Genomic DNA, 144,179 nt, shown 5'->3' on the forward strand with positions numbered 1-144,179 from the left:
TCAGTATTTATTGAAGAGTTGGGAACTTATTCTCACTGGGGATTTTAGAAAATTTAGTGGCGACTTAGCAGCTAGAACAAATATAGTTACGAGTATTTTTAAAAAAAAATAAAGATCCCTCTTTAGGGAGGGGGGAGCCTCAATTTTTTCGTTTCCATATGAGCGCCAGAGTTCGTTGTCACTTGCACTAGGTTAGTATTATCACTTGCTCGAAAATGGTTTGAATGCAATATATTTGCGTCCAAATAGTAAATAAATATCTAGAATCTAAGTTAGATCATGTTGGTTTGGTAATATTCTATTCCGTAGCAAAGTTTTACGAAAGAACGCTATAATAACTATGGTCCCTGTTTTAATTTATGTTAGATTCAAGTTCAATAAATCTGAAAAAAGTTGTTAATATCAGTGTTGTCAGCGTTGTACGATTGCACCGTTCTTGACACAATTTAGAGGTCCTGGTACAATGCAGTACAATTGGAAATTTCCCGGTACATTTGGGTTGTGCTTGGTCCGTTTTGACTCAGTTAACTGTTACAGTTTTAGTATACTTAAATTTTTTTCTTGTTACGGCATGTTTTTAACCTCCTGTTGAGATGGTGTGAATCAATCTCTAATGGTATATTCTTGTTCATATGATCAAATACCATATTGTTGTGTGTATAACTGTTATCTTTTTCAGATTTCTGAAACAAAAAAAAAACAATTTTTAGTTGTATTACAGCGTTAAGTGACTACCCTACATGTTAAGTCTTTATCCGTTTTATTATCATTTTTATAGGTATTACACGATTCCCACCTTAATTCAAATGAGCTGCCCTTTCTTAATCCAGTTGACAAATTGAAGAAAACAAATCAATAAAAAGAAGAAACTAAAAAAAAGAAAAACTAAGAAAAGAAAAAACTAAAAAAGAAAAAAAAACTAAAAAAAAACTGTATCTATATATATAAAAATAAGTTGTATATATGCATGTTTGTTTGTTTGTGGGTTTGCATTTGACGTCATTATAAGTATATAAGGCTTTGTATATGACGTCATTATAAGATGACACTACAGACCGGGACACCGGGACAGAAATGACGACCGGGACACAGGGAATATAAATGACGACCGGGACACTCAAAGAGAAATTACAGACCGGGACACAAATGACGACCGGGACACCGGGACAGAGGGAATATAAATGACGACCGGGACACTCAAAGAGAAATTACAGACTGGGATACCGGGACACAAATGACGACCGGGACACAGAGAATATAAATGACGACCAGGACACAGGGATACAACTACAACGGGGACGCCGGGGGCACAGGGGGATATATAAATGACGACGGGGACACAGGGAATGTTCGATTAGCAATCACCATCAACAAAGCTCAAGGGAAATCGTTAGAAAAATGCGGTATACGTCTGAATACGGATTGTTTTCCCATGGACAATTATTATGTTGCATGTTCAAGAGTTGGTAAACCTGACAATCTATTTATATGGACAGACAATGGGACAGCGAAGCGCCACCCCAACAGCTAGTTTTATGATAATATTGGAAAAACCGTTTCTTTACATATATATATATATATATATATATATATATATATATATATATATATATATGTATATTCACAGGTGGGACACAGGGACACAACTACAATGGCGCGTAACGGTTTACGCACGCGCTTGGGGGGGGGGGGGGGGGGGTGGCGCGAAGCGCCACCCCAACAGCTAGTTTTATGATAATATTGGAAAAACCGTTTCTTTTATTATAATTTGATGTTTAACTCAACTAAAAACACGATTAATATCTTGACAAAATCCAAATAATCGTGATAGTGGTAGATACATACTAACCACGTGACTTTCTTTGGTTTTATTTAATCTTTTAAATAAACCACTATTAAAGCGTTATTTTGTCTTATTATAATGGTTCCACCACCTGCTGCAACAGGTGTAAAAGTGCTTTCAAACTCATTTTCTCCTTTAAAGTAATCAACGGATTGGGTTTTACCTTCATATCAAAACATATTAGTAGCTGCGCTTCGACTATAGTCATCTGAAAACAGATTTTTAACAGCCGTCGTTATGCCTACATAATCAGTTCTTTCAATACATTTTCCATTGATAGTATATTTAGCACTTGTCATCGATACTATGAATGTGAACATGTCTTCTTTTAAATGTATAAGCTAACAAAAATGTTTTGTAAACAAAAACATTTTGATTTTGCAACACTTCTTTGATTTTAGTTTTTGATACAGTAAAACCACGGTTTTTTAATTTTCTATGTAAATTATCAATCCCTGAAAAGTTTGAATAATAGTTCTAAAAATTTGTTTTCTACACTACTCATACCATTTCCTTTTATCCAGGGTTTGTGCTCATTGCTTCCCTTTTTTTAAAAACTGTTGTTGTTTTTTGCAACCACAAAATGTACAAATACATTTGATCATTGGCACTCCATTTCTTTTTGAAACTGTCCGAGTCCTTTTTACATTGCATACAATTAATATTTATTACAGATTTAAATTATTAAACAAATTTACTTTATTAAACATATTAATAAACAGTCACAGACTTTTACGTTCTGAAGAAAGTTTCAAGAGTAGTAAATAGGAAGTAATAAAATTCCTCATGCTTGACTATTTTTTAGATTTGGAATTTTGTTTGATAAAATTAGTTTGTAATAAATGACAGACATTGCAGAGGTGATTAAAAGTTGCTTACAACGAAAATTCAAATTCGTCAAGATAAAAAATTAATTGCCGCATTATACACTTAATGAATTGCAGTCATTTGCCAAAAACCATAATTTAAAAATGATTGGCAAAAAACTTTTCAATACCATCAATGATCATCTTAATAACAAAATATATATGTGTAATCACTATATTCAATGGTCAAGAAATGTAAAAAGAGAAAACGACAAAAAGCAGCATTACTACAATATTGAACCTGAATTAAAACTAAAATTAGAAAATGAAATCGAAGAAAAGAATAAAATTCTTTTAGATTTAAAACTTCAATTTAGTAGTGTACGAAATAAAGATATTACTCAACTAAAAAATCTTCTAAATCAAAATAGATTTCAAGTGCTGGAAATTATAATGAAGTAAAGAACTATTTTAATAATCAAATAGAAATCAATAAAAAGGATGTTGATCAAAATCGACAATGCATTCGAGATGTAACTAGTAGAGAGTGTTAAAAAAGAATGGAATATTGATATTTTGAATTTATTTACAAATAGGAAAAAAAAACAAGAAGTTCCAGATATCCCACAGTATATATTTAAAGAACAACAACACGATAACAATCCAACTATTCAATGGATTAGAGAAAATTCCCTTACAGTTAATATCTCAATGAATTCAAATGGAGCAGATTTTTGACCACTATTTGACTCTGTTGTTAGAGATTTAAAAAATAGAATGAATGATAGAGATAGTTACAGAGTTCAATTTATAACACGTGTAACATTTTATTCTCAGATGGATAATAGAGAACTCGAACCTATTCATTATCATAGCTACTCCTGGATTTTTCATAAACATAGTGACATCGAACAAAGCCATCTAATATTTATCACAGGAATATACACACATTAGTCATAGAGAATACACCCAAGTACAGAAAGAATTTCTCAAGTACAGAAAGAACTTGGATATTCGCTTACTAAAATTTACGTATATTAAATGTATTTTGCAAAAGAGCTCTTTAGAGCTCCTTTTAAGAATAAGAGATTCGTTGGCAAACCATCTTCTTTTGTGTTCCAATAATATACTAACTGGAATTTCTATATTTTTTTTATAATACAGTTGATAAATTGCTTTGCTGTTATTTTCCACCGATTTTCATACACTGACAAGCAACTTTACTATTTCTATAATCCAGTTAACATGGATTCTAGTCTAAAGTCTCCTATGGAAGCGGTCGCGCCCCTCTTAAGACTATTCTATAAGCAATATTAAAATTCTTTACTTTTTTCTTAAGACCAACTAAAAGTATAAGGAAACTGTAATCGAGATTTCAGAATAAGTTTATTTACAAAAAAAAGACTAGATACAGTAAGGAAATAAAACATAAACAACAAAAAGAAAACGCTAAATTTGTGGTTTATTTTTCTCTCTGATTAAGCGCCTCCGTTAAATAACATAAAAAAAATTACAAAGAGTGAAAGAGCTTTACTTACAATGTCTCTTTTACAATTAAAAAGACATTCAATATTAAGAACCCCATTGAAGAAAAAACTCCCATTTGGATAATGGAGAATAAAAACATAAAAATAAAAATATAAGGTATGAACTAAAAATATTGAAATAAAAAAAAAAGTTATTACGTGAAAGAGCAGTCAATTAGTGTTGTTCAACCAAGCATGGACAGGGCATTTACAAGAAAAAAATCACTAGGAGTAAGTAAGTAATAAAGAAGTTCACAGGCGGATGATTAATCTATCTACAAAAGATAAATGATACACATGATTTGTCAAGGACGACTGGGTGAAGGACAGGGTCATACCTTGTTTTTCATGAACTAGTGAAACAATTATAACAGGGGCAACTTATCGAAAATATGGTTATTTTTGGTCACTGTAGAACAAATGGACTGAAAGTGGCAATTTTTATTCAGAATAATAGATCTAACAATAAACTCTCGTTTTTTTCCAGATTTGTCCGAGGTCAAGTCAAAGTCCAACTTATATGGGTTTAGTTCTTTGTCATGATGTTTACTGACGAAATTAAACTTAGGAATCAGTAGATGATCAATACTTGGACATGTCGGAATGCTCTTCAAATTGAAGCTCCCCCAAAAAAATCGGTGGGCCTTGAAAATATCGACCTTCAAACAAAAGAAAATTAGTTCGATATAATCATTATTTTATTAAGGAAAGGCAGAAATGGGCCACAATTTTAAAAACATTCTGGGGGAATATTCAAGCTTCTATTCTGAGTAGAAAACGGGGGAAAGTGGAGGGCTGTAAGATTTCATGAGAAAGATAGAAAAAAGGTCCAAACCCCGGTCCCGAGTGGTGCTTTGAAATCAAACAGTTCGTGGTAACGAACTTGTAGTAAGGAGCGACCCGGCTCAATAGTAATCAAAACTCTAAAAAATTGGAATTTTGATACCAATAGCTACATCAAAAGAATTGCATTTTAATGCTGATTTTAAATATATAAGTTTCATCAAGTTTAGTCTTACCCATCAAAAGTTACGAGCCTGAGAAAATTTGCGTTATTTTAGAAAATAGGGGGAAACACCCCCTAAAAGTCACATAATCTTAACGAAAATCACACCATCAGATTCAGCGTATCAGAGAACCCTACTGTAGAAGTTTCAAGCTCCTATCTACAAAAATGTGGAATTTTGTATTTTTTGCCAGAAGGCAGATCACGGATGCGTGTTTATTTGTTTGTTTGTTTTTTTTTTCCAGGGGTGATCGTATCGACCCAGTTGTCCTAGAATGTTGCGAGAGGGCTCATTCTAACGGAAATGAAAAGTTCTAGTGCCCTTTTTAAGTGACCAAAAAAATTGGAGGGCACCTAGGCCCCCTCCCACGCTAATTATTTTCCCATAGTCAACGGATCAAAATTCTGAGATAGCCATTTTATTCAGCGTAGTCGAAAAACCTTATAACTATGTCTTTGGGGACGACTTACTCCCCCACAGTCCCCGTGGGAGGGGTTACAAGTTACAAACTTTGACCAGTGCTTACATATAGTAATGGTTATTGGGAAGTGTGCAGGCGTTTTCAGTAGGATTTTTTGGTTGGGGGGAGGGGTTGAGAATAGGGGGATAGGCTGGGGAAACTTTCCATCGAGGAATTTGTCATGGTGAAAGAAAATTTCCATGAAGGGAGCGCAGGATTTACTAGCAATATTTAAAAAAAAATGAAAAAATACATATGAAAAAGTTTTTTTCAGCTGAAAGTAAAGAGCAGCATTAAAACTTAAAACGAACAGAAATTATTACCCATATGAGGGGCTCACCTCCTCCTAATACCCCGCTCTTTACGTTAAAGTATTTTTAGTAATTTCAACTATTTATTCTACGGCTTTTGTGATTCAGGGGTCATTCTTAATGAATTGGGACAAAATTTAAGCTTTAGTGTAAAGAGCGAGATACTGACGAGGGGGCGAACCCCCTCATATATGTAATAAAAACATGAGAACACAAAACTTCTTTACGTAAGCTAATTTATAAGTTACGTATATCTTTTACTAAAAAAAAGATTCGTAAAAAATTAAAAGTTCTAGTTGCCTTTATCTTAATTAACCAAAAAATCGGAGGGCAACTAGGCTTCATCCTCCGCTCTTTTTTCTCAAAATCATTCGATCAAAATTATGAGAAAGCGATTTAGCAAAAAAAAAAATTAATATGCAAATTTCGTTTTAATTATTCCTCTGCGGAGAGCCAAAATCAAAACATGCATTGATTGAAAAACGTTCAGAAATTAAATAAAAAAAAACAAGTTTTTTTAACTGAAAGTAAGGAGCAAAATTAAAACTTAAAACGAACAGAAATTACTTCGTATATGAAAGGGGCTGCTTCCTCGCCAACGCCCCGCTCTTTACGCTAAAGTTTTTTACTGTTTTAAAAAAAAGAGTTGAGAGAAAGAGTCAAACTTTAGCGTAAAGACTGCTTTTTACTGTTAAAAAAAAAGAGTTGAGAGAAAGAGTCAAACTTTAGCGTAAAGAGCGAGGCGTTGGTGAGGAAGCAGCCCCTTTCATATACGAAGTAATTTCTGTTCGTTTTAAGTTTTAATTTTGCCCCTTACTTTCAGTTAAAAAAACTTGTTTTTTTTTATTTAATACTGAGAAGAGACTAAGATGCATACATACTGTTGCAAAGAACTGAATGAATTTTTAAAATGTACGCAGTACCAGAACTTTATAACTTAAAAACAGCCCAAAAATTACAGAAATGAAACTGGGCGGACCTTTCCCTTAAAAAATTCGAAGAAACATCGTGGTATTAACGATTCAACAAAAGAAAAAAAAAGGAATCACATGCATGGCTCAACATAGTTTCCAGGGAATAGTCCTGTTATGCCATCCATTACGCCCTCCCACCATCCGTCATCATTCTTTTTCAACACATATATTACGGAGTTTTCTTGAAAACTCAATTCATCTTCTTTATCAGCAACATAGTCATAAACAGCAACAACCTTTTCAATGTAATTTTTTGGCACCCAGCCAGGGAGATTTTCTTCAGCAGGCAATACACGTCTTCCATAAATCGGAGTTTCGCGGGAAAACTGAGGTTGAATAGAGCCACGGCTAGCTGAGTACTGACTAACACCTTCTTCTGAAGGAGGAGGAGGAAGAGGTGGGGATGAGTCCCCAGGACGTTGTCCATAGCCGTCAACAGCTAATGTGCCCAGACCACCGGGTGGCGGAGGTGCTAGAAAACAAAGAACATTCGTATTTAAGTGATCACATTCTAGTTCAACATAGCTCTGTAAATTATTGGTAATTAAACCTTCTTTTCCTCACCGTCATCACTACTTAAATAATTTTAACAATTAATCCATGGGACCAAAGATAAATATTATATCTGAAAGGTTAATTACTGAAATTTCTTTAATGAACCTTCACCTTTCTTCTTATTTACTTTGTTGCTTAGTTAGGTCACAGACTACCCTTTGGCTCATTTAGGCACGATCTCGTTGGCATATTTATAGATACGCTTCCAATATGGTATTCGATCGTTTCCTAGTTAAAGAAGGTTTAAGAGTTCTGAAAATGGCGAGGAAATGGGGCCTTGGAGCTGATTTCGTCAAGGATCAATTGTGCAAAAAAAAGATTTGTCATATATTTCATTTTTCGCCTCCCCACATCTTCCTTATGACAGCTTTCAGTTACCAAACCAAATCTTTAATACAAAAGCTGGCAGTGTCTTGAAAGGAAAACAGTAACCATTTGCTTGAAATAAAGTTTTTCCCGTAATTACCACCACCTGCTAAAACTCTTTTAGGGTTAGGTAATACCAATCAAAATCCATAAATAATGACCAGACACTATTTGACAATGATTTTTTTTGGCCACGTACGATAGATGTCATTGATATAATGGGCTAAAATGGTTATTTTCTATCAATTTAGGCTTCTAGCTGTATCAAGTCTATTCAATGTATTTTAACTTTGGACGGCTGAGCTAAGTATTATTGAATCCAATGATTATTGTATTATTGAATCTAATGATTATTGTATTATTGAATCTAATGATTATTCATACCCGACGGATCACTTATATCATAATAAAATTCTGTTCATTTTTAACATTAAATTCAGCATTATCCCTAATCCATCCCGTTCTAGAGATTAAAGCCGTCCTGGCCGGGTGGATTAGTGCGCTGGATTCAGGATCCTTTGTCTGAGAGGACGTGGGTTCGAATCCCAGTGTACCCAATTGTTCAGCTTGGGACGGGGGTCAGTGGCATGACTCTGTAAGCTTTGCCAGTGTCGACCTATCTCTAAATGGGTACCTGGAGAAATCTGGGGAAGGTAAACAGGAAGGGCGTGCCTTGCTGCATAAAGGTTAATTTTTTCATGATGATTTTAACCTTGGTTTTGCTGTATCATCAAAGGACTGTTGAGGCACACGCAAACTGTTTATTCTTAAGGAAAAATATGCCAGTGCTGATAAGGCTGTAGAAGCAGCCAGGACAGAAAATTCACCGATATGATCAGCTTTCACTAAACCTACCATTCAATAAGGGTAGATATAGCACCAGCAAACAATTAATAAAGGGTAACAAGAGGTTTAGTGCTTTGATTTGCAGCAATGCAAACTAGCACACAATCTTTGGACCAACAATCTCACAGTGCATGTTATTTTGTCAAAAAAAAAAAAAGGTAGGTCCTATCACTATCTCTAGTCTGAAGAAATGAAGGACGACCAGGCTAGTGAGATGACACCATGATTCATCTTTAACCTCTTTAGTCTTGCTGATTCTATAGAAGACGTTACACTTTACTTTAACACATATGGCTCACAAAACAGAAATGTTAGTTTTGATTTTTTTTTTCTTACTATACATATCACTTAGTTACCACCACACTGAGGCATATTTGCCAGAGATTACTATAGCCAGGTCATGCTCACTCAGAATGCGACAGTAGGCTTTCCCAAATTGAACAGGAAAAGTAAACGTCTGACAATCTTATCTAAATACCAAGAGATTGGGTTAACGTCATACTATGCACAAGAGGTAAAATACAAATGCTTGCACATAAAATGAAGTAAGAGGAGTTTCTTAACAAACATATATGTACAGATTCTTCAGACAGATATGTACAAACTGAAGCATTAATATAAGAAAGTGAAGTTTTTCGTGGCTAGACATTCGTTGGATTTGGCATGAGAAGCATTTTTGAATTTTGAAGTTTAAGATAAATTTCAAAGAAGAGGAGCTCTTTCTAGTAATGAACTTGCTGAAAATAAAAAGAAGTTGCAAAAGGGTTGAGACGAAAAAATCCAAATTGAAAATCTATCAGCAAAAAGTAATACAGTGAACTTATATCACTACTTCCTTACTTGAAGAACGGTTTCATTCGTTCAACAAGAGCATCATATGTGGCACTTTGTTAATGAATTTTATGACTTAGAAAGCAAAGCCCCTTGACACTGTGGAGTAAAAAAATTGAGCCTGAAACGTCTTGATCCTATATTATCAGGTTTTTATCACCTTGTACTCAATTATTGATTCCTGGCTTATACCAAATTCCTTACCTATTCTTATTAAAAAGATTTAGAAGTTAGGTGAAATTAATACGGTTGTACAATGTTTTCTTTTTATCTGTATTCGGCAAAAACATATTACACTTTAAGTTGTTCACTCTTTATCCTAGCAACCGAAAATAATAGAATAATTACTTGACCACTGGACATAGTAGCCAACGTTTCCCCACAGGTTGTTTTGAAAACGGTTTTCAATTCTATTCCAACTTATAGCACTTGATTGAAGTTTATTTTCGCTGATTTGTAAAATTTGAAAAAAGTAGACAGAATACGTTTATGGATAACGGTATGGAAATATGATGGCCATTATCGTTACCCTCTCTTGCCCTTAGCGCTTATGCAGGGCAAGCGTGAACTTAAACTTTTGTGTGTCAATGCACTGAAAATAAAGAACCATCCAGGTACTACAAAATAAATTTACAAAATAAAATTTGGTTTTTACAATTACAAGGGTCCCATTAAAACCTCGCTCTTTACTCTAACGTCTACCTTTTCTGGTAGACTCCCTCTGTACCTTGCTCCCATTCCTCATCCATATTGATCTGAAGGTCCAATTATAGAAAATGAGAAATTGAGTCTAAAATTAGACGTATCTGCCCCCTCCCAGTAACTGTTGTGCAACAGTGTAATATTACAGAGCCATTAGTATTGCTAAATAAGTTATCTCGAATGACTTTCCTGTTTTTTCTGACAGTTCATTTACTTAAAATGGATACACCACCAAGTGGCAGTATGGCTGCCCCGTGACTCAAGAGAGAGCAGAGATAGCTTTTTGAATGTTCTTAACTGAATGGTGACCTCAGGATCTTCTTTTTCTCGATAGCACTTTTAACTCCTTTGGGACAAAATTGTTGTTTTCTAGCCAAAATTGTTGTTTTCTAGTAAAAACTGGCGGAAATCTGCATTTTGCTGTGGTGGAGATTTTTCTGTTACTTAGACAGATCATCTTAACTCTAAGTCACCGTCCGAGTGAGCCTTCCACTATCTTTGAACATTGATTGAATACGATCGTCGCTGAAAAAAAAACGCAACTCTTCTCAGAAAAGATACAAAATTCCGTTTTTTTTTTCTTTCTTTTTTTTTATGTGTTTGAACCCTCTGGTTTCTCGTTCTCAGACACGTTGAATCTAACTGTGATATTTTCACCAAGACAATGTTAAATTTTATGGATGTTTCCACCACTTTTCTGTAATCAAGAGATTTCTTTTTATGAATGTTAGTTTCAAATTATGTTCCCCGACCTTGGGTTTCTATTGGAAAGGGGATCTTTTTTCCTGTAGTTCATCATGAAAAGTTTCAATAGAAAGCTATAAAAAAACCAACTTTGTGTATCCGTGGATTCTCTCAAATATTGGGATAATAAAACTTATTCCTATGCTGCAAAATAGAAATGATCTGTACGTCCAAAATTACGATAAGCAAGAACTGCAGAAAATTTAGAGAAACCATAGAATGTATGAACCATAATCAAAACGAAACACAAGTCTTAATAAAAAGCTTACGAAGTGAACTAGTTGAAATAGTTGACTGCTGTCTTGAAACCTGACTCCCACGAGCATAAACTTCCCGGCTTACGCTAGAAGTGTCAGACGATGCACGCGAGTCATCTAGTTGAATAGGGTGAACCATGCCAACTTGTGGTACCTAAAACAATAATAGCGTTTGTTTTACTTTCACAACATTTTGTTAAATTAATCAAAGAGTATTAAAGTTAAACTCCACAAGGTGTAGATGGTAAGAGCGCAGGGGAGCAAGCCCAATGAATATGACTTTTAGTATTGCAATTCAGGAGTCTAAGTCCCGTCAACTTCTTCAGGTGATTTTAGTATTACAGTCATTTGTCTTAGCTACCGCACAAACATTGCTACTTTTTATCGTTAATTTCAATACTCGTTTTTGCTATTCAAAATGAGAAAATGCAAATAATCTATATCCTGACGCGCAATATTGGGCATTCACCGGTGGATAGGACAAAAAAAAAAGGAAAATTATATAGATTAATCCCAACCACATTTGTTGGTGTCTCAAAAGAATATTCAAAAATGATCAGTGACTGCCAGACTTCAATTGGTTCAAACCCATGCACTACGTAAAAAAAAAAAACATATATTAGGTAGATGCTGACATTATTACCAGAACTTGAGATGCTCAAATACTAATGATGCTGTCACGCATAGTCGGCATACTGTTTTTTGTTGTTTTTTTTTCCTAACCTTTCAAGGCACACTCCTCTTCTATCTAAATCTATTTAAAGTCTCTCTTCTTAAACCTTACTAAGAAGTTCCAGTTTCTTTTAAAGCCATCCTTACGACCTTCTCCCACCCGTTCAAGGGCGACCATCTTATCGTCTGGCCCTAGATTGCTGGTTTCCCGAAAAGGACGATTTTTGGCAATCTGTCAATCCTTTTTTGCAGAATGTGTACTTGTCGTCATCTGAACCTTTCTCTAATTATAGCCGTAGAAAGAGGGATGGCACCACATTATTTTTTACAGCTTACTGTTTGAAATGCGGTCAGTCAGATGGGTACCCAAAAGAATCCTTAGACAGTTCCTCTGGAAAACATCTAACAAATTCTCCTCCGCTTTTCAGAGAACCCACATTTCGGAACCGCGTTTTGTTTGCGTGGGAGGGTAATTTTCCAGTGAGGAGCATTCCGGAGAGATGGGGGGACACTACCTGAGGGGGGGATTGAATATTTTTAAAGTTAAAAACAAGACCGTCATTAATACGCAGGGAGATTTTCCACCGATGGGGAGTTTTCCGTAGGTGGGAATTTGCCTTGAATTTCCTGTTTTCATATGGCACCAATGCATGACGCATAAGCTAGTAATCTATAAAACTAAGGACTAAAGGAAATATAAATTGAAAACATTAGAATACGATTGGCAACAAATAACACTATTCCAAGCAATTTATGAGTGTCTTTTCTTCAATTCTTCAACAAAATACTGCTACTGTTCTTATCATTGCTACCATTACTTTCGTTATCGGCTCCCTGAATAAAAGAGTACAATTTTGAATTGATCTCAAAACGTTCTATATATTATCATCCTATAGAGGTATCAACATGTAACTCTACGCACATTTAAACTTCAACAACAGAAAGTCTTTGATTTGCATAAAAAAAAAGAGCTAAGCAAAGAGTTGGCTTACGCAGTGTCGAATATTATTTGTTTCCTCAGGAAAACCCCTCATTGGCTCTACAACCAAGGCTTCGTCTTGATATTTCTGCATTAAAAAAGAGAGAGGGAGAGAGGGGGAGGGGGATAAGAGAGAAAGAGACAGCGAAATAGAAAGGGCAGAAATAGATTAAGATTGCCGAAATACTAGGTAAGTGTCTCTCAAAAGAAGTTTTATAAATAAAATCTTGGGGACCATGTTTGATGCCCTTTCAAAAACCATTCAAAAAGCCATTTACTTATTGTCGGGTTTAGAAAAGTACTCTACCTGTAGTATTGGCTGAGTACCATTGCTGGAACTGTGTGGCAAAGTCCCATAAGCCACAGATCCATATTGGCTAGATTGCTGACTTGTCCTTCTTGGATGCCCAATGGGATAGTTCGGAGCATAATTAGTCGGCACAGTGGGAGGTGCAACAGCAGGAGGAGTCCTGTAATCACTTCGTCCGCTTCGAGAAAGGGTCCCAACGGGTACTCGTCCTTGCGGAGGAGTAGGGGGTTTAGATGTTGGTGCAGGGGGAACGGGGCTTGGTCCTCCAATTGACATATTTAAACTGCTTTGGCTTGATAGCCTCTGTCGTTGCATTTGAAGAGGTATATCTTCGACTACACGTACACCATGACCCACATCGTCTAGCTCTGAAATCAGAGAAACAAGTGATTGAAAAAAAGACGAAATTTTTAAATCTCAAAGAAATCCACTTGAAAGCACTGAAATCACTAGACATTTTTAGAATTGAAAAAAAAAACCATCAAAATAGCTTATTATAAATTATAAATATTATAATAAAAAAAATATAGATTGTTGAATCTGTAGACATAAAGTAACACAGCCTATGTTTTTACATGGGAATATACAACTTACTATAATATACACCTACACACAGTGCCAGGGGGAAGAGACAATGGACGATTTCTGACATGATACGTGACACAAAGTGCACCTACAGAAAAAATTGTGGCTGAAAATTCACTTGTTGTGCCTTGACTCCCTCTCCTCCCTCCTTCGAGAGAAAACTCAATAAAAATGTCTTGAATCATTGGTTAAAGGATTTTGAAAGCGGCAACGCTCATCAGAGCAAACGCTTGAAGACTAGAATTTCGAAGAAGGGAGCCAGAAAAAAACAAAAAACAAAGAGCAGGCAAACGATGAAATTACTGTTAAAACCATAAACTTTTGGAGGTTTTGAGGGCAAACTGTGCAAAAGCCCCCCCCAGGCTTACCTTGCAAGCCTGAAGTTATTTTATGGTCTGGAAAACCGTGGCTGTGCTCAGCTATTGCTGAGTCAAATTGTTACAGCTGTCTTCCAACTTGAAGGCTCTAATTTGTACAACGTTTTTTCAAATTTATTGAACTTGAATTTAACCAAGATTTAAAATTTTTACCAAATCAACATGATCTAACTTAGATTCTAGATATGTATCTCTAGATATGTATCCAGATATGTATTTATTGTTTGGACGCAATTATATTGCATTCAAACCATTTTCAAGCAAGTGATAATATTAACCTTGTGTAAGCGACAACGAACTCTGGCGCTCGCATTGAAAAAAAAAATTGGAGCTGCCCCCCCCCCCCTAGTTATTATGTCTCTCAGAGTATGCTTTAAAGAAGGATCTCTAATTTCAAAAGAAAAAAACTCGTAATTATATTTGTTCTATCTGCAAAGTCGCCACTAAATTTTCTAAAAACCCCAGTGAGAATGAGTCCCCAACTCTTCAATATATATTGAATGCCTTTAGGCCGATAACGAAGATTTTTATAGACCGATATCACAGAGTTTTATAAATGTTAAGTTCTTTGAAATGTGGATAAATGATCTTTTTGAATAGTTGGATGTTGGTCTTAATCAAGTAGACTTTAAAATGGAATGGGCTGGGACTATGCCCATGCAATATTCCCTGCAGCAACTAATAAATCAAGGTCAACTGGCTCTCTGATTTATATGTACTTGATTGATATTTGACGATATTTCGCATGCTTCCACTCTTTCAGCTCTTATTAGTAGTAGGATTCCCCTTTGTGTTGTTAGAGTTCTTAGATCCTGGTATTCAGGACATGGAATAAAAATTACCACACCTACTTCTGATTCTTTTTCCAATCCAATTTCTATCAGTTGTGGAGTTAGGAAGGGTGGGATTTAAATCCCAATTTCTATCAGCAACCCTTTTCTCTTGTGGATGTGTTAGGAATGTTGTGAGTTGTTCCAAGCCTAACCTAATTAAGAATTTGAATTTCCTTTCCAGTAAGTTTAAAAACAGATGCCTTATTATTAGTGTTAAAAAATATCAATATTTTCCCATCAATAGTAATAACCGAGCTGAACTAAACTGCGACAGGAGTATTTCATTTCCAGTTTCTGATACTAGTGTTATCTTATTGGGCTTCAGCTCTATGTCAATACTAATCTTAAATATCCAAGGAAAATTAGAAAGGCATTTGGTTCAATAGCACGGCTACGTGGTATCTACACTCGCGATATTTTAGGAAAATTAGAAAAGCATTTGGTTCAATAACATGGCTACGTGGTATCTATACCCGTGATGTTTTAGGTGCCCTTTTTTGACGGAGTTGCCCTTCCACATGTTTTGTTCAGTTATGTCTTTAAGCCTATTTTAGATTATTGCTTTGTTGCATCTGTTCAAGTGTTTTTGCAATTACATTTGTGTACGCTATTTTATACACTCTTTGATTTTGAATAGAATAAATAAATAATTGGAAACATAGTTTATAAATTGGTAAAATTTATAGTCTTCCACTTCATTTCAACTTACGTGAAAAGTCAACTGGGCGTCGAACATACTTTATGGGCCTTTCAAGTTGGGCAGGAGCCAATATCTTGTACTGTCTTATTGATGTCTTATTGGCTGTCAAAACCCCAATCTCTCTCCGCGCAACTTTTTCCTTGTGAATCATCACCATCTACAATTGAGAAACATAACAGTGTCAAAGAACACAACAAGATTTTCCCAAACTTCTGAAATATTCCAGCTACCCCTGGACAATGCTTTACAAAATGGGGTACAACAAGGGTGTTATCAAAAAGGCCATAAATATCAAACAGTTCGTGGTAAGGAACTGTAGTAAGGAGCGACCCGGCTCAATAGTAAACGGAACTCTAAAAAACGGAATTTTGATATTAATAGATACATCAAAAGAATCGGATTTTTATGATGATTTTAAATATATAAGTTTAATCAAATTTAGTCTTACCCATCAAAAGTTAGGAGCCTGAGAAAATTTGCCTTATTTTGGAAAATAGGGGGAAACACCCACTAAAAGTCATAAAATCTTAACGAAACTCACACCATCGCATTCAGCGTATCAGATAATCCTAATGTAGAAGTTTCAAACTCTTATCTACAAAAACGTGGAATTTCATATTTTCTGCCAGAAGACTGATCACGAGTGCGTGTTTATTTGTTTTCTTTTTTTCCCCAGGGGTGATCGTATCGACCCAGTGGTGCTAGAATATCGCGAGAGGGCTCATTCTAACGGAGATTGAAAGTTCTAGTGCCCTTTTTAAGTGACCGAAAAAATTGAGGGCACCTATGCCGCCCCCACGCTCTATTTTTTTCCAAAGTCAACGGATCAAAATTTGAGATAGCCATTTTGTTCAGCATAGTCAAAAAATCTAATAACAATGTCTTTGGGGACGACTTACTCCCTTACTGTCCAAGGGGGAGGGGCTGCAAGTTACGAAATTTGACCAGTGTTTAGGCATAGTAATGGCTATTGGGAAGTGTACAGACGTTTTCAGGGGGATTTTTTTGGTTGGGAGGGGGGTTGAGGGGAGGCGGTTACGTGGGAGGATCTTTCCATGGAGGAATTTTTCATTGAGAAGATAATTTCCATGAAAGGAGCGCAGGATATTCTAGCACTATTTAAAACAAAAAGATTAAAAAAATAAGTATGGAAAAGTATTTTCAACTGAAAGTAAGGAGCCGCATTAAAATTTGAAACGAACATAAATTATTACGCATGTGTGGGGTTCATCTCCTCCTAAATACCTCGCTCTTTACACTAAAGTATTTTTTATAATTTCAACTATTTATTCTACGGCCTTTGTTATTCAGGGGTCATTCTTAAAGAATTGGGGCAAAATTTAAGCTTTAGTGTAAAGAGCGAGGTATTAACGAGGGGGCAAACCCTTTCATATACGTAATAAAAATATGAAAATGTAGAAGTTCGTTACGTAAGTTAATTCGTAATTTACGCATATTTTCTACTAATAAAAACGTTCGTATAAAATTAAAAGTTCTAGTTGCCTTTTCAAGTAACCAAAAGATTGGAGGGCAACTAGGCCTCCTCCCCCACACCCCTCTTTTCTCAAAATCCTTCAATCAAAAAAAGAGAAAGCCATTTAGCCAAAAAACTAATACACAAATTTCGTTTTAATTATTCATGTGCAGACAGCCAAAATCAAAAAATATATTAATTCAAAAACATTCAGAAATTAAATTAAAAAACGAGTTTTTTTAACTGAAAGTAAGGAGTGATATTAAAACTCAAAACGAACAGAAATTACTCCGTGTATGAAAGTGGCTGTTCCCTCCTCAACGCCTTGCTCTTTACGCTAAAGTTAGATTCTTTCTCATAGCTCTATTCTTAAAACAATGGAAACTTTAGCGTAAAGAGTGGGGCGTTGAGGCGTTGCGGGGGGAACGGCCCCTTTCATACACGGGGTAATTTCTGTTCGTTTTGAGTTTTAATGTCGCTCCTTAAATTCAGTTAAAAAACTTGTTTTTTTCATTTAATATGATATAAGGAATATGATTTTTCAAAGGTTCAAATTTCTCTTTTGATACAGAACCAATTTTCAATCATCAACATTTCAGACCATTATTTTTCAAATTATCTTAGAGGGAAACTCCTCTTACTCTGCCCCCTCCCCTGCTAACAAATATAAATGCATTATAAACTTGTACATTTCAAGAAAACGCAATATTTTATTCAAATAATTTGAGGGTATCCATCTATTGACTCATTTATTAACATAAACTTTTATTTTATGCAATTCTTTGGATGATCTTTCCTTAAGTTTTAAAGTTTCAACCTGTTTCATTTCTTAATACATGGTTATAAAACAACTAACTGAGGAAGACAAAATAAACATAAATTTCTGCATTCATAAGAAAGTGACTATAGTAGATAGATTCACTCCAAGGACATTGCCTAAAGGCTCCACTTTCTTGAGATACCCTGTTTGTGTTTAGATAAGGCAGAATAACCTAATAAGAGAGGTGCAAACTGATATTCAGAAGTACCTCTACGGGCTATTTAGGCCTTGTGCAAGAATATCAAAGTTTCTTTTTTTACAAATCATCACTAGAAAAAAACTGCTTACTAAGAAAACTTCAGCTTTTTTGGCAATAGTCTTTGTCTTTTCTAAGGGAAGTGGGATGTTTCTACTAAGAAATACAACCAAATGAACCATCAATAAATAAAAAAAGATGTATTTCACCCTAGCCAGTATATAGTTAGGTGTCCATGAAGAAAAATTTGGAAAGGTGGATTTATAAACGGGGACCTTGACTTCCTAAGGATTATGACAAAAAAACACATCTTACAGCATTCACATAATTCAGAGCCCAAGTTGAGAAAATTCCAACCACAAGTGACCTTGGCTGAATTTAGTAAAACTGGAATGGATTGTATTTTGAAAAAAGAGGCAGAAAAAGCAAATAAAAAGTGTTTGTTATTACAGAGCTGTTGAAAAAGGGAGTTTGAAACACCACAAAGTTTTGGTCATTGTGTATCTAAACAACAGATATTGCTTTGAATATGATCTAATGTCCAGGATTGTTTTGGCCACTTGAATGTGATGCTATTTTTTAATTTTCTCAGCTCCCTTAAATTAATCTCAGAAGGACACGTCCACCACCTCCTGAAGAAGGAGAATATAGTTATCTATAGTGTGAGCATTTTTCCAGTGATATAGAGAGGGGTGCTAAAAATTAGAAAAAGTTTATTTTTACGCCACTATTTTTCAGCTTTTCCAGCTGAATGTTTTATTTTCTGAAACATCTTAGAAAGAAGGGGCACCCCTTCCTCTGGTTGAGAGAGATTTAACACAATTAACTAGAATGCTCTGATTAGCTGAACTAGTTCTGACAGTATGGGAATTACTTAGATGCTAATTCTTTGACTGTTGTATTTTTTTTTAAATAGCCTTAAAAATATTATTTTTCTGCTTTGGGACTTGTATTTACCAAAGATGCCCATTTCATGAGCTATCAAGAGTTACTTTATGTTAAAAGAATCAACAGCTGATACAGATATAGCAAAGAAGATTACCAACTGGCGCAAACTATAGATAAAAAGAGAAAGGAGTAAGAACCTGGTTAATATGATTGATCTGACTCTCCATTTCATTCATTCTAGCTGATTGTTCATCCAGCATGTTGAGAAAATTGTAAGCCAATGTGTTTATTTGATAAGCAACACTGGCAAGAGATTGAGTGGCATAGTTCTTTGTTTCTTCAAATGCAGCTTTCTTGTCCTCAGCCTTAAAAGAAAGACACTTAAAAATTGTAAACATAATACAGTATAAATAAATCATATGCATACACAATGTAAACAAAGAATCTATTTATAAATCATAGGTACGCATAGGTGCCTTATAGGAAGGGTTATTTGGTAGTTTTTTTTAAAAGGGAGGTTGAAAACACACATGAGACACAGTTGCAGCCCCATATGTTCATGCAATATCCTTTAGAACATCTTGAAGAATAAATATTCCTTGCAATGACACACATACAAAGAAGAAGAATTTTGCCACCCCCTCTCCCATTCTTTCTTATTTCCATTATTGATGACTGAACCTATGCCCACTCAAAATTTTACATTATCTCTAAATCACAGTTTAATTTAGGCAGTTGGTAAGATACATAATAATTATTAGGGACTTGGTATGGCTCCTAATATTCAGCTATCACTTACCAAACATCAATGGTTCTTAAAACAGAAAAGGTAAAAACAAAACTCAGATAAATTAAGGTCAAAACAATCTATGAGTCTGTATAAGTCTTCTATTTATCCAATTTTTCATTGCAGCACATCTATTTGACTTTCTTATAATATTCTGGATCACTCACCCAACACAAAACAAAAATTTGGAGCCAAAATGTGTGTTTCTTTATAATATGATCCATAGTACCTAGCTGCAGAAAACATGAAACCTGATATGCCACTAATCAAAATATTGAATAACTATCTGTTTGCATATGCTTCACCTTCTCTGGAAACACTCGCGGAGATGGTAATGGCTTAGCCTCACTTACTAATTGAACTGGATAAATCTTCTTTTGTAAATAATTTAGTTTCTTGAAATTCTAGGGTTTAATCTGAAACAGGTAATTAGCAATAGTAGGCTGAAGCAGAAACAACAAACAACAATCTCAGGGGTGTCCAGTCTGTTATAAATATACTGTATCTAAGGATAATTTACATCAGCTGTATGTAGTATGCACAATCTCAACCTTGTCATTTCTATTCTGCTGCTAAGCCTTTCTTTGGAGACTCATTACATCACCCTTTGCAAACCAGTACCCAAAATCTCAGGAAAAAACAAATCAACCAACTCCTGCTGTTCACTAAAACATATTCCAACGGGCTCTGAAAAACAAAATGGGGTTTGTACCAAGATCCAATTATGCATTTATAAGCATTCTATGACAGCTCTTGAGACCCGAAATAAGCAAATTTCTACAAATCCATTGCAGTTTTAGATACAATGAGCTGACCCAATACATGCAAGACTGACACTTACTTTGTGCAAGATTCTTCAGTTATTTCACTACAATTTGGCAGCTTAGGTTTTTTAGGCATTGTTTGTGCTGTACATATATTTGTGACAGTTATATTCATAACACAAAGTTCGCTCATCCAGGTTCATTAAAATTCTAGGTTATGGGCGTGTTACTATCTTAGAAAGAAGTAGAGTTCAGGAAAAAATTGTAAGCCTAAATCATGCCCCAAGGAAGGTGTTTTCAAGCGTGTATCTCCTCTCTTTCCCTACTTCTAAGACTTGGAAGTTTTAACCTTGGAGAAAAATGATTTCCAAAATTTTAGTTCAAGCCTTTTTTTTTCTTTGACTCTAGGTTTTGAAAACACAATTCCATTACTTGAGTTCAATATTGGGATTCTTGTTGTCATTTAGGGGTAACTGGACTCCACAAACACTAAACAAACTCATCTGTTTTGAAGACAGACGACTTAGAGAATAAATAAATTATGAAAGTGACACAATTTGAGTAGGTAGGGACAGAACTAGCTTTCTAACATGTCCCCAGCCACCAGGGAATACGTTTTAATAAAGAGCTTGACAAATCAGCAAGCCATGCAATTAATATGTCTTCTGGAATCAGCCAAAATTCTGTATCTACTGCCCTTAGGAATACACTGAGTCATAGAAATTGCAATCTACTTCATTATAGACAGGTGAAACTCATATTCAAAGACCACAGGGATAACTTGGCATTTCTGAATATTAGGAACAAATACCTAAGACCTCTTTGTCACCAATGTACATTAACAGTCAAGAATATTCAGCATCTCCTCCTTGAATGCCCAAAGTAAACAAAACAATCTCTTCCAAGCTTAAAATAACCACCAAGAAATTGGGATTTCAGGAAAATATCAAGCTGGTGCTAGAAGCACACCTTCCCACCCAATAAGAAATATGTCCTCCAAAGTCTCAACATTTTGTTTAAGATCGCTTTAAAATGGTAAGAAGAGCAGTTGATAAGCAGAAGAAATGGAGGGTCCTGCTACAAGAGCTATAGGAGAATCTGTCAAGTATTTACTCTTAAATTGCAGGAAAAAGGAAGCAGGATCCTATGCTTCCCTTCTTTTTCCCTTACAAAACAGCCAAAGTAGTTTTCTTTTCACCCTTGGAAGAATAAAAATTAATGCCATTGAGGAGCGTCAACCAGCTTTGAAACCACAAGGACCCCAAATGATGCAAGTCCAAGTGCTTTTTGCCAAAGAAGAAAGGTAGTTTTAGTTTGAACAGAATTTCAATGTTTGCTTATTAAGGGTAGCTGCTCATCAATTTAATTTTAAATTTAGTTTTTTTCTGGAGATTATGATCATTTTCTGAGAAAAAGTTTAAGCAATATCACAATCCTTCTCTGGTTAATGGATAAATCTAAAATTGATAAATCCAAAAATGTAAAGTACCTTGTCTTTTTGATTCAAGTTACAGTTGCAAGCTTGTTACAAAATTATGCCCCTGCATTTGCTTTAAAAAATAAAACCTTCAGCTAAAGTGTATTGAAAGGCAACCAGAAAATAACATCATCCTGGAAAAAAGATGATCCCTGAGATTTTTTTTTCTTTTTTAAGATGGGACAGAAATGCCAAAATAATTTTTAAGAAGTTGTGTTTATATTTTTAGGGGAGGATTTGTTGGGAAAATGCTACTCCTGGGGATTCTCCCACCCCACTCTTCTACTGGCATAGATAAACATGTGACATTATGTCTTAGCTACCTCTGAAGCAGCAAAGCTGAATACAGTGATAATGAAAATAAATGCTCAGTAATGAAATTTCCATTTCTTATATAAACCCAACATGCATTTGAACAACCCATAGACCAAAACCTCCTCAAAAACAGCACTACCCTGTATAGCATAGCAATCTCTTCTGATCTTAATTGGCATGAAAATATAAGATTGATGGTAAAAAGGGCAAACAGTACTATCCAAATAAAAAAAAACCCTAACTAAAGGACTAATGGGTTCCAAAGGATGAAGTAAAACTATTTTTTCTGTATGTTTATCCATCCATTATTAGAACACATATGACCTGTTTGCTCATGTGTATGAGCAAATTATTCAGTTAATGATTTAAATAGATGTTTATTGCAAAAAGAATCTACTACATCATTGCAACAAATAAAAAAAAATTGTTATTTTCCATGTGCACCATAATTATCATGAGAAGTCTCCCAAGCCACTAATAGCTTTTTTGCAATATATAACTTTGAGCGTATTCAAATATCCCTTATCTGCTAAATAATAACTTCACAAGATGTAAACCATAAAAGATAACAACAAATAATTATCTTGCATCTAGTCAACTGAAACACTATAGCCAACTAGGTGAAAAATAACATTAATTATATGTACTCCACTGTAAATGTAGCTCTTTTACAAACCCTTGATGGTGTGATGCATTTAATATTTACTGTCTTTTTTTGCTCTTTGCATACAATTCTCCATATTTTTTCTGTTTTTGAAAAGAATGTATTTTTTGCTTATATGTGACTTCAGTTATCCTACATAATCCAGGATTAGCCAGTGTAACTTATCAAAAAACTAATCCAGACCATGTCAAGTAGCAATCTTACTAATCTTTGACATTATTTGCATCTTGTGCAACGCTAAGGATAGGTAATCAGGTTTGTTGGATAAGTAATCTTGTAATGCTCAAATACACTATTTTTATTTCATACTAAAAATGTCTACAATAATAGGGGAGCTTTCCCTGCCTTAGCATCTATGTTACCTTAAATTCCTTTTGCCAGGAATAGGACGATCATGTAGTTGCCAGTCAGTGAAGATAGTGTGTTAACTGATCAAGTGAGTCCCAAACTAATTGCCAGGGTTTGTTGCACAATTCCTTGTCAGCTGAATATTTGAATGAATCGGTACTGCAGAAGAAACTGTATTGTGGTCTATCAAGTTCCATAGACTAACTACATGAATTTAAAAGATTTTTCTATGGAGCCTTGAGCTGGCTTGCTTCTTGTAAAGTTTTTGAAAATGTTTTAAATTTATTAGTACATCTTAAGGAATGATACAAGTATTAAGTTGCTTTTGAAGTAGGCTTAATTTTCAAGGCTTTATAGGCTTGATTTCAATAGAATGATTTAAAGTAGTTTAGATGTCAATTTAGGATCCATCTATCTAGTGTATATCCCTTAATGCCTTTTTTGGGTCTATGCTCTTTCAAAATTAAATAATCACAACTCCATAGCATCAAAAAGTTTAAAATTTGTTGTTAAAAAGAACTACCAAGTGAATAAAACTGACATTTGCAGGTGATTCGGGAATTGTAATTATTATTTTCCTTAGTCTTGATAATAAAATGTTATTTTGAAAAAAGCAGAAATTCTTAGATACAGCCTGAAACCCCTCAAAACTGATGTCACAGCAAAACTGACATTACTTTGAGGGGTTTTGAGCTCTTTTAAAAATTTTCTGCAAATTTGTTTTCAAAATAATATTTTATTACTAACACCAAGGAAAGTAACCTCCATTCTTCTCATACACATGTCTGTTTAAAAGCAGCCTTCAAAAGAAACCTATCTCTCATCCTGTATTCTTTCAACATGCCTATTTTGTCTTAGATATAGCCATGCAAAAACAAAATCAACCCTTTTCCAATGAGAAATCACCCCAACCCCCAATTGTGACACATGTGGTGTGTATTAAGGCATACACCACATTATCTTTAACTGCAGAAAATATGACAAGGAGACACAAAAAATTAGGAATTGAAATGTATAAAATATACAGAATTGCTATGAGAAGTCATTTAAAGCATTCACAATGGGTGCAGTTTTGGATCCTCATGCCTAACCACCAAGGGCTAGAATATATATATATATATATATATATATATATATATATATATATATATATATATATATATATATATATATATATATATATATATACTAGCTGTTGGGGTGGCGCTTCGCGCCACCCCAACACCTAGTTGGTGGGGGCGCTTCGCGCCCCCCCCCAAGCCCCCCCGCGCGCGTAAGTCGTTACGCGCCATTGTAGTTGTGTCCCTATGTCCCACCTGTGAATATAGATAGATATATATATATATATATATATATATATATATATATATATATATATATATATATATATATATATATATATATATATATATATATATATATATATATATATATATATATATATATATATATATATATATATATATATATATATATATATATATATATATATATATATATATATATATATGTTTTTAACTACGTAAAACTTGCGAATATACAACATTCTTTGCTGTCCCATTGTCTGTGCATATAAATAGATTTTCAGGTTTACCGACTCTTGAACATGCAACATATAATGGTCCATGGGAAAACAATCCGTATTCAGATCTATACCTCATGATTCTAATGATTGCCCTTGAGCTTTGTTGATGGTGATTGCTAATCGACCATTCCCTGAGTCGCCATCGTCATTTATATATCCCCCTGTGCACCCCGGTGTCCCCTTTGTAGTTATGTCCCTGTGTCCCGGTCGTCATTTATATTCCCTGTGTCCCGGTCGTCATTTGTGTCCCGGTGTTCCAGTCTGTGATTTACCATATTTGTGTCAATTCTCTTGGTCTTGAAAAATGTTTATAAATAAACACTCAACTGACCTAACCTAAATTATCAGTATTTGTCTATTAATATGTTTTTGTGAAAAATTATTAGATGGCACAGATAGTGTTAATTATATATATAGATTATTTGAAAACAAGAAAATGTAGTTGAATCCATCTTTATTTTTCAGAATTTTGTTTAAAAAAATTGTACAACAGTGATAGAAGCAAAGATAAAGATTCTCCCCCTGCAAAATATGTTAACTATGATTATTCTGCATATTATGAAGTAAGAATTGTTTTCTTAGCATGTTTCCTTATGTACTACTTTAACCCTAGGCTTATACCATTTTTTTTTCTTACTATCTAGTTTCTTGACTAATATTTTTAAAATTTTGGCTAGCCTACTAGCCTATGGACTGTTTTGAGCCCTTTTAGGGCTCAAAATGTAAGTTACCCCATAAGTGATTGATTACCTTAAATTGCAGCTTGGAGCAATATAAGGGTTTTTCCTTGTAGAAACTCCAGAGTTGATAACACATAACACATAGTTGAATACATACACTTGACTAGTGGTTTGATGTTGCTGATTCCGATTCGAGTGCTTCCCAGTTATACTTCGATTCTTGTTTTGACCATTTGTTGTCAAGATGGTTCTTAAGGCTGTCTGTGGTTTGGGCAGCAACAGTATCTGGCAGTAATTTGTTCCAGAGGTTGGCAACACAGTTGGTAAGAAAATGGGCACGTTGCCACTTTGAGGAGAAATGCCTGGATAACTTCAAGTTATGCCCCCTTGTACGAGAATCCTGAGACGCCAGAGGAAGAAGACCAGGAACTGCCTTTGTATTAATAAGTTTATGAACCAGAATGGCATCACCCTGTCTTCTTCTATAAACCAGAGTTGGGAGTTTCAGCTTGCAGAGCCTTGTAGGGTAAGGGAGCTCATGCAGTCCACTCACCATCTTAGTAGCTCTTCTCTGGACATCTTCAAGAATTTTAGCATCTTTTTTTTAAAAAGGGGGATGCAAGGACCATGCCTGTCTCAAGCCTCGGCCGAACAAGTCCTTTATACAAAAGGCTCAGAATTTTAGGAGAACAGGAGGAAATTGTTCTTTTTATGAGCCCTAGTGATGAGCTATCTGATGCTGCTGCCTTCTTTGCATGAGTGCTAAATTTAAGATCATTGTCAACAATTACTCCTAGGTCACATTCCTCCAATACTGGAGAGAGGAGCTGACCGTAAAGAGAGTACATTGTGTTGATATTCTTGTGCCCAAAGTGTAAAACATGACATTTTGACACATTGAAAGTGAGTAGCCAAGATTTCGCCCACACGCTAAGGAGATCAAGGTCATTTTGAAGTTGGGAAATATCTTCAAGAGTGCTAGCTGGACCAATTACCTTGGAATCATCAGCATATAACGTCATCCTGCTTTTAAGTGCCAGAGGATCATCATTTATGAAAATATTGAACATGGTGGGGCCAAGAACACTACCCTGTGGAACCCCACTGATAACATTCTGAGAGGAGGATAGAATAAGATTGCAATCTGCATCAAACAGTCTTACATGCTGAACACAATTCCTCAAGAAATCCAGAATCCATTTAAGAATTTTTTCCTCCAAAACAATAGATTGTAGCTTAAGCTCAAGTCTCCTATGACAAACTTTGTCAAATGCTTTTGAAAAATCAAGGAGGATCATGTCAACAGGGATTCCCAACTCCAGCAGTTTTGTAATATAGTCATATGACTCAAGCAGATTAGTGTCAACTGATCTGTTGCATCGGAAACCATGTTGAGAGCTGTTAAGAAGATGATTCCAATCAAGATGCTCAATAACTGCTTTGTTGACAATATGTTCAAGAAGCTTAACAACAACAAAGGTAATACTAATAGGCCAGTAATTTTCCAAAGAATCTTTCCTTCCCTTTTTGTGAATGGGGGTAATATATGCCACTTTCCACTCAGCAGGAAGCTTTGAGCTATCCAGAGATAGTCTAATGAGTTTTGAGAGTGGGTATACTATTTCTGTTCTGCACTCATGCAAGAGACAGGGGTGGAGGCCATCTGGCCCTGCAGATTTATTTACATCCAACAAAGTTAGCTGTTTCATAACAGACTCCTCAGTCAGCTCAAGAGGTGGCATTGGTTGAGTAACAATATATGAGGGGGGAGCCAGGAGCTTACTAGCAGTTTCTGATGTAAAAGCTGATGCAAATTGGTTATTTAGGATCTTGGCTTTAATAGCTGGGTCTGAAACTGTCTGACCATGATGAGTCAAATCAGGGACAGAGTGCCTATTTCGACATTTAACAGAAGCATACTGCCAAAACAGCTTGGGATTATTTTTTATATTTTCAGCTAACCTTTCTTCATGTCTCTTCTTCAGTTGTTTGATGGAATTGGTGGCCTCATTCCATGCCTTTTGATACTTCTGATAGTTTGCATCTGTTTTCTTTTTTTTGAAGTGTTTCCAGGTTCGATTCTTCCTATTCAGTAGTTTGCTAGTTAGACAAGTCATGAAGGGTAGTGTTTTTGCCTGTCTCCTCCAAAATGTTCTAGTGTGAGCTTTTTCAAAAACTAGCAATACAGCTTTGAATTTCTGCCAAGATTCTTCAATATCTGAAGTGAATATGGTATCCCAATCAAAGTCAGCAAGTCTCTCAGAGATGTGCCTGTAATCAATAACTTTGTGTTGTTTAGGAAGAGGTTGAGTAGTAGACAAGCGCAATTCTGTGAGGATAGCAGCATGATCACTGTTACCATTAGGGGCAAGAAATTCATTTTTAGTCCACAAATCTGGATTATTAAGAATAACTAGGTCCAGTATGTTGGATGCTTGACCATTGCTATACCGTGTCGGTTGGTCAACAGTTTGGAACAGCAAATGTTCAGACAGACAAGTAAGAAATGGAGATTCCAGTTCTTTGGCTGAAAAACCAGAACCATCAACCCAATCATAATCAGGAAAATTGAAGTCTCCAAGAATCACCACATGTTGGTTACAAGAGTCTTTGATAATATCAGAAATGATATTAGCAAGATACTGTTCTGATTCAAGGCAAGAGGAAGTATTAGGACTACAATGAACCACTCTGACAACCATTGTAGAATTACCAAACTGCAGTCTAACCCAGACATTCTCAACCCAAACACAGCAATGGGAAGAAGGAATCAAAGTGCTTACCTTGAAACTGCTTTTTACATATATTCCAACACCTCTCCTGCAGGCATTGGACTCAATGTTAGATATGAGTTGGTATCCACTGATTTCAAGTGCTTGGGCTGTAAGAGGCTGTTTCACATTTTTGGGGCATATCTCAGATATGGCTGCAATATCAACTGTTTCTTTTGCTAGGCAGAGATGGAGTTCTGGAACCTTGTTGAAGAGGCCATCAGTGTTCACACTAAGAATCCTTAATTTTCCAATATCATTTGCATGATGAGTTGCACTTTTGGTTGCACTGTGCAGAGATGATTTATTAGCAAAAAATACACCAGCAGAAAGAGGCTCAGTTGATAAAGCACCTGAAGAAACTGTTGAATTAGCACTGAAAAAATGGGAACTACCTGAGGACAACTCATTAATACATGAAACATCATCATCAATTGAAACAAACAAACTATTTACACTCTCATCTGGTGACAATAGTCTGTCCAGATGAGAAACATTACAGCTTAGTCCAAAATCATCCCCTACTGTGGAACTGCAGTCTGCAGCAGGTATGTGTTGTTTTTTATGATGATTTCTAAGTTCCTGATTACAAGATTTTTTTCACCTGATGCTGTTCTCTCTTTCAGTTGCTGAACAAGCTCTCTATGTTTAAGGTGGTCCTCCCTGGATTGGTTGGATTGAAACTGGATGTCCACTCTGAGTTCAAACAATTTCTGAAGGTTTTTTGTTCTTAACATTGAAATTGGACACAGTAAAAATTACCAGTGGATGATGTTGGTTTGGGGTAGAATTTGGATGAGATTGCAGACGTCTAACATTAATTAGCTTGCCAGGATTGATGCAATACTGCTGTACTAAATAATCTTGAATAAAAATAGACAGGTCACCAGACACTGGTATTCCAAGTGCAATAATATTTAATTTTTGACTATCATGATTATTTTCAGCTCACACTATTTGTATAATATTGGATGCACTCAGGGCTGAGACATTAGCAGATTTGATTTCTTCTCGGGCAATCAACCAAGTAGTCTTTTCATCACACTATGTGGAGAGATTTTGCTCAATAGTAACCACTTTAGTGTTTAAAAGTTTGAAGTCTGCTTTCAATGTAACCATGGTACTATTGATCAGTTCAGTTAGTGTCTGGGTGATAGTTGTCTGGAATGGCAACATGGCAGCTGAAATGGCAGACATTATGTCCGCTACACTGGAGGCATGAGTTGGTGGGCTTGTAAGGCATTTAGAACAGTTCCATGTGCACTCAAAGCTTAATAGTAGCCGAGCTCAATGCAGCAAATTCTTCAACATTCAAATTTAAACAAATAGCACATCTCCATTTGCTGCATGAGTCACACTGCAAACATTTAGAACTTTTTTCAAGGCCTGTCAGGCATTTCATACAGTGGTCTGACTTGGAGGGGCTTTCTCAAATGTGCTTTTCAGGTCTTTTTCCCAATTCATCAGACACACCAACACTTTTTACTGTCGATTTTGGCATAATATTGGCAACACTTATTACAACAAGATAATCAATACTAATTCAGTGACATGGCACTTATCACAAATAAAGTAATTGTCTAATAAAAAACAGAATAAGACAAAAATGGTATTATTTTGTTAAGTGTTTTTTCCCAACACATTGGGAAAGAAACACTCCGTCTATAGGAAATATTGGATAAATTTAAACTAGGTCACAGCACATCAATAGAGTTTGTATCACCATCATCAACTGATTGTAGGCTACCAACCATCATCAACCAACTTGTAGGCTAATGAAGGCTATTGGGATTTTAGCCAAATTATCAACAAAATGGTTCAGATTATCAAGTAGAGATTGATTATTGTTTGTTTCTGTTGTTTATATAAACAATGATTACAAAAGAATGTAAAAAAGACATTGAGTAACATATTCAATTTCATCCAAGCTTACTGCAAATTTACTTATTAGGAGTTATTATATATTTGCACATTAGGGGGGGGGGGGTAAAGCATAGCATAGGCTATATTAAATACAGCAATGGTTAGTTTACATATTTAATATATGCTATGCTTTACTTCCACCCCCCTGATGTGCAAATATATAGCCCAATTTTGTTTCTAAACTATTACAGATTTACAATTACAAATATCCAATCAACAAAACTGGAAATAATTGCAATTTTATATGTGTAAATACAGGATATTTGGGCCAGAATAACTCCATAACAGTGAGTTTGCAGTCGTTTTGCAAGAGAGAAAAGATGTTCCAAAAGTCAAAATGCATCTATTAACAATAGTTTCATGATCCTAAACAATTGTTCAGGCAATAGGAATATTGACCCTATTTATAGTTAGGTTACATCAAAACATGCTTAAATTTGGATTTTGACAGAAGTGATTATTATATTTGTAAAGAACATAAAATGGCATTGAGTGGTAGGCCTATGTTCACTTTAGTTGTGAGTCAATAATATGAACTATAAATTTTACCAGGAAAATGAAACTTTCAGGGATGGATCTATAGGCTAAAGTAAGTCCCAGAAAAGTATTTTGAAGTAGCCTACCTCTACTCCTTCTCTCTCTAGAGGGTCCTGAAATTTGTCTACATGATAGGTCTATACCTATATAAATTTTGAAAAAACAGCATTTTACCTTAATTTTCAGTTTCTTTTTCTCTGGCTTTAGCTCTGAAAATGCAATTCCGGTTATTTGAGTAGAATTTTAAGCCATATCAAAGTTTTTTTCAAAATTTAGGAAATGTATTTGCATATGTTTAAAACCTTATGAATTGGGATTAAGCAAAGATGGGAAGCTGAAAACAATTTTTTTGTAGCCTACTTTATTTAAGCAGAAGATCTAGGCTATTTTGCAAGGTTTCCCTTTTATAGCACATGAATTTGTTTAGGTAATCAAAGGTCAGGACCATCAAGAGAGAGATAGGTACTTCAAAATACCTTCCTGGAGCATACTTAAGACTGTAGACTCATCCCTGAAAGTTTCATTTTTTCTAACCTAACCCTTTTCCAAGATAGCCAAAAGTAAAGGTTTACCAAACTTTCTACAAACCTGCAGATAGTTTCCTTCACAGTACTGTGCAACAGCTTCAAGGTTCACATGGCTTTCAGCTAAGCTTTTTCTCCCGTCTGGGATATCCAATGTTAGTAAGGTTATCAGATCCGACATTCCCTTTAGTCTTAGAATTTCTTCCTAAAATACAAATGCAGCGTTTGAACTAAAATTTTTGTTCTTCAACCTAAAAGGCTTTAAATGAGCCGACTTACCAGGAAGATAACACATTTTTAGAAGAAGTATTTTTGATTCTTTCTTTTTTTTTAAACATATTAATATTCTTACATCAAGTGAATTAAATGTTGCCTTTTATCAGATGCCGTGAAGGTAACAACAATTTTTCTTACATCTTACCTGCGAATTTCACGTGATTTTATCTTTCGTTTCTACAAAACATTCATTGTTCGCATTGCGCTTTTCCGCACATCCCAGCAAATGTGAACACTAGGCTAGTGAGAGGATTTAAAAGTTTTAATTAATTATAGGATATAATTGAGACATAATTTTTCATGTGGTTTTCTAAAATATCCTGTGAAATAGCAATGAATTTTTGAAAGATGCATACTTGCTCCACGCCGTGCCGAAGAAAGACGCACCGGCGTGTTTATGAATAACATCGGTAAGATGGCATATCGTTGGTGCCATCGGTGTGACGTGTGCCGCCGGCTTGTCTATGTTTAGCTTTATTTTTAACTGTGATGTGTTGATTTAGTTGTGCTAAGTAGCTTTTTAAAAGTCCATCGGTATGCAATTTTAATCATAAAATGGAAATAAGAACTTACAAACAGAGCAGGCGGTGGTGTGTTTAAATGGAGAACAGGGGGCCTTGGTCCCTCAGAAATATTTTTATCTTTTTTAAGTGTATTTTTTCATTAGCAGCAGTCCTCTTGATTTGTTGCAACATAGTTTGATAATTCATTTGAAGAGGCTCACAGCAATGAAAAATTTCTTCTTTAAAGATCCTATTTTGCTTTTCCTTCTCCTCCTAAAGTCCCATCCGGCCTTAGGGGTCATCTCAGGGCCTCTCTCCTCAAAAGCAACTGTATGTGTCGCCTATACTGCTCTCTGCTTTGTGCCATTCTGAGAAGACCAGGGAGGTTTTAGTCGGAGAAGTTGTCCTTCCAGCACCCGGAGGATGACCGAAAGGGCTAGAACCGTGGATATGATCTTTGAAGGTAATTTTTGGTAGTTGGTCATTGGACGGGCACTGGATGTGGCCAAGCCAACTGAATTGTTGGACGCGTACCCTATCCAGGGTGGTGGCGTTGTACAGCAGTCAACATTGCAGGCAATCTTAATATATCTATTAAGATTAAAAAGGTCATGGTAACAAGTTGTAGGTGAGGAGCGACTCGGCCAGACTGGCCTTTTATCCTGATCCCAAATTCATAAAATTTATTAAATTTAATGTTGCCCATAACAAGCTACAAACCTAAGAATAATCTTTGTGATTTTTGAAAAAGGGTCAAACATCCTCAAAAATTGCAGGCATCTCAATTAAAATTGCACAATTAGTTTCAGTATATGAGATAACCTCATTGTAGAGGTTTCAAGCTCCTACCTTTAAAAGCCTGGAATTTTGCTTTTTTACCAAAAGAATGATAACATATGCATGTTTATTTTCTGTTTTCTGGGGGGGGGGTGATCGTGTCAAACCCTTGGTCCTAGAAGGTTGGGAGTGGGCTTTTTTTTTAATAAATATTAAAAGTTGTAGTGCCAGTCTTAAGCGTCAAAAAAGAAGAGAGGTTGTAAGCTTGTAAGCTATGAAATTTGCTTGTTGTTTAATAAGGTTTTCCTTAGGGAGAAAGGAGGTCAGACCATGTAGCACACGGGGTCAACTAGCTTAAGTTTTGGACGAAAATATCTTAAGTTTAGTTTAAGTTTAGTCTTAAGTTTAAGTCAGGTACCTTAAGTTTGGAAAATAGGGTATAACTTACAGGACTTGCCCCGGGGCTGGTGGTTTCGTATTGACCCTGGAGTTTGAACAGTTTAAAAAAAAGGCTGTCTTAAAATTTTTATCAAAGCATTTGCGGAGAAAAGTATTGGATGGGTACTAATTGCTCTCTGATCGCTTTTGACTATTGAAAAGGGCACTAGAATTTCCGATTTCTAATCAATGAACCTCTCCGAATTTCATGTGGCCACCCTTTCCATATGAAGTGCCTCTGGGGAAAAAATAAATAGTTTGGCCATGGAGGATGGGCTACGGTTCAGCTCCCATACTTTCGGAGTAAAATATCGTTCATAAGTTGTTGTTTTTAGTTTTTTTGGGGGGAAGGAGAGAGAGTTGTCAGGCCTTTGAGGGAGGGCCAGGGGTCAGCTCCCATTAGTTTTGGTATAAAATATTGTTAATAATTTTTGGCGGGAGGAGGATTGGGCCGTGGAGGGCCAGAGGTCAGCTCCCATAAGTACTGGAATAAAAAATAATTAAGAAGCTTTTTTTGCAAGCTTATTATATGCAAGGATCATAGAAAGAAATAGACCAACAAGTAAAGATGATTGTCTGGGCTGACAAGAGGTAATTTGTTGAACACAAACTTGCTTTGGCGGAAAAAGCAGCAATGAAGGGATATTTGAAAACAGTCTATAAATTAACCAATGATATGATTGGTGTCGAGCCCAGCAGGATTAATCTAGTAAAGCATGAGAATAGAGCCCTTTGACAGACCTTTTGAAGATTGACGAAAGGTAGGCAACCCACTTCGAGAACCGACTAAATAGACCAAGTATAAATGACCGAGCTATAATTCCTTACACTCCATTTATATTTATTGATGTCAATGAAGAACCACCCTCTCCAGAAGAAATCATAGCCGCTGTTAAAAAGCTGAAGAATGGAAGAATGCGAGGAGTAGATGGTATTACATATGAGATGCTGAAAACTTCAGTCCTCATCTGCATGACAATTCGGGTTGAGCTGCTCACTCAGATATAGAGCGACTAGAAACTGCCCATTGACTGGACGAAAGGAACCATTATTATGTTTTCCAAAAAAGGCGACACGCTAGTTTCCGGTAACTGGAGAGGCATTAACATAACGTCGATACCTGGTAAGTCTATGTCAATTATTATACTACAGTTCCTATATCAGAAACTGGACCAACATCTTCGTGAAAAACAACACGACTTTCGACCTGTAAGATCATATGCAGACCTAGTTTTTATACTGAGAATGCTAGTTGAAGACTCAAAGGAATGGAATAAGAAGCTGTATCTTCTTTTCATTTACCTAGAAATGGCCTTTGATGCGGTTGACCGAGAAACCTTATGGAAAATCCTCAAATACTACGGAATATCTCCCAATATATTAGCACTGATTATCGCCCTGTACAAAGAAACAGAATGCTTTGTACGAACAGAAAACAAAGTTACAAGATACTCCAAAATCATGACTGGTATCACACGAGGATGTGTATTATCACCACTTATATTCACAATAGTAATAGACTACGTACTCAGACAGTCTACGGGCTATGGAGTAAATGCCAAAAGCAAGCAACTCGTAGATCTTGACTTCGTAGATGATATATTACTGCTAGAAGAAGCCAAAGATCGATTACAGCTGCTATTCGATGAAATCTCAGAAAAAGCCCGAGAGGTTGGATTGTCGATCAGCCTAGACAAATTAACAAGTATGTCCACATCTGGCTCCTCCCTAGCTCTTCAATGTTCCGATAAAACTGTTGAACAGGCCCAAGAATTTAAATACTTAGGAAGCTGGATAGGAAATACTGAAGATGTAACATTTGAAATCAATAGAAGGATTGGATAAGCATCAGGCGCCTTCACACAGACTGACACCAGTTTGGAGAAGTAACAAGTACTCACTTTGTTTAAAATTGCACCTGTTCAACGTGCTGTCTTGTGCAATGTGCTGTCTATATTGATATACGCCAGTGAATGTTGGAAACTCAACCAACAACTTAAGCAATGTATCCTTGGATTTGAAAACATTTGCTTTCGAAGGATCCTCAAAATCGGTTGGCATCAGAAAATTACTAATAGGGAAATCAGACTGAAAACGAACCAGCCCTTAGTGACCGAAGTTAAGAAGAAACAAAGATGGACGTATTTGGGCCATTTTCTACGCATGCTCGAAGATAGACTGCCCTCAAGAGTGTATCAGTGGCAGCCTGAAGGAAGACAAAGACAAGGTCAACCAAAGAGCACACTACGGAAGCAGTATGATCGGGACCTGAAAGAGGCCAACATTTCCCTCACTCCACAATGGGAAAATGTCACTGCAGCTGCACAGCTTGGTGATAAAGGGAGAGGCTTTGTCGACTCCCTGTATGCCACTGATGGCAGGAGGATCTAAGGTCTAATGTAAGGTATTCAGTTTTTAGGGAGGGGGCATGGATGGCCAGAGGTCAGCTCCCGTAGGTTTTATAATAAAGTATTATTAATAATTTTTTGGAGGGGGCTGGTCCATGGAGGATCAAAGGTTAGCTCAAACAGTTTTGTAATAAAATATCGTTAATAGGCTGGAGGGCCAGGGGTCAGCTCCCCTTAGTTTTGCAATAAATAGGCGTTAAGTTAAGTTTTCTTCTTTTTTCGGGGGGGGGAGGGTTCTTCCGTATGGGGCCAGGAGTCAGCTCCAAAGATTTTTGGAATAAAGTATCTTTAATAAGTTTGTTTTTTAGGGGGGAGGGTAGGTCCATGGAGAGGGCTAGTTGTCAGTTCCCATTCTATTTGGAATGAAATATCGTCAATAGCTTTTTTTGGAGGGGGGAGGGTCGGAACATGGAGGGATGACCAGGAGTCAATTTCCATGATATTTGGAATTTTGCCAGGTGTGAGCTCCCTAGAGTTTTGAAATAAAATATGGTTAGATAACTTCGAAGACCACACTACCTTTCCATGACTAAAGTAAAACAGTTCAAAATAGCAGTATAACAGTTCAAACAGTAAAACAGTTCATCAAAATAGCAGTATAAAATTTCTATAACAGTAAAATAGTCCATGATCAGCAGTATAAGTTTTACTGCTGATGATGAACACTGTATATGTGTTCGAAATATCCAGTTAAATAATTTTATACCTATTCACTGTCAATAAAAAGGTTTCATCCCTATTTTGAACTGTTTTACTTTCGTTAAAATATGGTTAATAAGTTTTTTTAGTGGGGGGGGGGCTGAGCTTATCTGAAGCGTGAACTATTTTAAGATCCCTCCTTTAAACCTTGTATGCCCCGTAGCATAACTTACAACACGTGCTCCGGGGCTCTGGGGGTTGTGTTGACCCCGGAGTTTTTTAGTTATTTGATCTTTGAACTATTTTTAACAAAATACTAAAATCTTTATCGGATACTTTTGGGGGAAAATAGGAGGGGAAACTAGATGCCCTCTAACCACTCTTAAAAAGGCCACTAGAATTTCCGATTTACAATCAAATTACGCCCATCCGAAGTTTATGCTACTATTTCTTCCCTATCAAGTGCCTCTGGAAAAGAAATAATAGTCGAGTCGTGAGGGAAGACCAGGGGTTGGTTCCCAAGATTTTCGAAATAAAATATTTTTTTTGGGGGGGAGGTCAGGCCGTGGAGGAAGGGATAGGGGTCAGCTCTAATGATTTTTGGAACACAATATCGTTAATAATCTTGTTTTTATGGGGGGTGGACCATGGAGGGAGGCACAGGGGTCAGTTCCCATGATGCTTGGAATAAAATATCATTAATAGCTTTTTTCGGAGGGGAAACAGGGTCTGGCCATAGAGGGAGGGTCAGGGGTCAGTTCCCGTGATTTTTGGAATTTGGCCAGGGGTGAGCTCCCTTGAGTCCCTGAGTTCAAATAAGTTTTTTAGGGGAGGGGATCGGGTTTATCTGATTCAACTCAATTCAATTCAATTTATTTAAAAAAAACACATAACAACAATAATAATAAAGATCCTAGAAGCGAACTTTTTAAGGACCGAAACAACAACAAAAAATTGAAAATGAAGAAGAGAAAAAAAAGAAAAGAGAAAACATGGGTAATTAAAGCAAATTGAATCAACATTTAGAGAAATATAATATCAAGATTTTAGTGCATTGTTATATAGCGTCCGAAAACTTGTGGATAGCTCGACACTGGAGGGTATTAAATTCCATTGAAGTATAGATGTATAAATTGGGGATCGCTGGGCGGAACTAGAGATACACTTGGGGACAATGAAGGAACGGTTGGATGAACGGAGACAGTGGCCTTCAGAATTGTTACTATTAAAATAAGATAATAAGTGGGGAGGAAGATTTTTATGGTAAGCGGAGTATGCAAGGGATAGATTTAGTTTTTTGATGATTTGTTCAAAAGGGATAATACCAAAATCGGAGTACAAGTCTTTGGTGGGATATAGTCGTGGCAACCGAAAAACTGCTTTGACGGCACGGTTTTGAGTAGATTTTAATTTATTGGTAACTGAAAGATAAGTATTGCCCCATACAGATCCGCAGTATGAGATATATGGGTAAATAAAAGAATAATAAAGGGTGACAAGGATATCGGGAGGAAGAAAATAATTCACACGATTAATCATACTTACCTGTCACAAAATTATGGCTCTGATTAGGACACATGTGTTGCAAATGATAGGCAGGAGTCTATGTGGACACCAAGAAACTTGGCAACTTTGACCTGCGGGAGGAGATTGGTAGAATATTTTAGGCCAAGTGCTGGCTGAGCTTCATTTTTTTTGTAAGGGGTTCGAAATAATACCACCTGACTTTTCTTGCTGTTAATGGTCATGCAGTTAACGAGACACCACTCCTGTACTCTATTCAGAAGGGTTTGAGTAGAGGTGACGACGGATGGTAAATTAGGACCGGTGATGAAAAAGTTGCTATCGTCAGCAAAAAGTACTGGGTGCACTGATGGACCAAGGTCCGTAACCAAATCATTAATATAAAGGAGAAAAAGTATTGGACCAAGAATAGAGCCCTGTGGGACGCCCCTCCGGACAGGTAGGGGATGTGAAGTCACCCCGCCCAGACTCACACTCTGTGGGTTTATCTGATCATTGAACTATTTTTAAAATCTTTCCTTAAAAGCCGGATATACCCCCGTGGCATCACTTACAATACCTGACTCGGGGCTCTAAGGGTTGTGTCAACCCCGGAGTTTTTGTTATTTGATCTTTGAAATATTTTGACTATCTTAAAGTTTTAATCGGAAGCATTTGAGGAACAAAGGTCGGGGAAGGCAAGTTGCCTTCCGATCACTTTCGAATCTTAAAAATGGCATTTATAATTTCCGATTTTTAATTGAATGGCCCCCCTCCTAATTTTCAACGACCACCTGCCACTGGGAAAAAAAATAATAAGTAAATAACAAAAAATTGAAGTCCTATGGTCTTCAATATAGGCAACGCTATAGCGTCGTCTCAGATTACATATAGTATTTGTTTTTGGGATGAATACAGACGTTTTTTTTGGGGGGGACGGGGGCGGCATTTTCTGCGAGGGAGGATTTTTCGGGGGAGAATTTTCTCTGGGGAGGGCTAATCTTCCTAAAGGAAATCTTATACATGAGAAATTATCCAGAATTCCTATAAGAAAAGGAATTATCCGCGGAAGAAATTATATAAGGGGAAATTTTCTGAAGGAAAACCTATCCATTAGGGAAGAAGGGGGGGGTGTGATTTTCGGAAAAATTTCCACTGAGAGGGATTTCCGGCATGATTTAAAAAGCGATTAGAAATTAAATAAAAATAAAATCTTTTTCACACCAATGCAGGCTAAGGAGAATTTTTCGGGGAAATTTCACTGGGGTAATTTTCAACGAAGATGGAATTGTCTGAAAAATTCCCCAGGGGATTTTAAACAGGAGGAACTGTACATGGAGACATCTTTTGCGGTGGGTCAAATTTTCCATAAAGGAAGGAGGCAGATTTCCCATAAGAAATTAGTAGCAGTTAATCAGAAAATAAATAAAAAAAAGTTTTTCAACCGAAGTAAGGAGCAATACTAAAACTTGAAACAAACAGAAATTATTCCACATATGAGATGGGCTTCTTCCTCTACCTCAGTACCTTGCTCTTTAAGCTAATGCCGATGTGACTGTCATGAACATTCTTTGACTATTAGGGGGTGTTTCTCTCCTTTTTCGAAAATCAGGCAAATTTTCTCAGGCTCATAGCCTTTTATGGCTAGCAGTAAGGTTGATGAATCGCATATATTTGGACTGAAAGTATGCCAAGGATAATTTTTCAGGCTGAATTGTCTGCAAGAAATTTTACGAAGGGGAGGTGGGGGATTTTCAATGAAGATGGAATTGTCCGGAAGGAATTTTAAGTGGGTGTATTTTTATGGTAGGAACTTTCCGCGGAGGATTTTTCTATCAAGAGAAAAAATTTTTCATAGAGGATAAGCCAGATTTACTGGCAATATTTGAAAAACAATCAGAAATTAAGTTAAAAAATATGTATTTGCCCATTGAAATTAATTAGCAACATTAAAACTCAAAACAAGAGATTGCCCACCTTGACTGGTGCCAAGACAGCCAAAAGAGCAGCATTAAAAATCAAAACGAACAAAAATTATTCCGTATATGAAGGGACTGCCCCCCCCTTCTCAAAATGCCTTAATCTTTAAGTTTTGACTGTTGGTCACATTTTTTTAAGAACGACTCCTGAAACGCAAGGACCGTCTATTTAGAATAGGAAGATTTTTTAAAAGCATTTAAAGCTTTAATAAAAACAAATTTTTTAACTCAATATAAGGAGCAGCATTAAAATCAAAACGAACAAAAATTATTCCGTATATGAAGGGACTGCCACCCCCCCCCCTCTCAATATCTAGCTCTTTGCGCTAAAGTTTTTAGCACTTTTACGACAGTTTCTTATACTAATTAAACTGCCTTTATGCTTCAGGAGTCGTTCTTAAGAAATGCGGACAAACAGTCAAATTTAGTGTTCAAGGCAAAGTATCGAGGAGGGAGCAACCTTGCCCTTTTATTTTTGCCTTAAGTTTATTTTTATTAGATACGGTGGCATTTATGTTTTTTTAAGGATGGACTAGCTTGCAAATTGGTTCTATAAGTCTTGCGAAAGTATTGCGAAAGTATTGACGACCTTAACCTTGTGATTGATGAGAACCAAACCTATGCGTGTAATTTACAACCAAATTCTTTCTCTTTTTTTACTATTGTTTTCATTTTTTCTTACCTTTTCTCTTCCTACATTTTATTCTTTCCTTAACTTATTTCTATAATATATAATGGCATTGATGTTTCTTTAAAGATGGACTAGTTTGCAGATTTGTTATATAAGTCTTGCGAAAGTATTGCTGACCTTAACCTTGGCGATTGATGAGAACCAAACCTATCTATGTGATTTATGACCTAATTCCATTTGTTTTTTCTTTCCTTTTCCTTACGCTTCATTACTTTTCTCTTTTTTCCTTACTTTTACTTTTCTTTTTGCTTACTGGTCCTTTTTATTCTGTACTTCATTTCTATAGGATACAGTATAATTGATATTTCTTTAAAGATGGACTGCATTGCAAATTGGTTCTGCAAGCCTTTTGAAAGTACTGCTGACCTAAACCTTGGTGATTGATGAGAACCAAACCTATGAATGTGATTTAGGACCAAAGTTCTTTTCATTTTTGCTTCCTTTTCGTTTTTTCCTTACTTTATATTTATAAGATATGGTGTCGTTGATCATGGTTGGAGGAGCAGTAGCTGTAGCCTGGTAAAGAGTGAAACACAGCTCATAGTAACCAAAAGTAGAAAAACGCGTTTTGAAAAAAAGCTGCCTGATGTGAAAAATTTTCATCTCACACTATTTCAGGAATTGTAACTATTATTTCGGTTAATCTTAAAAATAAAAGCTTATTGCGAAAACAAATTAATTGTGATTTAAAAAGAGCATGAAAGCCTTCGAAAATGGCGTCAGATCAGAATAAAAATTGCACTATTGGAATCAACAAGGTCAAAAATCTTGTAAAGGATAATTGCAGTACTCTATCTTTAACAACATGGAAAATTAATTTTTGCATTAATAGCACTGATGTGTCCTTATTTTCTGCCAGGTCTAGTGGGTTACCTGAACATAATAGAGAAATCTATAATGATTCATTCAAATAGAAATTAAAATTGCTACCCTTTTTAGGCGTCAAAAAAAGATTGGGGCAGCTAGCCCCCTTCCCCTAAAGTCGTCCGATCAAAATTTTGTAACATCTATTTTTTCAGCATATTTAAAAGGTCCAATAGCTATGTTTTGGTTATGACATGACCCTTCATAGCCCCTGGGGAATAGGCTGTAGGTTACGCCAGTATGGCGCTAAACCAGCCAATAAATTAAATTGCATTAACAGTCCTGTTAGTTCGGATGGTAGAACATTGGACTTTGAATCAAAATGTCAAGGATTCAACACCCTATTAGGCATTTTTTTTTCAATTATGATTTTGTGCCATCTATATGGTTATGTGAAGAACCTGTCTTTGTTAAGGCTGACTACTGTAGTGCTTAGCCAATGCTGTTATGCCTGCTACGCCAAAATATCACGATTAATATCAAAAATTTGAGTGATTTTCAGCTTGATTTTTTTTTCTGATAATTTCTGGATAAAAAAAAATGTTTTCACTTTCAACAAAAAATTGTTTGAATTTTACACATTTTTACTTAGTATTTCGGGAAAAGAAAATATACAGCTATTAGAATTTGTCAATTCAATGTTTCTTTTGGTTCCTGTAGTCTCCTACGAAAAGAAGACTTTTGTCCAATCCAACTGCGATTTTTTTTCTTACTTCTCTTTGTCACTAGTCTTACAAATAAAGTTTGGCTCACTCCTTTCTTTTGTTACCAAATTAGTCTTGGTCTGGTTTTCCGCTAAAAAAAAAGTTCATTTTTGGTCAGTTCGGTTCAGATCTTCTAATTAAATTTGTCAAGCCATTGTTATTACGTATTTAGTTTACCAGCCTATCTCTGGAGAATTTTGCCGAACCAAAAACACAGTATAAAATTCTGAAACAGTTATGCCAGGTTTGCCTCTCCCATAGACTATCTGTCTTGGCTTTACTCTAATTAGCCAAGGCTCTCAAATTTCTCATTACTTCCACCAGCTTGATTTTAATTCAAAAATCAACAGACTCGGTCCGTTGAATTTTCGAGTCCGTTGAAATAAAAGATCAACCAAGTCCATTGATTTTTTAATTAAAATCAACTTGGTCAAATTAATGAAAAACTTGAGCCATGCCTCATTAGAGTAAAGCCAAGAGAGATAGTCTCTGTGAGAGGCAAAGCTGGAATAATTTTGTCAGAATTGTATAAAAATGATTCACTTCACTTGTTGATAGATAGACTATCATCCATGCTAGGGCTGAACTAAGGTAGATAGGCATAGAGTAAGGCTAATTCAAATAATGTATCAGTTCTGGGCATAGAGTTCTAAGGCAGAGCTAAGGTAGATAGGCATAGAGTAAGGGTAATTCAAATAATGTATCAGTTCAGGGCATAGAGTTCTAGGGCAGAACTAAGGTAGATAGGCATTGAGTAAGGATAATTCCAATAATGTATCAGTTCAGGGCATAGAGTTCTAAGGCAGAACTAAGGTAGATAGGCATAGAGTAAGATAATTCAAATAATGCATCAGTTCAGTAAGCCATTTAAATGCAATTGGTGACCCATAGGTGCCTTTTGCAGGTTTTTCTTTAAAAAAAGAAAAATAAAAATACCAAGTATTGTCAAACGCTAGATGATGTTGAAACAACAAATTCATATCATATTATGAATTGCAAAACCCACAAAATTTTTTAATGATTAGTTTTTCCACAAAATTTGCCGTTAATTCGCGCACCATGTATATCCCTATTTTAATTACAAAATGGAGTTTGTGAAAAAATCTATTGGCACAATCAGTCGTTGTTATTACCTCTCTCATGTATTTTTCCTTATTTGTTTATTATTTTGAATTTACCTTTTTGTAGTAAATAGGTTATCATGCACATTACACATTGGCAATTGGAGACCCAGAAAAATCATTCAAATATTTATGACTGACCATGTCCACAGGACTTGCAGGCAATTGAGTAGCTAAGACTGTTCATATTCTATGCACTTAAAAAGTCCTACAAATAACCAAAAATCCCTTAAAACCTTTTCCCTTTCAGTTATTTCTATTTAAACAGTTTTTTTCATCCTTTACCCAACCTATTTTAGTTTGAAAGGGAGGGCAGTGTCATTCATGAGCTTTCAGCTATCCAAATTAAAAACACATTTATCTCTCCCTCCAGAAAACTTAGCACGATGTTCCACTGAAGAAAGATCGGTTTGACAATTCCATCGTCCGTTTTTTTGGTAAGCAACAATTAAAAATGTAAAGCTACAAAGGGGCTTATTTATTAGATTTAAGAAATATAGGAGTAAGTTGATCAACTGGAAATAAGTCCAAGAATACATTCATGCTTCCCTTTCAATCTTTATTTCCCTTCTAAGAAACAAGGAACAACTTCAAATAAGGCCTAGATAATTCAAGGTAGATTTTGAAATTATTGTCTTTTGATTTTGGAGAGTCGTTATCTACTTTAACCCATCTAAATACAGTACCGGATGCTGATATATTTTATTAAAATCAATTATCGAGTTTATCTGAGTTCGGCTGAGACGCAAAAAAAAATAAAATAACAATTTGCTACAATTTCGAATTGTTTAAAATACTTTTATTTTACAAATTGTTTATTTAAAAATTATGTGTTATATAAGCAACATAAATTCTATCAACTAGCCAAAAAGATATCGTTTATACGAGAGAAACTCACTTTAACAAATATCTGCTTTAATTGTATAGTTGAAATAAACAAAACAATTTCTAACACTTTCTCTTAGTTCACTGATATTAAAGCAAAATAGAAGAGGTAGAACCATAAAAAACAGACATATTTCAGAGTGACTTATTTTAGAAATAAAAAAATAACAGATTTTCAGAAAGGGTTTACAGGAGCCCAAGAGTTGTTGTTCCATTCTGGGCGATTTGCTCTACCAAGAAATCCATATTGGGCATAACACAGAACTTAAAAATGGCCATAAAGGCAGCACCAAGAGCGGCCGCGACTGGGACGGTGACTGCCCACGCAAACGCAATGTTCCTGAAAGAGAATAAGCACGTTAATTGGACGGTTTCAGAAAGCTTTTCAGAAAGCATTATAATCACGAGGAAGCTTTTCCTTGGGAATACAAGTCTTTAAGGCACATTCCCCGATTGTTTATATGAACTGTAAAATAAAATTTTGGATTGCGTAATTCATATTTTTAAAATCATAATTACAAAAAACATACTGGTATAATACAAAAAATCCGAGGTAATTACTTTCAAAAAAACTTTCTTACAACTCTAAATACGAATACATATATTTCATTTTTCACCCTGAGAGGAATGGAGAACGCCACGTTACTTACAGCTGTCACGAATCAAAGGGATTTTACTCTGTAATAGTATGGGTTCTTTCACCGTTTCCTCTTGCTAAGTTGGGCTGAGAAAAATAAAAGGAACTATTCATAGCAAATGCACTTCTTGTGTTCATAAAGTAAAATTTTTAGGGTTTTATGTCCGTATTCTTGTTGCTAGGGAAGCAAAATTTATAATTTCGACAGCTCAGAAATTGCACACAAGTATGGCATGAATCAGAGAAAAATGTATTATTTTTTGGCTCTTTTTTATTGACAGCTCGGTGTGGCTCGTGCATAAGAATTAAAAAAAAATGTAGCTCTGGTGTAAGATAAAAAAAAAGGGACAAACAAAAAAACAAAATAAAGAAAAGTGTTGCTCAGGGCACACATTTTATGGTATGGCTAAGGCATAAAATGAAAAAAGGACTAAATCCTCCCCGTCCATTGATGGCGCAGAGGGCGTCGAATCAACATTTCGGTTGCTGTTTTTTTGTACGGATATGTGGGAAGCCTGTCGCCCAACCATGCGGCAACTGGAATCGCGCATAACACAGGAAACTTTTTTTTAGTTCATACCTTAATCAGTGTCTCTTATAAATCCAGTAAAAATCCAGGAGCACTAACATGTTCGTGTCAACTTAGAAGACTATTTACTAATATATATTATATTATTCTAATTATATGCTAGCATATACTAATATACTAGTATATATACTGATATATACTACTTATATATACTAATTATATACTAGTATATATTATACTAATTATATTATTACTAATATACTATTTACTAATATAAGACTATTGCTATGAACTGAACAGACTATTCAGATTAGGGTTGTAACTTGAAATGCTTTAAAATCCGATGGAAACACAATGAGCTTTTCAGAAGCAGTTGTTCTTATTTTTTTATACGTTTTGGAATCATAGTAATTGATTATATTTTTACTCTATAATAATAATAATAGTTTATTATGAAAAAGCCCGTGGGCCATAGGAATTTTACATAAAAAAAACAAAACAACAAATTAAACTAAATTAAATTAATACTATTTAAAGAAAACGCCCACGATGTGCAGCTGCAATTCTGACAAACCTTGCTATCCTTTATATACTCAGAAAATGTGTCTCTTTCATTCTATCTACCATCCATACCTCATTCAATTTTTCTTTACCATACCTCTCTCGCCTCCATTCATTCAATTCGACACATTCACACGCAAAATGTATCAAACTTTCATCCTGAGATCCACACATGGGACAAGCAATAGATTCTCCTTTCTCCCCTTTTCTCCCTTGATACTTTCTTTTCTCTCCAGTCAAAAATCCATTTCCCCTCCAATCCGAAAATGTCTTAAAATCCTCTCTACTCAACCCATATATTCATAAACACATCCCCTAAGAGTAAGGATTAGAAGCAAAATCTAACAATAAATTTGATCATGTTTACATAAGAAAAAACATCAGTAAGATCAAATGGAGAATTTTCGGGGTTGAGGGGCAAAAAAAAGGTACTTAGGTTAGGTTATGTATTTAATATACTGCGCTCTGGGCGGCCTGCTTCCATAATTCTTTGTAGTAGTTTGCATAATTTTGTTAATAAAGTATTATATTAACCAAACTTCACTTTTTTTCGAGTGTTTATTGTATAACCGATAAGTACTTTTCCACCACTTTGTTTCAAGACTTCGTCAATTCGGCCTCTTGAACAGCTCAATTATAAAAGCTGGGCAGTTTCGAAATTTGGAAACAATATTATATTTGATTAATCACAATATTAGTATGCTTATGCTATTGCTCACTGTCATTAGGAGATCATTAAATTGGGAACAACCCCATTCGTTACAAAGACGTCACTTTTGAGACTGAAGCTATTTTTGACTGTCGCTTACATAATTTTTTTTTAAACATACATCTTAACAACCAGAATAGAAAATGCACCTAACATGTCAAAGATCCTTTATTCAATTTAGTTTTTAGAGTCTATATGACTCTAAAAACTACATTTGAAAGAATAAATAAACGACTTTCATAAAGTGGCCTAACCAGTGGAGACGGTTTGCAACACAAAACAATGCCGTTTTATGAGTATTCTTTACGAACAGAGGCGGATCTAGAGCAAAATCTTGGGGGAGGCCAATGCGACAAGGGCACCAACGAGCAAAATACTGGGAGGGGGCAATATGACAAAGATGCCAATAATTGACCAAATTGACAAATTTATTCTAAAAAAAAGAGCTTAAAAAGGAAAAAAAGAAATGAGGGCGCCAGAAAAAACTTGAGGGGGGCCTCTGGGTCTGCCGCTGTTTACAAAGAGTTTCGGTATTTAAAACCGATAGTAAAGCATTGATTAATAAAGCTTATTTTACTTTTCTCAGTGTAACCGTAGAAACAATGGCTTTAATACATCGGAAAAAGCCATTTTTTCAACAATGATTTTACACAAAAATAAAATATTTTTATCGTAGCTTAATTAAACTTGCTTCCTACATTATTAAATTTTTTCCACTCTAATAAATATATTTTTGACTTTACCTAGTTCTTCATTAATAACTTTAGGATTTAGGTTAATATAGTTTTAAATAAATACTATCTCCCAGGAGTTCTTGTACTGTGAGTGCGAATAAATGTTTTACACATATATGCTATATAAAATGAAATCGGTAACTTCATTTGAAAATTATCTTTTTAGGGTATAGTAACGTTACTAGTTTAAATTAGCATAAGTTACTAGTGTAATGAAATTTAATTCAAATTGATAAATTTTACCTGAAAAGCTTCCAGTCCACTCCTCGCTTTGTTTTCTGGGCTAACCCAACGAAGACTACAGATCCCACTTTGCAATGCGTGGTACTGATTGGTAAGCCAACTTTTGATGCTAATAAAACTGTGAATGCAGCTCCTATCTCAATTGTAAATCCACTGAAAATGAAAAGGAATTGTGACTAAATAATAAAATATTGAATTAACGAGTCTTTTCTCTTTTTTTCGATTCTAAAGTTACTGGATGCGGGAGATCTTATAAAATTCGTCATGACCAGCGTTTTTGTCACTCCTTGACCTGGCTTTGATCAAGTTTACAACAATACAATTTTTCTATAGTTTTTACGGTGGTGGGGGGGGGGGTGGTTGGTGAGATTCTTTAAGTTTTGCCGGAATGATCTGGACCAAACAACTTAAGTAATTTTTTAGACCACACTGCTTTTCCATTTACGAAAAATTCAGCAAGACAATATTTCGGCCCCATGTCCGGGAGACTTTCTCAAAGGAAAAAAACGAAAACAAAAGGTTTTTAAAAATAACACACACACAAAAGAAACATGACGACTAAACGCACGAAGAAAAAAAAAATAAATAAGAACAACTCACATTATAAACAAACTTCCAGCACTGATGTTACGACATAAGAATAAAACTAAAGCGAATGTCTATAGTGAAACCTTGGGTCACTCTCCTCTCAATATTTAGTATGTAAATGGGAATCTATTAAAAGTGAAGACTATATTTACTTGAACAAGCAAAAAAGGTCACCAAACCCCAGGTCCATCACCCCTAACTAAATCTCACAGGTTAATCCACAGAATTCATGAATTATAAATGAAATGGCTTTTTTTTGCTAGTTTAGCTGCAGTCCGTTGACTTTTCCCAGTTTTGACTTGTTCTGACTTTTGTTGTTCGCAAGGTTATCACTTTTTCCAGGGCAATTATGTAAATCACTACTGGTTGAAGATTTTACCTGCTCCTTGATTAAACTATTATAAATTGAGCTTATCCTAAAATCCCCTTCATCTATGTTAATGCTAATATCCCCATAGATAATCTTTTTATTTCTATAATTTCTCTGAAACTTTGCAAAAGTCTACAGACATATCTACAATTTTTGTCTGGCCAATTAAAATACTGTGATGAGTAAAACAAATAATTGAAGAAAAAACGGGTTTAATTTTTTTAAATAAAGCAGTGACAACAAAATAAAATAAAAACTACACTTTAACTAACAAAAAATAAAAATACTCCGAATATTTCGGCCCCACCTCCGGGAGCCTTTCTCAACGGAAAAAAAAACAAAAAGTTTCAATTAGTATCAATAGAGATGAGGGGGAATTTAAAATAAATTCAATTTATAATAGTTTAATTAAAGACCAGTCAAAAACTTCAATGAGTATTGGTTTGCATAATTGTCCTGAAACAAGTAATAACCTTGCGAACGGAGGTCAAAGCATGGTCAATGCTGTAAGAAGTCAACGGACGGCAACTAAAATAGCAAATGAAAAAATCCATTCAATTTATAATTCATAATTGTGTTTCATTAACCTGTAAGATTTTGATTGGATTTGGGGGTTGGGTGACCTCTTTTTCGTATTGTTACAAGTATTTATATTTTTCATTTTTGATAGATCCCCATTTATACAGCGATTGTGGCAGAGGAAAGTGCCAATAGAAACAATTATTGCAGTTTTCTCTAAAGTTACAGTCAAGTGCGGGAGTGTTTGTTTTAAAAATGTGAGTTCTTGTTTCTTTTATATTTGATTGTTTATATTTTTAGTTTGGTTTAGTTGTCGTGGCATTTTTGAAATGTCTTAAAAATAGTCTTAAATTGTTGTAATTTTCTCCCTTTTTGTTTTTTTTTTCCTTTGAGAAAGGCTCCCGGAGGTGGGGCCGAAATACTCGGAGTATTTTTATTTTTTGTTAGTTAAAGTGTAGTTTTTATTTTATTTTGTTGTCACTGCTTTATTTAAAAAAATTAAACCCGTTTTTTCTTCAATTATTTGTTTCGTAAATGGAAAAGCAGTGTGGTCTAAGAAATTATTTGTGATGAGTAAAATTAAATACATGTTATGCTACAGCTTATTCTAACGTTCCCGGTTTTTGAATATGCTTTAGCGAGCAGTCTATGGCATTTTTGAGTTGCTGTAACCTATTTTTTAAATTCTGCTGTGTTCTTCCACAAGAGAATGAAATTTTGCATATTCCTTTTAGTATGTTTCTTGGACCTTGTTGTTTAGCAAAGAACTCATAATTTGTCCTGATTTGAATGCTTTTTCTATGTTTTTTTTTATTCTCTTCTTAATTTATGTGACAACATTGAGATATAAGACAAATTTATGTAATTTGTTTTTTGAGTTATTTTTGAGTTTCTTCTAATATTACAGGTTTCATTTCCTTTTTTTTCCTTTTTTCAATTATTTGAGAAATCCTATTTTCTGGATATCTATTACCTACTAGAATATCCTTAATAAAAAATAGTTGACTACTCTTGTATTCTGGTGATGCTAATTTTAATACTCTATCAACTAAAGAAATAACTACACCCTTTCAACTCAGGTGAAAAAGATCAGGTGATTTGATACGAGGGGCAAATAACGGTGGTTGTTAGTCAGTTTGGGGTAAATTGAGAAAGCTAGTTCATTATATTTCTATGGATTCAAATACTTACTTATACCGGTAACTTATCCAAATAACGGTGACTTATTCTCTGTTTCTTTTTCAATGAAAATGAATCGACCCTAATTAAACACAGAACACATGCACAAAAGAAGAAAAAAAAAAGAATATTGTATTAAAATAAACAGACACTGGAAATTTAGACTATCCAAATTAGACTATATTTAGAAATTTATATCCAAATCGTTCATATATTCGACGCTCAAACAAAACGTATGCTACAAACCTTTCTTGAGCTATTTCGTCTAGTTTAATACTCAGCATATTTGATCAAAATAAAACTAGAGCTTTTATCGCGAAAAAACATGATTTTACCTGGATGAAGTGATCTTCGTGATGTCCTCACCAACCGTTTTGATGACTCTTCTGCCCCAGACCCAAAGTCCGACGACTATGCCCAGTCCTCCATACAGCAAAATATAGACAGGCGCAGCTGTTTTCTGAGCGACAGAGCCTTCAACGTATATCAACCACAGTCCAATCAACGGGCCAATAGCATTACTAAAATCAAATATACTGATTGTACAAAATCTCTAGTTTTTTATTATGAAAATTTATGTTTTTAATGGGTCTTACTACAGTCTGGTAATCATGCACGTGGATACAACCTGGGTCGAAAAATAGAGCGTTTACCACCTATGGATACTTGACATACCATTTAAGGTAAAGCACAAGGGAAAATGAGAGCAAAATTCGCTGAAGTCTTCCTATATAAAAAGAAGAATACCTGGCACATTTTCCTCAGTTCCTAAACAGGAATTTATTATTTATTTCCAAAACAATTTTTCGGACAGGAGAAACGAATTTTCATTCTGATCCAAAGCAGAAACAAATCAAATATTCACAATCATAAAGATTATTGTTTCATTGAGTAACGTGGAATCCAGATTCGAAAGCAGAATTTGCTTCGTGTCCGAGCCGTGCTTATCATTTTTCGGTTTGCTGTTGTAAAGCGAATCATGCACATTTTTTTTTATTCTGATCCAAAGCAGAAACAAATCAAATATTCGCCATCATAAAGGCTCCTTTTTCATTGAGTTACGTGGAATCCAGATTCGAAAGCAGAATTTACTTCGTGTCCGAACTGTGCTGCCGATTCGTGTTGCCGATGTAAAGCGAATCATGCACAATTGATTAAAGAAAAACACAAAGAAATAAACATAAAAAAATTAACATCAAATCGACCATTGCCTCCATTAAAAGAAAGAAATACCCCTACTGTAAAAAAGAAACAAATACAAAGAGCTTTATAGATCTATAAGAAAAGTCTAAATTATAATATTATGCGTTGGATAGCAGCAATGCTTTGAATAAATATAATTATTTTTTTAACTTCCATTTCCCTATCAGCCTGTAAGAGATTTAAGGAACTTTTTAATGATGCGATTCTAAAGTACTCACTGAATGCATTTTAACACAATTGGCTACCCCGTATCAAATGTCACACAAAACACAGAAATGTGCGTCGTGTCAAGTTTGGCATGACCAAGGGAAAAAAATAGAAAGTATAATTTGCAAAATCATTGTTTTTGAGAGCTAAGCAATTTGTTAAGCATTAGTAGGTTACATTCGAGTTCTGAGGGATATTTTATTATTGGATCCTAAAGAACTGGACAACGTAACTGTGAGCATTGACTGATTATTGTCTTCTTTGCTGGATGATCTATCCCTTCGAGAAGAGCTCTCCGCTTCAAAGTGCTTCACACTCTGAACGAACGAAAGAGAGGAGAAGGGAAGATAAAGGTAGAAATATATCGATCGATTGCCATCAAAAGACATTTGTTGAAATAGCAAAACATTGTAGCATTCAAAATATTTCTGCTCCTTGCCTTTTCAAAAATAAGAGGCTAGCTCTATGACTGTTTCCTACTGCATAAGCCCATGTTTGCACGGACAAAAATCTGGTCTTAGGGAGGAGAGGGGTGGGGTGTATGGTTTTTCACACATATACAAACTCCAATCTTGAGATGCAATATGGTTTTACTCCATTTTTATTTTAACAGGTTATAACCAAAAATAATAGTGTCCCTATGTCCCATAAAGTTTTTCCCTGCTCTCCTATTTGGCGTTATTTAGTTAGTCTCCTTGCAACCCAACAAAACCTGATTCATCATAATGCACTCATTGATAAGACTTTGAATGAATTTACGTTTTATGATTTACTTGTAAGAATTATTGCTTCCTGTCTATCAAACCGTTTCCAATGTGTAATCATGAAAATAGTTGATTTCCTAGACATTTCTTTGTGATTTGCAACAATGAACTTCACTTAGACCTTTGACTTGGTATGATTGAGAACATCAGTGTTTAGCTTTGATTACACTTAATTACACTTACACTGGGACCTGTCCCAGTTAAAGATAAGAACGGGGCTACAATTAGTGATAAGGAAAGAGTTAAATAGAAATGGGCAGAACATTTTGAGAATGTGCTAAACCGAGATAGAGTTGCAGGAAAAGAAATAGAAGAAAATGTAAAGTTTGTGATACCTTAGATGTGAAGGAAAATTTGATCTGTGAGGAAGAATTAGCGACATTACTAACAGGATTAAAAAATAATTAGGCCCCGGATGCTGATAGCGACATAGCCTTTTGATGATTTTGCTCCTTGGTATGATTGAGAACATCAGTATCTAGCTTTGATGATATTCCCGGGGAATTTGATAGCATTCTTACTTTTAACTTCCTGAATAGTTTTTTCATCCTTGACTATATCTCACGCTGAACTTCTTGGCATTTTCTTGCCATCTCCCATTATCCTATATCTAACCCTTGACCTACCCCTAATAAAAAAAACATTATCTTACCTATCTTTTACTTTACTAAAGCTTCTTTCAAATCTTAACTGCCCATGAAATATTACCTTCTGTATATTTATATATCTTCCATTAGCCTTTAATAGAACATGTGTGCCCTGTTTGGTATTCGTAGCCTAAGCGACGGAAATGAACATAGACTCAAAGTGGTTTGGAAGCTCTTGAGATTATGTTTAAAGCAAATACACTCGACTTTTATCTTTTGCAGCAGACGAGTTGTGTCCCTTACATAAAGACCCGAAGCCCTTCGCATTAGCTTTGGTCAAAAGGCTCTAATTAATTACAAACACCAAAAACAAGAAGAACAATAGGGAATTTCTCAAGACAGTGGGAAACAAATTAGAATGAATATTTCGGCCTTATTTCCAAGGGCCGTCCTCAGCATTACAAAAATATATAAGAAGAAAAAACTAACAACAGGATAAAATCAATTAAACTAAAATGAAAAATTTTACGCTATTTACGTCTTTAATTAATTCCCTGGTACTGGAACCATTCCCTCCCCACAACAGTCCATTCAGGAGTCGCCTCCCAAGAGAAAATAACTACAAGGTTCCTATAATCACTACAATATTTGAAGGACTGAGAGTAGTTTAATATCCTCCTTTGTTTACGTTTTAATTTAAATTGTTTGAGAAATCAAATAGTTTTTTATTTCTTTTAACTACATATACTCTTTCATTTTTTGTATTTTTTCATAATTGTTGTTTTTTTTGTTTTTCTTTATTGCCCTTTTAGTTTTTCAAGGTCTTTGTATTTTTTTGCAACAATGAATCTTACAAGCTCTTCGTCCACCCTCCTAAATTCGTAGCTTTATTCTCACAATACAGAGTAATAAATGCAAAGAAATTGTATCTAACCTGACATCATTGCCACCATGAGCAAATGATCCAAAAGAGGCAGTAAGAATCTGTAGAAACGAAAAAAGCTGCTTCACATCCTCTGTCTCATCCTCACTATCTGTTCTATCCTTCCTTTCGCCATTTTTATCCTTGCTCTAAAAATTAAAAAATGAATTTGAAAATTACAATCAAATGGAAAACTCATTAAATGAAAAATAAAAGCGAAAAAAAAATTCTTATTGAAGAGACTGAGGAGAATAGTGCAAGATCTCCGGGTGGTAAACATAATTTATGAAACATGAAACGAAAAATACAGAAATACAACTTCTCAAACTAGTATAATCGAGTATAAATTTCACAGTGCGGCACGAGGCGATCCAAAACTCCCCATACATGGCTTTAGCAGCAACTGGAGCTTCAGAATCCTAAAAGCTCAATTTTCTTTTTAATCTTATCTTTAACTAAAATTAAATTTCAACATTTTTTTTATTTGGTCCTGATGAGAGATTTTCATTAAAGCATATGTGCTAAAATCAACAAGACAATAAAAGGTAGATACAAAAACAAATTATTCTTCATAGGTGGATTAGGCTATGTACATCCTATCTTTATTACGTGGGAGTCATTATTAAGCAATTAAACAAAATACGAATTTTGAAATGATTTGTAAATCTCAAGTTTTTTGTTAATAATCAAATAGAATAAGTTCTTCCGCAGTATTTTGGGACACATTGCTGTAGTACAAGATTCATCTCAGGTAGGAAGGCTTTAGCCCCACTGGAATCTTTGGATCGACCCATGTATGGAACTACATTTCTTAACAATGTGCCTTCGTAATACTGGAAAAATATATACTAAACTATTATCTATTGTTTTTTGGCTATCACATATCATAAAATGTAGAACTCTACAAAAATAAGCGAGTTATTTTCGCCTGAGAAATGATGAAGGGCATCAATCTCGGACAGGTGGTAGAAAAGAAAAATCAACTCCTTTTTTTAACTTGATTGATCATATATACCTTTCACGTGAAAGCTTCGATCCTCGAGATCCATTCCATGATTTTTTTTTTTATTATTATTATTTTTTAGCTATTTACATGCCAAATTGGCCAATCGATATAAGAAACAATTATTATTTGTGCTTTAAGTATTAACTCTTAGAATTACAGAATCTTCTTACGAGTAAGACCATACAAAAAGTGGAGCATTTGAAACATGCAGATCATTCGCCTTAGTTCAGTTTGTATTCAATTAAACGTATATATCTTCAAATATAAAAAGTTTATATTAAATAATTTTAGGTCCATCTTTCAAAATATTCTGAAATATCATTCGCCCTAGTTCAGTTTATATTCAATTAAACGTACATGTCTTCAAGTTTAAAAGTTTATATTAAATAATTTTAGGTCCATCTTTCCAAATATTCTGAAAGATTCTAAATTCATAAACTCAACCGCCTACACTAGGGCTTTATTATACACAGAGAAGGCAACCTCCGTCTTATGGGAATTCCCCTTTCCCATGAATCTTTCTTGGAATTTCAAACGCGGAAGAGCTTCCAGCGCAAGAGAGCTGGAGATAACTCGCCGCTGCAAAAACCTTCTCCCACCCAGTTCGGTCATTCCACTTTGCAAGTCTCCAATTACAGATGTCCACTCTATAATGTTGTTCCAAAAACACAGTTGGCAGTACTTCAAAAGACAAAACTAGCGCCAATAGTGTGGGTTGTACTTTACCCATTGCTCATTTCAACCTCTTAGCAAAAGGTGTTATGTAGAATCGATGACCGTTTTCAACACCTTTTTACGAGGTTTACCGCGTTATTACCCTCTCCCCTTGACAAACCAGCAAAATGATATGAAGGCACACCAATCGGTACAAATTTTATAAGCACAATACGTCAAGAACTAAGTAGAAGAGGAACAGCTTCATTAGACACTATGATGCATTTTGTGCTTCAATGTCTGTTGATTCCATTAAAAGACGATACAACAGACAGTTAAAGTCTCGAAGCGGAACGAGGTAAAGGGCTAGCAGAGTGTAAAGGGCTAGCAGAGACAGTTAAAGTCTCGAAGCGGGACGAGGTAAAGGGCTAGCAGAGTGTCAGATACAATGAATTATCTGGCACCTGAGCATTGAAAAAAGCTCTTATCTAATCTTTCGATTAATTAAAGACTCAACTGAATAAACTTGAGTCATATAAATATTCCCATGTTTCGAATTAACTAAATTAGTTAAATAATCTTTCGATTAAATTAAATTAATTAAGCAATTTTTTGGTTAATTAAAGATTCAACAGAATAAACTTGAGTCATGTAAAATATTCCGACGTTTCGAAAAAATTAAATTAATTAAATAATATGTCGATTAATTAAAGACTCAGGGGAATAAACTTGAGTCATGTAAATGTTCCGATGTTTCGAATTAATTAAATTAATTAAATAATATGTCGATTAATTAAAGACTCGACAGAATAAATTTGAGTCATATAAATGTTCCGATGTTTCGAATTAACTAAATTAGTTAAATAATCTTTCGATTAAATTAAATTAATTAAGCAATTTTTTGGTTAATTAAAGATTCAAAGGAATAAACTTGAGTCATGTAAAATACTCCGACGTTTCGAAAAAATTAAATTAATTAAATAATATGTCGATTAATTAAAGACTCAGGGGAATAAACTTGAGTCATGTAAATGTTCCGATGTTTCGAATTAATTAAATTAATTAAATTATATGTCGATTAATTAAAGACTCAACAGAATAAATTTGAGTCATATAAATATTCCGATGTTTCGCATGTTTATATAACGCACTATACATCCTACCAAATACAAATAAACGCAACTAAGAGCCGATCCAGTGCTTTAATCACAAATTATTCAAACTGCTAAGATTGTCAAGTCCGTCTGTCTTTATAAAAGAGAAGAACAGTGATAACATATAGCTTTCTTAAGTATAAATACTAAAACATTGGTATGTATAATTCAAGAAGCCAATACTATTATTTCAGTAGAATGGAAATTAAATGAGACCTAAATTTAGAAGTGAAAAAATTTTAAAGAATTGTTCAGCAAGATTGATTAGCAAAGGAAATCTATATATTTACTCAAAACATGTTTTTGCAGAGAAATTCTAGATTGTATTAATTATTAATGCCACTGGAACACAAGTATTTCCACTTCAGTTTTCAAAATACCTAAAACATCACTGGAAAATTCCTAGAGATCCCCACTTTTAATACCAAAATCCCAGCGGGTTCCTTAATTTTCCGGTTCTTTCCAAGTCACTAGTAAAGCATCTATTCAGACTTTCAACAACAATTATTCAAGACGACTTATTTTGCAATTGAAGACCGTTTGTTATATCAAAATATCTTCTTTAGTTACCGATCAGGTAAGTTTAGTCTTGACTGACAGATTCTGGAATCTGAACCATATGAAGACAAGTTGTTAGTCGACGGATCTGCCAAAATCTGACTGATAACTAAAACTTTAAGAATATAATATTGCTTTTATTGAGGATATTGCGGTCAAAATAGATAATATATCCATTTATGTGTGTATTTTAGGTAATCTTGGTTATAAGGTCACATTGCTTATCACAACAATGTGAACAATTCAATAGTTGCCTTATATTACACAAAAAAAAAACAACAAAAATCTGTTTTTAATCAGAATCTAGTCGAACAACTTCAACACTGTCGTTCTTTTCTCCAATAATAGCTGAAACACTTTTTACTCTTTTCCAGAGCGAAGCTAGGGTTCTGAGTTTGGAGGGGGGACATAAAGAATGTGCCAACAAAATCGTCCAGTGAGCCAACAAATGCGGACACAAAAGTTAAATTAAGACGTCAAGAATACCCAAATTTCCAGAGGGAATCCCCCTCCTCCCTCCACTTTTGATGCGCAACTGCTCTTTTTATGTACCACACTAGATCCTCCTCTCTGCTAACACAGGTGCATGAAGTTTCAGAGAAAAAAAAAATTCAAAATAATTATAAATTTACCTGTTTAATATCTGGCATTGTGGTACGCTTGATAAGAGGAGCTGCACTGCTATTTGGAGACAACCCTGGAAATGAAAGTTTCACGTTTACAAAATTCAGACAAAGCTAATAGGTAAAACAATTAACCTGCACAGCTTTTTTTTCTGTTTCTCTCTCTTCCAGTTCTGTACGCTATTCTTGTATTTACTTTTCTTTTTTCCTTTTTTCAGTATAATTTGTCTCTTCTTATGAAGAATCTTTCGGTATTTGACTAGAAAAGCTTTCTTCAGAAAAAAAGGGATTTAATACAGTATTTCTGTGCCATTTTGCACCAATTAGTTCAACACACTTTATTTTGTAGTTCTTGCAGTTTTTAATAGCCGGCGATTTCTTGGTTTGCAAAGACAATCTTCGAGCTAGAGATATTGAGGCATTGTTTATTCCGATCTTGTTTGATTTACCCTACTTCTTCCTATGAAGAAAATACACCTCTACAAGTGTGACAAGTGGAAAATTAACAATGAGAAAAATCTTTCTCATTTTCAAATTGAGGCTATTTAACAGCAACGTCCTTTCTGCACTTCTATACAGCAGTGAGTGCTGGAAGTTGAATCAGAAACAAGAAAGACGGATCCTAGCCTTCGAAAACAACTGCCTTCGGAGGATCCTGAACATCGACTGGAGGGATCACATCACAAACCAGATAATCCGCTCTATCTCAGGCCAGCCCAGGGTCACAGACGTCATCCGGCAACGTAGATGGCGATACCTTGGACACGTGATCCGTATGAAGGAAGACAGGATCCCTAGGCAGATCCTAGAGTGGCAACCCCAGGGAACTCGCAGGAGAGGTCGACCCAAGAACACGCTGCGTCGCACCTACCAACGGGATTTGTCGAACATCCACACGACGATCCAGCCCCAGTGGGAAGATGTTTGGGCAGCGGCGCACATGCGGGATGACTGGCGGCTCTTCGTGGATGCCCTGGATGCCTCTGGCGGCACAGGAGGATCTAAGGTCTAAGGTCTTCTTTTGGTACTGGACAATAGATAGCGATATTGTTTGTTTTGTTCCTTTTTTTCAAGCGATTATTAAATCCCATCTTAATAGTTACTTTTGCTTATGCATGCTCACTATATATACAGTCTAATATGAAGGCTCATTTTGCAACTCATTTTTAAAATTCCACCTTTATGGCTTATATTCTTGGCAGAGGTTCACTACAAATGCAGCATGGTCTAAAAGCTCGTTTTGTCCAAACGAATTTTTCTGAAAATTAGAGGAGCAATAGTGATCTTTTTAATAAGCGAATATTTTAAAACCTTTGTACTTTATTTTGATGACAAAATTCACTATCTTAAAGCTCCCTTTGGACAAGTAGAATACCATCAACTCTCGGGTATATAATTGTCACTAATTAACTTTACAATTCCTTTTTTTATATCTATCTCGCTCTCTAACAACAATGAAAAAAAAAATTTAACAGCAAATACGTACCTGTTCAAAAAAACTGAAAAAAATGGTGTCTATGCGCTATGCTACAGAAAAACCTCCCAAACCAACCAGCCTCAAAAATATATAAAACCTCTCTTTCAAACCAACCTGGAAAATTATCTTCTCTCAACCCTTGGAACTCAATATCAAAACACCGAAAATAAAATAAATCATCACTACCATCATTATGATCGTATTTTCTTGAAGTACACAGTAGTAATTTTTTGTTTTGGAATAGTAATAAATAATCAATTGTCATTTAAGATAATTGGTTTCTGGAAGGCATAAAAATATTTAGCGGTGAAAACAGGCTTGAAAAGCACCCTCCCCCCCTTTGGACTGCTTTAAAAAAGCTGTAATAGAGTATTATTATCACCATTATGTGAATTTTTTTTCAGCGAACCAAATTGAACGTTATGCTTTGAAATAGAGAAAAATAATAAGTAGTCATTACCAGTGATAATAGGCTTCAGGAGTGCATCCGAATTTTTCTAGTGTATAGTTCTAATAGTTTCTAGCGGAAAATCTTTATAATTTATTTAAATTTTACTTTATTTTATACTTTATACTTATGATCACATTTGGAAAATTCTGAACACATTATAATTTTTTTTTTTTATGTTTGAATAACAGACATTTTGAAATAATAAGTGAATCACGTAAAAAGATCAAAAAAATGTTACGGTATACATAGTCATGCATGACTGCATACAAGGGAAAGGACGAGTGTGAATTCGTAAAGATCGGTGCGAAGGAATCTAAGAACAATTTCAAAAATCATGCTTTAAAAATGTTCTTTTATCATTTTTTTTTATCCCTCTTCATAAAAAAAAACCTCGATTAGATCATCAGATTTGGACCTATATGTAGCTTTCAAATTGCGTCTCTATTTGTTTTTTTCCAGAGTCATCCAAAGGATTGATAGCTCTTTGTTAGATTTATTACATAAACTTATAGATGTGAGCTGAACTCAAATTCCATTTCGACTTATGAAACTTGGCCTTTTAGGGTGTTTTTAGAAAGAGCACTGCTTTAAAATACCAGACAATTTGTTTCTCTCTCCGCTTTCTCTTTTTTCCCTATTTATTTTTAAAGAATAAATTAGTCAGTGTCCCATAAACATCAACGGCAAATCGACGAACATTTGAGAAAAAAAACTGGTAGACAATCATTGTCACTGAGTATAGTAGGATCGATAATCCGTCGCAGATTTAGGAAATTAAAAAGAAAATTAAATACCTTTTACGGGAGTAACTTGATCACTTGGCGGATAAGAAATGTTGTTGTAGCCATTTTGTTTTTCAGTAGAAATAATCTGAAAATAAAAACCCAAAAGCTCTATTAGAAAACCTTCGGAATTATACATTTTCATACATTCACTTCAAGCTATTGTTTCGACGAAACACCACTAGAAAGAAATGTGAGTGGTACGACTAGTTTTTCTTTCAGATGTGTTTACAGATTTTACTCCTGTCAAAATTCCTTCAAGACCCCCTCCCTCCCATAAAGACGAAACGTTGCCTCTTTCATATCTCTTGCAAAAGAGTTGCTAAAATAAATTGTTATAAGGCAATTTCGATGCCTTTCTTGGGCTCTGACACATGGTCATTACTTGTAACTATGCGGTTTTTATGAGCAAATTGTTCCAACCCAAGCCAATATGTATAGCATGAAAGAGGGGCTTGGGCATGTACAGTGGGGTATAAACTGTACCAAACGAATGGTTCAACTAAATAGCACGCAAAGGGGTGACAGAAAGGCTAGGAGGACACCATAAAAAATAATCTAAAATCCTTGGCGATCCAGTGCAAGATAGAGGACGACTGTTCATCAGTTTGGCAACTTCATAAACTAGAAGCACTGCTCAATAGAAAACATAAGATAGAAATCTTAATTTTTTTTGCTCCACTGTTCAGAAATCAGAATTCCAAGCTCCGAGAATAAACTCTTAACCCTAGAGTTTCTAAGCGAATATATAAGCTTTACTTCGAGCTTGTTTCCAGAAGATTCAAATTTTATTTGCTACATTTTCTGATTTTAATAACCGGTGATGGTAAGCAAAATTTCCAAGGCACCTAACGCAGGAGGGGAGAGCAATTCCTCCGTGATCCACCTCGAATCCTAGGCTTTGAAACAAAAGTCTCTTCCCTGAGAGTTTTTGTAGGAATACTGATGTGTTTCTATCAAATAGTTCTTGCATAAATTCTGCAATTTGAAAATTTCAATTCATACAAAATAAACGGAATGAAAAAAGAGATAAAAAAAGATCTAGTTTACAAAAGAGTTGAATAAATAAACAAACCAGTCAGCTTTGGTGAAATGCATTCGTCAACACCTTGTGCTCTTTTGCAATCGGTTAACCCGTCACATTTGAGACTTATAAATAGATATATCACATAGAAAGCAAAACAAATATATTAAAAGACAATGATGGAAAAAGTAATGACAGTATAACAATAATAGCAGACAAGGCTGTAACCTGATTTCATAAGCACCCACAGGGGGACGAAGGCGGCAATTCCCCCTCTCCTGCTTCAAACTACCAGAAATATTAAATCATTCTTTCAAGATTTCAAGTCCACCCCCCCCCCCTTGAAATTTTTTTTTTTAAGGTTGTCCCTCTTTTTACAGAAAAAGCTACAGATGCTCGAGCGCTTTGGTATTTTGAGGGGACGACGAAGACACGATCATAGACGTATGAATATAATATACACATGTTCAAAATAATACATCTATGGGTACGATTCGGAAGCCGATTATCATTAACAGCTCATGTTTATTATTATCTCATTCCAAAACTTAAAGTAAAAAAAAAACATATTATTCATTCTTAATATTGTAAGCGCTGAAGGGACTATAGTTGTAGCTCCTTTAACAAATTATGACTCTGCAAGTGACTGACTTTTTTTTTTATTCCACAATTGGTAAGGTAATGTTAGTTAAGGGAATGAAAAAAAAAAACTAAGAATCGTTACTGACGACTGACTTCTGGAGAGCAGCCCAGCTCCTTTTTGAAGGTGTCTGTTCAGCTGAGAAAAACATGTTTATAGCTATTAAATAAAGAGTTTTTTAACAGGGCTGTTTTACAAAACTCTGGGGTTTCACAGGGTTCCTTATACAAAATATACGTGTTTTAAAGGGGATAGGTGTAATTTTTTTCAAGGGCTCCGGAAAGGTTGGGACCCCATTAGGTATTCACAGCATTAAATGATCAAAATTATAAACGGGCCAGAAAATCTGGGGGAGGGGATAAGGTCGCCAAAATTACCAAAGCTGTTGAATTATACGAAAAAAGTAAGAATTTTTTTACAATTGTAAAAACGTTGACATTTCAGCAGGTGCATGGGTCCGAAATCCCCACTCCCTCACCAGTAGCATCAATGTGCGAAAATTAGAGATGGGATAAATGTATCTTATTCAAAGTCTAGGGGGGTTATCGTTTATCGTTTTTTTCATTTTTTTCAATGTAAATACCAAAAGACATTTTTTCAATGAAAATGCAAAAAAAGCGTTTTTCAAAATATAGAGGAGGGAAGAACCTGGGAGGAGGCATATGCCTCCTGACCCCTCCCTCGCCCAAGTGAACGCAATTGTCCCTCCATTGCGACGTACGTGTCCGACAAATGTATGTAGTCCTTCACATTGCGGGGGGAGGTGGTCTGGCCATCAGAAACACCTTTGGATAAAACCAGTGATAGTGAGCTAGTATTAATAGGTACACAAGTGCTAGTGACAACAAATCACGTAATAGTCCAGGTTTGTCTATTTCAAACAACCAAATAAAAAACTAAAGTGTCTGGCAGAGTAACGAATTTGAAATCTATAATGATTGTGAAAATGACTGATTCACCTTCCACTTTTTTTTTAAATACGAGCATTCTATCATATCTAAGAGGAAGATTTTTGTCATATTGCTGCTTAGCTGCCAAAATTTCTAAGAGAATGCAAATCCACGTGTTGTCTGTGCACGTGTTTTATCACGACATTCAGTCTTTGATAATGTCAAAAGAAAGTCATCAGCTTTCACTTGAATAAGAAAGGATTAGCTTGGAAAACATATTCGATTAATGCATCTGGTAATCAATAATCTCACAATGAAGGTCAGACAAGTTTTCCCTTGTAAGAATTGGAAAATAGATTTTAAAAAATAGGCTTGAGAAAAAGAACAGTAAAGGAATTTTTCGCTCTCTTTTTTTTGTTCTCTCTTTCTCACTATCTCTCTCTCACCCTCTCTCTTTTTTACCATTTAAACTCAAGGGTAAAAAAAGAAAAATTATTCTAAGACAGTGAAAATTTTTCTAAATGAGTATTTCGGCTCAATAATTAAGAGCCGTCATCAGCAAAGCAGAGATAAATATAAAATAATATCTACAATAACGTGAACTAACAAAATAACGGGCACTAATTTCGGTATAAATTTTATTTCATATTTATCTGTGCTTTGCTGATGACAGCTTTGAGATATAGAGCCAAATCATTCATCAGAAAAATTTTCGCTGCCATAGAATAGTTCCACATTGTTTTACCTTATGTTGTTTGTATTATGGAAAACCAGCATGTTCTTCATCATTGTTTACCGTTATTTATAGTCCTTGGTATCGTCATTATTTTATCTACCTTGTCTTGCTCTCTTTTTTACGCATTTAAGATATCCGGGAATTAGAGGGGAAGCAACCCTCTTAAGAATCTAATAATTATAACTAAAAGAATGTTTTTCAATAGTGCAAATAGTTGGGAAATATATAGAATTGGTTGGTATAAACGTAAAGCAAAATTTAGATTTTAGGATATTGTACAATTATTAAAGCAAGTAAGGCAATTAGTAATGCAAGAGCAGCAGTTGTTTCACCTCTGAAGTAGGAAAGAAAGAGGTACTCTGTTAAGCCTTATACTTTCAAGCTTCATAAATGGTATACATTAACTCTGCATAGAGAAGTGAGGTTCGGGTTTAATATTAAAATGCATAAAATCATCTAATACTAATCACCAGTACGAGCCACTGGAAAGGCAAATTGACTATTCAGTCTTTTAGATAATAGTGTCAATAAACTTGATTAGCTATTACTTTTTTCACAGTGATAAGAACATTCTGTAAACAAAATGATAATAACTAAATAATTATTAAGCACAATATCCGTGCTCTAGCGCATTGGTACACGTAAAGGTTCATAGACCGGCCTGATTTGGCTTCTGAATAGCTCAATTACCTGTTCAAGATTATGATAAAAATATATAATAGCCAAAATAAGCTTCCTTACCGTGACATCTGGTTTGGGATCCATAAGAGTTTGAGTCTTCTCAAAATTCTCATTAATTATTTTCAAGTTGAATTCATCCAATTTATTCTTCTTTTTAGTAGGGAGTTTTTCCATAGATACGTTATTCGAATCTGTTGGCGTAATGCTTGCTGAGGAATCTGGAATTCGAAAGATTGATCAGAGAAAAGCAATGATTACTGTGCATCCCTGTAGCCTCTCATAGCTGATTAATCATTTTTGTTTCTGACGAGAAAATGAAGAGAGGGGTCGAACGGCTGAGTCGAAGGTAGGAGAAGAACAAGAAAATATAAGAAGAGTATAAATAGTAATTATTATTGAAAGTCTTTTGTGAGAAATAAATTTATAACCAAAGAAAAACAGCCGCGAATACAGGGAGGCCATCGCTTTAATTGAGGGGAAGTTCACACTCATATTCACATGAATCTGACAACCCAAATATGGAATTCCGACGAATAGTCAGCAAGATTCTATGCCCTGACTTTCCCGAAAGCCCTGGGCTGGCCTATCAGGTCATGCATTTCAAAATAAAATGGAAGCGAATACTGTGTTAATGCTGATTTTAAGCACAGCCAAAATTAAACTAAGTAGAATTTTACTACATGTTTCGTGGATGTGAAACTGACCATATCAGAGGAAAAAGACTGCTGAAACACTGTTTTATATTTTTCCTGAAATGTAAAACCGGCATAACAATTATATCATCTCCCTTTCCTTAAGAAAAAACTGTAGCTCATATAGCTAAGACCACCCGCGTAAATTTTCCCGGGGGGGGGGGGGCAAAAATTAGAAATAAAATAATTGGGCTGAAAAATGTCATATTTATCTAGCTATGTCTTCCTAGCGGAAGAGGGGGTAGTTGCAGCATTATCTTGTAGGGTGTGTTACAATTCTCTGCTCTCTTGCTCCTAATAAAGGCTGAAAGAATTAAATTCAGTATTGCCATATGACGTAATTGGATAAGTTATCCTTTGTTGGCGTAGCTTTAAGTAAAGCCAATATTAATAATACAAGAATTATTTTTATACAAACGCCTACAATTGTTATAAATAAATTATTTTTATACAAATTCATAGGATTATTATGCACAAATTCAAATTATCAGAAGTACTGTTTTTCTCCTCCCGCTTAATCACGCGTACCCTGCCTTTTTACGGGTCTGAGATAAGCATGCGCTAGTTTTTAGGTTATCTTACTGGTGAATCAAATGGTGAGCTTGTGAAGCTAACCGATTAGATATACCCTAGTCCAGGGTCGTACCCAGAATTTTTTTGGGGATTCCAAATAAACTTTAAAAACGCATCAAAATCTGTTTATATTCCTTTTTGTTACATCTTTACGAGTCAGACAGACATTCCGGGGGAAGATCTAGTCCTAGACCTTGACCTAGTCCAAGATTTTATTTAGGCGTATTTTCCTTCGAGCCTAGCGATTTTGCGTTTCAATACATATTCATCTTAACCATAAAATGAAATTTGGATGGTTACATGATTAAGATAGCGTATTGTAGTTTCTTCTGGGCATAACCCTTAAAATCTTAAAAGTGGTTTACCTCAAAACTGCTATTTTGCAGGGAATGCGTTATTAAATGGGAGGGCCGTAGCTATCAATTTATGCTCCAAACCGCAAAAAAACGCAGAATACAAATGGTTTTGAATGACCAAGCTGAGCCTGAGTTGTACGAATACAGATCTTATAGGTTTTGCGTATACACATTTTAATTGGCTCCTTGGAACTGTGGAAAGTCATGCAATGGGGGAAACCATAAGGATCTAGATTCTGAGATCCAGAAGCATGACAATTGAATAGATCTAGAACACCCGAGAGAAATCTAGTAGGAAAACCGATATCTTTAGATCAGTCAATGGGGAACACTATTTTGATTTTCAGCGCGACTTAAGAATAAAAGTAATTGATTGACGAGACTTCTGGTTTGATCCATAACTTTGAGAAACATCATAGAAAAAAACACAGCAATCTAAAGATTAATTAGGATGAAGGTAATTTTAAAGTAGATTCGATTCATAATGCTAAAACTAACAGAATAATCGCAGATTAGGTAATTCCTTCCCCTTCCGTTAAGTATTTGAGGACTCGAGTCGAGATGACCTCAAGATTCTCACACTTAGTGTGCCAAACAGGATTTACCTAGTCATCATTAGACCTCAGACATTGATTTTCCGTGCCCACGCCATCTAATCAAATCGTTCAGATGTGTCCAACTACAAGTTATTGAAAACCAAGAAGTTGTAGGCCGTTAAAAACCGTTCGAGCTTCTGTTCAAGTCTTTACCTACGGAAATTAGTATCGAGAATCGATGCTGTCTACATTTGTGTGAGGTGTATTCTTTCTGTATACATGTACACAGTTCTTCTGCTGTTATATTACTACTTTTTCCTTTGTATGGCGGGCTCAAACAAATTATCATGGCTGAACGTTCGAACTTCTGTGAGATACGTGCCGGTCTACTTACGGATATAAATTTGCCACTTTTTTTTCATTTTTGTTTTGCCTCCCTCTTTTTGTATTCTTGTTACTATGATCTAAAGCAGCCCATACTTTATGTGTTTGTTTGCTTTCTGTTCGCTTAAAAAAAGGCCCCAAAAGTACATTCAAAATATCTGTTATAATTCTTGCATAATACTTTCCTTATAAAATAGTTTATACATTTATAATTTTTTTAAAAATTTGAAACACTGAAAGATTTTAAATACTTTAAATACCGTATTTAACGTTACTTTTCAAGAGAATAAAGTACCTTCAATTTTAAAAGAAATCATGTGAATTTGAGTTTTTTCAGCATACTGCTTATAGAAGTTATTTTAGGAAAAAATTATATTATAATTCCGAGAACCTCAAAGCTGTATTTTCCAATATATTCTTTTCTTTATTTATATTCCAAAAATCTGAAGCAGGCCAGAATGCTTAAAAAAGTTTGCTTGGTTAAGCCCAGCTTTTATGCCGAACATTTTCAAAGGTTGAATAAAGGAATTATACAAGGAATTTTTGTAATAGTTTTTCTTTTAGTATTAATAAATTGATTGATTGATTGATTGATTGGTTCTGTATGCTTCGCGTACATGACATTCAACTTTGGTTTGTGAGAAAAAATTTCCCACAACTAACGGAATTCTGCACAATACATTTCAACAAACTGAAATAATTTTTTTCCAGAAAAAAAATATGAATACTTAAATAATTTATAATCGGGCAATCATGTAATAATAAATGCTTATTCAAATACGTACTTGCTAATGGAAAAATTTTCAACAAAAAAATTATAAACACCCACAGAAGACAGGCGATCATGGAAAAGTGTCGTTTAAAAATACTTTCTCACGGAATATCCATCTTATTTTGTACCATGTCGCACACCTATTAAGAAAAAGACCCAATACCTTAGAGAAAAAGACTATTCGGAAACATTACACAAGATTACCATTTGCCAATTTTCTTTGGAGATATTTTGAGGTTTTCTTGTCAACAGATAAGGCTTTTAAGGCGAGGATTTAAGCTTTTTCTTCTTTTTTTTTATGTGGGAACACTCACAATAGGACGCAATTACGGCGAAGCCATTTAAACCGAACAATAAAGGAGGCAGAACTAGAAGCATAATCTTGCTTCTTGCGAGTTCCTTCTTTGGAGTTAAGACCTGCCATTTTAGGCCTCTAGACAGACCGGAAATATGACTTAAAGCATCATTCTGCTAAAAAAAAATATTAATAAAAATGACAACTAATGAGTATCCTGTTCATATTACAAGACAGCAAATGTAATTATGTTTCAGCAAAAATTAAGCGCTTAAAGAGTGCGACGATTTTCCACCTATCCTTTTTCACTTGATAGAAATTTGGATCTACTAAATAACATAGAACTATTTTTCCTCGCGTGCCTGCGGGAACGCTGATGCGTCAACAGGTAGGTTTTTTATGGGCCCTCAGCCTAAGTCTTTGCACTACGCTATACCCATCTACAAATACGGTATGTTACGTAGCCTATCTTACATATCTTTTGTCAATACTATCTTTTAGTTAATTCAGAAATAATAATTATGAAACATCAATGATTACTAAATATCCCAATTTGAATGGTTAGTCATCAATAAGAATCAAAAGGTAGAAAAATAGAGTAGCAAGGCACGTGGAGAAGGATAAATAAATATACAAAGTATAGAAAACGAAATTAGTTAGTTGCTACAGAACACAACGTGTTAAAGAAAGCAGCGTGCAATATTAACTTAGGAATGCGTGCAAAATGCAATTCTAGCAACCAGTTTACCTCCTCCTTCTCCGAAAGTAAATACGACTTCGCCATTAGTCTGTCTCGTTGCGCGACCTGAAAACTCGAAGAAGTTAAACAAATCTAAAACAAAAATACAAACATGGCAAGGAGGGCAAAATCCAAAACTGAAAACATACCCTCTTATCTTCACTTTCATTGGCGAAATCCCATTTCCACGTTAACTTTTGTACTTAGATTTAGAATAAAAGCTTAGATTTTCAATCCCCCGCCCCCCACACATAGCTATAGGCATCCAGGTGCTTTTGTACATTTTCCTTTTTTACAAATTTGTCCATAACTGTCGATGTGTGCAAGATAAAGCAACTTTTGGAAATCGTTTTCCTTTTAAAACATAACACTAGTGATCAGAAGGTGAAATAAATAACTGGACATAAAGCCTAGACTGTCACTTCGGAGGCAATTTAAACTGGTAATAGCGATTTTCTCGAAGTTTTTTTGAACTGTCAAAATTATTTTGCATCTCTATTTGTATTAAAATTATATTTTGTAAGTATTAAGTTAATTTCTTATAGTGTATTCCTTTTAAACTATAACATGAACAATAAAAGGATACGGTGAAGGCCAAAATATTCAACTTCACGTTGATTCTACTATGGTGGAACATTCAAGAGTAGACTCAAGCTATTATAGGGGGGCTATGCCACCTTAACCCCTCCCCCTAGTTATACAAATAGTACAGGCATTGACTCTAAAACTTTTTGGGGGGAAAGATAACCACAAAACGATATAACTATGACATATTGATTCCCTTAAGTCGCAATTTATGTGTCAGAGGTTCCCAAGTTAAAATTTCATGTAAACATATTTTAAGCATAGAAAAGTGTTCTTATCCAAGCTTTGCACCCACACAGTATCAATTATTTTCTGTTAAATTAATTTTTTTTTTCGGCTACTAAAGGCTTCCGGATGTGAAACAATACGATATTCTTTTTGAATTATCAAACCAATCGTGGACAAAATGAACTTCTACACAAGCTATTAAACAGAATTACAAATTAAGTTAACTTATAATGGAACATTAATGAGGGATAGACAAATACAGGCATCTACAACAAAAGGAATTTTAATGTTCGAGTAGAATTAAAATCAGACAAGTTCTTTAAGACGATACAAGCACACACAATGGTAACTGGCAAATATCCCCTTCAATCCTAGGAATATCAAAGAAAATACCGTGAAATGCAATATAACCTGGGTTTTTCTACCTAAAAACTATAAGCTTTAAATACAGAAGCTAGTCTCTGCTTGCATAAGCATAAACAATATATAAGAGTCCATACATTTCATTTAAACTTATATAGACAAAGATTTCAAACAAGTCAACGAAAAAGAGGAATTTTTGAGTAAGTATTTTGAGTAAGTATATAGGATTATGGCAACAATTTTGGGTGAAGTAGGTCAAGATAGGCAACTACGAATATTAGGCGCTAAAGTTTTTTTTACCCCATTTGAATTATTTTTGTTGTATGCTTATTTTCCGTCACCACAGGTAGTGGTTCTCTTACGATGAAGATTCAAATAAAAATTTTAACATTGGGTTAAACTTTTTTAATTTTAGTAGCAGTTCATTCTTTGCATTTTATGATAGCTTCTTCATTTGAGCTTTTGATTTAGGTTATCTCCAAAATATTCTTCCTGATCGATGAAGCCATCCACTTGATTTATTTTCTCGTTACCTAGCATCACCTCTTCATCCTCTTTTGTTCCTAGTCCAAGCAACTTAGTCCGTTTGCCATTAATTTTCAAATCTATTCTTGCACACTGAACTCTTAAAACTTCCAAAAATTCAGTCATTTCACAACAAATTTTATTTAGGACACTCAAATTATCTACATTATCTAACTCTAAGCGAGTTGTACCTTCTCGTTTGATATAATGTTCTCATATATTCTTTGACGTGTTTCTTAAAACCAAAATGGGGATACAACACCTGATTCAACATTAAACCAACTACTAACCAACCTCATACCTTACCCACAGCAATATAATTCTCCGCTTTAATGCTCTTATCTGGTATACAATACAAGAATAGGATCTTCATTACACCTTTTCTATCAGTTGAATAAAATATCTTTTCATAGCCTATAAAACTGAAGACTATGGGGTTCTGTAATTAAGACAATTTCCCAGTTATTAATCTAAAAGTTGATGTAAACAGTATTATCATGCTAATAATTGAAATAAAGTCAGTGTTTTTGTAATTAATAGACTCATTCTATTTACCTTCCTTATAACTACTACTACTACTACTACCAACTCACCACAGCACCAACTCACCAAGCTTCCTGGGGCAAACACAGCTACGCACGCTCCTCCTCCATCCCAATCTATTCAAAGCCTCCCTCTTGACACCTCCCAGGAAGTTATCGTTTACTTTAAATCTTTCTTTATGACATCCTCCCACCCCAGACGAGGACGAGCTGCTTTCCGTTTAGCCCTAGAGAGTTGGCCGAAAAGCACAATATTGGGCAATCTGTTATCCTTCATCCACAGAAAGTGCCCTAGCCATCTCAACCTTTCTTTCATTATAGCCCTAGAAAGCAGGATCCAACCACATTTTCGTACAGCCTACTATTTGAAATATGGTCAGTCAGCCGGATACCCGGAACAATCCGTATGCAATTTCTCTGGAAAACATCTAGCAAATCTTCATTCGCTTTTCGTAGCTCCCATACTTCAGAGCCATATTTTACCATAGTCATCACTGTAGCTTCCTATATTCTTATCTTGGTTTGCAGACTTATCTTCCTATTCTTCCAAACTTACTTTAACTGTGAAAAAACACCCTAAGACTTGGCATCTTCACTGCTCCCACCGTCTTTACAAATAATACAATCAAGGTAAATGAAGCTGCCCACCTGATCAATCTTTTAATTACCCAACGTCACCTGTTCATCTTCACTTATTCCTAGCCGTAGCTACTTAGCCTTCTTAACATTAATTTTCAAACCTATTCTACCACCCTGAACACGCAAAACCTCTAATAGTTCATTCATTTTTCTAACACTTTTATCTAGGATGCTTAACTCGTCAGCATAATCTAGGTCCAGGAAAGTTTTTCCTCCTCATTTGATTCCGTGGTCTCCCATTGCCTTTCCTGTGCTCCTTGCGACAAAGTCCATCAAGGTGATCCTTATAAAAAGGAATAGAACACAAACCAGCTTAACTCCTGATTTAATACAAAACCAGCTGCTAACCTTTGGCCTACCTTAACCGCAGCAGTGTTATTCTCGTACATAGCACTAATCACTTTAATGTATTTGTCTGGTATACAATACAAGGATAAGACCTTTTCCCCTTTTTCAAAAATCATATTCATAATCTTCACTAGCTTATTTTTAACCTCAGAGCCACCATATTTAAGAAACTCATTTTACCACACTATCAGCACCTGGAGCCTCATTATTTTTAATTCTTTTAGTACTGTCGCAAATTCTAACTCACAAAACAAATCTTCCTTCACATCAAAGATATCACAAACTTTTTCATTTTCCTCTATATCTTTTCCTGCAACTGTATCTCGGTTTAGCACATCCTCAAAATGTTCTGACCATCTCTCATTAACTCTTTCCTTATCACTAATTGTGGCCCCTTTCCCATCTTTAACTGGGATAAGTCCAGATTGACTACTCCCTCTTCATTTATTAACATACTGGTACAATATTTTACTATTATGCCGTCTAGCTGCGTCTTCCAAATCCTTGGTAATTTTATCCATGGCTTCCACTTCACACCTCCTTAGTTCATATTTTAATGCTTTCTCCACTTTCTTTACATTCCTTTTGTTTTCATATGACAATCACTCAGATAATTCTTGTACAAATCCCTTCTCCTCTTTATTAAACATAAGCTTTTTCACTAATATGCCTAGCTGCAGTCCTAACTTTCTTCCCTAAGACACGATCAACAACTTCATAGATTGTTTTTCTATAATTATTCCAACCATCTTCTACATTGTGAAATTTTAAACTCTCAAGTTTAGTATTCAACTGTTCCTGGAAATTTTCTCTCAGATCCTCATCCTGGAGTCTACCAACATCATAACTTCCCAGGGGTGGTTACCCTTCCGAAATTCTAGCTTTAAATTAACCCTAGACACTACTACATGGTGATCTTTCCTTTAGCATCAATAACAGCACTCCTAAACACCCTAGTATCTTGTATTGATCCTGCCAGTCTTCGGTTTACTATAACATAATCAATAAGATTTGCTGTCTTATCATCACGTGAGTACCGTGTAAACTTATGGGCCATTTTAAGACCAAGCACCATATTGGTTATAACTAGATTGTTATACCTACAAAATTACAAAAGTCTGTAGCCATTACTGTTTTCTTTTCCTACACCAAATTTACCTAGGCTAGAATACCATCTATCCCTATTTCTACCGGCTTGGGCGTTAAAATCTCCTAGTAAAAACACCATATTTACTTGAGACCCTATCTATTTGCTCCTGTAGCTGTAAGTAAAACTCATCTGAGTCAGTAGTATCTCCGTCAGTCGGTTCTAAAGGGGAATAAACTATAATAACTGACACCCTGGACTTTTTAGTCGTAAAATGAGCAATTAATATTCTATTATTAATACCTTCCCTGCCTAAACAAGACTTAGCAGCTCCCTTATTCATCATGAGCCCTACTCCCTGTCTATGTACCCCATCCTTCCTGCCTGAGTAAAAAAAATCTATATCACCTAATTTCATGCTTCCTATCCCTGGGAAGAAGGGGTTTGATTAAAGTTTTCCTTAGATCCCAAAGTACATTCCCTTTTTGAAAATCATTTTAATAATATTCAGTATCTTATCTCTAACTTCGTAAAACTCTCTAAGACACAAAGCATTCCTAGGGAACTTGAGCTCAAAGTCTAGTCTTGGGTTTTAGACCAAAACCGAACACCCTGATACTTTCTACTTGGATATCTTCGTTTTTATGATTTTTATCAATTTTCTTCAGAAAACTCCAGGGTCGATTCTTAGACTCTTGTTCTGCAGCCTAGTTCAGTCTTATGTTTCATATTGTTCTGTTATTTGGATGTCAACTTTTCCCTCGTCTCTGAAGCCACGTTCAAAACTTTATGATAAAGCAAGGACTCTTATTCAGGAAACTAACCGTTTTTCACTTAAACCCTTGCTTGATTTGAAATCTCTCTATTTTTCTTTCTTGTTCTTCTTTCGTTTTTTTACAGTTGCACGGCCATCTTCCTGCTGTCCTATGTAATAATATATCTTTTGTTTCTGATCAATCGACTTATCATCTCCGCACTTCCAACAATTTACTGGTTCTTCACACACCGTCAGTGAGGTCTGACTTCAACTCTCTGACAGCTTGCAACAGGATCTGGAACACGCTCCCAGAGTTCATACGAAGCTGCCACTCGTTTGATATGTTCAAAAATTATGTTAGAGATTTTCTAGCTAGTAAATAATTTTGTTTGTTTGTTGTTTTTTTTTTTTTGTCTTTATTTTTTATTCCGGTTTCCCTTGGAGTTGATGTCTCTGGATTGATTTGGATATTTAATTGAGTTGGTGAAATCATGTGCTACCCCCTGCCTAGCTTGTCATTTTTTGGAGATTATTAAGGTGGGCGACTCAATTTTTGGTTTTTGTTTATATTTTTTTGTTGTTGGTATTTTTTTTCTCCCCTGTTCTTTCCCGGCCATGGAGCCTTATGGGGGAGATTGTCTTGAAGTAATTTTTTTGTTTATGGATTTTAATGTTAAATAAAGAACTCAGAACTCAAAAAAAAAAAAACTCATTTATTTTTTGTTGTGCCTCTCTCTGGCTACGTACGCACGGATCTATTTTAGGGGCAAGAGGAAAAAATTAAGAAAAATGGGCAAACTTAAAGTTTGTAAGGGTAAGACTGCTCGGCGTGAAGTACTACTATAATCCATACTACCACTCAATTCAGTTCATTGGAAGCGTAAAGAAACTTAAGACCTAGTCACTCTGTATTTCTTTGCTTCATTCTTTTCTTTCGAATCTTGATTACTTTCTAAGAACTGAAGCGTCGCTTTGCAGGGGAAAATGATTCGCTTCCTAAGGGAAGAAGAATACAATCCTTAGGAAGAACGTTGTGTCGTTGTGAGAAAAGTAAACAGAAAAGAAGAGGAAACATGCATATTCCTCTAGTTTTGCATGTTGGAACGGAAACATATATCGAGGATAGCCTATTTTTTTTCGGGAGATGGGGGCAAATTTTTGGGAGGGGGAGAGGGACTATTTAAGCTGAAACTCGCCGATGGGGAAAAGCGTGACGATCATGAGATTTTGGATTAAATCCAGGATAAATTCATCACAGCTGCGAACCGAAAAGAGTGATACTTTTCTCCGTATTTTCAATCCATATTAAGGTTATTCATAAAAAAAGTGTATTTTTTAAAGAATTTTTAAAACAATTTTGTTACTTCAAGGATGAATGTTTTCCTAGGATAATCTCAAAAATAAGAGGCTTACCTAATATAGCACGCCTTTGCTTCGGGACGACATAGAACTGAACAACTAAAGCTGAAAGAATGGCAATTCCACAACCTATCGCGATTGCTCCCCACCAAGGAATCACGTGAAAGTACAAAACTGAAAAAAAACAGATTTTAAACAAGAATCTTTAGATATAACTCAGCACAGAAATAGAAGCGAATTTTTGATTCGTCATAGTTTTAGGCAGTGGCACTAATTGGGGAGGGGGCACTTGCACCTCCCCTTAGATTAAAAAAAATATTTTCAACTTATGTTTTCATTGAAAAATACATTTTTTTTCTATTTACAATAAAAAAAAACGAAAAAATTGCCTCTCCCCCTGTATTTTGAGAAATACATTCACCTCCAAAATTTTTCAAGAATTAGCACTACCGATTTTACGTTATTTGGAATTTGATTTTATCCCAAGCATTTTTAAATTCTTATTTTAAATAATTGTTCGGTACTGAATATCTTGACATTGGTATTACCGGTACTTGGTATTACCAAGAAATCCTGTGCACTTTTTCCACCAGATAACTGCCATAGTAAGTTTTCTGGAAGTTTTTAGTATGTTATTTTTCTATAATCTATTTGCTATTAAATAAGTCCTAGGGTTTAATGGTACAACATAAGGCGACAATGCTGCTATCATTCGGTAGCTGAGATGCAGCTTTATCTATCAACAGAATTAACATTTTAATAATTCACTTATGTATTTTTTTTTTTTGGGGGGGGGGGGTTGAAAAAACACGTTGAAGATTGGTTAAAAATTTTAGAAAAGAAAAATTTCCCTCTTTTTGGGTAAGTTTAAATCATTCTCTAAGAACATATGTAAGCAATATTGCATCCTGATTAAGCGAATGAATACATTTGAAGCTAATTGATTCCATTAACATTATCACCATGGCCTATCGGTGCAACTTTTAAGCTTTGATATTTTGGATGTTTTTTGGCTTGTGTGAAATACCAAAATTAAATCATAAAGCTTAAGAAATCCAAGCACATAAGGAATGACCACACAAAGAAGAAAAACAACATAACTACACATTGACTAATTTCGCAGAACAGCATTAGAAAACTTTCTTGAACAGTAGTCTTTTAGTTTCTCTCTTTCTAGTTCCAATCAGGAACTAGCTGAAATTCACAAACAGTAGCCTTGGTTACACTGAGGAAGGTGATTAAATTCTTTAAGACTCGTAGGTTGTAGCAAACGATTCCAGAATAACTTTTAACACTAAATTTTAAAATGTAATCATCATACCTCTTAATCGCCTACACTTTATTTGTGATAATTTTGTGATTTTTCGCCCAAAACAGTAGAATTCACAAAATTTATTACGTTATGGTATTATTAGTTAAAACTTAATTATGAAACTTTCCTAAGGGATTGGAAATTTCAAATCCGAATCTTTCACATTTTGGGGAATAAAATTTCAGGCGCACAACTTTGGGACAGGCACGAACGTTGGGGGGAGTGGAATTGTGCATTGTGAATAAATTGCCAAAAATTGTGCTTCTTAACCATCCAGACGGGGACAAAAGAAAAGCATGTTGTCCCTGACAGTGTTTGGAAGAGGTGATAAGGAAAGACTGAAAGGAAACTGGAACTGGAACAGGGGGTAAAGAGTGAAGCTTTAAATAGATGGCAATGAAGGAGCACCGTGCACTGTGCTGGTCTCAGAGAGCTTGGTTCTGTAGTGATTTATTAGTAAGAGCATACCCACAAAGACAAACGACGGGTGACAGAAGACATTGGAATTGTACAATTTGGGTTATATATTTCCACATTAAGGGGGTAAGGTTAGGTTAGGGGCGCTGTCCAAATACTCTAGTTAAAACTTAATTATAAAACTTTCCTAAGGGATTGAAAATCCCAAATCCGAATCTTCCACATTTTGGGGAAAAAATTTCAGACGTACAACTTAGATGCAGGATCGAACGTTGAGGGAGTGGAATTCAAAAGCATGCTTCCGAAAAAATCTACGATTTTACTACAATTTTACAAATAATCCACTTAATTTTTACGTTTCTATCTGACCCTCCCCAACCTGAGAAAATTATCACTGTAGGCGACAGAAAAAAAAGATTGTATTTCCAAATTGATAAGCATAAAAATCTGCTCTGAAAGGACAATGACACTTTCTTGACCCGGAAACTGTGATTTCTCAGCGTTATCACAGAGCAAGTAATTAGTCATAATGCCGGGCTATTATGAAAAATAACCAGGTTATAATTTCTTCCATTTTTTCTCATTAAATCTATTAATCATAATTAATTGGGTAGATATAACCTCTTATCAACAAAGCAGAATACTAAGTTGGAAACAACTTCGTATTTGTTGTATGTGACATGAATAAGATGTTCACTGCTTTAAAGTTCTGCGGTACCATATCTGACTAAAATAATCAGATTAAGGTGACTGTACTTCATGACTTAAGAAAACTTTTAGTTTCCTTTAGTCAAAATTATTAACAGTTCGCTTCTCTAACCATGCCTATAATTACTTTATATAGAGCCTTGTCAACCTCAGTGGCGGTTCTGGCCTTTCTTGCACCCGGGGCAAAATTTTGATAACCCCCCCCCCCTATGTCTCCCACAAACTTTTCAAGCCAAATGTTAACAAAACAAGTTTCGATGTTAATTAAGAAATAATTAATTTTTAATCATTGTTTAATGTACTATTCAATTATTATTAATTATGTTAAAAATTTGTTATTTCCGATTTATTTTTATTTAAGTAATTAATTAATAATTTATTATTTTTTTTTCATTTATTAACTGCACCCCCTGCTTTATTTCAATAGACATAAAATTCAAAAGTTACAAAATGATTATCACCATTAGATTATTTATTTGAAATGTTGCGCCCCTAAAATTTATACACCCGGAGTAAGTACAACCTCTGTCCCTTCACTGAAACCGAGTATGTCCACCCTTCCACCCTACAACTATTTTGTCTTTTATAAATTTGTAGAAAGTAACTTCATTTATCAGAAAGCATTTTTGTGTCTTATAAAGAATAAAAAAAACGAGTTTTTCCAAATGAAAGTAAGGAGCAGCATTAAAACTTAAAACAAACATAAATTATTACGTATATGAGGGGGTTCGCGCCCTCGCTAATGCCTCGCTCTTTACGCTAAAGTTTGAATTTTGTTCCGATTCTTTAAGAATGACCCCTAAATCACAAAGTTCGTTTAATTAGAATAAATAGCCCTTTTGAAAGTATTAAAAAACTTAAGCGTAAAGAGCGAGGCATTGACGAGGGGCGAACCTCCTCATATACGTAATAATTTCTGTTTGTTCTAGATTTAAAGCTGCTCCTTACTTTTAGTTGAAAAACCTTGTTTTTAGTTTAATTTCTGATCGTTTTTAAATAATACTGGGAAATCTGGCGCCCTCTTCATGGAAAATTCCCTTTACTCATGAAAAATTCCTCCCACGTATCCCCCCCCCCATCAGGAAAAATCCCCCATGAAAACGTCTGTATACTTCTCAATAACCAATACTAAACAATGGGCAAAGTTCATAACTTGCAGCCCTTCCCCCGAAGACTGTATGGGATAAAGTCATCCTCAAAGACAAAGTTGTTAGACTTTTTGACTATGCTGGAAAAATGGATATCTCAAAATTTTGATCAAGTGACTTAGGGAAAAAATAAGCGTGGGAGGGGGCATTATTACCCTCCGTTTTTTGGTCACTTAAAAAGGGCACTAGAACTTCTAATTTCTGTTCGAATGAGCCCTCTCGCAATCTAGTATCACTGGGTCGATAAAATCACCCATGAGGAATATATATATATATATATATATATATATATATATAAACAAGCACGCATCCGTGATCTTTCTTCTGGCAAAAAGAAATACAAAATTCAACATTTTTGCAGATAGGAGTTTGAAACCTCTACGGTATGGTTTTAATGATATGCTGAATCTGATAGCGTGATTTTTGTTAAGACTTTATGACTTTTAGGGGTTGTTTCCCCCTTTTTTCGAAAATAAACCAATTTTTCTCAGGCTCGTAACTTTTGATGGGTAAGACTAAACTTGTTGAAACTTATATATTCGAAATCAGCATAACATCCGATTCTTTTGATATATCTATTGGTGTCCATTTTTTAGAGTTTTGGTTACTATTGAGCCGGTTCGCTCCTTAGTTACAGTTCGTTACCACGAAACTATTTGACAATTTTGTTATTATATGTGATACTTATATTTGTTACACTTAGAATAAGCATTGATGGTTTTCCTATTTGAAATTGCGACATCATACATCACTTTATCATCATTTTTCCTTTATTCAGCTTGTAATACTTGTGAGACAGTTTCGATGGATAAAAACCGCAAATCAGATATCATGCACTAGCATCCTAAGAACTAAAAATTCGGGCAACCAAATTCTTCCCAGCAAAAATTTCGCGCTGGCTATTAAACATTCTTAGCCGTGGATTGGAATTTTCCAGGATACAGAGCAAACAGATAGAGGCTTAGTTTCAAAAAGGAATATTTAAAGGAAGGGAAAATGAATAGTAGGAGGAAACGCTTAAATTTGCAAACATTAAATCTTGAAAAGGTTTTACGCTATTTTCTAAGACCCCAAATTCAACCGTATTCTTATCATTTTTTGAGCAAGATTTTCAAAATTTGTTTGAAAGAGTCAATTGATACCGAAAACACTTCTAGAATAAAGGATGAGGTTGTTAATGAGTTATGTCCTGGGAGTGAGTTTTTCCGAAAAGGAATAGACCTGATTCTTTTCCAGATGGAAAAAGGATATCTAAGATTGGAGGAAAAATAAGGGTAAGTTTATACATCTTATCATGGGCAATATTTGTTGAAACTTAGCAATGTGGTTTTATTTGCTGAAATTCAATTAAAAAAATTGAAATTTCAGGGGAGAAAGTTGGAAGGTTATTAAGGTGCATTTTTAGGCTTAAACGTGTGATGAAAGTGTGAGCAAAATGAATGAACTTTTAGAGGTTTTGCGAGTTCACGGTGCTAGAATAGGCTTGAAAATAAATATAAGAAGCCCAAAGCACTAAGACTAGGAATAAGTGAAGATGAAAAGGTGACGTTGGGCAACGAAAAGATTAGTCAGGTAGACAGCTTCACTTACCTCGGTAGTATTATTAGTAAAGACGGTGGGAGCAGTGAAGATGCTAAAATTAGAATAGCCACGGCTCAGGGTGTTTTTTTTTTCATAGTTAAAAAAAAGTTTGGAAGAATAGGCAGATAAGTCTGGAAACCACGATAAGAATATTGGAAGCTAAAGTGATGACATTCGTCAAACATGGCTCTGAAGTATGGGCGCTCCGAAAAGCAGATGAAGATGTTTTGTTGTTTAGTCGACGTTTGAACGAATCAACCGCTCGTATACGTGCGATCCTCTTTTAAAATTTGGGCTTATGAAGACACGTCACTTTGAGAAGCACTCAAATAAACCACAAGAAGCACACGAATACGGATTGTTCTGGGTACCCGGCTGACTGACCGTATTTCAAGCAGTAGGCTGTACCAAAAGTGGGGTTTAATTCTGCTTTCTAGGGTTGTAATGAGAGAAAGGTTGAGACGACAAGGGCACATTCTGCGGATGAGAGATGACAGATTGCCTAAGATTGTCCTTTTTGTCCAACCGTCTAGGGCTAAACAGAAAGCAGGTCGTCCACGGTTGGGGTGAGAGGATGTCACAAAGAAAGATTTAAGGGAAATAGGAAGTTCCTGAGTGGGTGTAAAGAGGGTGCTTTGAATAGATTGGGCGGAGGAGAAGCGTGCGTTGCTGTGTTGGCCTCAGGGGCTTGGTGCTGGGATGAGTTGTTAGTAGTAGTAGTAGTTACTTTTTTGTACAGGCAATGTAATAATATGATACCTGATTGCGTTTTTGATAAAATTATTTCTTCTAAAAAATATGGATGGTAATCCTTAGGATTTGTAATTTGGCTCGTTCAGGCCAACTTACTATTCCCAGTGGAACACTCTTTCAAGGTAATAGTAATGTTCAAAAAAGTATAAAGTAGAGAATGCTTAAAAAGAATTTTGTACTTAAAGAATTGCATTGCAAAAAAAAAAAAAATACAGACTACATTCTTACTGAATCACTCCAAAATTCGTCGAAAACGTTGACGCTTATTCATGATACAACGAAAGACAGCCTAATGCATTTTAGTTCAAGACAAATATCGTATGTTTTCTTCTTTCTTCTCAAAAATGTAATACATAATTACATTAAAGTCCGTAATACAGAAACAATCTAGTCTACAGAGTCTAAAAATGTAAACCTTATTTTATCATATAAATTCTGCGTCAGCACTATTTATTTTGTATTATCATAATTTTGCATCATAATCACCACTTGGTTTTGCTTAAAAAGAAATAACGTCAAAAATATAGGCTCCTTCAAGTTCTTAGGTGGTAAATAGATAAAGTGGATTACGGTACTTCAAAAGATGCTGTATGAAATCTCGCTAATATTAGTGAGAACTTGCTAGTGAGATTCATCCAGCCAATAGCTGACGTAATGCTATAGAGCGGGTAGCGGAACAGATCAGTTAGTTGTTTTCGGATGCTCACAAAAGAGCATGCGATTTATTATTTTTTTTTACCTGAAAGCAAGTAACTATACCCAAGTCTCTATCCAGAGGGGGGTAGAGCCTTTGACCCCCCCCCCCCCACTTCGAAACTTTTGTCCAGCTTGTGAAAATGTTACAAAAATGATATATACAAATTTTGATGCGCTTTTTTTGTATCCCCCTCCCAATAAAAATCCTGGACAAACCCTTCACTATAACCCATTATAGAGGCTGTATGCTGTCAATAGGTTTCATTAAAAGGATACTCTGTTCTGTCTCTCGGCTTGAGGATCGAATGGAACTATCATAAATTTTCTAAAAAAAATTATTGTTGATCTGAATTATGGCGTAAATAGTCTTAAACAGAGAAACAACTGATCGCACTCACGAGCGTCTACCAGCAAATTTATAGATTTTTAAGGATCGTATAATGGATTACCCATTGAACTTTTCCTTTCCAATGGCATGAAAGCCGAAATTTTATCTTCAAATTTTCAGTTGTAGATTAAATTTGACGCACGATTTTACCAAACTGAAGTAAACACATATATGGAGGAGAATTAACTTAAATGCCCCCACTCCCCAGTGCGCAAGTAAGATTAAACGTTAATAAGGACAATGGTAAAACTTTGTAAACCTACAAACACGTAACGATTAATGATTCCTTAACCTATAATTATAAATCACTAGGGCATGTTGAGATTGAGATATATATATATATATATATATATATATATATATATATATATATATATAATTGCTTACATGCTAAATTTCAGCATAAAGTTAGTCAAATCTGTTTTCTAAAAGCTTATATTGTCTTCAATATCCAAGATATTTTTATCATTTTGGTATGCTGAAAACAATTGGACCACAACTAGAATTACTTAAAATAATTTGAATTATCATCAGGAAAGGAAAACAGAATTGCACTCACGCGAAGGACCATCCAAGACTATTGAAAGGACATTCAGTCCCACCGTCACGGCATAGAATATGGGAAGCGCCCTCAAACCAGGAACTAATGGATTCGGAGCATTTAAAATCAGGTGTTTAATAGCCAAATAGAGGCAGGAAGACATTATTCCTGACATCACCGGTGAAATAAACCAAGAAGCAACTATAGAAAGAAAAAGATTTGTGTTTTAAACACAAGTACAAACACAAAATACGAACGGTAAAAATCATTAAATAAAGAATTAAATAACAACAAATAAATACTAATAAACAAGTAATAAATAAATCAAAAAATAATAAAAAAAAAAAAAAAAGTAAGATAAGATAAGATAAGATTTATTCATCACGAAACACAAATACAATATTACATTTTACTATTTCCCCAAAGGCTCTTTGGCCTGTAAAAAAGGGGAAAATGAACGAGCCACTTACTCAGAGAAGAAAAAAAATAATCACTTACTCACAGAGAGAAGAGCAAAAAGAGAAGAGAGGAAAGTATAAATAAAATGAAAAACTATAGAAAACAAAACTAAATAGACTAATTGATTGAACAGACTAAATTAATTAAGTAGATCTGTAGATAAAATAGACTCCAATGAAATAATCAGGAAATATATATGCATACATACACGCATATACACATATAAAAAGGGATAAAATAATTTCTAAGAAGCCAATGAATTTTTAATAATTTTTTTGAACAAACTGAATGAGTGGCACCTTCGAGCTGATTCGGGCAACTTATTCCATACAATGTAACTCGCAATTAAAGGATTAAAGTCTGACCAGTAAAAGGAACTTGAATATGACTTTCGGTATTGCGAAGATTATAATTATTCTAATCATAGGTAAAAGATGGTTGAACACTTAGGGAAGGGGGGAGGTCACCATGAAGCTGGAAAAAAGTGAAACATGCACACGAAAGAATATACAGTGACTCGAGATCAAGTAATGGGATAACTCTTGAACGGTTAGTTTCCTTAATGAGGTTTCTAGCTTTATTATAAACCTTAGAAAGTGGTTTTAACAGTGAAGGAAAGGTTGACATCCATACTATTGGACAGTAGGAAACGTAAGATCGGATCAAGGAGTGAAAAAGGATTTCCAAAATTGATCCAGGGAAAATATGTTTGAGTTTCCTTAAAATACCGAGACTCCTGCATATCTTCATTTTAATCAAATCAATGTGACGCTTGAAAGACAAATTTTCATCAACAAGAATGCCCAAAAAACGAACATATCGATCTTTAGATCTGTGAATTATCCCATTTGGCTGATGAATTTCTGATAACTTGGGATAAATCTGAGAAACATGCGAAAATATCAAAAAATTGGATTTTGAATATTTTAGGGTAAGAAAATTAGCATCAAGCCATGAAATTACTCTCTCAAACAAGTATTCCAAGTTTAATCGAAGCTCGGATTCACAGTTCCCCGAAGTGCCGAGTGTGCTATCATCAGCAAAACAAACAAGGACATCAGAAGATGGCGAACTATAGCTGGCACTATGGGCAAGGGAAGGTTTAGGATGACAGAGTCTACAGCAATGAATAGGTTTCTGCTTTTTTACTCCGTAAAGAAGATCATTTATATAAATCAAAAATAGCACTGGCCCTAAAACTGATCCCTGAGGGACGCCAAAATTCACTTGTGATTGACAGAAATTAAATTGTGGATTGACAGAAATTAACCTATCATTCAAATAAGATTGAAACCAAGAAAATACATTACCCCTAATGCCAAAATGAGACATCTTCGATAGAAGAATTTCATGGGTTAAGGAATCGAATGCCTTGCGAATATCCAGGAATATAGCAGCCGGAATTAATCCCGAATCCAATTCAGAATGTATAAAATTCAAAAGGGTCATACAGGCATGCTCAGTGGAGTGCTTCATTCGGAAACCAAATTGAAAATCATGAAGAAACTCTTTAGATTTTAGAAATTTAAGCAGACGAGAAAGCATAGCCTTTTCGAAGATTTTACTAAATACTGATAAAATTGAAATTGGTCGATAATTTGCTGGATCATTTCTTGGTCCACCTTTATACAGAACAATAATCCGAGCACGCTTAAGAGGATCTGGAAAAACCCCATATTTAAATGAAAGATTAACAAGTTTTGTAAGAGGCACAACTATTGAAGGAAGAATAGATTTAACTACCTTAGTAGGAATAGAATCTGGCCCAGATGAAGATGAGTCTTTCAAGCCATTAACAATTTTAGTAATTTCAATTTCTGTTACTGGCTCTAGAAACATAGACTTAACACAAGACGGCCTGAGGTAAGATCTAAAGTCCGACTTAGACCGAGAAAAAGTAGCTGTGGAAGCGATATTATTACCAATACTAGCGAAAAATGAAGTAAATGCTTCTTGGACATTAAGCTCACCCTCCACAGTCTCATCACCAATGACCAGACTCATAGGTAAAGAGCTATATTGAGAACCAGGTTTAAGCACAGAATTTATTACCTTCCAAGTTTTACGAATATCCTTATTACACGCAGCAAAATTATTTAGATAATAGAGAGATTTGGCTTTCCTACACAAGGAATTATATATATTCCGGTAAATCTTGAATTGACAAAGACCTTTGTGATCAAAATAGCACACAATTTTAGCTAACCAACAATCTCGGTATGAATATCTACCCTAGTTGATTTGGGCCAAAAATATATAGTAATAATAATAAACAAAGAAGCGAACTGGCTCTGATGCACAAAACGTAACACTACACGGGACAATCTCTCTTATATAAGACCTTCAATACCGATTGTTTAATATTCAAACATCAAATACTTTTAAAATGAAACTACAAATTCTTCCTAGATGTTATTAAAAAACTACTTTGATTCCTCATGAATAAGTTGCTAGCAGCAAATAATGACAAAGCCCATTGACAATGAAGTTGCTAGTAGCAAATAATGACAAAGTACATTAACAATACTGTTTGGATACAATTGTGATTATTGGAACTAAAATCATTAGAGAAGTGGCTGGTAAAGTTTATCCTAACCTTTTGTTTGATAATTCTAAATGACACATCCAAACAGTTCCTTCTTGTTTCATCAGCATAGTTTTTTTCTAAATAGCTATTTTTAAAAAGCCTCTAAGAAATAAGGTATTTTGTTTATATACAAAAATAAATAACTTTTGAAGGGATCTACATTAAAACCCAGAAAAAGAAGCTATTAATCGATGTCTAGTCATCGGATCAATGTTTTTGTTATGGACACTTGATATATATATATATATATATATATATATATATATATATATATATATATATATATATATATATATATATATATATAAACGACGTTCTAAAAATTGTGTATTCACTCAGCTGTAAATAATATTACCACAACATAAAAACAGACAAAAGCAGCGTATGCAAACCAGGTCTTTCGTTCGGATGGGATATAGACCCTTATCATTTCAGGAGAGTGGGGTGCCAAAAGATGGTAATATTTTGAAGGCATTACATATCCATAAAGTAAACATTACTGAGCAATGTTTTTGTTTTGGGAGGGAGAGGGGATTAAGTCCAACAAGTTATTTCACTGGGCATCAAAATCTTTTGTAGAGTCCTTAAGTCCTAAATGCTCAACAAGGTATGATTAAATGAATCTTATGCCTCATCACTATTCTCATTCTTCATTGAAAACAATAAAATTTAAAATCTTTATGTCTAGAAAGCTAAAAAAAAGAACGGATGAACTTGAGAGATAAGCCTGGGTTCGACATCTGTTACTTTCGAACTGTTGTACCACAGAAAAGGACGTAATAATTGGTAACCGGCGTTTCATATAGTCGTTCGTCGATAAGCAAAATTAAGATACTTTTTGACCGGGGCAAGGGAGAAAAAAGTCCTTGCACCCGCCAATATTCCTTGTCGAAATCTACTCTATCCGTATCGACTGCAAAAGACATCACCAAAATCATAATCAAAATCATGATATTATCACAACAATGCCCAAGGTCAAGTCAAGTGATGCTTGAATATTTTGTGTTTCGACTATAGGAAAAATTTATGAATCCAGTGTAATTAATATTATGTTTTTATCATTTAATTTGTTTATAGAACTTCATTACTTTCTGTTCATTCTTTCTTCACTTGCAATAATACCCTGAAGTAGAATCAGAAAAGTCGAAAACTATATGAGTTGTTTCAGCTACAGGTTAACTTTCTGTCATTAAATCATATTGCAGATATTCTTTTAGTCTAAAATATTGTACTGACGGTGTTCCAATGATCAAAGATTACTTTGACCACTGATCAAGTTCGCTATCGTATTGCTCCAAAAAAAAACTTGTAGAAATTGTAAGCATGGCAAAAACTGGCAACCCAAATAATAGAGAAAGACGCTTTAATTCTAAGCTTTTTGACAGAATTTAGCTTTTGTTTAACTACTAACTATTAATGCAGCAATTTAAAATCGTTTAAAAACCCTTTATTTTATTTTTGAGCGCAGGTTAACAATAGCCAACTATAGCCTAAACATTATAACTATACATTATAACTAAACACTTAACTATAGCCTAAACATGGATATCTGGCCAGGCAATGAAGACTATCAGCACAAATTATAGATAAGTTGTCAAAAGAGGCTTCCTGTTACGCAGAATATGGAACACAAAAAATAGTCATATACATACGAAGGGAGATGGGGCCCCGTTCCTGCCTATCGCCCTCCAAAGTATCGAAATTGTTCTTATGTTTTGCAAACGATTCTCCAGTTTTTTCTTTTCTTCGAAGTCAGCACCCCCCCCCCCCCCGAAATATTAGCCACTCATTCAAAAGCAAAGCCTGATTTCGGGTCCGTAGAGCTCTAAACTCTAAAACTGGATGCTTATTACGTCAATAAGTATCGTAGGTTTAGCTTGAGGTTCATGCAAACGTCACCAATAAGCTTTTTTTAAAGGGCCGAGACTCTTTATAAAGAGTTTAAACCTATTCTTGTGTGCTAACCTTGGATTTCTGTAGATCCTGTGGAAGCTTTCCAAGCCTTTATGCCGGGAATCAGCGCGTAATGTTCCGGGGGTGGGTCTTGCCCCCATCTCCCCAAAGTTTGCGCCTATTGCCATGGCAGGTAAAATTTAGCTAAATAAAAAAGAAAGGAGATACCTTTTTATCTGCCTAAAATTTGCAAAACTATCCTAAATTGTAGATACACTTACAAAAAGTTGAAAGCAACAGGTAACATAACCGTTAGTGAAGTTTTACTTACGAAAACCAAAAATAAACCCTTCCAGAAAAAAATGACACTGCGTTCTACCTGAAAGAACAAAAAATTAAGAGAACAATGATACCCAGCCCTTTGAAGTATCTTTTGCTTGTGACTTACTTCAAGAAATAATCAAAATTAAGTACCAATTTTGCCAAGGGTAATCCAGTGCAGGCCGTCACTACCCCTGGCAACTAACGAAAATCCTATAGTAGCACCAACTATACTATGTGTGCCGGAGATGGGCAGTTTCAAAAACGTTGCAGCAAGAAGCCATAAAGCGCTGCCACCTAGAAACAGAAAGACACTTTCAATTTAGTATTCTATACTGATGGTCAGATCAGGTGGCGCATTTCAAGCGGCTGTATTAAAGAAAATATACAGTTTTACTATATAACCCAAAGCAGTGCAGAAATTCCCATCTTGAAAAGAATGATGTTACAAATCCAATCAAACTTTGAGGAGAACTTTCGTTCGACATTAATTAGCCGAAGCCTGCCTGCAGGATTAACTTTGTGTTTATTTTTCTTTGGGTGTAAGATCTTTCCTCGTTGTCCCTTTTTCGTTGTTCCACTACCAATTATCTTGTAAGCAGGGAGGGAACAATTATACGGGTGTATTTTATGCCAGCTCTCGGCACAAAAAAAATAATTCTAGATTAACATGACTACGGTAGTCTTACGATCAGAATTTTTAAAAGTTATTACATAAACTCATTTGAATTCTGAGAGTTTGATTCAGTGAAACTGAAAAATTTAATGCCAGATTATCGAAGATAGTTGTTATGAGCTGCATTTTCTATAATAACAGTTATAACAACTAGTCAGTTGCGTTTTTCTACGTAAAAAAAAACAAAAACAAAAAAAACAGAATATGGACAACAGCTACTAATTTCAGGTGATGGGCATTCACACGCACAAACATTTATTAAGCGGAAGGGGAAGAGGGAATACAAAACCCAAAAACGCAAAAAAAAAGACAGAAAATGTAGAACACATAAGACAATATAGAGAAAATCATAAGAATCTTGGAATTTCAGGGAAAATGAAGGCAATTTAAGGGAAATGAAGCAGATGAAAAAATAATGCCATTTGTTTCGACAAGTTTTTTAATCTTTTTTCTACGCCATATGATCCTTTGGTTTTTATTATCTTCAATAAGAAGTTAATGACCACAAAATGGAAAAGAAAAAAAAAAAAGATAAGCTGATGAAAACGAGATCAGGCTACATTAGGACAAATCTGGAAACGCAACAAAAAGGCGGGGGTGGGATATTTATCTTGTCATTTATCTCGACAGATTTTATCTTCTTCTTTGCCTCATCTATTTTAATTGTGGTTTGCAATCAGTGTTGATATATCTTGGAATTATTACGATGATTGCAGGTTTGGAGTCATAACGAATGTAGTATGGAGGGTTTATATATATACCCTCTCGCAGACAAATACTTAAAACGCTATGAGTAGATTAACTGCAGGTATAGTTACTTAATCAGACAAATTATATTTTTATTCATGTAATTGGTGTTTTCAGAAAAGTCTAGCCTATGGTGTTCCTATTACACGGCGCTATGAAGCAACTAAGACTTGAGTCTTTTAATGTAGTTTAAACCAACGCTTCTTTGCGATTTGTGGATCTTAAAATTGTTTGCATATTTAAAAAAACTTATTTTATTAATTTAGCTTTTGCCAGGTTTGTCTCAGTCAAATATGCCTTAGCATATTCTCCACTTGATTCCAGGTCACAAACTAGCAGAACTAACTTGTGATAATCATGAGGTCAGCTGTTTCTTAGAGGAAGCAAAACTTGCTTTCCAGCTAACCTAATTGCACACGAATCTAAATAATGTACATGCGCAATATAATGCAATCAGCTATCGTGAATTCAGAAACTTAGAGACGTGACAACAATATTCAATGGCACATTTTGCCTTCTTTTTTTCATTTTTAAGCCGGATGAAGAGTCGGATGAAAACTTTTTTTTTCTATTTAGGCTTACCAAGGATTGGGAAAACCCTTGACAAAAACCTTAGTCACTCAATATATTCATTTGCAAACGCAGGATGTAGAAGAGAAAATTCTCCCATCTACAATGAGGTTTTAATAGCGCTTGTTTGAGCCAATCAAATTTTTTTACAGAATTCTCAAATCTACTGAAAAATTCTACAAAAAATGCTGATTGGCGCTAGCTAAATCTGGGTATCAGTAAAATCTAATTGGGGCAAACTTTGCACCCCAAATGATATGTTACGCAATAGTAGCGGGACCCTTGGCTGAGGCTTTTAAGATCAGACCTTAAGCAGTGCACTCCTCTCATTGATGTTAACTTTGGAGCTTTTATTAACTTAATAAATTTGTACATTTACTTTCGCCAGTATTTTTCAGATATTCACAGGCATTTTCTTAATACAGTTCCAGGTCATGAACTAGCAGAATAAGCAAAACAATATACAAAAGCAGGTTGTTCATCCAGAAAAACAAATTGAGCAAGTTTTCTAAAAACATCGATTTCCTTCTCAAAGAATATGTTCATATTTACAAGATTAGGGGCAAGGAAAAGGTCAACAAACTTTCCATGAATGTTAATTCATTGATTCCTATTAGGGCAATCCTATTAATGGACGCACAATGTAAATTGATCATGTGGCTTCAGAAATTGAAAGACCAGATAATAGTGCTTAATAATGAATTTGATCCTTCTTGTATACTTAATTAAAGCATATTCCTAAGACTTTAACAACATTTCCAAACTCGGAAATTATAGTTGAAACTGGCGAGGGTGAACCACAAGTGGAACATGGTAAACTACACTAGTTTTAGAGTTTTGTATAGAAGAACAAGAAATAATACTGATGAGATCAATTGAATTAGAATTATAGTATACTTTCTATCTTGAGGTTTTTCTTCCATTTGCAAGTTTTTTTTTTATGTTATTTTTTGGCATTCCCACGGTTTTAATGTTTCCACACAAGACAGCAAATTTGTTATCATTCAATAGCGAAGATTTAGTTTATGCTATTTAGTTTATCATATTTATTTAGTTTAGTTTATTTAATTTGCTGTTTATTTTTTTATTCAAAAATACATTGAAAATAGGTGAAAAAACCGAGAAAATAAGAAGTCCAAATAATGGAAAATAATTCCAGTTTTATAAGCAAGTTTCATTCTATACGAAAAAGTCAAATATCATCATATTCCGGCACAATGAGTGAATAGAGATTTGAAACTAGTAAATCTAACAATATTCTCTTATACATCTGCAATCCTAAAAAAAAGAATAATGCGATGTCTTTGGCTAAAACGGAGTGGCTTGACATCTGCTAAACATAGATTGTTTTAGAACATAGATTGGTGTTAAGTTCGAATCTCTTTATGGCAAGCTTCCTTTTCATAAAAGAGGAAACGCGGAACTCCTGTGCCCATTTAAGATATCCTTCACCCACATTCTTTATGAACGGAATCACATTTCACATTCTTCTTACAACAGCCAACTTCTTACTTTGCAAATAATGAAATTACAAAAATCAGGAAGTTAACTTCAAAACCATAATTAAGAGAAATGATCACATTACGCATTCCTGTTTTTAGACACTTCACAGTCTAGGCTTTTAACCAATGAAGTTTCTTTCATTAGGCGCCAGTTTCAGATTACAGTATCGATACCGCACAAGAAAACAAGATGAAGAAGTTTTTTACATTAAAGGAGTAACTAACACCAAAGCCATGAAAACCTCTTCGTTTATACTGGTTAAATTCGTAATTGGTATTTGCGTATTATGCAGAACACACTCAAAAAGTTTGATCTCTTAGATCTGAGAAAAACTTGTTTGTCTGTCTGCAACGGTTAGAATTAGCTTAGTCTTACTGAGAAAAACTAAGGTCTAGGTATATTTTAATTAAATATTTATATATAGAGGTGGTTAGGTTAAAGCGGCCTATATAATGCGTTTTGGTGGCCTGCTTTCCATAATGCTTTATTATAGTTGCCATAATTTTGTTACTAAAGTTTTATATTTTCATTATATTTTGGTATACCAAACAGTTCGTGGTAACGAACGGTAAGAAAGGACCCGACTCAATAGCAGTCGAAAATCTAAAAAACGGTATTTTGATACTAATAGATATATCAAAAGAATCAGCTTATTATGCTGATTCCAAATATATAAGTTTCATTAAGTTTAGTCTTAACCATTAAAGGCCACAAACCTGAGAACATTTGTCTGATTTTCGAAAAGAGAAGAACCACCCTTAAAAAACGTATAATCTTAATGAAAATTACAACATCATATTCAGCGTACCAGAAAAGCCCCATTGTAGAGTTTTCATGCTCCAACCTGCAAAACTGTACAGATAGAATTTTATATATGCAGAATTTTGTATTTTTTGCCCAAAGAAAGATCATAGGTGCGTTTTTATTTTTTTATATATTTTTTCAGGGATAATTGTATTGACCCATTGATCCTAGAACATCGTGAGAGGGCTTACTCAGACGGAAATTAGAAGTTCGAGTGCCCTTTTTAAGTGACCGAAAAGATTGATGGGCAACTAGGCCCCCTCCCCCGCCTTTTTTCCCAAAATCGTCCGATAAAAATTTTGGGATAGTCATTTTGTTCGCCATAGTTGAAAGGCCCAAAAACTATGCCTTTGGATATAATATGACCCCCCACAGCCCCAGGGGAAAGGTCTAAGTTTTTTTCATGTTGTTTACGAGCATTTGCTATTGGAAAACATGCATACATTTTTGGGTGGGGGGAGGAATTTTCTGCTAGGTTTTTTCTACAGGGGAATTTTACACGGGGAGAGGAGTTTCCAGCGGGTAAACTTGTCAGAGGAAATCACACACTGGGGGAATTTGCCAGAGTTCCTATGCAAGATTCTTTTTATATATCTTGCTTTCTCTTTTCCGTCTCAATTCTACGCGTGGAGTTGTTCAGGGTAATTGTCCAGAGTAAATTTTCACCGGGATTGAATTGTGTAGAGGATATTTCCGTGCGAAGGAGGAATTCTCCTTGGAGGTAGGGCCAGATTTCCTGGCATTATTTAAAAAACGATCAGAAAATAAATAAAAAACAAGTTTTTTTCAACTGAAAGTAAGGAGCAAGATTAAAACTTAAGACCAACAGAAATGATTACGTATATGAAGGGAGTTGTCCCGTCCTCCTAAAAAAAACTTTAAGTTAAACAGTAAGGTGCTGAGGAGGGGGAAACCCCCTTGATATACGTAATAATATATTTCGTTTTAAGTTTCAATGTTGCTCCATACTTTCAGTTTAAAAAATTATTTTCTTCTAATTTCACTTCTTGGGTGCGTTCTTTATAATATACAAGTACCTTGCAATTTTCTAAAAGTTTCATAATTTCCATTTTGTAGGCTTTTTAGTAGAAACTAGACATATCACTTTACACAAATTCTCCATTTCCAATAGCTGTTTTCGTCACTAATATTTGCAGAAAGGTCTTATTCTTAAAGCAGGCGCTTGTCTGGGAATTATAGGAACATTCATGACACACACCCCTTAACAAAAGTGTGAACAGGGGAAATTATACCTTACGGTTTGAGGACCCCCACCCCTTCATAAGAAAACTTCTAGAAACACAAAACATACAGAAATATGAATACTTGGAAGTACAGCAGATTTCTTCTAAATCATCAGACCCGCTCCCCCAAGAAAATTTGCTGGCTTTCTTTAGAAAAATAGACAAGGTGAGAACGATCATACATCTTCAGAAAAGTAAAAAAAAAATAAGAAAAATAGAGAAGTCTATGGAAAAGAGTAGGCGCCAGCTTTGAGCAGCTGTGAACCGGAGCTGGCTCACAGGGGGGTCATCATCCAGGAAACAAGGCTAAAAGGTTTTTCAGAAACGATCAGTACTTCATATTAGCAAATTAGATCTGATTGAATTTAAAGTGATGGTTTGCAGTCTCGTCTGAAAAAAAATATGAAAACTTGGCAATCGCATTCCACAAAGTCTAGATTCCACATAATCCCGATACGAGTGTTGTGAAGCTTAACTCAAGAAGTGACATGCTCTGTTACTTCGCGTACATCACAAACAGGGAAGTTTGTACAGGAAGCAAAACGGAAGGGTTGGAGGCCCGTATTGGTGGAGATCTGTGACGGAAAATGTGCAATATCGTGGCATTAGTATGGTAGCCGTTAGGGAATATTTTTTTGTTCTTCTTTATTTAAAGATAAATCGTTTCCTATGAAATCAAATTAGAGCGTGTGTTCAGCAGCGTTTCCAACGCGATACAACTGAACCCGTTCTGGTACGATTTGGAGGTCCTTGTATAATTTGGTGCATTTGATTTTGTTTCATACAATATAAATTTTCCTGTATATTTTGGTTCTATTTGCTCCTTCCTTACTTGGATACAAGATTTAGTTTATCGAAAATTGTCTTCTTGTTATGGAAAATTTTTAACCTGCTGTTCAAATAATACAAATTATCCTCTTGCGGTATACTTTTATTCGGAAAACTGGTACAGTTCACTTCAAACCGATAACAACGCTAGTTTTTTGTACTTCGAATACATTCAACGAATTTCCATAATCCTTTCCTAAAAATGAACAATGGCTACTGGATGTGACCTAGTAAATTTATATTAATTTTAGACGCTCAGCTATTCTATCAATACAGTAATTTTCTTTTCAGTCTCAAGAGTCAATTATAGGAAACCAATAGCATCCATTCGCATCGTGCATGGACCTTCTAATGACGCAAATATGATTTCTTGAGCTATTTGAATAAAACTGACATCACTGCCTGGAATACTACGGTATATAAAACGATCACTAAACGTACGAAGTTAAACAAGTAAAGAAATAAGTGAAGGACCACTTGTTAATAATGCGGACACACTCAAGTAGTGAAGTTAGGATAATCCTAACGAAATATAACCTTCAGTTTATATGACAATATAATTTGGGCTGTATATTTGCACGTTAGGGGGGAAAAAAGGATAAAGATCCTCCAGAGCCATTGCTGGCGCATAGGGCGTCGAATCGACACTTCAGTTGCTGGGTGTTTTTACAGGAACAAGTAGCAAGCTTGTCACGTTCAGGGGAGAGGAGTAAATTATTTGAACAGCGCCCCTAGGCTACCTCCCCCCAAATGTACTAATATATAGCCCAAATTATACAAATCCAATGCATTTTAAGTCCAATGCATTGTATCACCCGTCACTTGTCTTTGAAACCGGATTTCATAGACCTAACCTAAGTGTAATTCTTGAGTGTGTTTCGTACAATTAACAAGTGCCGTAGGTACTAATGACTCAAGGCAAGAAAGAGACTCAAGTTCAATTAGTAGCATTTCAGTTTGTTTTTGTAACCGACGTTGCAAGTTCCTTGCAGTAAAGTTCTCGCAGAAATCTTAAATATAACTTTCATGGGGTTTGCCCCGCCATAGGCCTAAATTGTGTAACATACATACAAGCGTTTCTTGTTTGATTACAATGGATATAAAATATCTTTCGAATAGCTGCCCCCGAGTTCGGTCGGAAAGAACCCATTTTTCTCCAAGAAATATTAAAATCGTTACGATAAAAAAAGCTTTTTCTCCCTCTCCCCCCAAAAACGATTAAGTCCATTGCAGATCCTGTTTATATCCATGTTTACTGAAAACCATTTCGCCATTTAAAAAACAAAACCTAATTGTAATAGGTAATAATGTTCACGAGAAATTGTGACGACAGAAAAATTTCCTTTTGCTCCTTATTTTGATTATAATCTAGAAAGTTCCGAATTTACAAGGGAAAGATACCGATCAATAAACCAATTTGGACAGACTAAGAAACAATTGTAAATAGCAAACGGGAAATTCAATAGCATATGTATTTCCCGTGTAGAATAGGTATGTAAAGAGAATAAGGAAGGAGCGAACTTCCCAAACAGAAGTTTCGGTGCCTCTTTTGATCAAGTTAGTAACTGTGTTCCTTAATGAAATTAAATAAAAAAAACGAGTTTTTTTAACTGAAAGTAAGGAGCGACATTAAAACTTAAAACCCACAGAAATTACTTCGTATATGAAAGAGGCTGCTTCCTCATCAACGCCCCGCTCTTTACGCTAAAGTTTGACTCTTTCTCTCAATTCTTCTTTTTAAAACAGTAAAAAACTTTAGCGTAAAGAGCGGGGCGTTGATGAGGAAGCAGCCTCTTTCATATACGAAGTAATTTCTGTGCGTTTTAAGTTTTAATGTCGCTCCTTACTTTCAGTTAAAAAAACTCGTTTTTTTTATTTAATTTCTGAACGTTTTTGAATCAATGCATGTTTTGATTTTGGCTCTCCGCAGAGGAATAATCAAAACGAAATCTTGCATATTTTTTTGGGGGGGGCTAAATGGCTTTCTCATAATTTTGATCGAATGATTTTGAGAAAAAAAGAGTGGGGGCGAAGCCTAGTTGCCCTCCGATTTTTTGGTTAATTAAAAGGCAACTAGAACTTTTAATTTTTTACGAATCTTTTTATTGGTAAAAGATTTACGTAACTTATAAATTAGCTTACGTAAAGAACTTTTGTATTCTCATGTTTTTATTACATATATGAGGGGATTCGCTCCATCGTCAGTACCTCGCTCTTTACACTAAAGCTTAAATTTTATCCCAATTCATTAAGAATGACCCCTGAATCACAAAAGCCGTAGAATAAATAGTTGAAATTACTAAAAATACTTTAGCGTAAAGAGCTAGGTTTCATAAGGAGGTGAGCCCCTTATATGGGTAATAATTTCTGTTTGTTTTAAGTTTTATTGCTGTTCCTTACTTCCAGCTGAAAAAGCTTTTTCACTTTTATTTTTTAATTTTTTTTAAATAATGCTAGTAAATCCTGCTCTCCCTCCATGGAAGTTTTCTTCTCCCATGACAAATTCTCGATGGAAAGTTCCCCCAGCATATCCCCCTCTCTCAACCCCTCCCCCCAACCAATAAAATCCTCCTGAAAACGCCTGCATACTTCCCAATAACCATTACTATATGTAAGCACAGGTCAAAGTTTGTAACTTGTTGCCCCTCCACGGGGACTGTGGGGGAGTAAGTCGTCCCCAAAGACATAGTTATAAGGTTTTTCGACTACGCTGAATAAAATGGCTATCTCAGAATTTTGATCCGTTGACTTTGGGAAAATAATTAGCGTGGGAGGGGGCCTAGGTGCCCTCCAATTTTTTTGGTCACTTAAAAAGGGCACTAGAACTTTTCATTTCCGTTAGAATGAGCCCTCTTGCAACATTCTAGGACAACTGGGTCGATACGATCACCCCTGGGAAAAAAAAAACAAAAAAACAAAAAAAACAAATAAACACGCATCCGTGATCTGCCTTCTGGCAAAAAATGCAAAATTCCACATTTTTGTAGATAGGACCTCGAAACTTCTACAGTAGGGTTCTCTGATACGCTGAATCTGATGGTGTGATTTTCGTTAAGATTCTATGACTTTTAGGGGGTGTTTCCCCATATTTTCTAAAATAACACAAATTTTCTCAGGCTCGTAACTTTTGATGGGTAAGACTAAACTTGATGAAACTTATATATTTAAAACCAGCATTAAAATGCGATTCTTTTGATATAACTATTGGTATCAAAATTCCATTTTTTAGAGTTTTGGTTACTATTGAGCCGGGTCGCTCCTTACTACAGTTCGTTACCACGAACTGTTTGACAGAAAACAATGGCTTTATTTTGCATTCATATTTTCTGCATGACTCTCTCTTCTCTCTCTCTCTTTTCTTTCTTTTTTAACTGAATAGGAAATTATTTTATTTGTTTTTCTTCTTTCAATCAGTAGGAATTCCAACTTAAAATATATCGAGAAAAAACTCTTTCAGTATTCAGACCAGATTCTGTCTTACTTTCTCACTTACTGTCGTTTTGTCTTTCTGAACTGAATAGTAAAATTGTTTAATTTGTCTTTCTAGTTTCCATCAATATGATTTTAGATTGGAAAATAAATTGAGGAAAAAACTGGATGAACATTTGAAGATTTTTTTTGAAGCAGTAGTAATAAGTTTTCCAAGAAATCATCACAATGAATCTTGAAAATATAATTAAAATTTTCATTCATTTTATCTTCACTGGGAAATAAAACAACTGTCCCTTAAAAAGGAGAAAATAAAAAAAATCATGATACATTGTAGACATGGTGGCCTTCATCAACGTGACCGGTGGCCGATAATAGCTGGAGTTAAACAAATGTTGACCACTCTACAATACTCCTCCCATGTAATTTAGATCACTCAGGACGCAAATTCTCCTCCACGCGACATACTTTGAATTCTAATATTCTAATCCAGGGGCTCATAAGTTGGAAGAGATACTCGAAATAAAACTGGTATCTTGCCAATATATTCTTTGGATCTCGATGCTAGGTATGTCAGATTTAAAATGGCTAGAATAAAAAGAACTGCCCAGGTCACATGACCGCAGAATAAATCAAGAAACGGTCTACATCAACAAATAGAAGATTTAGCCAAATTAGTTGACAGTACGATTGCTTGTTTTGTTTTTTTATTATTTATTATGATAGGGGTAAGTCACAACTTTAAATAATAATAAATAACGATATCACCTGATAAGTTTTAAATTTTTAAGTTACAATTTACAGTTTAGATTCTTTAAAATTAAAATACAACAGCCCCTTTTCCTTAGGGCAAATTTGATTATTTTTCAATATCAACAGTCTGCTTTGGAAAAACTTTGGGCTAGGCTAACTATAATGCCTTTAGAAATCAAAGAATTAATTACTGGCAGAGACAATTAATTAATTAGACAATAACCTCTGTCACAAGCCAATACAAAGCAGCTCTAAGGACCATAGAAGAGTCAAACCATATTTCAGCTTTAGTCCCCTTTTGTGACGAAACACGCCTTGGAAATTCTGAGCATTTACTAAGCAATATTTAGTGAATTTCTTTGTCAGCTACGCCCCTTTTCTTCTGAAACAAACATCTGATTTGTGTTGTAGACCAAATTATACTCCGAAATTTATGAGTTGACAAATTTAAATAACTTGGGAATTAGCCCATGGCCTCAGAAGTTTTTAGACATCATTACATCTAGATAACATAGTTCTAGAACGCTTTCAACGGATTCCTTTTCTTCGAACTACCCATAAAAAATAGCTTTGCACGGATCGCGCATGAAGGAAGGACAAAAATTCAGTCAAAATAGTTTTGAAGATTTGACCAAGAGACTGCGTAATAAGCATTTTGCTACACCACATGTTCATTGGTATTGAGGCGGAATGGTTGTACCAGACACATCTTCCAAAGTACAAGAGACAAGGCAAGCAGTTAAATAGGTGGGTTAAAGGAATGCATACCCCCTCTCCTATCCCCCCTAAAAATTTAACAAGGTTGTTATAATTTTCTTTACTTTTCATATGATCAACCCAGCTCTTCAGCTCTCCCCCATTTCCGGCTGAAACAAGTGCCTCCCTACATATATGTGGCTAGGCTAGAGGCACAGGGAGGCAAGGATCAAAGTGTTTATTCCAGTATACATAGAACATAGCCTGTCAAAGGGACTAAGCGCCGAATTCATCCGTGACCGCCAGAAAATAGAGGCATGGATCGTGGGGCGGGGTCGCCAGAGACAGCTTCTAATTATGGTTGTGAGACAAAAAATCAATTTCAATACATCTTTGCACCCACCTGGTTAAAACCAAATTAGGCTCAGAGATTTGCAGACAGGACAAGAGATAGCATGTTCTCGACCATCTGGTGTTTATCTAGGAGTGCCACTTGTACCACCATGCGTGGCACAGCTGACGCCCTAAGTGAAACATTCTCGCCCTACAGCACCTCTTTGTATAGCACGTGGAACACTTTCACCACGCGTCGCATGATTCGCACGATTCTTGAAAGTGGGAGGTCCCTTGAGAGGTTCGGTGAAAGAGTGAGGAGAGTAGAACCATAATTAATTTTGCGGAGGACGTTTTGAACTGCAACAGAGACTACGGTCGTTCTATTTCATGAAAAAACGTTCAGAAATTAAATAAAAAAAAACTAATTTTTTTAGCTGAAAGTAAGGAGCGACATTAAAACTTAAAACGAACAGAAATTACTCCGTATATGAAATGGGTTGTCCCCTCCGCAATCCCTCGCTCTTTACGCTAAAGGTTTTAATTGTTTTGAAAAGTAGAATTGTGGCAAAGAGTCAAACTTTAGCGTAAAGAGCACATTTAGTCATTACATTTAATGACTATATACTGTATAGGATATGTTATCAAATAGGAAGGTCAATGAACATTCCCTTCATGTTTACCCTTTGACTCTACAAGACCCCAAGACCTTTTCGTCATTGTCTGGTTGCCCACTTTTAAACATCGAGTGCTTGGTACCGCGCGCAAAGCGCCGAACAAGTGTATCCCGTATGACGAAATAAGTGGCGGGTCGAGATGTACACCACGTACCATAAGTGGATGACCCCTCGGCACTTGAGCTGATAAGTGACCAACCAAAGCTTTGCGTCAAAGGGTAGGTAAATTTCTGGCACAGTAGTCATTATTAGAAAGAGGACTGAACATCATGCTAGGACACGGAAAGGTGTGGTACATTCAGAAATATTTTTTGTTGCTAAGGCTCGTTAAGGAACAGGTCTGGTTGCATAGCCTGTCACACGAGGTATAGTTAAGGCAACATTTTTCACTAACAATCCTTCATTGGTATCAGCTTCGACAAAGTCTAAGAAATGTTTTTTCTGAGACTCATTAATTCAGGTACAAGTTTCAAATGTTTAGAGTTATTCATGCTATAATAGAAGTTTTTGGGGCTGGTTTGACACCAATACCATTTGTATTTGAAAGACAAAATAAAAGTAACGTTTCTTTTTCAGGTTAATAAGTTTTATCATTAGGAACTTATTTTATACCAGTTTAACCTGAAAAATACCTTTAGGTTAACATTACGTTGTCATTAGTTAGAACTTCCAGACAAACAAAAACATCAATTATTTTAAATTGAATTTTCAAGATCGTACAATCGTACACGTTGAAATTCTTCCATTATGAAAATAAAAAGACCCGTCTAAAGTGAGGATGGCATCTAAGGCGGAAACGAAGAAAGCATGATCTCCCTGAGTTGTTGAAAAATATTGGGAAAGCCTTGAAGGAGTATTCATAAAAGAAAAAATGGGATGATTTTAAACCATTTAATACGTCTAGACACCTATGGTTTTTGTGGAAACGTTTTAACTGCTTTCAAGGGTGACATAGCGTAAAGGAAACTTCAAGTAAATTTATAGAAATAGATATAAATTTGTTAAGGATCTTTACCTTAATACCTAGTCATTAAGTTTCAGTTAAAAGAGTCAAAAGCATTAATTTACCATCTACGTACCTAGTGTAGACAAACTTCCAAACATGAGCTCAGCTTCTGAATTATTGTATACATTAACATCTAAAATTCCTTTTCTCATTGTGTCTGATACTTTGTAACCTGTTAAAGAAAATTGACCATCAAAATAGTTTTTTTTTTTTAGAACCAAGATCTTTTTTTAGTCAACCAAACCAAACAGTTCATAGTCCTGAATAGTAACTGAAGCACTACAAAATTTATATTGAAACGTAAGAAAAATACTTTTATTTTATGTTGATTCCAAATACAGAAATTTTTCAAGCTTAGGCTATAGTTACCAATCGAATGTTATTAGCGTTAGAAAAGCTGCGTAATTTTGGAAAGGGGCCTAAATTGAGAACAGTCTGGATGAAAATTACACCGCCAATTCCAACGTCATGCCTGAAAACCTATGTATGGATATTCCGTCCTCATTCCACAAAAATAAAAACAGATCCTCTTTAAGAGGTAATCTTACAATACTGGGAGAAGCCTCGGTGAAGGAAACCAGTTCTTTGAAAATGACACGGAGACCGTGTCCTTTTCGAGTGACAAAAGAGATCGCGTCACAGCAAAGCGTCATTTCTCCCATTTTGTGCTGTGAAATCACTACTTTAGCCCGAAAAGTGCCAAAAAGCTGTCAAGCAAAAAAATATGAGATAGCTGTTCAATTCAAATTATTGAAAAGATCTGTATGAAGCCTCAGAGTTTCTGAGGGTACATAGCCACGTGGTGGTGCATTCGTCCCTAAACAATTACGTAACCCGAAAATACCTAGTATCTCCCAACTAAACTTTTAGTAATAAGGTAGGCATACAGCATCTTGATTGAACCTAAGTCATGCAGAAATCTCCAATTCCGGAAATTTCCAGGAATTTACTGTGTACAAATACAAAAGTCACAGGTATGTTAATAACATGTATACATTTTACATACCCACAAAAGAGAGATGGGGGTAGCCCCAGTCTCCCTACCGAAAAAATTACTGCTTAACAAATAAAAAAATTGTCCCACAAAAATTATAAACAATGCATATTCTTCATTTATTTCCCCAATGGGAATTCATTTGATCTCCTTCCTCTCCTCCCCCTAGGATTGATCCTATGTACACCTACGCACATTTATGTTATATGCATTTCAAAGAAAACATAAATACAGTTTATCATGATAAAGAATATGGGACGTAATTTAAATTCCTAAATTCCTCGTGAGAGCAATGGATTTGTGATTCATGTTGAAGCTGCTCAAATCTTGCAGAATCATCCAGCGGTTTTCAACATTGATCGCAGAAAATGAATATTGGATGGGTACTTATGTGTTATAGCGACCACGCTTTGTTCTTGATCTGTAATGAAGCTGGTTTTCTGTGTCCACTTGAAGATAATCAACATAGCCTGAGCGAGAAAAACTACTATGCGGGTATATTTTAATTGAATATTTAATATATATAGGTGGTTGGGTTAGGATAGTTCAGGCTAGATATTTAAAACAATGCATTCTGGGCGGCCTGCATACCATAATTTTCTTTTATAGTTTCCATAATTTTGTTACTGAAGTATTATATTTTATTCATATTTTGGTATATTTCATTAGGATTAATCTAACGTCACTTCCTTGGTGTGGTCGCTATAACACGTAAGTACCGAATACTTTTCTGGTCCATAGGTAATTCGTACCTTTAGTTGGTCTTTCGATGTATATTTTTTCCGCTTTATATATCAAACCATGAAAATGCAGGTATCCCTATCGGTATTTGTCACAAATATGATAGAATCACGCTGAATCAAATACACCAGAACTATGGAATCAAGGGTAAAAGGAATCAAAACAAGCCCGTAAAGCATGCATTTTCGGCTAGTCATAGAACGAATTGAACCAACAAACGTTATTTTTTGGAGTAATTTTAAAAGACAATCAAGAATAAACTTACCGATCAAAACAGCACCAGCAACTTCAAAAATAGTTGCCAAAATACAAGCTTGTCTGATTGTCAAGACCTTGCTTCCAACAGACGTTCCAAAACTATTGGCAACATCATTGGCACCAATGCCGAACGCTAAAATGAAGGAAAGGACAAAACCAAGGATCACAATCCAAAGAACATCAGGGGAAAATGGCTCCATCTTTCTCTTCGAAAAATAAGGCTGCAAAAATATCCTTCTTTGTCTAGTTGCTAAAACGCACTTCTTTTAACAGGCTTAATAAAAATATTCAGCTCCCAGCAACGAAGCAATAATATGTACAAGTCCACTCGGTGTTTTGGCCAATTTGAGCAAATTAAAAAAATAACTTCAAAGTCTTTCCCTATGTATCACTAAGTTCACTATGTCTGATATTTGGTAAGAGGGTTGAGAGAGTTGGGATAGTGACTGTCTCTTTTGAAATTTCTAATTTAGGCGGACATTCAGTGGCCGCCAATGGGAACAAAAATAGCATTATCGAAAACGGCACACAAGTTTAGCGACAGTTTAGATGTGGTTAGTTCTTCAGGTATAAAGCCCACTGCAGTTACAGAGATGTTCGAAAATGTGTAAAAAATGGTCATCCACCAGACAAAACCTGAAAAAAATGTTATTAGTTAAACTGAACTTAAAGTGGACTCATGTAATAACATCAAAAGATCAGAACAGAGGCTTGAAGGGCGTTCTTGGCAAAAACAAATCAGCTAAATGGAATACAAAGGCATTCATAAATATAGCTAAAAGAACCGACATATTTAGGCAAACGTGTAATATTCAAGTATCTTTTGTACGCAGTTATTCCATGTCACAGGACCTTTTTGCAGTAAGCTACAATACGTGACTAAAACTACCATCTTTCTATCAATGTACAATTTTAAAACCATCACCCATACATCATTTTATGGTGGATACTACCTTGAATTAATATAAACTTTAGATTTTTATTCTGGATTTAAGCTTCAGGAGGTCCCTGGACTACACCCCACTCTCCCCGTTTCAAAACTCGAGAAGAGTATTCATAATTTCCTATTATTCTGCTTTTTTATTATTTTGCCTCTCCCGAAACCTCAGCGTACATACCTGTCACAAGATTTCCAAGCGAAAATATGGTAGTAATGAATACTTCGACCCTTGATTCAAATAAAATGTTAACAAAACAAGTGATTCTGCTTAAAATAAAAAAATCAAAATATATCAAAAATTTCCAAACATAGAGGGGTAATGATTATCCTTATATCATTCCTTCAAATACCATCCGAGACTGTAGTGCTCTCAACTTCTTACACTACCAACATGCCAGAATTCTTTCGAAGCATTAGTAGCCAGAATATATAGAGCATTATTTGTTAAGTAATCTTTCGCAATATTGCGAACGATAACATTTTATCGGGCATATAGGATTAAGCAATCATCACTATGGCTACTGTTGGCTATTTTAGGATTGTAATATAAAAATTTGAGACTTCAGTAAAATTAGGGAGACAAACCAGAGGCCCCTTCCCCCAAACGTGCACGTATCTTTGAAGTAATAATGTGCCAATAGTCTACAGCTGACTTCATTTCTGACTATCAAAGAGCGGCAATAAGTTTTATATTTGAAATCCAGCGAGTATTTAGCTAGTTGTCATATCGGTAGCAGTGTTTTAACGCCACCGCGGTTTTCCGCCACCTTTCAATTCAGGTAGGTCAGAATAGTATATATATATATATATATATATATATATATATATATATATATATATATATATATATATATATATATATATATATATATATATATATATATATATATATATATATATATATATATATATATATATATATATATATATATATATATATATATATATATATATATATATATATTATATATATATATATAGACATAAGAGCAGGTATAGACATAAACACAGATATAGACAAAAACATAGACTAATCTAACCTAACCTGTCTATTCTGACCCAACTAATCTTCTTGATGATGTAAGATTTCCTGGGTGGCTGAAAACTGCGGTGGCGTTAAAACACCCAATTCGTCATATCTAAATCCAAATACAGGGGAAGCTGAAACCTAACCGGATTTAAAATTGAGCAAATCAGGTAGGTACATTTTAAATCAGAAACTGTTCAGCTAAGAAATATGTGAATATTTCACTTTTTGTGGGGTGCATGAAAAGTACCCTGCTGTTAGGTGTTACCAACCGTTATCAATCTAGGTGCCATTGCTGGAATATAGAATTAGTGAATATTATGTTCCTAAACTATACAACAGTAAATGTCAGTATTTCAGGCTAAGTACCAAATAGACAAAGAGACATTGTACTAGCAAAGAAAACTTGTACTACAAACTTCAAACCAGACCTTTTGTTATATAAATCTTTGAAACGTGAACACCATTAAAGACGGAAGAGCATTTTTTTTTTCTCTAATGGGAAAAAGGCAATCCATCCCTCGATAAACCCTCGTAGCGCTACTGAGATTAAGAAAAAGCTCACAAACTGAAAACGAGACTAAAAAAGAATAAATGTTAAACTGTTAAATCTTACGATTGTCACTGTTACCACAATTTCTATGTTCACAATTATCGGTTTTCCTCATTTTGCATAAGAAGCAGTCCACGATTAACCTTAAAATCTTGTATTGAGGTTAAAATCCTTTATACCGATATACATACTTAAAGTGACCTCGTAAAACTAGGAACCTTCATAGAATTTGCTCATGGAGTTTCTACTTCATCGACGTCCATCCTTCTTCTCTGAATTAAATAGATGCCCACGACTAAAAATTCTGCTGAACTTATTAGAATATCATAAAATTATGCCGTATATTCCTCCCGTGTATGCCGCTGAGACAAACGATGTATAAGTGATTCCAGGAAAACTCCACTCGCACGGGATAGCACTCAAGAGAGGACGTAGGGCTTTGAAGCCAGATCAGGCACCTAAGCAAACAGTTGAATATTCTGTATTTTACTTTAAGCTACTTTAATTCTTTCTGTTTCGTCATTTTTTATTGGCACAGAGCAATTGTTGAACAAATAGTCAAAACTGTCCAGCGTACACTTCTTTTGAGTTGAAAAAAATACCAGCGTACACTTCTTTTGAGTTGAAAAAAATACCCCATTTATTCTTCGATTATAATTCTAATAGCAAAACCAAAGGCGTCATTATTGACGGAGGGAGGGGCGCACTCCTTTCAATAGATGAGCAAATACAATATTCATGATCAGTCGTCAGTTAAAGATTCGTATTCTTTGTTCATGCAACAGCCTTTGCTGCATTTTCTTCACACTCGACCTCAAATATTTTTTACAGCTCTGTAGCAACTTGTTATGAAAAAACGGTCCACCCAAACCAGAAAAGATGTCGTTCTTAAGATTTTGGATAGACCGACTTACCTATTATTGTCAAACTTCTTCTGGCTTCTTCTCGATGAATCAAAGCGATGGATCAATAGGAATTATTGGATAACAAGAAAATCCTGAAAAAGAAAGGATCATTTGATGACAGTGAAATCTTATAAACCTTTATTCCCAGTATATACAAATAATTGAGCACGATTTCGTATAGAAAGGATAATATTTCGAGGGCCAGGGTTAGAACTTGCAATAAAGTGCCAAAATCAGTCGAGTTAGATGGAAAATATAAGAATTATTGGGCTAATCGTGAAAATCTCGTGACTTGGAGGGAAGGGAGCATGTCCAATGGCCACATTGTACACATGCCTAGCCCTAGGTAACGGTAAGTTGTTATAGAGGTTTTAATATCCCCTCCCCCGATCAAATATAAACTTGCCATGTTTTTATTATTTTTATCTTATTAATAAAGAAGCCACAATACACGAACACTCTATGGGTTTGGGAGGATTGTCCGATGCAGGCCCAAAACCACGGGGGAGGGTGGGGGGCTGTATCCCACTCCCTCAGGAAAAAATGACATTCTGTTTTTAAATGGTCATTAATCTGCTCGGTTATATCATTCATTCCCTAGTCCTTACTCAAAACTTGCATTCAAAGTACTAAAATTAACTTAAAATAATGTCTTAAACTATAATTTTTTAAGGAATGTTCAAGATTTCCCGTTGGTTGGCCACCGAAGCCCCAGTCAGCCCCCCCCCCTCATAATTATTTTCTGAGTGCGCCACCGATCCCGCGGGAAGGGTGAGGGGAAGGGCGAGACTGGTTTTGTAATAATTATGGCCCAAGTATTCATATTTATGAATATCCTCGTACTGTTTTCCGAAAATCCATCTGACCGCCCTTGTGGATGTAGAGGACGGATCAGGTATGATATTATCGCATATTAAGAAATCACGCAGGTTCCCATTTGAAAATTATTTGAGGATTTTTTCTGAGATAAAAAAAGAGTAAAGATCCTCCAGCTGACGCCTAGTGCGTGGAGTTGAGGGTAGACTGCCACTATATTTCAAACAAATTTCTAGGACGAGGTCATTCAGACTAACATTGGGCTGAAGATTGGATAGAATTTATATATTTTCTGGAAGAGTTTAAAGAAAATAATATTTAATTATCACAACAATTATTCATAATAAGCTGACCTTGAAAAATCGAGTTGATTTGAGGTTTAATCTAAAATAAACTATCTGCTTTATTTAACAAATTTGTTCAGAGCTTCAGTTGGCAAGAGCCTCGTCACATGCAACATTTGTTAAGCAATCTCATTTCTCATATGTCGTTCAACATCGTTGTTTTCTCTGGTGGGTCAGATGTGATGCAATCCTAGTTAATGATTAAATAAAAAAACAAGTGTATTTTTAAAGGAAAGTAAGGGGCGACATTAAAACGAAAAGAAATTACTTCGTATATGAAAAGGGCTGCTTCCTTATCAACGCCCCGCTCTTTACGCTAAAGTTTGCTCTTTCTCTTAACACTACTTTTAAAAACAGTAAAAAAATTTTGCGTAAAGAGCGGGGCATTGATAAGGAAGCAGCCGAAGAAATTTCTGTTCGTTTTAAGTTTTAATGTCGCTCCTTACTTTCCGTTAAAAAAACTTTTTTTTTATTTAATTTCTGAACGTTTTTGAATCAATCCATGTTTTGATTTTGGCTCTCCGCAGATGAGTAATTAAAACGAAATTTGCATATTTTTTTGGCTAAATGGCTTTTTCATACTTTTCATCGAACGATTTTGTTAAAAAAAGGAGCGGGGGAGGAGGCCTGGTTGCCCTCCGATTTTTTGGTTACTTAGAAAGGCATCTAAAACGAATGTTTTTATTAGTAAAAGATATACGTAACTTATAAATTAGCTTACGTAACGAACTTCTGTATTCTCATGTTTTTATTACTTATATGAGGGGGTTCACCCCCTCGTCAGTACTTCGCTCTTTACACTAAAGCTAAAATTTTGTCCCAATTTCTTAAGAAGGACCCCTGAATCACAAAAGCCGTAATAAATAGTTAAAATTACTAAAAATAGTTTAGCGTTAAGAGGGAGGTATTAGGAGGAGGTGAGCCTATCATATGCGTAATAATTTCTGTTCGTTTTAATTCTGTTCCTTACTTTCAGTTAAAAAAAAAAACTTTTCCATATTTATTTTTTCATTGTTTTTTTTTTTAATAATGCTAGAAAATCCTGCGAACCCTTCATGAAAATTTTCTTCCCCCGTGATAAATTCCTCCAAGGAAAGTTCCCCCAACATACCCCCCTCTTCTCAACCCCCCCCCCAACCAAAAAATTCTCCTGAAAACGTCTGTACACTTCCAAATAACCATTACTATATGTAAGCACTGGTCAAAGTTTGTAACTTGTAGCCCCTCCCACGGGGACTGTAAGGGAGTAAGTCGTCCCCAAAGACATAGTTATAAGGTTTTTCGACTGCGCTGAATAAAATGGCTATCTCATAATTTTGATCCAGTGACTTTGGGAAAATAATTAGCGTGGGAGGGGGTCTAGGTGCCCTCCAATTTTTTTGGTCACTTAAAAAGGGCACTAGAACTTTTTATTTCCGTTAGAATGAGCCCTCTTGCAAGATTCTAGGACCACTGGGTCGATACGATCATCCCTGGGGAAAAAAAAAAAATAAACACGCATCGTGATCTGCCTTCTGGCAAAAAATACAAAATTCCACATTTTTGTAGAAAAGAGCTTCTACAATAGGGTTCTCTGATACGCTGAATATGATGGTGTGATTTTCGTTAAGGTTCTATGACTTTTAGGGGTTGTTTCCCCCTATTTTCTAACATAAGAAAAATTTTCTCAGGCTCGCAGCTTCTGATATGTAAGACTAAACTTGATGAAACTTCCACGAACTGTTTAAAACGGAAGCAAATGGTTTTAAGTTGATTTTGAATCGCAAAACTAATAAAAATAAGGATTAGAAAAAGCAGTTGTGATAATTCGATGTTACTTCAGCGTTTTAACGTAAATTAAGCCAGGAACTAGGCTTCTGCTAGTGCGTCAAATAGAGGCTGAGGTGGGGGCAGTAGCTTGAAAACTACTTCCCGGCCGGGACTAAATTTGGGCTGTAGATTCAATTCCTGATGTTCCAACGCCTCAGTCAATTCCCCCGTCTAGCTCAACAAGTTTGCGAAATAACCGTTCTTCTATGTCTTTACCCTTCATTTTCCAGAATGTTCTGTTTGAACTAATCAAAATCAAACAGTTCTTGGTAACAAACCGTAAGTAAGGAGCGAATCGGGTCAATAGTAACCAAAACTCGCAGAATGCATTGAAAATACATATTGGGCTATGATCTTTGCATATTATGGGTGGAGAATAAAGTATAGCGAGGGTGCATGCAAGATGTGTCAACTTTGATTATTCTGAATATTTTGAAGCAAGGATTATTTTCTTAACATGTTTCCTTCTCTCCAGCTAGTTCTCTAGGCAAATGCCTCACATTGTAAGGCTAGTGTTTTCTTTTTTATATCTGGAAACAGTATAAAATAAGGAATATAAAGAAACTAGGCTGTTTATCATGTTTCTTTCAGAATTGGCCAACCACTAAATTTTTACCATTTCTATCCTATAAGTAATTAAAACCAGACATGTCCGCATTAATTTGTTTCGGAGGGGGGGGGGGCAAATCCCTTATTCTGTGGGAAGTATCAGAAAATTAAAAAAATTGGGAATTTCGGGAGAGGGCGAACCCCCACCCCTGACTACGTGCCAGCCTTAACCCCACTATTCACAAAATACTACCCTAAAATACTTGCTCGAACAGTAAAATATAAGTAACCTAAAACCAGGCACCAACGCATTAATTTGTTTCGGGGGGGGGGGGGGCAAATCCCTTATTCTGTGTTAAGTATTAGAAAATAATAAAAATCAGGAGATTTTGCAAGGGGGTGGAACCCCCTCCCCCCTGACTGCGTGCCAGCCTTAACCCCACCATTCACAAAATACTAGCCTACCTACCTGCTCGAACAGTAAAACAATCTCTGGACTTAAAGAACGATAAAATAACAATCACTACTTCCGCTGTTGAAACCAACTCACGAATGAAATCAGTCAAACCGGCAATCGGTTTTGGAAACACGAGGATGTTTTTTGTGTGTTGCGCATGCTTGTCAAATGCAGATGTTCTCTTCAGGCGGTAACTGGAAATCAGCCAGTCTGGAAAAACTAGTTTTCATCCTAACTATTCCTTTACAAGTGGATCATATTTTTTATTCTTTTTTATACAATTAAATAAAAAAAAACTAGTTTTTTAAACTGAAAGTAAGGAGCGATATTAAAACGAACAGAAAATACTCCGTATATGAAATGGGTTGTCCCCTCCGCAATCCCTCGCTCTTTACGCTAAAGTTTTTAATTGTTTTAAAAAGTAGGATTGTGGCAAAGAGTCAAACTTTAGCGTAAAGAGCGAGGGATTGCGGAGGGGACAACCCATTTCATATACGGAGTAATTTCTGTTCGTTTTAAGTTTTAATATGGCCCCTTACTTTCAGTTTAAAAAACTAGTTTTTTTTATTTAATTTCTGAATGTTTTTGAATTAATACATTTTTGATTTTGGCTCTCCGCACATAAATTATTAAAATGAAATTTGCATATTAATTCTTTTTTTGGCTAAATGGCTTTCTCTTGGTTTTGATCAGACGATTTTGAGAAATAAGGGGTGAGGAAGGAGGCCTAGTTGTGCTCCAATTTTTCGGTTACTTAAAAAGGCAACTAGAACTTTAAATTTTTAACGAACGTTTTTATTCGTAAAAAATATACGTACCTTAAGAATTAACTTACGTAACAAACTTTTATATTCTTATATTTTTTATTATGTATATGAGGGGGTTTGTCCCCTCGTTAATACCTTGCTCTTTACAATAAATCTCAAGTTGTGTCCCAATTCCTTAAGAATTACCCCTGAATCAGAAAGGCCGTAGAATAAATAGTTGAAATTACTAAAAATACTTTAGCATAAAGAGCAAGGTATTTATCTCCTCCTAAATACCTCGCTCTTTATGCTAAAGTATTTTTAGAACCCCTCATATGCGTAATAATCTCTGTTCGTTTTAAGTTTCAATGCTACTCCTTACTTTCAGTTGAAAAAACTTTTTCATGTTTATTTTTTCATTGTTTTTTTATTAGTAATGTTAGAAAATCCTGCGCCCTTTTCATTGTATTTCTCTTCCCCCATGACATATTCTTCCAAGGGAAGATCCTCCCACATAGCTGCCTCCCCTCAACCCCACCCCCAAACCAAAAAAAATTCCCCTGAAAACGTCTGTACACTTCCCAATAACCATTACTGTATGTAAACACTGGACAAAGTTTGTAACTTGCAGCCCCTCCCCCAGGGACTGTGGGGGAGTGAGTCATTCCAAAGACATAGTTATTATGGTTTTCGACTATGCGGAGCAAAATGGCTATCTCAAAATTTTGATCCGTTGACTTTGGGAAAAAATGAGCGTGGGAGGGGGCCTAGGTGCCCTCCAATTTTTTTGGTTACTTAAAAAGGGCACTAGAACTTTTCATTTCCGTTAGAATGAGCCCTCTTGTGAGATTCTAGGACCACTTGGTCGATACGATGACCCCTGGGAAAAAAAAACAACAATAAACAATAAACACGCACCCGTGATCTGTCTTCTGGCAAAAAATACGAAATTCCACATTTTTGTAGATAGGAGCTTGAAATTTTTGCTATAGGGTTCTCTGATACACCGAATGCGATGGTGTGATTTTCGTTATGATTCCCCCTATTTTTCCCCTAGTTTCCCCCTATTTTCCAAAATAAGGCAAATTTTCTCAGGCTCGTAACTTTTGATGACAAAGTTTAAATTTGATGAAACTTATATATTTAGAATCAGCATGAAAATTCGATTCTTTTTTTATGTATCTTTTAGCATCAAAGTTCCGTTTTTTAGAGTTTCGTTTACTATTGAGCCGGGTCGCTCCTTACTACAGTTCGTTATCACAAACTGTTTGACAACAATATTTAAACGCCACGGGATAAGCTTGGAATTGCTCCCAGGGAAAGGGGTTCGACCATCAGTCAAAAATTAATTTTATAGATGATTTTAAAGATTTTCTTAGGGCCCCGCCCCTTATCTTTCTACAATCTGAGATAAATAAAGGCATATTTCGTTACGGTACTCATTAATTATTCAGAACACACCCAAGAAGTGAATTTCGGTTAATCCTAATGAAATATACCAAAATATTATGAAAATATAATAATTTATTAACAAAATCATGAGAACTACAGCAGAAAATTATGGAAAGCAGCCCGCCTAGAACATATTAAATAAAATTATAACCCCTAACCATTTCTATGTATTAAATATTTCATTAAAATATACCTATATCGTAGTATTTCTCACACAAAATATGCAAATCAACACCGATGCAGAGTGGCAAACTGGTTTTTGTCAGATAATTCAGGGGAAAATTCTTGAGTGTGTTTAAATAATGGCACTTATGTCTTATAGCCACCACACTCATGTTCTTGGTCTGAGTTAGAACCGATTTATTTCCATATTTCAGTATGTACTCGGTGATAATCAGCTTAGCATGAGAGAGATAAACAAAAATGTAGGTATATTATAATTAAATTATGATTTTGGTTAGGTTAGTATTTTGGTATTTTGGTTAGGTTAGAGTTAGTATTTTGGTTAGGTTAGGTTAGAAACCACCATGTTCTGGGTGGCCTGATTTCCATAATTCTCTGTTGTAGTTTCCATAATTTTGTTACTAAAGTATCATATTTTCATCGTATTTAGGTATATTTCATTAGGATTAACCTAACTTCACATCTTGAGTTTGATGGCTATAAGACATAAGTACCCGAATAATTAACCAGCACCGTCTTTACTAGTTTGAAATTAAACGTAAATGCTTGCTGCGAGAAATTAGGACGTGATTTATTTTGAATCGGGGAGGGTAGGCACACATACAACAGTGAAGACTTAAGTTCCGGCGAAAGATATGTACGTAAAAGTGCATTGTTGTTAGATCGGTTATGGCTTAGGGGATAGATGTAGCCGGCAAACCTTTGACCCAGAGGCACAAGATATTAAAGAAAATTTTCAAGGTAGTATTCTGTTCTTCTTTAGTGTATTGCAGATCAAATGTAAAAGAAATAAATACCAATATCGTATTTAAACGGGGACAAATGCTGATGTGGATAAAAAAACCCAAATGTTTATATTCACGAAAATGTCTTGATGGGTAAAAAAAAAAGGTTGTGTTTTGGGAAGATTATTTGTCTGTTTATTTGCAGTAGTTGTATAAATATGTGTTGCATAGGCTGAGGAGCAGTAATTTTTGTTCGTTTAATGTTTCAATTACCCTCTTTACTTTCATTAGAAAAACTCTCATTTCCTATTAACATTATTCAGAAGGTTTCCAAAGCCTTCAAATACATGCCTAGCATGAACTTAATTTAGTGATTAAAAATAAGGTGTCTGGAAGTTTTTGAGGTCTATTTCATTTCTGAAGTAAATCGAGTAAATAAAGGAAGAATATGCTGCAACAAGAATGCTTCACTTGTAAATAACATTGTATATTCTTGCTTTTAACAAAGGAAATTCGGCATAACCATCTCAAGGTTTATAGAAAAAAAAAACTGTTTGACCAAGTCCAAAAATACAAACAGGACTGTCGCGAATGGTGGGGTAAACTCCTCAGGGCCCAAGCCTCAAGAGTACCAGAGCAAGTTTTACATCTTTTAATGTTTAAATTTATGTCATATTTTCCGTGTTTCATTTTTTTTTCGCTTGTCTTTGCTAGCAATAGACAATGGGAGATCGAAAGGGACCTCATGTCAAAAGTTCCGAGAAAACTTGACAGGTTTACTAATAAAAAGCCACGGAAATATTTAGTGCAGTTCCTTGATCTCTATCCCAATAGCTAATGCTGTGACCTGTCACATTGATTTAGTAAAGTTTTGTTTAGAAAAAGCCTAAAAGTTGAGTTGACTTAGGAAAAACCATGTTAAACATTCAGACGCGCATGGAATTTTTTTTTACCATGTATGTGGTAGGGGAAGGGCGAAGATTAAGGAAAAAATTATTTTATAATTTGAATACAAAGTGCCCAGAAATTCAATATTTCAGTGGGGCCAAGCCCCAGGTCCCCTTGAGCAGCCTAAATCCCTGCAAACATTACACTGGAAAAATCTGAAATATCCCAAACACACTTGACGTTCAAACTCGGTATGTGCTATAATTTACCCTGGGGTAGGGGAGCGTGAAACATAAAGGAACTTTTGAACAACGTTACAAAATCGAGAGTTTTTTGGAATGAGAGAGTAGGCTGTTTACTCACGGCATCTGATTCCAATTGCAAGGATAAAGAATAAAAATCCCTCAAAGCCATTGATAGAGTATAAGATGTTGACAATTATAGACGTTTCAGTTGCTGGGTATTTTTACAAGGACGCTTAGCATGTCTGTTGCCCAACCTTGCGACAGCAATGATAGAACCCCAAGTTCCATGTTTCCAAGCAGAGATCGATCCACTGCGCTGCCACAAGTATAAAAAAATCAATACTTTACCGCTACACTAACGACAGAGCTTACTCGTTACCTAACAGTAGCTTGAATTTGATCCTCCTGTTCTGTAGGCGAGTCCGTTACTACTATATCGGGGCCAAATTGTCATCCATGACAGAGAAATTCTAAACCTTCCTATTGACAGGCAGGATAGAACTAGAGCCTTTGCTCAGGAGACACGAGCTCACTCAATTTTTTGTCATGAGGTGACTACAAAAATTCTACCCTTATGTTTTATGTTCCCTGTGAAACATGCAATATTGCGACAAGGCTACATCTATATATCATGGTTGCAGCAACGGCTGCAGCCTAATAAAGAACAAGCCATAGCCCACAGCAGCTTAAAACTTAAAAACCCGTTAAAAAAAATGTGTAGTGAGGAAAAATTGTCATTTGTAGCTGGTTCTAGTGATAACTATTGTTTCGATTAGTCTCAGTTATAAAAGTTTATTTTGGGAGCAATTGTACCGTAAGGACAGAGTACTTGTATCATCGAATTCATTAATTTCAGACCAATCCGTTAACTAAGTCAGAATCATGATTTTAATTAAAATTTTTCTTTGCGAATGACTCAAGCTTTCTTAAAAGTAGGAAAATTTGAACTTCGAGAGATGGATATTACTGAGCCTCTGCTCTCGACTTCTTAAAATTGTTATAGGCTGAAACTTTAAAATCAAGGGCCTGCAGAAAAATAGCATACCGAGAACTCCCAGACGGAACACACACATTAAACATACAAATGAACTGACATCGTTTTATGCAATCCTAAAAAAAGGTTATGCCAGATTTGCCTCTCACTCACTTGGACTCACTCTCACTTTTCTACAATTAGCAATGTCTTGATGCCCACAAATACTTGATTTTAATTCGATGCACCTCAATGCCTTTAGATTAAATTTTGCACTCTTTAACAAAACCAAGCCTCGCAAAAAATCGGCAAGAGTTGGTAAGCACACCATTTAAGTTTGGAAACGAATGACAGCAAATACCTCTTAGTCTTTATATCCACTGGGATACTTGTAAATGTCATTGTTTACTACCTCAGATTGCTGACCTACATGGATGTTTATATACGTATGGTTTAATCAGTAATTTTACTTGATAACGTAGTTATTACTTAATTACTTAAATACGTAATTGTATATGGACTAATGACTTGTAAACACTTTTACGTCCTTGTTTATTAGTTGTTTGTTTATTTTTCCCAGAAAAATTAAGGATAGGGTCTTAAATATGAGAATAAAAATCTTTAATGAAATTTTTGAAGGTAATTTCCTATGCAACCACAACTGCTCTTGGTAGTTGTGCACCCGAGCACCCGAGGGCAAAAGAGCAGCACAGGATACCTACCACTCAACTATTCAAAACATCACTGTACTGCACCCCATAAACTGCAAACTTTCTATAATTTTTTCATCAAGTTTAGTCTTACCCATCAAAAGTTACGAGCCTGAGAAAATTTGAATTATTTTAGAAAATAGGGGGAAACACCCCCTAAAAGTCATAGAATCTAACGAAAATCACACCATCAGATTCCGCGTATCAGAGAATCCTGCTGTAGAAGTTTCAAGCTCCTATCTACAATTAAATAAAAAAAACAAGTTTTTTTAACTGAAAGTAAGGAGCGACATTAAAACTTAAAACGAACAGAAATTACTTCGTATATGAAAGAGGCTGCTTCCTCATCAGCACCCCGCTCTTTACGCTAAAGTTTGACTCTGTCTATCAATTCTTCTTTTTAAAACAGTAAAAAACTTTAGCGTAAAGAGCGGGGCGTTGATGAGGAAGCAGCCTCTTTCATATACGAAGTAATTTCTGTTCGTTTTAAGTTTTAATGTCGCTCCTTACTTTCAGTTAAAAAAACTTGTTTTTTTTTATTTAATTTCTGAACGTTTTTGAATCGATGCATGTTTTGATTTTGGCTCTCCGCAGAGGAATAATTATAACGAAATTTGCAATTTTTTTTTGGCTAAATGGCTTTCTCATAATTTTGATCGAATGATTTTGATCGAATGAGGAAGCCTAGTTGCCCTCCGATTTTTTGGTTAATTAAAAAGGCAACTACAACTTTTAATTTTTTACGAATATTTTTATTAGTAAGAGATTTACGTAACTTATAAATTAGCTTACGTAAAGAACTTTTGTATTCTCATATTTTTATTACATATATGAGGGGGTTCGCCCCCTTGTCAGATCCTCGCTCTTTACACTAAAGCTTAAATTTTGTCCCAATTCATTAAGAATGACCCCAGAATCACAAAAGCCGTAGAATAAATAGTTGAAATTACTAAAAATACTTTAACGTAAAGAGCGAGGTATTAGGAGGAGGTGAGCCCCTCAAATGGGTAATAATTTCTGTTTGTTTTAAGTTTTAATGCTGTTCCTTACTTCCAGCTGAAAGTACTTTTTCATATTTATTTTTTCATTGTGTTTTTAAATAATGCTAGTAAATTCTGCGCTCCCTTCATGGAGATTTTCATCCCCCATGACAAATTATCGATGGAAAGTTCCCCCAGCATATCCCCCTCTTCTCAACCCCTCCCCCAACCAAAACAATCCTCCTGAAAACGCCTGTACACTTCCCAATAACCATTACTATATGTAAGCATTGGTCAAAGTTTGTAACTTGTTGCCCCTCCCATGGGGACTGTGGGGGAGTAAGTCGTCCCTAAAAACATAGTTATAAGGTTTTTCGACTACGCTGAATAAAATGGCTGTCTCAGAATTTTGATCCGTTGGCTTTGGTAAAATAATTAGCGTGGGAGGGGGCCTAGGTGCCCTCCAATTTTTTTGGTCACTTAAAAAGGGCACTAGAACTTTTCATTTCCGTTAGAATGAGCCCTCTTGAAACATTCTAGGACAACTGGGTCGATACGATCACCCCTGGGAAAAAGAAAAAAACAAACAAAAAAACAAAAAAACAAATAAACACGCATCTTGATCTGCCTTCTGGCAAAAAATACAAAATTCCACATTTTTGTAGATAGGAGCTTGAAACTTCTATCTCCCTATTTTCTAAAATAACGCAAATTTTCTCAGGCTCGTAACTTTTGATGGGTAAGACTAAACTTGATGAAACTTATATATTTAAAATCAGCATTAAAATGCGATTCTTTTGATGTAAGTATTGGTATCAAAATTCCATTTTTTAGAGTTTTGGTTACTATTGAGCCGGGTCGCTCCTTACTACAGTTCGTTACCACGAACTGTTTGAAAATGTGGAATTTTATATTTTTTGCCAGAAGGCAGATCACGGATGCGTGTTTATTTGTTTGTTTGTTTTTTGTTTTTTTTCCAGGGGTGATCGTATCGACCCAGTTGTCATAGAATGTTGCGAGGGGGGCTCATTCTAACGGAAATGAAAAGTTTTAGTGCCCTTTTTAAGTTACCAAGAAATTTGGAGGGCACCTAGCCCCCCTCCCACGCTGATTATTTTCCCAAAATTAACGGATCAAAATTCTGAGATAGCCATTTTATTGAGCGTAGTCGAAAAACCTTATAATTATGTCTTTGGGGAAGACTTACTCCCCCACAGTCCCCGTGGGAGGGGTTACAAGTTCAAAACTTTGACCAGTGCTTACATATAGTAATGGTTATTGGGAAGTGTACAGGCGTTTTCAGGAGGATTTATTGGTTAGAGGCAGGGGTTGACAAGATGGGTATATGCCGGGGGAACTTTCCATCGAAGAATTTGTCATGGGGGAAGAAAATTTCCATGAAGGGAGCGCAGGATTTACTAGCATTACTTTAAAAAAAAAAACAATGAAAAAATAAATATGAAAAAGTTTTTTTCAGCTGGAAGTAAGCAGCAGCATTAAAACTTAAAACGAACATAAATTATTACCCACATGAGGGGCTCACCTCCTCCTAATACCTCGCTCTTTACACTAAAGTATTTTTAGTAATTTCAACTATTTATTCTGCGGCTTTTGTGATTCAGGGGTCATTCTTAATGAATTGGGACAAAATTTAAGCTTTAGTGTAAAGAGCGAACTACTGACGAGGGGGCGAACCCCCCTCATATATGTAATAAAAACATGAGAATACAAAAGTTCTTTACGTGAGCTAATTTATAAGTTAATTATATCTTTTACTTATAAAAAGATTCGTAAAAAATTAAAAGTTCTAGTTGCCTTTTTAATTAACCGAAAATCGGAGGGCAACTAGGCTACCTCCCCCGCTCTTTTTTTCTCAAAATCATTCGATCAAAATTATGAGAAAGCCATTTAGCCAAAAAAAAAAAAATACAAATTTCGTTTTAATTATTCCTCTGCGGAGAACCAAAATCAAAACATGCATTGATTCAAAAACGTTCAGAAATTAAATAAAAAAAAACAGGTTTTTTTAAATGAAAGTAAGGAGCGACATAAAACTTAAGACGAACAGAAATTACTCCGTATATGAAAGAGGCTTTTCCTTCTCAACGCCCCGTTCTTTACGCTAAAGTTTTTTACTGTTTTAAAATGTAGAGTTAAGAGAAAGATTCAAACTTTAGCGTAAAGAGCGGGGCGTTGAGAAGGAAAAGCCTCTTTCATATACGGAGTAATTTCTGTTCGTTCTAAGTTTTAATGTCGCTCCTTACTTTCATTTAAGAATACCTGTTTTTTTTTTTTTTTTTTTTTTAATGAGATGGATGTGATTGCCTATAATTAGCACAAAATTTGTCAAACCTTGGCGTCAATGATCAGATGACTGCACGAATATCCTTCTACAACCAAACACGATATTTCGGGTTCATCTAAGCTATTGCAGAAAATGCTGTTCAAATGGTTCGTGGTGACAAACTGTAATGGGTGGCTCGCCGGAATAGTAACCGTAATCCTAAAAAAAGAAATTTTGATATCAATAGATACAGAGAGAGAATTGGTTTTCTATAAGAATACCAAATATACAAGATTTATTTAGAAGTACAGGTTAGTGTTACTAATCAAAAGTCACGAGCTTGAAAAGATTTGCCTGACCTCGGAAAAAGGGAGGAAATATCCCTTAAAAAGTAAAGTAATCCTAATGAAAAACGCATCTTCAAATTCAGCGTACCAGAAAACCTTCATTGAGAAGTTTCAACCTCCCATCTATAAAATAGGCATTTTTTCCCCAAAAGAAACAAGAGCTAAGAGCTCATATGGCACTTGTGACGAGGCAAGAAGAGCTAAAAGCCAAGAGATCATATGGTATGAGCTCTAACAAAATTCTAAGAATCAATAAATTTATTTAAAAGAAAAATAAGAGGCTTAATGCCGGTCAAAATTTAAAATAAGAGCTCTGAGTCACGAAGTCCTTCTAAATATCAAAATTCATTATGATCCGATCACCCACTCGTAAGTTATAAATACCTAATTTTTTCTAATTTTTCCTCTCTTTTTAGTCCCCCAGATGGTTGAATCTGGGAAAACGACTTCATCAAGTCAATTTGTGCAGCTCCCTGACACGCCTAACAATTTTCATCGTCCTAGCACGTCCAGAAGCACCAAAATCGCCAAATCACTGAACCCCTCCCCCCAAATCCCCCAAAGAGAGTGAATCCAGTACAGTTCCGTCAATCACGTATCAAGGACATTTGCTAATTCTATCCAACAAGCTTCATCCGATTCCTCCACTCCAAGTGTTTTCCAAGATTTCCCCCTCCAACTCTCCCCAATGTCAAAAGATCTGGTCGGGATTTGAAATAAGAGCTCTGAGACATGAATTCCTTCTAAATATTAAATTTCATTAAGATTCGACCGCCCATTCGTAAGATAAAAATACACCAATTTTCACGTATTCTGACAATTTCGGTTTCCCCCTCCAACTCCCCCCAATGACACAGGATCTGGTCGCAATTTAAAATTAGAACTTTAAAGCACAAGATCCTTCTAAATATCAAATTTCATTAAGATCTGGTCACCCTTTAGTAAGTTACAAGTACCTCAATTTTCAAAATTACCCCCCCCCCAACTCCACCAAAGAGAGCAGATCCGGTCCGGTTATGTCAGTCACGTATCTTAGACAGGTTTTTATTCTTCCCATCCAGTTTCATCCTGATCTCACCACTTTAAGTATTTTCTAAGATTGCCGGTCCCCCCAACTGCCCCCCCCCCCCAATTACGCTGGATCCGGTTGAGACTTAACATACGAGATCTGAGTTACGAGGCCCTTCTAAAAATGAAGTTTCATGAAGATCCGATCATTCCTTCGTAAGTTAAAAATACGTCATTCTTTCTAATTTTTCAGAATCAACCCCCCCCCCCCGACAATAGAGCGGATCCGTTCCAATTATGTAAATCATGTACCTAAGACTTCTGCTTATTTTCCTCACCAAGTTTCATCCCGATCCCTCCAATCTAAGCGTTTTCCATGATTTTAGGTTCTCCCACCCAAAACTCCCCCCCAATGTCACAAGATCCGGTCGGGATTTAAAATAAGAGCTTTGAGACATGATATCCTTCTAAATATCAAATTTCATTGAGATCTGATCACCCGTTCGTAAGTTAAAAAATACCTCATTTTTTCTAATTTTTCAGAATTACCCCCCCCCCCAACTACCCCAAAGAGAGCGGATGCGTTCTAGTTATGTCAATAATGTATCTAGGACTTGTGCTTATTTTTCCCACCAAGTTTCATCCCGATCCCTCCACTCTAAGTGTTTTCCAAGTTTTAGGTTTCCCCCTCCCACCCCACCCCCCAATGTCACCAGATCAGGTTGGGATTTTAGATAAGAACTCTGAGACACGATGTCCTTCTAAGTATCAAATTTCATTGAGATCTGATCACCCGTTCGTAAGTTAAAAATACCTCATTTTTTCTAATTTTTCAGAATTAACCCCCCAACTACCCCAAAGAGAGTGGATCCGTTCCGGTTATGTCAAGCATGTATCTAGGACTTGTGCTTATTTTTTCCACCAAGTTTCATCCCGATCCCTCCACTGTAAGTGTTTTCCAAGTTTTAGGTTTCCCCCTCCCAACTCCCCCCAATGTCACCAGATCCGATCGGGATTTAAAATAAAAGCTCTGAGACACGATATCCTTTTAAATATCAAATTTCATTGAGATCCGATCACCCGTTCGTAAGTTAAAAATACCTCATTTTTCTAATTTTTCAGAATTAAACCCCCCCACCCCCAACTACCCCAAAGAGAGCGGATCCGTTCTGGTTATATCAATAATGTATCTAGGACTTGTGCTTATTTTTCCCACCAAGTTTCATCCCGATCCCTCCACTCTAAGTGTTTTCCAAGATTTTGGGTATCCCCCTCCCAACTCCCCCCCCCATTGTTACCAGATCCGGTCGGGATTTAAAACAACAGCTCTGAGTAACGATATCCTTCCAAACACCAAATTTCATTAAGATTTGATTAACCGTCCTAAAAATACTTCAATTTTTTATATTTTTTCCGAATTAACGGCCCCCCCCAGTGATGGTCAAATCAGGAAAACAACTATTTCTAATTAAATCTGGTCTGGTTCCTGATACGCCTGCCAAATTTCATCGTCCTAGCTTTACTGGAAGTGCCTAAAGTAGCGAAACCGGGACCGACAGACAGACCGACAGAATTTGCGATTGCTATACGCCACTTGGTTAATACCAAGTGCCATAAAAAAAAAAAAAAAAAAAGCTCATACCATATGATCTCTTGGCTTTTAGCTCTTCTTGCCTCGTCACAAGTGCCATATGAGCTCTTAGCTCTTGTTTCTTTTGTGGAAAAAATGCCTATTTTATAGATGGGAGGTTGAAACTTCTCAATGAAGGTTTTCTGGTGCTCTGAATTTGAAGATGCGTTTTTCATTAGGATTACTTTAATTTTTAAGGGATATTTCCTCCCTTTTTCCGAGGTCAGGCAAATCTTTTCAAGCTCGTGACTTTTGATTAGTAACACTAACCTGTACTTCTAAATAAATCTTGTATATTTGGTATTCTTATAGAAAACCAATTCTCTCTCTGTATCTATTGATATCAAAATTTCTTTTTTTAGGATTACGGTTACTATTCCGGCGAGCCACCCATTACAGTTTGTTACCACGAACCATTTGAACAGCATTTTCTGCAATAGCTTAGATGAACCCGAAATATCGTGTTTGGTTGTAGAAGGATATTCGTGCAGTCATCTGATCATTGACGCCAAGGTTTGACAAATTTTGTGCTAATTATAGGCAATCACATCCATCTCATTAAAAAAAAAAACAAAAAAAAAACAGGTATTCTTAAATGAAAGTAAGGAGCGACATTAAAACTTAAAACGAACAGAAATTACTCCGTATATGAAAGAGGCTTTTCCTTCTCAACGCCCCGCTCTTTACGCTAAAGTTTGAATCTTTCTCTTCACTCTACATTTTAAAACAGTAAAAAACTTTAGCGTAAAGAACGGGGCGTTGAGAAGGAAAAGCCTCTTTCATATACGGAGTAATTTCTGTTCGTTTTAAGTTTTAATGTCGCTCCTTACTTTCATTTAAAAAAACCTGTTTTTTTTATTTAATTTCTGAACGTTTTTGAATCAATGCATGTTTTGATTTTGGCTCTCCGCAGAGGAATAATTAAAACGAAATTTGTATTTTTTTTTTTGGCTAAATGGCTTTCTCATAATTTTGATCGAATGATTTTGAGAAAAAAAGAGCGGGGGAGGTAGCCTAGTTGCCCTCCGATTTTCGGTTAACTAAAAAGGCAACTAGAACTTTTAATTTTTTACGAATCTTTTTATAAGTAAAAGATATACTTAACTTATAAATTAGCTTACGTAAAGAACTTTTGTATTCTCATGTTTTTATTACATATATGAGGGGGTTCGCCCCCTCGTCAGTGCTTCGCTCTTTACACTAAAGCTTAAATTTTGTCCCAATTCATTAAGAATGACCCCTGAATCACAAAAGCCGCAGAATAAATAGTTGAAATTACTAAAAATACTTTAGTGTAAAGAGCGAGGTATTAGGAGGAGGTGAGCCCCTCATGTGGGTAATAATTTATGTTCGTTTTAAGTTTTAATGCTGCTGCTTACTTCCAGCTGAAAAAAAAACTTTTTCATATTTATTTTTTCATTGTTTTTTTTAAAGTAATGCTAGTAAATCCTGCGCTCCCTTCTTGGAAATTTTCTTCCCCCATGACAAATTCTTCGATGGAAAGTTCCCCCGGCATATACCCATCTTGTCAACCCCATGCCTCTAACCAATAAATCCTCCTGAAAACGCCTGTACACTTCCCAATAACCATTACTATATGTAAGCACTGGCCAAAGTTTTGAACTTGTAACCCCTCCCACGGGGACTGTGGGGGAGTAAGTCTTCCCCAAAGACATAATTATAAGGTTTTTCGACTACGCTCAATAAAATGGCTATCTCAGAATTTTGATCCGTTAATTTTGGGAAAATAATCAGCGTGGGAGGGGGGCTAGGTGCCCTCCAAATTTTTTGGTAACTTAAAAAGGGCACTAGAACTTTTCATTTCCGTTAGAATGAGCCCCCCTCGCAACATTCTAGGACAACTGGGTCGATACGATCACCCCTGGAAAAAAAAAACAAAAAACAAACAAACAAATAAACACGCATCCGTGATCTGCCTTCTGGCAAAAAATATAAAATTCCACATTTTCAAACAGTTCGTGGTAACGAACTGTAGTAAGGAGCGACCCGGCTCAATAGTAACCAAAACTCTAAAAAATGGAATTTTGATACCAATACTTATATCAAAAGAATCGCATTTTAATGCTGATTTTAAATATATAAGTTTCATCGAGTTTAGTTTTACCCATCAAAAGTTACGAGCTTGAGAAAATTTGCGTTATTTTAGAAAATAGGGAGAAACGCCCCCTAGAAGTCATAGAATCTTAACGAAAATCACACCATCAGATTCAGCGTATCAGAGAACCCTACTGTAGAAGTTTCAAGCTCCTATCTACAAAAATGTGGAATTTTGTATTTTTTGCCAGAAGGCAGATCACGGATGCGTGTTTATTTGTTTTTTTTGTTTGTTTTTTTTTCTTTTTCCCAGGGGTGATCGTATCGACCCAGTTATCCTAGAATGTTGCAAGAGGGCTCATTCTAATGGAAATGAAAAGTTCTAGTGCCCTTTTTAAGTGACCAAAAAAATTGGAGGGCACCTAGGCCCCCTCCCACGCTAATTATTTTACCAAAGTCAACGGATCAAAATTCTGAGATAGCCATTTTATTCAGCGTAGTCGAAAAACCTTATAACTATGTCTTTAGGGACGACTTACTCCCCCACAATCCCCATGGGAGGGGCAACAAGTTACAAACTTTGACCAATGCTTACATATAGTAATGGTTATTGGGAAGTGTACAGGCGTTTTCAGGAGGATTTTTTTGGTTGGGGGAGGGGTTGAGAAGAGGGGGATATGCTGGAGGAACTTTCCATCGATAATTTGTCATGGGGGATGAAAATCTCCATGAAGGGAGCGCAGGATTTACTAGCATTATTTAAAAACACAATGAAAAAATAAATATGAAAAAGTACTTTCAGCTGGAAGTAAGGAACAGCATTAAAACTTAAAACAAACAGAAATTATTACCCATTTGAGGGGCTCATCTCCTCCCAATACCTCGCTCTTTACGTTAAAGTATTTTTAGTAATTTCAACTATTTATTCTACGGCTTTTGTGATTCTGGGGTCATTCTTAATGAATTGGGACAAAATTTAAGCTTTAGTGTAAAGATTGAGGTATTAACGAGGGTACAAACCCCCTCATGTAAATAATAAAAATATAAGAATATGAAAGTTTGTTACGTAAGTTAATTCTTAAGTTACGTATAGTTTTTACTAATAAAAACATTCATTAAAAATTAAAATTTATAGTTGCCTTTTTATGTAACCGAAAAATTGCAGGGCAACTAGGCCTCCTTCCCCACCCCTTATTTCTCAAAATCGTATGATCAAAACTAAGAGAAAGCAATTTAGCCAAAAAAGGAATTAATATGCAAATTTCATTTTAATAATATATGTGTGGAGAGCCAAAATTAAATATGCATTAATTCAAAAACGTTCAGAAATTACATAAAAAAACTAGTTTTTTTAACTGAAAGTAAGGAGCGACATTAAAACTTAAAACGAACTGAAATTACTCCGTATATGAATTGGGTTGTTCCCTCCGCAATCCCTCGCTCTTTACGCTAAAGTTTGACTCTTTGCCACAATTCTGCTTTTTAAAACAATTAAAAGCTTTAGCGTAAAGAGCGAGGGATTGCGGAGCGAATAACCCATTTCATATACGGAGTAATTTCTGTTCGTTTTAAGTTTTAATGTCGCTCCTTACTTTCAGTTAAAAAAACTAGTTTTTTTTTATGTAATCTTGACCAGGGATTATCGTATCAAACCAATCATCCTAGATTACTGGGAAGGAGCTCATTAAAGGCCTAGTGTTCTTTCTAGTGACCAAAAAAATTGGAGGGCAGCTAGCCTCCTCCCATTCCACCTTTCCCCCTAAAATCGTCTGAAAAAAACTTTGAGATAGTAATTTGGCTAAACACAGTTGGATGGTCCGATAACTGTGCTTTTGGGCATAACAAGACCTCCCAAAGCACCTGAGGAAGGGTTATAAGTTATGAAATTTATCCCTTGTTTATTTACAATATTTTTCACTGGGAAGTATAAGGACATTTTTCAGGGAGGGTATTTCCACGGAGATAATGTTTTTTCGAGGGGCGGGTGAACTTTGCAGGGGGAATCTTATGCTGGGGGAATTTTTCAGAATTCTTATGCGTAATTTTTTTAGGGGGTTTATTTTGTCATTGCCGACTCAATTTTATATATGAAGATGCTCAGGGAGAAATATTTAGCGTGGTTAGAATTGTCTGGAAGGACTTTCTGCAGGGAGATATTTTCACTAAGGAGAATTTTTCTGTTTTAGGCTACTGGTCCGCAAGAAATTTTCAGGGGGAGATTTTCAGTGAGAACTGCATTGTCCGTCCGGGGGGGAACTTCCCGAGTGGGGTGTATTTGACCAGGGAGAAGTTTCAATGGACGAAAATTTAGTGAAGGGAGGAAATTTTCGAAGGAGGGGGAGCCAGATTTCCCGGCATTATTTGAAAAAGTCAGAAATTAATAGCAAAAATCAAGTTTATTATAAAGCAAAAAACTAAAAAGCAACAAACAACATAAATGAACAATAATTATTCCGTATAAAAGGGAGGTTTCCCCCTGCCTCAATACCTCGCTCTTTGCACTGAAGTTTGTACAAATTATTTAGGAAGGACTCCTGTAATATATTGATATTGGGGGGAATTAAAGAGGGACCCTAAATTTCGGAAAACGCTTAGAGTTGAGGGATCGGGATGAAACTTTGCGGGGAAACAAGCACAAGTCCTATATATGTGATCTAACCGAAGCGGATCCGCTTTCTTTGAAGGAGTTGGGGGGGGGGGTTAATTCTGAAAAATTAGAAAAAATGAGGTATTTTTAACTTACGAAGGAGTGATCGGATCTTAGTGAAATTTGATTCTTGGAAGGATATCGTATCTCAGAGGTCTTCTTTTAAATCCCGACGGGATCTGGTGACATTGGGCGAAGTTGGGGGGACCTAAAATCTTGGAAAACGCTTAGAGTGGAGGGATTGTGATGAAACTTGGTGGTAAAAATAACCATAAGTCCTAGATACGTGATGGAAATAACCGGAATGGATCCACTCTCTTTGGGGGAGTTGGGGGAGGAGGGTTATTTCCAAAAAATTAAAAAATGAGGCATTTTTAAATTACGAAGGAGTGATCGGATCTTAATGAAATTTGATGTTTAGAAGGATACCGTGTCTCAGAGCTCTTATTTTAAATTCTGACCGGATCCGGTGAAGGGGAAGTTGGGGGGACGGAACCTAAAATCTTTGAAAACGCTTAGAATGGAGGGATCGGGATGAAACATGGTGGGGAAAATAAGCACAAGTCCTAGATACGGGATTGACATAACCGGAATGGATCTGCTCTATTTGGGGGAGTCAAGGGGGAGGGTTAATTCTGAAAAAAATTAGAAAAATGAGGTACTTTGGACTTACGAAAGAATGATCGTATCTTAATGAAATTTCATATTTAGAAAGACATCGAAACTCAGATCTTTTATTTTGAATCCTGACCGGATCCAGTACCACTAGGGGGGGGGGGGCAGATATCTTGGAAAATGCTTAAAGCGGAGAGATCGGGATGAAACTTGGTGAAAAGAATAAGCAAGTCCAAGATAGGTGACTGACATAAACGGACATATCTGCTCTCTTTGGTGGAGTTGGGGGAGGGGGAGTAATCCGGAAAAATTAGAAAAAATGAGGCATTTGTAACTTACGAACGGGTGATCAGATCTTAATGAAATTTGATATCTAGAAGGATCTTGTGTTTAGAACTCTCATTTTACATCTCGACCAGATCCGGTGGCATTGAAGGAAGTTGGAGGGGGAAACCGAAATTCTTGGTAAACGGAAAAATCAAGGTATCTTACGAATGAGTGATCGGATCTTAATGAAACTTGATATATCGAAGAATCTTATGTCTCAGATGCTCTATTTTCAATTCGTATCAGATCCGGGGACATCGAGGGTTGGGGGGGGGAAGCAGAAATCTTGGAAACTGGAAATCTTGGAAAACCCTTAGAGTGAAGAGATCGGGATGAAACTTGATGGGAAGAATCAGCACAAAATATAGATACGAGATTGACATAATTGGTACGGATCCGTTCTCTTTGAGGGAGCGGGAGGTTGTTAATTTGGAAAAATCAGAAAAATTAAGCTATTTTTAACTTAAGAACGGGTGACCGGATCTTAATGAAATTTGATATTTAGAAGGAACCCATGTCTCAGAGCTCTTATTTCAAATCCCGACCAGATCTTTTGACATCGGGAGGAGTTGGAGGAGGAAACCGGAAATCTTGGAAAACACTTATAAATGTCGTAGGTACGTGATTGACGTAACCGGACTGGATCCGCTCTCTTTGGTGGAGTTAGGTGGTGGGGTTCAGTGCTTTGGCGAGTTTGGTGCTTCTGGACGTGCTAGGACGATGAAAATTGGTAAGCGTGTCAGGGAGCTGCACAGATTGACTTGATAAAGTCGTTTTACCCGATTCGACCATCTGGGGGACTGAAGGGAGAGGAAAAATTAGAAAAATTGAGGTATTTTTAACTTACGAGTGGGTGATTGGATCTTAATGAATTTTGATATTTAGAAGGACTCTTATTTTAAATCCTGACCGGCATTAAGCCTCTGATTTTCCTTTTAATGCAATCTATTGATTCTAATAATTTTGCAAGAGCTCATACCATATGAGCTCTTTGCTCTTGTTATCCTCGTTTCTTTCCTCTTTGCAGTTTTAATCGTTTGTTCAGGATTAGCCAGTGTGGTGTAAGAAATCATTTACTAAAATATTCACCAAACAAGTCACTTTAACCATTAAATTACCAACCTTAAATGAATTAAATAAGAAAAACAAGTTATTTTATCTGAATTTAAGGAGCGACATTAAAACTTAAAACGAACAGAAATTATTCTGTGTATGAAAGGGGCTGTTCCAATCTCAAGACCCCGCTCTTTAAGGTAAAGTTTAACTCTTTCTCTCAATTGTACTTTATTAAACAGTTAAAAACTTTAGCGTAAAGAGCGTGGCGTTGAGAAGGGAACAGCCCCTTTCATACACGGAGTAATTTCTGTTCGTTTTAAGTTTTAATGTCGCTCCTTACTTTCAGTTAAAAAAATATTGTTTTTTTTTATTTAATTTGTGAATGTTTTTGAATTAACTCATGTTTGATTTTGGCTTTCGGTACGCAAACAGTTAAAACGAAATTTGCATATCAATTCTTTTTTTGGCTAAATGGCTTTCTCTTAGTTTTGATCTTACGATTTTGAGAAAAAAGGGGTGGGGGAGGAGCCCTAGTTGCCCTCCAATTTTCGGGACACTTAACTAGGACACTAGAACTAGAACCCCCCACTCCCCCCCAGATGGTCAAATCGGAAAAACGACCATTTCTAATTTAATCTGGTCCGGTCCCTGATACGGCTGCCAAATTTCATCGGTCTAGCTTACCTGGAAGTGCCTAAAGTAGCAAAACCGGGACAGACAGACCGACAGACCGACATAATTTCTTATTGCTATATGTCACTTCGAGTGCCATAAAACATCCAGTGAAAAAACGCAGTTTGCGACGCAAATACTTCTGTCAAGACCTCCACTGGACCGTTTTCAATGCAGGATGATAAAAATACCGATAAAATTCAAAAATAGCATAAAAAACTATACTTGTTTAATATATGGTACTTCTCAAGATTTGGATCTACAATTCAGACAATAATCGGTTTACGCCTGTCAGTATTTGAAAAAAAATTAGCTTAGGTTCAGTTGAAATCTACGTTGTAGGTATATTCTCTATATATTTGATATATAGAGATGGTATTTTTGTTGGGTTAGGCTAGGTTAGGTATTTGATATAATGCGTTCTTTGCACCCGTCCTTGCAATAATTCTTTGTTGTAGTTTTCATGATTTTATTGCAAAATTATTGTATTTTTGTATATTTGGTTAAGATTAACCTAATTTCATTTCTCGAGTGTGTACCATATAACACACAAGTACCGACCAAACCTTAAAGCAAATACAAAAACTAAAATAGGAAAATCCTATGAAAGTAACGGTGAAAGGGTGAATGTAGCGGTGAAAGTATTACGCTTTCACCATTGCTTCGACAGGGTCTTCCTATTCTAGTTTTTGCGTTTGTTTTAAGGTGTTTTTTTATTATCTTAGGGTTTTTATCAGTATTTTGTTATTATTCTGCAGTGGGGCTGTCTTGAGCGAAATATTTACATTGTAATCTCCGTTTTTTCACTGGCTTTTTTTATCCTCGTTTCTCTCTTCTTTACCATTTTTTATCGCATTGTCATGATATTTCAAGGAAGTTAAATTTAGAATAAATCGATGTAAGTGCCACATCAATACATTTAAAAAGACAATTTGAAACCATTCACGAAAAAATGGAGCCTTTGGAGGGCAAACTGAAAAAAAATCAGTTTGACATGTTTGCACTTTTACAAATATACGCCCAAGATAACATTTAGGGTTACTAACATCAAGTTAACATCACGATAGGATAGGGGCAAACAAAATCCATTTATTGAACACTGAATGGTTTGTTTATTCGTTTCTTGAATTATTAAATAAAAAAAAACAAGTTTTCTTAGCTGAAAGTAAGGAGTGACATTAAAACTTAAAACGAATAGAATTTACTCCGTGAATGAAATGGGTTACTAACATCAAGTTAACATCAAGATAGGATAGGGGCAAACAAAATCCATTTATTGAACACTCAATGGTTTGTTTTATTCGTTTCTTGAATTATTAAATAAATAAAAAAAAGTTTTTTTAACTGAAAGTAAGGAGTGACATTAAAACTTAAAACGAATAGACATTACTCCGTGAATGGAAGGGGATGTTCCTTCGTCAACGCCCGCTCCTTACGCTAAAGTTTGACTCTTTCTCTCAATTCTACTTTATAAAACAGTAAATAACTTTAACGTAAAGAACGGGATGTTGAGGAAGGAACAGGCCCTTTCATACACGGAGTAATTTCTGTTTGTTTTAAGTTTTAATGTCGCTCCTTACTTTCAGTTAATTTTTTTTTTATTTAATTTCTGGACGTTTTTAAGTTAATGCATGTATGATTTTGGCTCTTCGCGAATGAATAATCAAAATGAAATATACGTATTAATTTTTTTTGTTTTTGCTAAATGACTTTCTCTTAGTTTTGATCAGACGATTTTGAGAAGAAGGGTGCAAGAGGAGGCCTAGTTACCCTCCAATTTTTCGGTTACTTAAAAAGGCAACTAGAATTTTTAATTTTTAACGAACGTTTTTATTAGTAAAAAATATACGTAACTTTCAAATTAATTTACGTAACGAACTTCTATATTCGTTTATTTTTATTATGTATATGAGGGGGTTTGCCCCCTCATTTATACCTCGCTCTTTACACAAAAGCACACTCGCTCTTTACACTAATAAAGACTAAATTTGATGAAATTTATATATTTAAAATCAGCATAAAAATCCAATTCTTTTGATGTATCTATTAGTGTCAAAGTTCCGTTTTTTAGAGTTTCGTTTACTATTGAGACGGGTCGCTCCTTGCTAGAGTTCGTTACCACGAACTTTTTGACTTTGATGATCTCGATTTGACAAAAAATTAAATAAAAAAAAAGTTATTTTAACTGAAAGTAAGGAGTGACATTAAAGCTTAAAACGTACACAAATTACACCGCGTATGAAAAGGGCTGTTCCCTTCTCAACGCCCGCTTTTTATGCTAAAGTTTAACTCTTTCTCTCAATTCTGCTCTATTAAACAGTAAAAAACTTAAGCGTAAAGAGCGGGGCGTTGAAAACGGAACAGCCCCTTTCATACACGGAATAATTTCTGTTGGTTTTAAGTTTTAATGTCGCTCCTTACTTTCAGTTAAAAAAAACTTGTTTTTTTATATTTAATTTCTGAACGTTTTTGAATCAATGCATGTTTGATTTTGTTTTTCCGCAAATAAATAATTAAAATGAAATTTGCATACTAATTCTTTTTTTGCTAAATGGCTTTCTCTTAGTTTTGATTAGATGGTTTTGAGAAAAAGGGTGGGAGAGGTGGCCTAGTTGCCCTCCAATTTGTCGGCTACTTAAAATGGCAACTAGAATTTTCAATTTTTAACGAACGTTCTTGTTAGTAAAAAATATATGTAACTTAAAAATTAACTTACGCAACAAACTTCTATATTTGCATATTTTTATTATGTATATGAGGGGGTTTGCCCCCTTATTGGAGGGGGCCTAGGTGCCCTCCGATTTTTTGAGCACTTACAAAGGGCACTAGAACTTTTAATTTTCGTTAGAATGAGCCCTCTCATGACATTCTAGGACCTCTTGGTCAATACGATCACCCCTGGGAAAGAAAAACAAACAAACGAACAAACAAACAAATAAACACGCACCCGTGATCGGTCTTCTGGGCAAAAAATAATAAGTTCCACATTTTTGTAGATAAGAGCTTGAAACATACAGTAGGGTTCTCTGATTCGCTGAATGCTATGGTGTGATTTTCGTTAAGATCATTTTACTCTTAGGGGTGTTTCCCCCTATTTTCCAAAACAAGGCAAATTTTCTCAGGCTCGTAACTTTTGATTATAAAGACTAAATTTATATATTTAAAATCGGCATAAAAATTCAATTCTTTTGATGTATGTATTAGTATAAAAATTCCGTTTTTTAGATTTTCGTTTACTATTGAGCCGGGTCACTCCTTACTAAAGTTCGTTACTACGAACTGTTTGATTTTGATGATCTCGATTTGCCAAAAAATTAAATAAAAAAAAAATATTTTAACTGAAAATAAGGAGCGACATTAAAACTTAAAACTAACACAAATTACACCGTGTATGAAAAGGGCTGTTCCCTTCTCAATGCCCCGCTTTTTACGCTAAAGTTTGACTCTTTCGCTCAATTCTACTCTATTAAACAGTAGAAAACTTAAGCGTAAAGAGTGGGGTGTTGAGAAGGGAACATCCCCTTTCTTAGACGGAATAATTTCTGTTCGTTTTAAGTTTTAATTTCGCTCCTTACTTTCAGCTAAAAAAAACTTGTTAAATCAATGCATGTTTGATTTTGGTTTTCCGCACATAAATAATTAGAATGAAATTTGGATACGATTTTGAGAAAATAGGGGTGGGGGAGGAGGCCTAGTTGCCCTCCAATTATTCGGTTACTTAAAAAGGCAACTAGACCTTTAATTTTCTAACGAACGTTTTTATTAGTAAAAAATATACGTAACTTAAGAATTAAGTTACGTAACAAACTTCAATGTTCGTATGTTTTTTTTATGTATATGAGGGGGTTTGTCCCCTCGTTAATACCTCGCTCTTTACACTAAAGCTTAAGTTTTGTCCCAATTCTTTAAGAATGACCCCTGAATCAGGAAGGCCGTAGAATAAATAGTTGAAATTACTAAAAATACTTTAGCATAAAGAGCGAGGCCGTAGAATAAATAGGTCTTCTGGCAAAAAATCCAGCGTTTCACATTTTTGTGGATAGGAGCTTGAAATTTCCACAAACTGATACGCTGAATACGATTGTCTGATTTAAGATTTAGGATCGTTTAGATTCTATGACTTTTAAAGGGTGTTTCCTCCTATTCTCCAAAATAAGGCAAATTTTCTCAGGTTCTTAATTTTTGATGAGTAAGACGAAATTTGATGAAACTTATATATTTAAAATCAGCATAAAAATGTGATTCTTTTAATGCATCTCTTAGTATCAACATTTTGTTTTTTAAATTTCGTTTTCTATTGAGCCGGGTCGCTCCTTACCATTACCACGAACTGTTTGATATGCATCCTCATTTTTTTTTCCAATAAAGATTGCAGTTTCCACTTATTATTCATGTATACTCTGAGTTACTTTGGCACGAGGTAGTCAGCCATCTTCTCCATCAAACCTTTTATGATAACAAACTGTAAGTAAGAAGCGACCCAGCTCAATAGTAACCGAAACTGTAAAAATGAAATTTTAATACCAATAGATTAGAGAGAGAGACACTTTTATCATACATATCACCTAATACAAAAGAACCACATCAGCCATTTTAGAAATTCAAAGACTTGTTAGTAGTGGCTGATAAACATTCAATGAGTAACAATACCGAACATTAACAAAATAAAAAAAAACGAAATGAAATGAGACAAAAAAGTGGGAAAATGAAAACAAAAGGAAAATAAAGAAGAAGAGAGAGAAAGAGAGAAAAAATAAGCCATTCTATTTAAATTATTTACTTAATCTCTTCCACGAAGGCGGTTCTTCAGTTTACTCTTAGACTGGCTAACATTTTCAGATAACCTTATACTCACTGGTAAAGAATTCGATACTACTGGTTCAGCAAACCTGGAACTAAAACTTGTCCTCTGAGAGCTGCGACACTCATATACCAAATCATCCATATTTCTAGTCTCATAACTGTGGTATGAAGAAGTCCTTGTAAACATTTGACGAAAAATTTCAGGGGACAAACCATAAATACTCTGAAATACAAAAATAGCAAGTTGATAATCATGAAGTTGGCTAACATTAAGAATTATGAGTTTCCTATAACAATTAAGTGTATCACTTTCACCATGGATATAATATCCTAATAGTCTAATAACTTCAAATGTAAAACCTGAACACGTTTAAAATTTGTATAAAATCCACCAGTCCATATCACACAACCATAAGAAATATAAGGCATGACAATAGAATGATAAAGAGTTAAAAGGGCAGAACGAGGTAACTGATTTCTCAGACGCCGAATTAGACCAAGCCCTCTGGATACCTTAGCTGCCCCCTGATCACTAAGTGTTTTCCGACTGAACAATATAAAATGAATTTTTGAAACATTCACTGATAAACAGCTAATCTTTGTAAAAGTTAAAAGACGGCTTAAAGCTTGATTAATTTTCTCCCCATGATCATCAGCATTTCTTGCAGCAGCTGACAATACCGTGTCATCAGCAAAAGAAGTATTAACAACACCCGGAACATAGAACCGCATAGTATCTACCTATGCAAGATATAACAAAGGACCCAAACCAGAACCTTGCGGAACACCACAAGTATTGCAAGGGAAATGGAAAGTTGTACGTGGCTTTTCGTGATGTAATTGGAGCATTTGACAATGTTGACCGTATAATTTTGTTTCGAAAGCTTTTAGGAACAGGAATTCTGCCACCTTTTTTAAGGGTTCTTCTTTCGATGTGCTGTTTGACCAGAAACGGGTTTTTTTTTAATGTAAATGGTGTAAAACATGTTAGTAACCTATTACCGAAACTGTTTGCTGTTTTTATAAATGATCTTGCCGAATACCTTGAAATAAGGTGGGCACCAGTTGTACACTTTGGAAAATAAAGTATTATCATTACTATTATTTGCCGATGATACTGCCTTGGTTGCCAGATCCCGTTCGGAGCTGCAAACTGTGTTAGATTTGACAACTGAATATTTAGAGGAAAAGAATTAACACACAAAAGACAGAGGTGGTGATTTTTTGCCATAGAGAATCAACAGGAAATGAAGACGAAGAGAGTTTTATTTTGAAAGGTGAAGCTGTGAAGGTTGTGTCTCAGGTAAGATATTTAGAATTCCATCTAACATCGAACAGAAGATGGAGCAGTCATATTTCGAAGATGGCAAATCGAGGAAAAGCAGCAATGGTAACGGTGCTTAGGAGCAGTAATTTGATGGTAATAGGTGACTTAAAGATGCACAAAAATGTATTCAACTCAAAAATAAGGCCAATCCTGCATTATGGAGGAGAAGTATGGGGCCTAGAAGTGGCAAATTCCTTGGAAACTCTAAAGCTACAATATTATAAACGAATGGTAGGTCTGCACGCCACAACCCATACACTATTCATCAAGGAAGATTTGGGACTTTTCCGTATGAAAAACATAGACATACCCAATTAATTAAGTTTTGGCTGAAAATACTGCAATGTCCCTCCTCAAAACTCATCAGAGTAGCGTGTGATTTGAAAAAAAGCGAAAAACACTCCCTAAAAGTCATAGAATGAATCCGTTCCGGTTATGTCGATCCCGTATCTAGGACTTGTTCTTATTTTTCCCACCAAGATTCATCACCATCCCTCCACTCTAAGCGTTTTCCGAGATTTTAGAAACTTCAAATTTCCTTAAGATCTGATCACTCCTTCGTAAGTTAAAAATACCTCATTTTTTCTAATTTTCAGAATTAACCCCCTCCCCCAGCTCCCCCAAACAGTGCAGATCCGTTTCGGTTATGACAATCACGTATTTAGGAAATCTGCTTATTTTTCCCACCAAGTTTCATCCCGATCCCTCCATTCTATGCGTTTTAGGTCCCCCTCCAAACTCACCTCAATGTCACCGTATCTGGTTGGGATTTAAAATAAGATTTCTGAGACACGATATCCTTTCAAACATCAAATTTCATTAAGATCCCCTCACCCGTTCGTAAGTCAAAAATACTTTGACTTATAAAGTATTTTTCAAATACTTTGAAAAAATTATTTTTTCTATTTTTCCGAATTAACCAACCCCCCACTCCCCCCCCCCAAGATAGGCAAATCGCGAAAAAGACTATTTCTAACTTAATAGATACGGCTGCCAAATTTCATCATCCTAGCTTACTTGGAAGTGCCAAAAGTAGCAAAACCGGGACAGACAGACCGACATACAGACCGAAAGAATTTGCGATTGCTATATGTCACTTGGTTAATACCAAGTGCCATGAAAATTCAATGAATTCAAAGGGTAGCGTTAAAGCAAAAAAAAACAGCAGAAATTACGGTTTATAAGGGGGGGGCTCCTCTTCGACCCCCGCTTTTTACGATGCAATTTTGTAGTTCTATGCTTAAAGCATTAACGAGTGCAAAAATATATTTCATGGCTGATCATAATTGTTTATTTTCTGATTGTCTTTTAAAAAATTTGAACTGAAATTTTGTTGTTTAAAGCAATTGCGTGTCAATAAGCTCTCTTATTTTTTAGGTAGGCATTTTGTGGAAAAAATCTTTTTCGTCGCATTTCTATTGCTTTTGCGCTTGATCAGTCATTCTCAAAGCTTTGGGGAAAAACATTCAAACTTAAGCCTAAAAGGGAGGGTGTAAAAGGAGTAAAAAGGATGTAAAAAGGAGGGTGTACCATACGGAATAATTTCTGTTCCTTTAGACTTTTATCTTGCTCATTAATTTCATTTGAAAGAAGCTTTGTTTATAATTTGATTAACTTATGTTCGCTTTAATAGCATGGCTAGAGGCCTCAAACCCGTCTCAAATAAAGAGTCTCAAATAAAGTTGGGAAAATGGGCCTAGAAGGCTTCATTGGGACTTAGATAATACACTCCCCATGAGGGAATCTGTTGGCTGACGTCCTGCTTTAAACTTAATGAATGTTACGCAGTTAGTCACTATAAAAAAAATTCTTTGGATTTATGGGTAATAATCAAACTTCTTCTTTTTGAGTTTCGATTACTGCTACCATGCCTTTAACTTACAAGTGGTTCCCTCGAACTGTTTGAAAACGGAAGAAATTCAAAAGAGACAAAAAATTGCTAATTTTTATCAATCATACAAATACCGACTGCTTAAGAACGGTTGCCTGATAAGTTTGACCACTTTGCGCCTACTCTCACGTACATCACTTTACACCACAGTCAATACGTTGTTTGAGGCTCCTATCTGCATATATATGTTTTATGCATCTTTATTATGAATATGTAACATCTCTAAAGAGTCTGAAACAGGACTAGTAATAGAAGAATGTAGAACTGTTTTCAACTAACATCATCGTGGGTTGCTTCGCCAAAGTGCCCAATGTCAACAGAAATGCGCAAAGTAAAAAAACAAAACAAAAAAGCCCCAACATTTTTTATATTCCTTATTCTGCAATGTTGCGTAACACCTGTTCTATTCGGTGTAAATAGCTCAGGGCAGAGGGGGCAGTTTACTACATTTATTTAAATCGATTTTCCTCTTTTCTCATTTAATTAATGTTTCTCATTTAATACGGCCTGCTTTTTCCTTGTAAAGCACCTTATAAAAGGATTGTGCTTTCTAAAATTTGTAACGTGTTTTCTATGCCCCATTTCTTAGCTTTGTCGCCTTTTCGGAGTGTTTTAAGTATGTCAGATAAAAGAGCCTGTCGATCAATTTTCTTTCGGTATACACCAAGTTCCTACTGGGCGCACCTCTGTGGACCAAATACTTGCATATGGTTTCTATATATGGTGTTGTTGATTTGTATGTTGTTGTCATGGAGCGTAGTTTGCGTTTTGAACAAAGTTTGGATGCTCCAAACAGTTCATTTAATGCCTTTTTATAATTGTTTTTTTCCTACTGATGTTGCCTTTTGTTTTCTTTTTTATTACACCATTGACACCATTGTGTGTTTATTGGGTAAATAAAGTTTCATTCCATGTTTTATATCATACATTGTTTTCCGTTTCTATATTTTTAAGGTCACTGGCTCACTGCTACCAGAAACTAATTCGGGTCATATACTTAGATTTGTTGTTACATGTAATTCAAATTAATGTATCTTGGAAATCAACCAAACCCCATAAGAAATTTTTCAAAGCTAAGAAGTCTGACTTCCTGTTTAACTTCAAATATCTTAGTGGTTGATTTTACTGCTCTAGGAGCCCTCCCCTCTAAGAGGTTTTCTTATTTGGAAGTAATATTGGATTAAATATCATGAAGGGCCTTAGAAAGCCGATTGGCACAAAAGGTCCTAATTCTTAGGCATCAAAAGTCCTGTAGTAAGTTTCAGCTTGCTAGTAATCTTTTTTAGTTATTTCTAAGGTTTTCTTATTGTTAAAAATAATTCTTTATCCTCATTTGGAACTAAAATCGCATATATTCCTGTTAACGAAACATGCATAAGAAGTGAAAACTTTCAAATACCTGATAAGAATGTACCCCCCCTCAAAAAAAAAGTCTACTCCAGGCTCAAAAGGAGCAAATCTAGCTTCTAACTTAGGGGTGTGATATACATTTAATGTAGAACTGCATTTCACAGCATTTCGATAGCATTAAACTTTGAGGTCTATGGATCCTATTACAGGATCCACATGGATCCTACAATAGGCTATGCCGTTTGAACGAAATCTTACTAATTAATCGTTCTGTGAACAAGGACGGTTTTATGTTTCGTGAATGCCTTGTGCATGGGGGTTTCCAAGAGCGGTGTTATGGATAACTATGTATATTAAGGCCATTGGGAATGAGCTAAAAAGCTCCGTTTCATTTTCCTAACCTTGATTTGTGTTTCCTAAAGATTGAAAAATGGACGGTTAACTTTACTGCAATAGGGCCATGGAAGTTGCTTACTCTTGATAGAAGATTACAATGACTTTATTCCATTTCAACTTCAAAAATTAACCTACTAAGAGAAATAATTATCAAGAGTTATCAATTATAAAGTTTTCAAATTATCAAGTCATCGTTTATCAAGAAATAATTACTGAGCTTTTCTGAGGATAATTTCTGAGGTTTTCCTTGGATCCCCCTCATCTTGGCTGAATCAATCATGCCTTCACTGTAAAGCTGGAGGTAATTTTTGGTCCAAAATCTAATCTCATCAAGGTTCATCATCCCTTTATATAAATCCTACGTAAGACCTGTTGTCAATTATGATAACTCACTATAGCCTATACTGGGACTCCTGAAACCTTTTTAAAACGACTCGAGTGGATATAGAATAAAGCTAATAGGGTAGGCTCTAGTGCGACCTTAGAACGACTATGATCTTCAAAGATGTTTTTTTTTTGTTTTTGTTTTTTTTTCAAGCTTATATCCACTTATCTCCTTCTGAGGACGTTTCTTATTGACAATACAAACGCATAGACACTCAGTCCACTTATTACCTGAAGGATGAAACAATTTGGAGTCAGAGTTTGAAAAATAATTGTGTTCGACGCTGTACATTTATCTGGAACTTCCTCTTTGCTGGAGTGGGGTCAAGTAAATCAAAATCATCTGCTGATTCCTTGAGGTTGGAAAGCCAACAGATTTATAAAACTGAAGGTCGTGTCTTCCTGTTCCAGTCATCTTTACGAAATTTGCTCTCTCAATCTGTTTACTGCGAAAGAAGGCGATATGACATTTCAACAAAAAAGCCCTTAAGAAAAAACAACCGCACAATAGATGTAATAAAACGAAGAAGTTAATCTAAGAATGCTTTATAGTCTATTTTTTTTGTTTAATGTTAATCCCCTAGCCTAGTTTTATAACTATTGAGAAATATGGATAAGATGGTTTGCTTTAGTAGTTTGCACTTGGACCCAGCCATATAATAAAAATTTTCTGCCATAAACATTTGATAGGAATTTTGATAAAATTACAATAAAAACTTTTTACGACTTAGAAATGATGGTTTAGCACAATACTGGTATTATCTGACCAACAATTCACGTTCAATTTTGATACAAAGTGGCACCAAAATTGAGTCTGATCTATCCCTGCATCAGTGTATCTGGTGTCAATGTATCAAACCTCAGTCCCTCCATCTCCCCTGCTCCCCCGGTTCCTCTCTCTCCTTGTGCCTCCCTCTATCTCTTTTTCTTTCTACCATCTTATTTCTTCCATTCTCTCTCTATCTCTCTTCTTCTCTGTGCCCTGGAATATCTTTTGACGCAAATATGGCAGTTATGTGGCTAACCCACAGCTAATATTTTAAGACCTAAATGATTTGTTGCCAACAATAATATCATAGTCAGGACAATTTAACTTCATTACTTTATAGTGAGAAAAAGCGAAATAATCCCTTAAGACCGGTTTGGCAGCATATAAGCTGTTTCTTAGTAACACTCGATCACAATGTATGAAGACTTCAGATGAAAAGCGAAGCGTGAATTGAAACTTTAAACGAGTAAAAATTAGCTTTTATAAGACGTCAAGCCTGCAATGAAAAGAAAGTATTTTAAATGAACACAGAAAGCGGAAAACGAACAGGAAGTACAATGAACAGTGAAGTGATTGACACATAGGACGAACAGAATTACCCAAAATAAGCGTAATTAAACAGAAAATTGTGAAGAAGAAAATCTAAGGACATTTCCATAAAGTGAAAAAAAAAAAGAAAGAATGGACATGGAGGCATAAGCTCAAGTCGACCGTCCTCAGTGCAAAAAGTAAATAAAGAATGAAGAAACATTCAGATAAAAGTCCTATGCACAAAATAAAACAAAATCAAATTCTTAAATCAAAAAGCTAAATTAAAATAAGCCCCCTCTCAACAACGTAAAGCGATGATTTTATTTGGTTTTTTGCGAAGCACAGAACGACACTCCACATTTTTGAAGCGTATAAATTCCTGTTCACAATGAGACTTTATCGAGATTCAGATAGTGCTAATTTGATCTAATTTCATTCTTCATAAAATTCTCTGATTGGCCAACAAATTTTATGAAAATTGTGATTGGCTCAAATTAGCTTTAGCTAAATCTAATCTCTTTTAGATCCAGTCTTTTTACATATCAAACAGTTCGTGGTAACGAACTGTAGTAAGGAGCGACCCGGCTCAATAGTAACCAAAACTCTAAAAAACGGAATTTTGATACCAATAGTTACATCAAAATAATTGCATAGTAATGCTGATTTTAAATATATAAGTTTCATCAAGTTTAGTCTTACCAATCAAAAGTTACGAGCCTGAGAAAATAAATTTTAGAAAATAGGGTGAAACACCCCCTAAAAGTCATAAAATCTTGATGAAAATCACACCATCAGATTCAGCGTATCAGAGAACCATATTGTACAAGCTCCAAGATCCTATCTACAAAAATGTGGAATTTTGTATTTTTTGCCAGAAGACAAATCACGGATGCGTGTTTATTTGTTGTTTTTTTTTTTTTTTTCTTTTTCCCAGGGGTGATCGTATCGACCAAGTGGTCCTAGAATTTTGCGAGAGGGCGCATTCGAACGGAAATGAAAAGTTCTAGTGCCCTTTTTAAGTGACCAAAAAAATCAGAGGGCACCTAGACCCCCTCCCACGCTCATTTTTTTCCCAAAGTAATCGGATCAAAATTCTGAGATAGCCATTTTATTCAGCATAGTCGAAAAATCTTATAACTATGTCTTTGGGGACGACTTACTCCCCCACAGTCCCCGTGGGAGGGGCTGCAAGTTGCAAATTTTGACCAGTGTTTGCATATATTAATGGTTATTGGGAAATGTAGAGACGTTTTCAGGGGGATTTTTTGGTTGGGAGGGGGGTTGAGAAGAGGGGGCTATGTGGGGGAAATTTTCCATGGAGGAATTTGTCATGGGGGAAGAAGATTTCCATAAAGGGGGCGCAGCATTCCAACTGGAAGTATGGAGTAGCATTAAAACTTAAAACGAACAGAAAATATTCCGCATATAAGGGGTTCACCTCCTCCTAATACCTCACTCTTTACGCTAAAGGATTTTTAGTAATTTCAACTATTTATTCTACGGCCTTTGTGATTCAGGGGACAAAATTTAAGCTTTAATGCAAAGAGTTATTGACGAGGTATTGACGAGTGGGCGAACCTTCTCATATACGTAATAAAAACATACGAACATAGAAGTTTGTTACGTAAGCTAATTCGTAAGTTACGTATATATTTTACTAATGAAAACGTTCGTAAAAACTAAAAGTTCAGTTCCTTTTTATTCAAGTTCAGTTCCTTTTTATTACCAATATCCATCCATTTATAAATAAAAAATATCCCAAAGGGCTCAATGGCCCGTTATTTGGGAAAAAAAAAAAAAAAAACAAAACATAAATAACTATTAATTACATTCACACTTAAAATATATTTAGAGTCTACTCACCAATCCTCACCCGAGTACAACCGGTCTCCGCACCACCTACTTACAAAAAAAAAATTAAAAAAAAAATATATATATACATCGAGGATCCAACACTCACACCACCCAAATCTAAATAAATAAATTCAATCTAAATAATTAAATAAATAAATTAAATCTTGATAACTAAGCAATATAATTAACTGACTTTTTAAGTATCCAAAAAATTGGAGAGCAACTGGGCCTCCTTCCCCTCCTTTTTTCGCAAAATCATTCGATCAAAACTATGGGAAAGCCATCTAGCCAAATAAATAAATATGCAAATTTCGCTTTAATTATTCATCTGCGGAGAGCCGAAATCAAAACATGGATTAACTAAGAAACGTTCAGAAATTAAAAAAAAACAAGTTTTTTTAACTGAAAGTAAGGAGCGACATTAAAACTTAAAAC

The 144,179-nt window shown here is 35.4% G+C and overlaps 2 protein-coding genes across 4 annotated transcripts; both read right to left on the reverse strand.

Annotated features, from left to right (window-relative positions):
* Positions 1-6,766: 6,766 nt before the first annotated feature.
* Positions 6,767-31,659, reverse strand: LOC136032178 (abl interactor 2-like). The gene is made up of 6 exons (XM_065712369.1): positions 31,502-31,659; positions 19,260-19,427; positions 15,694-15,841; positions 13,187-13,557; positions 11,241-11,382; positions 6,767-7,399 (listed from the first exon to the last, which is right to left on the reverse strand). The coding sequence occupies exons 1-6, from the start codon at positions 31,616-31,618 to the stop codon at positions 6,999-7,001; spliced, it is 1,347 nt and encodes a 448-aa protein (XP_065568441.1). The 5' UTR covers positions 31,619-31,659; the 3' UTR covers positions 6,767-6,998.
* Positions 31,660-44,124: 12,465 nt separating this feature from the next.
* Positions 44,125-116,548, reverse strand: LOC136032179 (sodium-dependent phosphate transporter 2-like). 3 transcript variants are annotated; one of them, XM_065712370.1, is made up of 15 exons: positions 110,909-111,042; positions 106,931-107,013; positions 103,504-104,132; positions 101,577-101,675; positions 88,391-88,534; positions 82,996-83,178; positions 75,488-75,607; positions 69,010-69,066; positions 64,714-64,871; positions 60,695-60,770; positions 57,982-58,046; positions 53,990-54,126; positions 50,630-50,815; positions 47,639-47,791; positions 44,125-44,565 (listed from the first exon to the last, which is right to left on the reverse strand). In XM_065712370.1, the coding sequence occupies exons 3-15, from the start codon at positions 103,694-103,696 to the stop codon at positions 44,412-44,414; spliced, it is 1,725 nt and encodes a 574-aa protein (XP_065568442.1). In that variant the 5' UTR covers positions 103,697-104,132; positions 106,931-107,013; positions 110,909-111,042; the 3' UTR covers positions 44,125-44,411. The 3 variants fall into 3 exon arrangements, with proteins under 3 accessions (XP_065568442.1, XP_065568444.1, XP_065568443.1); XM_065712372.1 differs by lacking the exons at positions 69,010-69,066; positions 110,909-111,042 and adding an exon at positions 116,470-116,548; XM_065712371.1 differs by lacking the exon at positions 69,010-69,066.
* Between the last annotated feature and the right edge of the window lie 27,631 nt (positions 116,549-144,179).

This window comes from Artemia franciscana, chromosome 10 (assembly GCF_032884065.1).
Source record: "Artemia franciscana chromosome 10, ASM3288406v1, whole genome shotgun sequence".
NCBI lineage: Eukaryota > Metazoa > Arthropoda > Branchiopoda > Anostraca > Artemiidae > Artemia > Artemia franciscana.

Bases quoted from the DNA above. Each gene is read 5' to 3' on its own strand.
- LOC136032179 (XM_065712370.1), bottom strand. From the start codon at position 103,696: ATGGAGCCATTTTCCCCTGATGTTCTTTGGATTGTGATCCTTGGTTTT. The intron at 88,535-101,576 runs GTACGTAGATGG...TTCTGTTTCTAG, and splicing joins TGGAAGTTTGTCTACACTAG to GTGGCAGCGCTTTATGGCTT. The intron at 58,047-60,694 runs GTATTTAATTTT...TTTCATTTCCAG, and splicing joins TCAAGTTACTCCCGTAAAAG to GGTTGTCTCCAAATAGCAGT.
- LOC136032178 (XM_065712369.1), bottom strand. From the start codon at position 31,618: ATGTCGGATCTGATAACCTTACTAACATTGGATATCCCAGACGGGAGA. The intron at 19,428-31,501 runs GTTTGTAGAAAG...CTTTCTTTTAAG, and splicing joins GTGAAGGAAACTATCTGCAG to GCTGAGGACAAGAAAGCTGC. The intron at 13,558-15,693 runs GTAAGTTGAAAT...CTCTGATTTCAG, and splicing joins ACGCCCAGTTGACTTTTCAC to AGCTAGACGATGTGGGTCAT.